We start from the raw sequence: 144,179 nt of genomic DNA, 5'->3' as shown, positions 1-144,179 counted from the left end.
TTAAACCAAATAGTGCATGATAAATACACACAGGTGTAAATGAAAACAAGCTAAATGGAGAAATGCTGGTCTCTTTTGTCATTTGCATGGTATTGCTAATTAGGAGCAATTAAAAACCAAGAATACTGTACAGCTGTTTAAGACTAAAATAAGAAATAAGGGTTCAAAATCTTAACGAGCGAGACAACTAAAGTGAAGCTGAAGTGTTACTTGAGCAATAAGGGCTTCTTATTAAGCAATTGGGTTGGAGCAAAAACCTGCAGCCACTGTGGCCCTCTAGGACTGAATCTGCCCACCCCTGCTCTAGACGGATGCTTCAGACACAGGTCTTGGTGCCTGCTGGGGCAAAGTGTCGATGGTGTTGAGCACCCTGTTATGTTCCTGAGCCTGAAACTGCTGGAATGGGAAACTAGGAATGTAGAACAGGAGGCCTTTGTGATTAAATGGAAGATTACTCAGCTGAGGTATTACCTCTTGGGTCATACTGGTTACGGATCATGCACCTTTACAGTGAATAGCCCTATACAAGGAGTTGAACCCACTGTTCACAAGGTGGTTTTTAGACCTACATCCTTGCAAGTTTTCAGTTGTTTGTTGCTGGGGTTCTCTCCAAGCCAATGCCGATGCTCTTTCTTGGGCTCATGACCTCTCAGTCAAGAACTCCCAACCCGATGGTTCTGAGCTCAATGGCATGTCACACACATGTGAATGGGAGGCAGCTAAAGGGCTCAAAAGAAGGTAATTGCCTGTCAGACCTGGGGGTGGCAGAGTGCACTAATCCTTTCTCTTATCTCCCCGCAAAATTACAAAAATTACATGAAAATAAAAATCACATAACAATAACACTTAAAAAATGGTAAATATACTTAAGACAGGGAATAGAAATACAACAACATTGGGTTTAGGAGTTCTAGAAAATGCACCTTACAACTCTAAAGAATTCTTCAAGTTTAGGTTAATATTTCCTCACCCTTGCTAAGAAAAGCCTGAGTGACATCCTACTTATGCTTCTTGAGTTGTTGAGAGGTTTGCAACACACCCACACCTTTTCCTTCAACTACTGCCACTTTATCAGCCTACCAACACTTAATAAAATAATCAGCTCTTGAGTAGCAGCGATGTGTGGTGTTATGGGTCCACAACTCTCCCACCAAAGGCCGTTTTTATTTAAATAAATAATCGCCGCACTCGTGGCTTAGCGAGGGGGCGTGGTGGCTATAGCAAGCTGCAGGGCGATCTGCGGTGTGGGCGTTTTTCACCTAAGTGCACAGGTGAGAGACTGCCCACATCCGTGATCGTTCCTGTGGCTAATGGGCTGCAGCTGCTATGTCCTCTCTGCATATAAAGAGAAGCGCGAGTCGGTTAGAAGGAGAGAAGGTAAAAGTAAAAAAAAAAGAAAGAGAACAGGAGGTAGAGAGAAGACAGGAAGCAGGTGGAGAAAGCCGGTGTGAGGAAGGAGAGCGAGCGAGCGAGCGGGCGGGCAAGAGCAGGCTCGCATTAGAGAAAGCAGGCAGTTGGGAGGAGAGCCTGAAGGAAGCGGTCGCTCCAGCTGAGTGACTAAGTAGCTGGAGTGACCAGTAGAAGTATCGACTTGGCCGTTGCTAGGAGCGGGAGTCGAGGAGGCTTTGGGCAGGTGTAGCCCCAGCGTGAGCGCCTTGGCCGCTGGGAAATATCCCAAGTCTCGGCCCGGTTGGGAGCCCGACGAAGCCAAGGAACGGAGGGCTACCGGACCTGTTTGAAGGGCAGCTGATCCTGCAGGTAGGCAACTCTCCTGTAGAGCAGACTAGATGGGCGTAGCAGGGGAGCCACCATGGAAACAGAAGACGCCGGGTTTTTGATTGTAACATATTGCATCCTGTACTATTTTATCTCGTGGTTTTTAGAAGAGTTTTTCTATTGTTTTTAACCTCCACTTTTCACATGTTTTATTGGATTATTTATTTATTTAAAGAAGATATTGAACTGCACAGCACTTTGTTTGCACTTTGGAATTGTTGTTTAAATAAAAGCACTTTGCACAATTATATATCATCCCCTCGCTTAATTGTTTATTGCCTCGCTGTCTAGTTCATCGGTAGTGTTGGGTTCAAGGGCTCCCTAATAGAAGAGGGAAGCATGGAGCAGAACCCGCATCGTCACGCGATGCACTGGTGAGTAGAAAGAATATGCTCTTGAGATTGGGTTTACAAATCTCCAGGGGTCTGATAAGTTGTGATCAGTTAAAAACTGTAATTATTTTTGTAATGTTAGATGTCATCACCCCTGTGGCAGGAGACCTATCTAAGTATGGATTTAAAACACAAAGTCCCCAGCCATTATAATTTTATGAATGTTCACATTGGGAATGGATGCAAATACGTTTTGGATGAAGTCCCTATCATCCACATTGGGTCCATAGATATTTATCAAACGCAGTTTGATAAATTTACCCATGACAGTCACATCTCCCTTCAGGATCAGATACATCTGTTACTACTAATGAGATTGTTCTATGTATGAATATTCTCACAGTTTTCTTTGTAACGCTGGAATGGAATATTTGGCCAGTCCAGTCTCTGTGCAGCCAAAACTGATCCTTGCTTAATAAGTGGGTCTCCTGTAAAAATACTATTTTAGCATGTAGACCAATTAGGTGAGAGAATACTTTTTCTTTAATTCATGATTCAACCCTTTAACATTCCAGCTCACAAAGTTAACTGTTTGGTCATGAAGATATTGCTTCTGAACTTTTGTTGTCATTTTCTAGTATTAACTTTGACCTTAATTTCCAGGTGGCACTTAAGGATTAAAAGGATAGATTAGAAACAGCTTGCTCTCTTTCTCCACCCCCATTTTGCCTACCCACTTGAGGCTAGACCACACTTCAAAGTCCTAGTCCTCTGTCATACCCAGAAACAAAGCATGTCCAAAACAAAACAAGCCCCCCAGCAGCAGCGTATAAGGATTTAAATAGAGATGTCTATTGACAATACAGTCCAAATACAATAAGCATAAAAATATAATCTATAACCTTGAACTATCTTGAGAGAGTAAACCCAGGGAATGATATTAAACAGCTCTGGATAAGCCTAGTAAGCCGTAATACAATAATTGTATTATACATACAAGGGTATGATGTTAAACTACATTTACATACATACATATATGCATATAATTGTAATTAAAACATAAGTGGCAGTGAAGTAAATAGGATGTATAATTATGGTACCAGGGCGGCACGGTGGCGTAGTGGGTAGCACTGCTGCCTTGCAGTTAGGAGACCCAGGTTCGCTTCCTGGGTCTTTCCTGCGTGGAGTTTGCATGTTCTCCCCGTGTCTGCGTGGGTTTCCTCCGGGTACCCCGGTTTCCTCCCACAGTCCAAAGACATGCTAGTTAGGTGCATTGGCGATTCTTAATTGTCCCTAGTGTGTGCTTGGTGTGTGGGTGTGTGTGTGCGTGCCCTGCGGTGGGATGGTGCCCTGCCCGGGGTATATTTCCTGCCTTGCGCCCTGTGTTGACTGGGATTGGCTCCAGCAGACCCCCGTGACCCTGTAGTTAGGATATAGCAGGTTGGATAATGGATGGATGGATTATGGCACCAGTATCATTGCAAGTGGATCAAACAACCAGTAAGATCTTCTTTGCCATGCCAGGACAGAATGCAACCCACGATCGTATTTCGGGATCAGTTTTTTATCTTTTTTTCTGCTTCCTCCGTAGAAGTAAAAATGTAGAGCCTGCCTTGAATGTCCACTGTCAGTTGGCAGGATACAAGAGGCTGTATCTGTATCTCGGCTTTCTGTAAGCGCTGTTTAATGTTGTAAAATGTGGCACGTGTTGAGGGTGAGAATTCAGGGAAAATACGAATGTGGTTATTTTTAAATATAATCTCATGTTTCTGTCTGAGAAGTAACATTATATGTAATTTAAATTGTAATTTTTCAATATGCACAATGAGAGTCCTAGGTTTAAAGGTATCCCTGTATGTGTTAATCAGCTTCTATCTCGGTGTCTGATTTGAAGTCTCTCTCCAATTATCTTAGAGAATAGTTCAGCTCACGAATTTCACTGGGTTTGGACTTTCACAATTCTCAGGGAGACCTTTGATTCTAATATTCCTTCTGCATCCATTTTCCAGTGCGGCTAGTCTGTATCAGAGTGCTTTTCATTTGGAATTTGCAGCCATTGCTTTTCCATCAGCAGTGGATGCCAGTTGTTCAGCTGTTTCAATACGAGTCGTGAACATTTGCTTAACTTCTTCCAACTGAGCACCAAATGCTCTGTTTATTCTCAATCTTTTAAAAGAATAAAATAATGAAAGCACTCTTTTATATGAGAGCTTTGAGAAACTCACTCCATGAAACATGAAATGCATTGATTCTTGGAATTTTGAGTTCTTCCACTAGTTCATTGCTAGGCTCGTGATGTCACTAGTCTGCTGTTTGCTGGTGGTTTATACAAAAGTGGCTGCATCATCACATGCTGTGATTTTTTTCAAAGCACTCACATGAGTTCTTTTCTGTATTAAAAGAAAGAAAAACATGACTGTTCCCCTTTAAGTGATTACAATTTTTTTTTGATTGCTTAAAACTAAAACTAAATCAGCAAAAAATACCAAACGTTTACCTTACCTTAAAATAAAGATGCATTTGCCCAAATTGTAAACACTGGCTGTTTTCACACGTTGCTGAATGGTTGAACCATTTGAGCAACACTTTACACAAAAATCTCCCTCTTTTAGCATAGGTTGCATCATATGCTTATTCAGAAAGTACTTTCACTCAATAATGTTATTAACTCAAGTCACAGCAACCAGCAGCACTCACCACACAATTCTCCAGATGCAAACAATGAGAAGACTGAACAGACACCAATCACAACTTCAGACTGATTACATTGAGCTACAAGTGCATTCATGTGCTTTGGAGCAATGGATCCCATCAAAGCTGAAAGAGGAATATCTGAATATAGAAGAGGTGGAAGAGAAAAGGTAAGGGCAAGAAGAACAACAGGCTTTGTTTCTGATGAAAATTGTTCTACTGTAGTTGACCGTGTTATCATGCATGGTATGACAATGAGAGAACCTGAACGAATTTTAGTTACTTCACAGTAGTATCTATAATCAGGACCTTCAAATCATAAAATCCAGTAAGTTACTGCTGGTATAATATGTAAAATAACATTGTAGAGCTGTACTTTGCTGTGTTGAACTACAGTAAGTGAGAAAACATTAGTGCATACAATATATACACTCTTAGGAGCAGCACTGCTAGCTTTTTAAATGGGTAACTTTAATCCAACACTTCTTATTCTATTTTAGCTGTATCAGAACTGAGAGACAATACCCCAACAGCAGCAGACCATGGATGTTGAGAAAAGAGCAGGAATTAATAATTATGAGCATAACTTTACAGGTATTAATCAAAGCAGAATCACTACTACAGAGCACATCGTTCAACACACCAGGATACAAATGAATCAAGGATATTGTATTCCTTCTCAAAGGAACTATTAAAGAATCAGAAAGAAATTTTGTATGCCCTGTGTGTCCATTATACAGTAATACTGCATGTGCAATTGCAGGTTTGAATTAAGAATATCTCAGTACATTGATCTGTTTAACTTTTGCTCTAATCTCCCATTCCCTACCACTGAAAAATCATCCCACAGTATGATGCTGTCACGTGCTGCTAAAAGTTTCTCCCATCTCCACACAGGTTCTCTGGAGCTCAGCAAGAGGGACCTTCAGGTAGCCAGTTCTAGGAAGAGTCATGAGTGTTTCAAACCTTTTCCATTTAAGAACATTAGAGGCTACTGTACTCTTGGGAACTTTCAATGGTGTAGTAATTTTAAGCCTTTCCAAGATATGTACCTTGACAAAATTCTGTCTTTAAGCTACAACCTTTAACACGTGTAAGCGATGGCCGGCTGAATATTCCGGTCCACACCTCCAGGCCGCTAGATGGAGTCCTCCCAGCAGCATGGAAGGTCCCCAAATTCCAGCAGGGCATTATGGACGGTGTAGTTTTTATAAACAACCCTGCTGGATACCATGGGGGCCACCAGGAGCCGCTTTAGGGAGGCTTACAGAGTGCTATGTGCCCTATAACCCGGAAGTGCGTCATAATCACATGACCGGAAGAAACGACGTGCTTCCGGGTTGAAGAAAAGGACTTTTAATCTGACCCGGAAGTGATAAGGAATCATGGACTGTAGGATTGGAACCACTGCCGGGTCAGGGAATATAAAAGGACGATGGGAAATCCCAGACACTGAGCTGAGCTGGGTGGAAGGGTGGCAACACGTCTGGGAGTGGAAGATTGTATTGATTATTTATTTGATTATTGATTTATTGGAATATAGTGGAGTGGAGTGTGCTTTTTGCACTTATTATTATAATAAATATTCATTTTGACTTTTATCTGGTGTCTGACGTCTGGTCTGAAGATTCAAGGGGACACGGAGACCCTTTAATCTGTCACACATGCTATAAGTTAAAATAATAGAAACAGATTTTTCAGTTAATCTAACAATATATTAGAAGCATGTATGGGAATTTATAAATATTATTTTAAAAAATCTTCATTTATGCAACTAAGTAGTCTTCATAACATATCAAAGTTCGTGTCACAAAAACAAGACTGCTTAATGAGAAGAGTGACAAAGAAAAACTTGATAAGCTTTTAAAAAAACAGCATAAGTACTAATAACAGTAAATTATTGAAATATTTTTGGAGCCTCATTATTTAAACAAATAAAAGAAATATCTGCATTTGCTGAATTCCAGAATCAAATACAAAGCCACAGATCTATTCATCCATTTTCTAACCACAGGCTTTTGAATGCCCAGAACATACCATCAGACAAAAGGCAGAAAATAGCCCATGTCCATGATTTTAATATGAGTGACTCTTTTTTTATAGCTGAAGAACATCATCACAGGTCATTTTACAAATCAAATAAGTGAGAGTATAAAAATACAAAGTTAGGAAGGTTTTCTTGCTTTTGAATGGCTTCCACCTGTGATTTCAATAAAAGCTACCAGCACTGTAAGATGAGGAAATTCATGCAATAGTTTGTGTGCTGGAGTCTAAACATTCCAAGTTGTCACAGAAATTTCATATTTAAAATAAAGTTTTTTTTCTAAAGATGCCACCATATAACCAACATGCAAGTTTCTAAAGATCTCTGACATGTGCTATATATTGAATGCTAAACACTGAGTGTTGTTAACCTGTACAGGTACAAGTGATAGTAGGACTTTCAAATGTATTTATTGCATATACATATATAACAGAACCTAATATTGCTGATTTTGTTCCATGATTCACTTGTACAGTAATCCCTCACTATATCGCACTTCGCCTTTCGCGGCTTCACTCCATCGCGGATTTTATATGTAAGCATATTTAAATATATATCGCGGATTTTTTGCTGGTTCGCGGATTTCTGCGGACAATGGGTCTTTTAATTTCTGGTACATGCTTCCTCAGTTGGTTTGCCCAGTTGATTTCATACAAGGGACGCTATTGGCAGATGGCTGAGAAGCTACCCAACTTACTTTTCTCTCTCTCTCTCTTGCGCTGACTTTCTCTGATCCTGACGTAGGGGGTGTGAGCAGGGGGGCTGTTCGCACACCTAGACGATACGGACGCTCGTCTAAAAATGCTGAAAGATTATTTTCACGTTGCTACCTTCTGTGCAGCTGCTTCCTGAAGCGACATGCTGCACGGTGCTTCGCATACTTAAAAGCTCGAAGGGCACGTATTGATTTTTGCTTGTTTGTTTTTCTCTGTCTCTCTCTCTCTCTCTCTCTCTCTGCTCCTGACGGAGGGGGTGTGAGCTGCCGCCTTCAACAGCTTTGTGCCGCGGTGCTTCACATACTTAAAAGCCAAACAGCCCTATTGATTTGTTTGCTTTTCTCTATCTCTCTGACATCTGCTCCTGACGCGCACTCCTTTGAAGAGGAAGATATGTTTGCATTCTTTTAATTGTGAGACGGAACTGTCATCTCTGTCTTGTAATGGAGCACAGTTTAAACTTTTGAAAAAGAGACAAATGTTTGTTTGCAGTGTTTGAATAACGTTCCTGTCTCTCTACAACCTCCTGTGTTTCTGCGCAAATCTGTGACCCAAGCATGACAATATAAAAATAACCATATAAACATATGGTTTCTACTTCGTGGATTTTCTTATTTCGCGGGTGGCTCTGGAACGCAAACCCCGCGATGGAGGAGGGATTACTGTATTGTTTTTTGACTTTGTTTTCTTCACCTTCCCTGTGTTAATGTCTGTTGTGTGTATATTCATGTATTTTAGTAAACAGTATATATACTGGCCCCTTAACACAGTCTGTTTTTAGAGGGGGTGTCTTCAAAAGCATCACTGACAACAGTGGAGAGGGAGATGGCACTTACAACTGCTTCTTTTTAGTTTTGAGACTAATACAGAAGGCACAATTTGCCTTATGAACAGCAACACTAATAGATTTGACCAGCATAGCTCAAATCAATTAAATCAACGGCATAAATTACTGACATTGGAAAACAAAAGGTGTTTTTTCCACATTTCAAACTGTATGTTATTAAAGAGACTTGGAAGTGGTTGAATCTGTTTAGCTAACCTAACTTGGAGCACACTTTCACTGACATAACATTACACAACATAAGTGTATTTCAGAAGACATTCGGGTACTGTCATACCCAGTTACCTAGTTTTTTGTAAAATTCAGGAAGTTTATTTAATTATAAAACATGCTAAATAATTTTGTTGCTAATTGAAGTCCAATTTCGCTTCACAATGTGAGCAGCTTATTAAAACTGCCAACTCCATTTAACAAATACAGCTTTCAATAACATGCTGGAAGCATTTTAGCAGGGTAATGAATATAGGAGAGCATTTCATTTGACCTTATTACTGTACTTATACTGATGTCCTTGTTTTAATAAGCAGGTGTTTATATTATGTACAGCATGAGGTCAGTTTAATTGTAGGTGAAGATTGACTGCAAAAAGTAACAACTTATGCAAGATTTGTTAATAATATTGTAAATACTTAACCAAGAAGAACTTGCTTTTTTAATGGTTATTTTTTACAACATTTTAGAATCTATGGCAGAATCATTTTTATTAAGGTGAAATCTTAAAATGCTGATGACTGTTGGTAAAATACAATGGAGTTCCACATCGGTGATGGGAGTGGCATTTCAGAATTCACAGCTTCTTGAAAATTCTCATAGATGCAGTGTTTCAGCTAACAAATAAAGTGAATTCCACTCCTGTCAGCAAATTACATGAAGGTGTCATTGGCTAAGCAAACTGGACACTGCAAAATAGCAAAAATATTGTCTGGTATGAAAAAATCCTTGTCTTTGCTGCTTAACACTAATATGCTAAAAACTTCAATAATTCATGGATCCATCATACCAGGTGTTGTCAGTGCCAACTGGTGTTTATTGTGTAATGGTGTGGGACGTTCATTGCAGACATTATTTCTACTGTTCTGAGCAGAGAAACATAGATAGATAGATAGTGTCATACATGTATGTTTATGTGCCATTTTCTAGCTTCATCAGAGGTATATAATACCACTCCGAGTTGAGAGGGGACACTGACACTAACATTCTCCTCTCTTGTTCCTTCTGCAGCATAGAAAAGGCACCCAATGTGGGCAACTAACTGGTGGTGTTCAGTCTTGCATGAACCTAACAAAGGACAGATGTTTTCTCTCAACTTGTTACTTATTATAAAGGTTATCAAGATCTGACAACCAGGAACAAATACACAGTTATATTTATAAATTGGAATATCTGGAAGGCATAAGAGGGTTAGGCTCTATTTCTTTTGCAAATGGAACAATTTTCCATGTTAAATGTTATTGGCCATATGACTTCATTAATATTAGCATTAAAAAAGCAATTATGAAGATGATTGCTGAAGTGGATCAACCTGAAGATTTGGACAAGATTCAGAGTGAGAATCCAGATATGAAATATCAAATATTAAATGAAGAAATGTGTCTGTGTAACAATGCAAGTGTTATGCTCAACTGTAGTTGACACTACAGTAATCCCTCGCTATATCGCGCTTCGCTCCATCGCGGATTTTATATGTAAGCATATTTAAATATATATCGCGGATTTTTGCTCGTTCGTGGATTTCTGCGGACAATGGGTCTTTTAATTTCTGGTACATGCTTCCTCAGTTGGTTTGCCCAGTTGATTTCATACAAGGGACGCTATTGGCAGATGGCTGAGAAGCTACCCAACTTACTTTTCTCTCTCTCTCTCTTGTGCTGACTTTCTCTGATCCTGACGTAGGGGGTGTGAGCAGGGGGGCTGTTCGCACACCTAGACGATACGGACGCTCGTGTAAAAATGCTGAAAGATTATCTTCACGTTGCTACCTTCTGTGCAGCTGCTTCCTGAAGCAACATGCTGCACAGTACTTCGCATACTTAAAAGCTCGAAGGGCACGTATTGATTTTTGCTTCTTTGTTTTTCTCTGTCTCTCTCTCTCTCTCTCTCTGCTCCTGACGGAGGGGGTGTGAGCTGCCGCCTTCAACAGCTTTGTGCCGCGGTGCTTCACATACTTAAAAGCCAAACAGCCCTATTGATTTGTTTGCTTTTCTCTATCTCTCTGACATCTGCTCCTGACGTGCACTCCTTTGAAGAGGAAGATATGTTTGCATTCTTTTAATTGTGAGACGGAACTGTCATCTCTGTCTTGTCATGGAGCACAGTTTAAACTTTTGAAAAAGAGACAAATGTTTGTTTGCAGTGTTTGAATAACGTTCCTGTCTCTCTACGACCTCCTGTGTTTCTGCGCAAATCTGTGACCCAAGCATGACAATATAAAAATAACCATATAAACATATGGTTTCTACTTCGCGGATTTTCTTATTTCGCGGGTGGCTCTGGAACGCAACCCCCGCGATGGAGGAGGGATTACTGTACCTGGAAGATTTTGTCATTTGCTCAATGTGCTGCGCCAAAGGTGAGGAAAGATAACCAGAAAGGCCACATTAATCTACCCAGTTCTTCTTTTCTGCTGCAGCAGTTTGTCAGTTTATCTGTTCTCTCAAAACTAATTCCTCAGTGCAATTTCACATTTTTTCCACAATTAAACATTAACTTCAAAATTAATTCAGTGAAAATTTTAAGTAGTCATTTTAGAGCCCACAATTATGAGAGACTTTCAAGGGATGATTCAAGTTAGTAGTCAGTCCAACTTGATCAGGAAACACTGAATTCATCAAAGGAACCAAAAAGTGGTAAGCAGAAAACATAATTCTTTATGTAAGCACGAGAGCAAAAAGAAGGAGAGGCACAGAAAAAGTAAATTGAAAATATATTTCAAGAAGCTAACTTTCTTGTAGAGATCAGTCTTTTTCTTTGGGAAAATAAAGTGTAGACTCTAAATTTTACAGTAGCACAAGTGGTGCCTTCCCTGATAGAATCTCTTGAAACACTAAAAATAAGCATTTGCTTTTTGACAGTGCTAAAGGCCATGGGTTTGGGGCCAACAGAAAATAATGGTAGAAAAAAATGGCATAATTTGATTTTAAACCAGTATAGTGTGAACCTTGGAAGAGTATAACAAAGTGCATGTTTCCTGTAAAAATGTCAGCATTTAATTCTGAATCCTGTAGAATACCACATTTATTGGAAGACAACTATCAGGACCAATAAAAATCACATCTTTTGATATATTTGTATTCCAGCTATGTACTACATCTATTGTAGAAGTAAGTTGCAAAACTGCCTGTCTTACGGACTATCACAGAAGCTGGAAACTTTAGTATCAATTGCATTAGTTACTCGTGAATATCAGATAAATTTAGGCTTTTGACTGAACTTTTCATAGCGGAATGGTTGTAGATTTCCTAGCTCACTTAGTAGTGGTGTTGATAGCAAACCCACCACTAAAGTTAGCACAGCTAGGAATGTGGTTTGCACTTGTCATTGGGACATCAAAGAAATTTTCACTGTCAACATATGACTCATTCTGTTTGTTTCTTTTTCCTAATAAAACCTAAATAGTTGTCTGTTGACACGCCATTCATGCTTATCTTGTCTTGTTCAAGTTTCTCTCCATTATGTCATCCCTACAGAAGATTCAGAAAGTACTCAGACACATTTACTTTCTTCACACGTCATTGTGTTACAGATTTAATTTTAATTTTTAATTTTTGCCCATCAATCTACACTCTGTAACCCTGTGATGACAAAGTGAAAGAATGTTTTCAGAAAGGTTTGCAAATTTATAAAATCAAAAACAGAAATCCATCATTCATATAGGTTTTCAGACTCTTAATTCATTATTTTGTATTAGCCCCTTTGGTAGCAATTGCAGTTTTCTTATGGAAGTCTCTATAAGCTATGCACACCTGCATTTGGGTGGCTTATCCTATTCGTCCTGGCAGATCCTCTCAGACTCTGTTAGATTGGATGGGAAGCATTTGTAAACTGTAAACATCTTCAGGACTTTCCACAGATGTTCTGTGGGATATAAGTCTGGGCTTTGGCCAGGTTACTTAAGGACAGTCACAAACATGTCCTGAAGCCACTCCAGTATTGCCTTGGTTAGATGCTTTAGGTTATTGTTCTTCTGAAAGATGAATAGTCATCCTAGTCTGAGGCAGAGTGCTTGTCCTGTCTTTGAGAGGAATCTCCATAGCATGATGCTGCCACCACCATGCTTCACAGCAGTGATGATAATAGGCAGGTGATGAGTAGTGTCTGGTCTTTGCCAGACATAGTGCTTGGAGTTCTGTCCAAATAGTTCAATTTTTGTCTCATCAGAAGAATCTTTTTCCTCATGCTCTCAGAGTCCTTTAAATGTCATTTGGCAAACTCAAAGGAGGTCTTAGCCACTCTACCATAAACACCTGATTGACTTAGTGCTGCTGGGATGGTTGTCCTTCTGACTCATTTTCCTACCTCAGCAGATGACTTCAGAAGCTCTGTTAGAGTGACCATTGGGATCTTGGTCACCTCCCTGACAAAGACCCGTCTTGCTACTGTGGTACCCGGATGGGGGTGGTACCTAGCCGGGACGCCCGAGAAGACCTGAGGAGGGCTTGTGCCTCCTCCAGACCTCGAGGGGGTGACCACTCTGGGGGCCACAGGTACAGAGCTGGGAAGCTCGACCCTGTAGGGGCCTGTGGTCACCGCCAGGGGGGCCCCAATACCTAGAGGACCCTGGACCTCAGCACTTCCTCCACACCAGGAATTGCTGGGGGGAAGAGGAACAGGGACACCCGGAGTGCTTCCGGGGATACAGCCGGCACTTCCGCCACACTGGGGCATGTTGGTATGAGATTGCCGGGGACACACCTGGAGCACATCCGGGTGCTTATTTAAAGGGGCTGCCTCCCTTCAGTGGTTGACTTGAGTCGGGTGGAAGAGAGGACAAGGTCTCGGGAGGAGGAGGAAGAAGGAGGCGGTCTGAAGAAAAAGACAAAGGCATTGTGTTGGCCAAGGACTGTGGGGTATTGGGGTCTGTGAGTGATTTTGTATAAGATGGAAACCCTAAATATACGTGTGTGGGATAAATCTAACGTGTCTGCCTGTCTGTGTCCGGGTCATATTCCACACTACTAAGTTTGGTCGAACAGCCAACTCCAGAAGGAATCCTGGTGGTTCCAAACTTCTTCCATTTCATAACTATTGAGGCCACTGTGCTCCTTGGAACACTCAAAACTTTACAAATGGCTTTATACTCTTGCCCCGATCTATGCCTCATAAGAAATTTATCATGGAGATCTATAGAGACCTTGTTGGACTTCATGGCTTGGTCTTTGTAATATGTAGTGTGAATTATGGAACCTTATATACACAGGTGTGTGCTTTTCTAAATGATGTTATGTTAATTTCTCACAGGTTGATTCCACTCGAGTTCTAGACACATTTCAAGTATAATTAAAGCAAACAGGATGTGCCTGACCACAATTTGAAATACTACAGCAAAGGGTCTGAATACCTACTGTATATGAATAAGGGATTTCCATTTTTGAATTTGCAAACCTTTCTGAAGACATGCTATCACTTTGCCATGGGTTATTGAGTGTAGATTGATAGGCAAAAATTGCAAATTTATCAATTTCAAATTAAATACCCAACACAATAAAGTGTGAAGAAAATGAAGGGGTCTGAATACTTCCTGAATACTCCGTAAGTAACTAGTTGAAGCATTATGTTACGAGTTGATTGGTAAAATGTAATGTCAATCTCATTTTCTAAAATTTGTGAGGCTACCACGCACAAGAAAATTTCCATCAGTACACGCACGTTTAATATACTTTTAAGAGTTACTTTATCACACTAAGAGTTCATTTAACACTGAATATTTTGCTGTGTACTGTATATTTTTAATAAATGGATATTTTAATCAAAGGAGATGTATGATAAAATGCCTGTATGTAACATAGGCTAACTTCATCCATCCATTTTCCAACCCGCTGAATCCGAACACAGGGTCACGGGGGTCTGCTGGAGCCAATCCCAGCCAACACAGGGCACAAGGCAGGGAACCAATCCTGGGCAGGGTGCCAACCCACCGCAGGACACACACAAACACACACCAAGCACACACTAGGGCCAATTTAGAATCACCAAGCCACCTAACCTGCATGTCTTTGGACTGTGGGAGGAAACCGGAGCGCCCGGAGGAAACCCACGCAGACACGGGGAGAACATGCAAACTCCACGCAGGGAGGACCAGGGAAGTGAACCCGGGTCTCCTAACTGCGAGGCAGCAACGCTGCCACTGCGCCACCGTGCCGCCCTAGGCTAACTTTCATTCTTAAAAATAAGTTAACAAGCTAAGCTACCAAACAAGGGGAGCATGGCCCTATCCTAACCAAATTGACACCCGGGATTTACCCTACTTACAGACAATGGATGCAACGTTTGTAAGTGGTGCCACCTGCTAACTGCTAATAGTCATAATGGGAGACTTCAGTTAAATGAAATGAAATTGAATTAACAAATTAGGTAGTTAAGTTGTGAATTTGAGGAGTGCTATACACTAATAGAATGTCAGTGTTATATATTGTCCGTAATGGTCAAATTCACGGGTACTTATAACTGCTCCTGGTAGTAGACCATCATGAGCCAAAGGTCAATTTTGTCATTTTGTGACTTAAGTTTTGATAACTCAGATAAAGAGAGGTGCTAGGTTGCCAGCTGATGACTTGGTGCTGAATTAGATCAAAGGCTCATTGTTTTGAATGGACAGACCCAGTAAATTCAAATAGACAATGAGAGGGATTCAAGAATGCATAAAAATTATACAGTATGTGTTGATGTTGAGCTTATTTTCACCCCTCGATATATACATATTATTATATTAGACTCATCTAACTACATTCACTAACATGTAGCCATATGAAAATCTGTCCGGATGAGAATTAATAGCTCTAAATGATGCTATATATAATAAATAGCTCTAATAGCTCTAAATTTTCCAAATGACAGTGGCATGTTTTCTGCAGGTCAGGGCAGTGCACTACTCCAAGCAGAGGTGTTTGAAAATTTCAGTATCATATTCATTATTTTTATTTGGCTGACACCTTTATCCAAGGAAATATTTTGTTTTTCCAAATGGAGCACAGGCAGGTGAAGTGACATTCTCAAGATAACACAGTGTCAAATGTAGGATATGATCCTACAACCTTAAGGTTTGAAATCCAAAGCCTTGAGCACTATGCCACACTTGCTGCACAAATTAGACAAAAAATGGATTGCATGATCAACGGTAGTGAAGAATAATGAGGTAAGCCCAGTGTCAGATCTGTCAGTTTATGGTTGCCCTGCAATGGACTGACACCCTGGGAATGGGCTTGGTCCTGCCTTGTGCCTTATGCTAGCTGAAATAGGCTTTTTTAGGATTAGCCAGCTACTACTGTCGTTTTGTACCGCAATTCTCAGAAAGGGCTAAGCTCTTAACAAATTTGACAAAGAAAACAGCCCCAATAAAAGTGGTTTGGGACAATACTACTGAAACTGCATTTAGTAACTTAAAAAGCACCTGTTCTAAAAACACCTAACTTTGTCTTTCCTTTTATCCTCCAGATCAATGCATCAGACACAGGACTGGGATGCCATGTTCAGCCAATGCATCGACGGTACTGAACACCCTGTGATGTATCAGAGCCAGACACTGCTGGACAGGGAGACTAGGTATGCAGTGGTGGAATGTGAAGCCTTGGTGATCAAATGGGCTGTGACTCAGTTGCAGCACTATCACTTGGGACGGGAGTTTACCTTGATTACGGATCATGCTGCCTTGCAGTGGATGTCCTTGCATCGGGAGTCTATCCCATGTGTCACCAGGGGCCTCATGCATAATGCCGTGCATAGAATTCACACTATAAACACTATGTCCTTTGTGTTGAATAGTGGGAAGAGGGAATGAGCACCATCACACGATCCCCTGGGTGAAATTCCCAGAGGGTGGTATTCCTATTGTAATAACGTGCATGTGCTGCTTGAGCACATTCCATATGTTCTTTTAGTACCGGTCTAATTTTAGCCAACCTATTGTGAAATTGTGCGATATAGATTTTTGACGTGGGAAGGACCTCCTCCTCCCAGCCTTCTTTTAGCATATCCAAAAGACCCCATTGTTGTCTTCCATATAATAATTCAGAGGGGGAAAACCCAGTAGAGGTCTGCGGCACTTCCCTATAGGCAAATAATACGAGAGAGAGTAACTGATCCCAGTTCCTCCAATCTTCACTAACTACTTTGCGCAGCATCTGCTTAAGAGTTTGACTAAAAGGCTCTACCAACACGTCTGTTTGGGGGTGGTAGACCAAGGTTTTTAGATGCTTAATTTTCAGTTACTTGGCCACTTCCCTGAATGTCTCAGAAGTGAAGGGAGTCCCTTGGTCTGTTAGAACCTCTTTGGGGATCCTGACACGCACAAATAACCCTACTAGTTCCCGTGCAATATTCTTTGATGTCACTGGGCGCAATGGAACAGCCTCTGGAAACCGGGTGGCATAATCTACTATGACTAATATATATTTATGGCCACATAATGAGGGTTCTAAAGGACCTACGAGATCAATACTGATTCATTCAAAGGGAGTGTCAATGAGGGATAAAGGGGTGACAGGAGCACTTTCCCTCCTAGAAATCTCACGCAGGTGACATTCTGGACATGAACTGCAAAAGCATTGAACCTCCTCATTTATCCCTGGCCAATAAAATCGGAGTTCAATTCTCTCTAGCGTATTTTCGGCTCCCAAGTGGGCGCCTAGAAGATGGGCATGTAGTAACTTGCATACTTGCCGACGATTAGTATCGGGATTAACAACAATGACCTAACTTCACCCTCATCCTCATGTTCTGCCACTTGATACAAGACATCATTTTCTATGACGAAGTAGGGCATTCATGTATCGGGATCTTGGGACATTACTCCATTAACTGAAAACACTGCATTTCTTACTTTTTTTAAATATCATCATTCCATTACTCCCGTTTAAAGGACGGCATTAATTTAAACTGTGAACTCAAGTCTTTAATGGGATCCCGGTTGACCTCAGTGGACAGAGTTAATGCTGCATCAGAACTCTGGTCGTTGTGAGGACCGCCAGCTCGTCAACTCCATCGCACTGTGTCGACACATGGGCCTTAGAGGCCGCCGTACACAGCGTGGAGGCAGCCAGATCAGCAGTTTTCCCTTTCATTACCAAGCCCATTTTTCTATCAGGAGTAGTAGAGTTATTACCGCTAATGCTATTAGGCCAGTCCCGCCCCAGTATTAAGGGATATGGCGGCTCAGGTAAGACGGCTACAGTCAATTGTTTCATGGAGCCGTCGACCCTTATAATACAACAGAATTGGGTGTCCCCATGTATGCATCTTATACTGGTCTTAGTTTTAAGCCAAAGTCACGGTAACACATAGCGGCGAGCAACAATGGAAATGTTACTCCCTGAATCAAACATAGCAGCCTCTCCATATCCATTTAATAACACTTCACCTGTGCACGGTAGAGACAAAGGGTTGACAGGGCACAGTATCTCTCTCCCTTGGCAATTGAACAGTCCATCGGCTCCACCATCAGGCATGCGGGAAATATGTGTCCAATCCCCCCACACTTGAAACAGTGGAGAGGATTGTATGCCTTTTCTTTCTTCCTGATCGGAGTGTCTGTGCTTTGTCTGGTGGGCTCAGTGGCTGCTACACGTGCCTGTCTAGATTGGCGAGAGAACCGTTCTGACCCTTCCATCTTGCAAACTGCCCAATGATGCTCCACCGCCTCTATTAGTGAGTCCACAGTGAGGTACACTTGTTTGCAGACCTGCTGGGCGAGACTATCGGGGAGGGCTTTCACAAAAGTTTCGCAGGCTAGTTGTTCCACTATCTGCTGGGCGGTGTTTACATCCAGCCGTAGCCAACACCCTATTTTGCCCCAAACCTCAAAAGCTTGGGTTCGGATTGTCCTCTCAGAATCAAATTGCCACTCCCTCCAGTTTCTCGCCTGCTGTGCCGCTGAAATGCCGTAGCGCTTGTAAACCTCGGACATCAGAGTGTCATAACTGGCAGCCTACTCCTCGGTTAGGTCATAGTAGGCTCTCTGTGCCTCCCCTTTCAGGTACAGAGCTAGAATGTATGCCCATTCAGACCTCGGCCATGTGTTGCGCTTTGCAGTGCACTCAAATATTAAGAAGTATGATTCTACATCATCCCCCTCTGTCAGGTAAGTCAATTGAGGGGGAAGAGACCGAGCAGTCTCTGATCTTACCGCTGCCGTATCCCGAGCCTCCACTTCTGCCAGCTGGGTCCTTGTTTCCCCCAGTTGGACCTTTACCATCTGGAGCTCGGCCATAATAGTGGTCAGTACCATGTTCAGGTTTTGTTCCTCGGTCATGACGAAACAATTAATCCTGCCACCTACACCAATGTAATAATCAAAATAACTTGACTCCAACACGTCAAAAGAGTTGGGGAATAACCCCGTATAATGTCCAACGGACAGATGCAAAATTAGTTGTGCACGGATCAAAATAAACATTTGAAAACAAGTACATGATTGCAGGTGCTTTTATAGCAAACAAAAAATGGTGACAGGAAATGGTATAATGGGATGTGACGTCAAATACAGGGAGTCGGAAATGACATCGAATTAGTGAAACCGGGAATGGCATCATTAACTCGGAGATGGAAGCGTATGTGGAGAGCGGCCATTTTGAAGTGCTGTAGTGGAGGTAGCTGTAAACGTCAATGTTTTATTTTTCTTCTTTGGGTTTGAAGAGAGAGAGACGTTAGGGTTATGGTTAGGGTTAAGCAACGCTTCTTCCCGCTATACTTTACTCACCTCAGGGCTTGTTGGCTGCCTTCTAAGTGCACGTGTGTGATAATGTAAGCCAGGAGTGTAAGCCTGGCTGAACCATAAGACTGCCTGGAGTCATACTTGACAGGGTTGGCAATTGATGCTCAGGTTCCAACTCATTCAGATGCAGATGCTCACTGCATTTTCTAATAAAGCTAGTCATTTTTAAAGGGTAACAGAAGTGGGTCTCCTTCTGACATTCATGGGCAGATATATAGAATTTTGAAGATACATTATAAAAATTGGTTTGGTTGCAGAATTGGCATTCCGGCCACCATAAAAAACCTCACACTATTCCATTCCTTCTGAACTAGTGTGGTGCTGAGGTGTCACTCATTGCATGGCTGCACTTGGGTCCTATTCTGGGATCCTGAGTTGGTTTGTCATGTGGTGGGTGTGGCATTGTGCTGTATTAGCGCGTGCTCCTAACCTCAAAAGCAGAACACAATGTACAAATAAACCGAACAAAAAGAAATACTATCAATTTGGCCTGCTTGTGCAATCATCAAAAGCCTATCTGCCCAGTAGGGTGGCTCACCGACTTGCTTGTCTCTCCTTAGCCTCTTCACCACACCACTGAGATTTTGTAAGTACCCTTGAGACAACCATATGCTACTCCCTGTCGGACATTCTTAATTTTTTTTTATTAACTAATCAGGTTCTTAAAGTATCAAACTATCAATGATGGGAAAAAGAGAACAATTCTGTTCCCAGATTTAAACTGTAATGATTCAGCAGGCCACCCATCTAACAATACAGAAGAAAAGTTGGTTATACTCATGAATGAAGGTCTGAATTTCAGTCTGTCATTGGAAGTGACGCAATTTCTCCATATTCTTATTTCAGAATTTTAACGAAAACCTGATCAAAATAGCAGTGACACTAACATCCACTGCTGGACACCAAGATGAGATGGAAAATGTCAAAACCTTATCAGGAGTCAATCAACACCATGGGTACAGTTAATAAAATGTAGCATATATACAACCTCATCAGCAGCTTGAAAAACAGTGTGCTATACAAAAATAACACCTAGATGTAAATGCTTAGACCAATGGAGCCTTTCTAATATTAGCAGGCAGATCATTTCTGAGATTTAATTTAATTTTCAATTTCATCTTTCATTAAACTTCTCAATCAAACCTTATAATGTTTCTTCAATTGTCTTTATTTACTTGTTTCAGTTTCTTGAGATGCTGAATGGATGAGAACAGCTTGTTTTTAAACAAAAAAAATGTTTTGTAGATAGGAATTCTGCAGAAAAAAAATCAAAATACAGACAGTCTTAATTTTATGTTGGTTTGGTCAATCTATGTGGACATCTTTTGCTATTATTTCCTGCACTATTTGATAATTGATTTTACCATTAAAAATGGGGTTGTTTGTGTCACTATGCAGAAAACAGAAAGGCTCACTCATGTTTTTTAAATAGAATTGACTCTTGCAATACTTTATTTGAAGGTATGAGATAATAATAAGAAGTGATGGTAGTTTGGTTTGCAGTGCACAGTGAAATACATAAGCATTATTTTTTTAAATGTTATGATGAGACTGCTGGAATGGTCAAGTAAACAAGCTGAATGTTCCAAGACGTAATGGATATGTTCCAAGACGTAATGGATATGTTTTCTCCTGCCTGGTTTCTGACTCGAAGAGGTTTTACCAAACTTGTCCTAGTAGAGGATAAGTTTCTTTCTTTAATTAATTTGTTGATTTCTACCACATAGTTTACTGCAATCATTCTGTTCATTTCAAAATATCACCACAAGGTTCTTTCCTAGAGATAGGAATGATGACCATGATACACATTTTCCTGAGTTTCTACATGGTCTTGCAGTTAAATTATAGACATAATTATCATTTTGAATGCCAGTGGCATTGAGTGTTTACTTAACCAGTGCATTCACTTTGATTATATGACACAGCTCTTCTTAAAATTAAAAAAAAAAAAAACTACCACAGAGAATGGTACTCTCCTACCTGACAGTTCTTCGGTTGGTTGAGACGAGGGTGTGTTGAAATTCTGTTTTGGGTTGGCTTCCGGTTCATTCTGCCGACTAAGCCACTGTAAAAGAATCAGTCTCAACCTAAGAAAAAGGTTTGGGGCAGCAACCCATAAATTGTCTCTGGCTGCAAAAGGGTATGGAATAAAGCACTGAAGTGTACTGGTTGAGTTCCAAAACTGAACTGACTTGATTGGTGAAAGGATGGTGGCTTTAAAAGCTAAAACTAAAATTGATGTCATCTAGGGTTGGAACCGGAAATGACATTGTTCTAAGCACCAGAACAAGAAGTGACATCACCCTTGGCACTGGATCCGGAAGTGCCGTCATCGTTGTTGAACCAGTACTTTTTCTGTTTTCCCATATTTAGCCTGCAAAGACAACAAAAGTAGGTTTAGTGCACCTTGCCACACCCTGGCCTGGCAGGTAATTACCTTCACTTGTTCCACTCAGTTTCCTCCTAATCGCACATGTGACAGGGTTTATGATCAAAAGAATGAGATTACAGGTACAATTAGCAGAAATAAGGTTTCTTTGAAGAGCTGATGGGCTGACACAACATGATATAGTAAGAAGCTCAGCAAACCAGCAGGTATATAAATGATTTGTCTAGGAATGTAAATAACTAGCTGAAGATGATATCAAGCCAGGTGAGTTGACAGAAAATGTAGAATCCGTTGAATCATTACAGAGGGACTTAGCATACAGGCTTGGGCAGATTTGTAGCAGATGAAATTTAATGCAAGTAAATGTAATGTATTACATGAATGATGTAAAAATGGCAGATTTGTATACACAATGTGAGGTCTTAAACTTACTCTTTATGAGAAGGATGTGGAAGTCGTAGTAAACTCGTCACTATGAACCTGTGGCCTCAGGTGGTGAAGCAGCAGCCTCTCCATGGTCTTCATCACGTGTGATGTCAGAGCAACAGGCTGGAAGTCATTCAGATCACTAGGACGTGATACCTTTGGGACTGGGGTGATGCAAGATGTTTTCCAAAGCCTCGGGACTCTCCCCTGTTCCAGGCTCAGGTTGAAGATGCGCTGTAGAGGACCCCCCAGCTCTGATGCACAGACCTTCAGCAGTCATGGCGATACTCCATCTGGACCCGCTGCTTTGCTGGCACGAAGTCTCCTCAGCTCTCTGCTCACTTGCGCTGTTGTAACTATGGGTGGGGATGTCTCTCCTATGCTGGTATTAGCAGAAGGATGTGTGGAGAGTGCAGTACTCCGAGGTGAGAGTGAGAGTGGGTTAGGGTGGTCAAACCTGTTAAAGAAGTTGTTCATTTGGCTTGCTCTCTTCACGTCTCTCTCGATGGTGGTACCTCGCTTCGAGCTGCAGCCAGTGATGATCTTCATCCCATCCCACACTTCCTTCATGCTGTTATTCTGCAACTTCTGCTCCAGCTTTCTCCTGTACTGCTCCTTCGCCGCCCTGAGCTGGACTCGGAGTTCCTTCTGCACGCGCTTGAGCTCATGCTGATCACCGTCTTTAAAAGCCCTTTTCTTCTGGTTCAAAAGGCCCTTGATGTCACTTGTAATCCATGGCTTGTTGTTAGCATAGCAGCGTACAGTTCTTACTGGAACTACAATGTCCATACAGAAGTTGATGTAGTCAGTAGTGCAGTCAACAACTTTGTCAATTTTCTCACTATGTGATCCCTGCAGGATATCCCAGTCTGTAGTTCCAAAACATTTTCTCAGAGAATTCTCAGCCTCCGGGGTCCACTTCCTGAATGATCGTGTGGTTGCAGGTAGGACCCTCACTTTTGGTTTGTAGTGAGGCTGAAGCAGAACCAGGTTATGATCTGCTTTCCCAAGCACAGGCAGCGGGGTGGCGCTGTATGCGTCTTTAACGTTTGCATACAGTAAATCAAGAGTGGTGAAAGATGCGCACAAGTAGATTATATCCTATGCAGTAGGGTCAATCTGAAGGAGATAGAAGGCTGCAAAGTGGTTGCAGGGGAAAGTGCAGTTAGGCAGCAGAGGATGGTGATCTGTAGGATGACGATGGAGATCAAGAAGAGGAGGAGAGTGGGGGCAGAGTCAAGGATCTAATGGTGGGAAGAATACAAGGTTGAGTTCAGAAAGGAGGTAACACAGACACTGGGTGGCAGTGAAGAGTTACCAGACAGATGTGCAACTACAGCAGAAGTAGTAAGTGAGAGAGCAAGAAGGGTGCTTAGTATGACATCTGGACAGAGGAAGGAAGACAAGGAAACCTGGTGGTGATGATGGGGAAGTACAGGAGAGTATATAGAGGAAGACGTTGGTGATGAAGAAGTGGGATAGTCAGAGAGATGCAGAAAGTAGACAAGCGTACAAGGACATGAGGTGTAAGGTGAAGAGAGAGGTGGCAAAGGCTGAAGAAAAGGTGTATGATGTGTTATATGAGGGGTTGGACACTAAGGAGGAAGAAAAGGACCTGTACCGATAAGATAGACAGAGGGACTGAGCTGGGAAAGATGAGCAGCAGGTTAGGGTGATAAAGGATAAATATGGAAATGTACTCACAAGCGATGAGAGTGTATTGAGCAGATGGAATGTGTAGAGGTTAATGAATGAAGATAATGTGAGAGAGAAGTTTGGATGATGTGGCGATAGTGAATCAGGAAGTGCAACGGATTAGCAAGGAGGAAGTAAGAAAAGCCATGAAGTGGATGAAGAATAGAAAGCCCGTTGGTCCAGATGACATACCTGTGGAAGCATGGAGGTGTTTAGGAGAGATGGCAGTGGAGTTTTAAACCAAATCATTTAATGGAATCTTGGAAAGTGAGAGGATGCCTGAGGAGAAGAGAAGAAGTGTACTGGTACCGATTTTTAAGAATAAGGGGGATGTGCAGAGCTGTAGTAACTACAGAGGGATAAAATTGATGGATCACAGCATGAAGTTATGAGAAAGAGTAGTGGAAGCTAAGATAAGAAGGGAGGTGATGATTAGTGAGCGGCAGTATGGTTTCATGCCAGGAAAGAGCATCACAGATGTGATGTTTGCTCTGAGGGTGTTGATGGAGAAGTATAGAGAAGACCAGTAGAAGTTACATTGCTTCTTTGTGGACCTGGAGAAAGCATATGACACGGTGCCTCGAGAGTAGTTGTGTTATTGTATGAGGAAGTCGAGAGTGGCAGAGAAGTATATAAGAGTTGTACAGGATATTTGCGAGGGAAGTATGACAGTGGTGAGGTCTGCAGTAAGAGTGATGAATGCATTCAACGTGGAGGTGGGATTACATCAGGGATCGGCTCTGAGCCCTTTCTTATTTGCAATGGTGAGGGACAGGTTAACAGACGAGATTAGACAGGAGACCCCGTGGACTATGATGTTTGCTGATGACATTGTGATCTGTAGTGAGGGTAGGGAGCAGGTTGAGGAGACCCTGGAGAGGTGGAAATATGCTCTAGAGAGGAGAAGAAGGTCAATAGGAACAATACAGAATACATGTTTGTAAATGAGATGGAGGTCAGTGGAAAGGTGAGGGTGCAGGGAGTAGAGTTGCAGAATGTGGATGAGTTTAAATATTTAAGATCAACAGTACAGAGTAAAGGGAATTGTGGGAGAGAGGTGAAAAAGAGAGTGCAGGCAGGGTGGAATGGGGGGAGAAGAGTGTTAGGAGTAATTTGTGACAGATGGGTATCAGCAAGAGTGAAAGGGAAGGTCTACAGGACAGTAGTGAGAGCAGTTATGTGATATGGGTTGGAGATGGTGGCACTGACCAAAAAACAGGAGGCAAAGCTAGAGGTGGCAGAGTTAAAGATGTTAAGATTTGCATTGGTTGTAACTAGGATGGATAGGATTAGAAATGAGTACATTATAGGGTTAGCTCAGGTTGGATGGTTTGGAGACAAAGTCCGAGAGGTGAGATTGTATTGGTTTGGACATGTACAGAGGAGAGATGCTGGGTATATTGGGAAAAGGATGCTAAGAGATGCTGCCAGGCAAGAGGAAAAGTGGAAGACCTAAGAGAAGGTTTAAGGATGAGGTAAGAGAGGACATTCAGTTGATGGGTGTAACAGAGCAAGATGCAGAGGACAGGTAGATATGGAAAAAGTTGATTCGCTGTGGCAACCCCTAAAAGGAGCAGCCAAAAGAAGAAGACTCATCACTATAAACTTCCAGGCTGTGTTCAGAAGCCATTAAGAAGGCTAACAGAATGTTAGGTTATACTATATAACACAATGTGTAGAGTACAAGTCCAAGGAGGTTATGCTCAAGCTTTCTAACACACTGGCATGCCCTCACCCGTTTTGTGCAGTTTTTCACCTGTGCAGTTTTTTGTCTCCGGGTTACAAAAAAGACATAGCAACACTAGAAAAAGTCCAGAGAAAAGAGACTAGGCTGATTCCAGGACTGCAGGGAGTAAGTCACGAGGAAATATTAGTTTAAGTAAAAGAAGATGTAAAAGGAAAAATGACTGAAGTGTTTAAAATTATAAAGGCAATTACTACAGTTACTTTTACTTTAAAATGACTAGTCAAGAACACGGGGACACAGTTGAAAACTTCTTAAGGGTAAATTTCACACAAACATTAGGACATTTTATTCACACAGAGAACCACAGACACATGGTATAAGTTGCCAAGCAGTGTGGTAAATAGTAGAACTTAACGGACCTTCAAAACTAGACTTTATGTTTTTTTGGAGGAGTTAAGTAGATAGCACTGGCAAGCTTTGCTGAGTTGAAAGGACTGTTCTCATCTAAAAATTTCTAATGTTTTTGGTGTATCTAAAGTCAGGAAAGTCTCAGAGTGGAGTCACTACTCCTCCAGATCAAGAGAAGCCAGTGGAGGTGATTTGGGCATGTTGTGAAGATGCATGCTAGGCAGAGACCCAGGACATGCTGGAGGGCTTATATATCTCTGTTGGCTTAGGAACATCTGGAAATACCCCAGGAAGAGCAGGAATCTTTAGCTTTGGGCAGGGAAGTCTGGGCTGATGCTTCTGCTGCGACCATCACCATGAGTAGTGGTTTCAGATGATGAGATAAGATGAGATGAAAGTTTATTGTGATTTGCCACCAAAACAAATGCTAAGGGGAATAAACTAAACATTTAATTATCTAATTAAATTAAGTAATACACAAAAAATCTAAAATACTAAATGCAAGAAGAACGCAAAATACTAAACACAAAAAAAAAACAACATTACTTAAACAAAAACAGGAATCAAAGAATACAAAGCAAAAATTAAAAACAGAAATACTTCACAAAGGTAATGTACTTGCTATTGCAGTGGCTGGAGGCGATGCACCTCTGTTAGGACACAATTCACACACACTGCAGTGTGGGAGGAGGCCAGGTGATGAGTTGATAGGCAACAGTTATGCATATAGATTAAGCACATTCAATAATAAAGTTCAGTAGTTTTTGCCTGCATTGAGAAAACATCCGGTGTATTTTCTTCCCTCACAGAGCGCTACAGTGGTGACCCCAATCCTCTTGGATGATTCCAGACTTATGTTAGACATATCTGCCAACACGGTGGCATTGAAGTTAAAGGAGTTTTGAGAACAGCACCCAAGTTCACCCAAGCGGAGGCACAGTTCACATTGTAGGACATTGCAGCAGATGACACGAAGTACTACTATGTCATTGCACATCTCAGCAGCTACATGGCATCCAGTGTGGTGAGTCTGCTGGAAAATCCCATGGAACAAGTATGTAACCTTAAAGGCATACCTTTTAGAGACATGTAGTCTCATGGAGTGAGAGCAGGCGCAGTGACTACAATCATTGCCTGACCTCGGGACACGAAACCCTCCACATTGATGAACCACATGTTAGCTTTGCTAGGTAGCCATAAGGCCTGTTTAATATTTAGAGAATTGTTTCTACAACAGATGCTGGAACAAATGCACACTGCCATGGCCAAAGTGTCTTTGTTGACTACCAAGAGATAGCTAAGATGGCTGACAGCCTGTACTCTGCTTTGCAGAGCTATCTTTCTCCTGCAACTCTCATTAGTCCCATTAGAGAGCCTGTGGCTCGCACTGCTCTTCCTCCACCTGCTGTGATCCTGACAATTGACCTGTGTTTTTACCATGCCCAATTTGGCAAAAATACGAAGAAATGCTACCCACCTTGTAAGTTTACCCACCTGGGTCAGTCAATACTCTCATTAGGCCCCACAGACCACTTGCTCTACATAACAGATGCCCAGTCCAGCCACCATTTTCTATGTGATACTGGTGTACAAGTGAGCGTGCTACCTGCATTACCTAATGATGTGGCTTCAGGGATAGAAGGGCCCATTCTAGAGGCTACTAATGACACTTGGTCCCCACCTGCGGAACACAGCATGACACCTTATCTTTCAGTGGAAGACATTTCACTTGGATGTTTGTCTTGGCCAAGATGGCCAGGCCACTGCTGGATGTATACTTCCTGTGTGCAAACTGGTTGCTGGTTGATGTTAAGAACTGTCACCTCATAGGTGCAAAAGACTTTATTCCCTGTACACTTAGCAGTATCACTACCACCAACCTGTACAACACGATGGCTTTGACTTCTCAATGAATTCCCCCAGCTATCCAAACCCACTTTTTCCAAAGCGGAAACCAAACATGGAATGAAACACTACATTGCTACTTCTGGGCCACCAGTCCACACCCACGCCCTTCGGCTAACCACTGACATGCTGGTTAGTACAAAGGCAGAATTTGCTGACATGAAATGGCTAGGAATTGTGCACCAATCAAACAGCCCATTGGTGTCGCCCCTCCATATTGTGCCCAAAGCAGGTGGAGGTTTCCAACCATGTGGAGATTACCACCGCCTGAATGATTAAACTGTCCCGGACTGCTACCCAATTCCACACATTCAGGATTTTTCAGCACGGCTCTCCGGAAAAATAATCTTTTCAAAGGTGGACCTGGTCCGTGGCTACCAGCAAATATCTGTGCACCAGGTGAACATCCCCAAAAAGGCAGCCATCACCCCCTTCGGATTGTTTGAATTGCACATACACCATTCAGCCTTAAAAACGCTGCACAAACATTCCAGAAGTTGATGAACTCTGCCCTCAGTAATTTTGACTTCCTTTTTGTCTACCTAAACAACATCTTGGTTGCCAGCTCCTTCAAAGCTGAACACCTTGCCCATCTCCAAGCCTTGCTCGAACATCTTAGCCTGCATGAGATATAAATCCCATTAATTGTCTATTTGGAGTGCCTGTTGTAGATTTCCTAGGGCATTGCATTTCAAAAGAGTGTGTGATTCCTTTGCCTTCTAAAGTCTCTGCTGTCACTGATTTACCACAACCTTACACCATATGCGCCCTCTGGGTATTCTTGGGCATGGTGAATTTCTACCACCGCTTCATTCCTCGGGCAGTACTCATTATGCAATCTTTATATGAGGCACTACAGGGCCAGTCCACAAAGTACCGTGTCACATGGTCCAGAAACCTGCACGAAGCATTTATGAACACCAAACATGCTTTAGCTGACTCAGCCATGCTTACGCACCTGCTGTCCGATGCTCCACTCTCTCTTACAACTGACGCTTTGGACCATGCAGTGGCAATGGTTTTTGAACAGTGATGTGTGGCAGTCATTGGTGTTTTTCAACAGACATTTATGACCCAATGAATGCAAGTATAGCACCTTCGACCGTGAACTACTCAGTTTGTACTTGGCCATTCGCCATTTCTGTTTCTTTCTTTAAGGCCAGCCATTCACTGCATTTGTCGATCATAAACCACTTGTCCTCACAATGTCCAAAGTCACTGAGCCATGGTCTGCCTGGCAGCAATGGCACCTGACACACATACAGTATCAGAGTTTACAACTGACGTCCCGCATGTTGAGGGTAAGAACAAAATGGTGGCTGACTGTCAATACACATTGAAATTGACTATTCCCATCTGGCAGCTGACTACTTCTTTTATTTCTTCTTCTTTCAGCTGCTCCCATTAGGGGTTGCCAAAGCGGATCATCCGTTTCCATATCTTCCTTTCTTCTGCATCTTGTTCTGTCACATCCACCACATGCATGTCCTCTCTTACCACATCTATAAACCTCCTGTTATGCCTTCCTCTTTTTCTCTTGCTTGGCAGCTCCACCCTGAGCATCCTTCTCCCAATGAGCACACATCATATCTCCTCTGCACATGTCCAAACCAGCACAACCTTGCCTCTATCACTTTGTCTCCAAACTGTACAACTAAGCTGACCCTCTAATGTACTCATTCTTAATCCTGTCCATCCTTGTCACACCCAATGCAAATCTTAACATCTTTAACTCTGCAACCTCCAGCTCTGTTGGCTGTCTTTTTGTCAGTGCCACTGTCTTCAGCCAAAATAACAGCTGGTTTTACTAACATCTTATAGACCTTCCTTTTCACTCTTTTGGTACCCATTTCTCACAAATCACTCCTAACACTCTTCTCCACCCACTCCACCCTGCCTTCATTCTCCTCTTCACCTCTCTTCCACACTCCTTGTTACCCTGTACTGTTAATCCCAAATATTTAAACTCATCCACCTTTGCCAACTCTAATCCCTGTATCCTCACCATTCCTCTGACCCTCATTGACTAACTGACTTTCATTTCATTCCACTGTAGAGCATATCTCCACCTCTCCAGGGTTTCCTCAACCTACTCCCTACTCTCGCTAACAGATCACAATGTCATCCACAAATATCATAGTCCACAGGGATGCCTGTCTAATCTCATCTGTCAATCTGTCCATCACCATTACAAATAAGAAAGGGCTCAGAGCCAATCCCTGATGTAATTCCACCTCTACCTTGAATGCTTCCATCACTCCTACTGCAGAACTCATCACTGTCACACTTCCCTCGTACATATCCTGTACCACTTTTACATACTTTTCTGCCACTCTTAACTTCCTCATACAATTCCACAACCTCCTGTCTAGTCACCCTGTCATATGCTTTCTCTAAGTCCACAAAGACACAATGCAGCTCCTTCTAGCCTTCTCCATACTTTTCCAACACCCTCAGAGAAAACATTGCATCTGTAGTGCTCTTTTCCATCATGAAACCATGCTGTTGCTCAATAATCATCACCTCCCTTTTTAACCACGTTTCCAAAACTCTTTCCCATAACTTCATGTTGTGGCCGATCAATTTAATATCTCTGTAGGTACTACAGTTATGTACATCACCTTTGTTCTTAAAAATCAGTCCTAGTACATTTCTTCTCCACTCATCAGGCACCCTCTTACTTCCAAGACTGCTTTAAACAATCCTTTTAAAAACTCCACTGCTCTCTCTCCTAAACACCTCCATGCTTCCAAATGTATGCCATCTGGACCAACAGCCTTCCCATTCTTCATCCTCTTCGTAGCTGTCTTTACTTGCTATTTGCTAATCCAGTTCACTTCCTGGTTCACTATCTCCACATCATCCAGCCTTCTCTCTTTCTCATTACCTTCATTCATTAACATCTCAAAGTACTCTTTCCATCTGCTCAACACACTCTTCTAACTTGTCAGTATGTTTCCATCATTATCCTTTATCACCATAACCTTCTGCTAATCTTTCCTTGCTCAGTCAATTTGTCTAGCCAATCGGTATACGTCATTTTCTCCCTCCTTAGCTTCCAAACTCTCATACAACTCATCATACACCTTATCTTTAGCCTTCACCACCCCTCTCTTCACTTTATTCCTTATCTCATTGTACTCCTGTCTACTTTCTTCTTCTCTCTGACTATCCACTTCTTCTTTGCCAACCACTTCCTCTCTATACTCTCCTGTACTTCCTCATTCCAGTAACAGGTTTCCTTGTTCTCCTTCCTCTGTCCAGATGTCACATAAGCACACTTCTAGCTGTCTCCCTTACCACGTCTGCTGTAGTTGCCCAGCTATCTGGTAACTCTTTACTGCCACCCAATGCCTGTCTTACCTCCTTCCTGAACTCGACCTTACATTCTTCTTTTTTCAACTTCCATCTTTTGATCCATGGCTCTGCCCCTCACACTCCTCCTCTTCTTCATCTTCAACATCATCCTACAGACCACTATTCTATGCTGCCTAACTACCACTATAACTAACTGCCAGAGTTTCCTATCTACAGTCTCCTTCAGACTGACCCTCCTGCACAGGATATAATGCACCTGTGTGCATCTTCCTCCACTCTTGTATGTCACACTGTGTTCTTCCCTCTTTTTAAAATATGTTGTCACACACGTGTGACTAGGCGGGAGCTGAGTGGACCAAGTGGAGGTAATTACCTGGGGTGGCGGGTGCATTAAATCCACCTCTGTTATCTCTGCAGACCAAATATGGGAAAACCTGCCTGATTCAATATTACTTCTGGTTTTTGGTGCCCAGACTGACGATACTTCCAGTTCTGGCCAAATTACATCACTTCCGCTTTTCAGCTTATAAAGCCACCATCATTTTTTAACCTTATCAGTTCAATCTGGAACTTAATCCATGCACATCAGTACCTGTCTTACAACTCTTTTTGCAGGCAGGGACAATATGTGGGTAGCTGCCCCAAACCTAGTACTGTACAGTGAAATTCTTAGTTTTAGTGCTTGATGTAGCCTGTGAGGATGGACATTCCTCACTGGTATATGTAGAAATTTGTGAAAACAGAAGGAGAAATGGAAGAGGCCCTCAGACTTCTGAGGATTTAAAGAAGCTGATGAGCATTTTTGACAATGATCAAAATATGTTGTCCCCACTTCAGTTCATCAGTGATGGTCACTCCAAGAAATTTAAGGCTGTTCAACCTTTCAACAGCATTCCCTTTCATGTAGATGGTAGTGTGGTCTGCATTCTGCTTCCATAACCAGCTCCTTGGTTTTGTTAAAATTAGGAGCTGGCTGTTTTGGCACCAGTGTTTCAGCAGGTAAACCTCTTCTGTAAAACACCTTATTATTGTTGGTGATTTAATCAATGATGATGGTGTCATCAACAAATTTAATAATGGAGCTGCTGTGCCAGGCCACACAATCAGTGCTGAGCACACTACTCTGTGGAGTGCCTGTGTTGAGAGAGAGAGAGAAGACAGTCCAACTGGAGCTGGGAGTGAGCACAGACAAAGGCTATAAAATAACAATGTGAAATACCTGACAAAAATAGCCAATCCTAATGCTATATGATTCTTGAGAAAGCAAAAGAATAAAAAAATCTTTCATTCAAAAAAATCTTTGCACAAGTACATATTGATACAACTTTTCCTAGTCCGCAGATTATTAGCAAACTTAATTTAAAAGATTATTCCTTACTGTACCAACAACCCCTAAGTAATTTATTGATACATAAGCTGACTGCATGTGAGTGTATAATAAGTGAAAGCTAATTGTATGCTGAAAAATATAACAATTTTAATATTTTGGCTGATGATAAAGACTAACTTTGAATATATACTTTATTTTAATCTTTAGGGTTAAAATTACATACTCAGTGTTTCTCTACATTGAGGCATACAAACATTAATGATGGCAGATTGTGGTTTACTTACTACATTTTGTGTGGGCTTGTCTGACTTCTCTCTTTTCTGAAGAAGAACTTCAGCTGCTCACTGTTTAAGTTAAATAAAAACTGCACAGCTACAATCCACACTTAAATCATTACCAAATACTGTAAAAAAATTTAGAAATACATTTTGCATTATAATATATAACTAAGAGGCTGAGTAGTACTGTGATTGCTGGTCCTACCTCACAAATCCCACAAGTTTGATACTTGGCCTTGTCACTGTCTGTGTGGTGTTTACAAGTTGCGTTCACATCCGTGTGTGTTTCTTCACACATGTCAAAGACATACTATACTTGTCAGGTATGCAAGAGTACAGACCGGTGGCACATTTCAAGCATGGTTTACACATTGTGCCCAACACAGTCAGGATAGACTGCAGACTCTCACACTTTCACACAGACTAGATAAGTGGGTCCTGTAAATGCATGGCGGTATGATCAATACAGATTCCAAATATCCTGTGTCCATCCTGCCCTGGTAGGACTGTAACTTTTCGATCATGACTGGTTATTTAGTATCATATCAGTGACGGTCACCATATAAATTACATTTCCACTTATAAAGTCCTAATTTTTAGTTGTAAGAATAATAGTGCTGATCACCTTTATCTCTGAATTTTGAAGCAATGATATACAGCATAGTTATTACAGTCAATAGTCACATATGTACATCCTCCCTAAGTTGTTCTTAAAATATGGTGTTTGATTACTTTGCATCTCTAAATTGGTAAGTAAGTGTAGGTGTCTTCATAAGTGTGCTCTACAAAGGCTGGATCCCACCTTGCGCTCTATAATGTCAGCATAAGCTCTGGTTCCCCTTTACCCTGAAATTGAAAAAAATGGGTTCATAAATGGACGTATTTATTTATTTTTGGACTTTAACTCTTTTCACTTTATATGCATCCATCGGGAGCTATCATTACAAAATGTAACATTCATTTTCATGTGTATTCTGACAATACCCAGCTATACTTTTCTTTTAGACAAGCAGCATTTCTCCAGTATTGTCATTAACTAATTGTGTCAGTGAGTTAAAAGAGGTGACAGAATATATAAAAAAACAGAAATGTGATTAATTGGGGAGAATAGTCCTATCATTTTTTATTTAGTTGGTCTAAACATTAATTTTACTGAATCAGCACACAACTTAAGCATTATTTTTAATACACACTTTATAAAACTGTCTAAAACCTGTTGTTTCAAACTTCCAATACTGGAAATTCTGAGTGTTTCTAAATGTAGAGAATACTATGATATTGATTCATGCATTTTTTTATGGAGAATCGACTATGGCAGTGTGCTACTCACAGGCTGTTCAAGCTGGTCTGTATGCAGCTTTCAGTTAATTAAGAATGTACAGTACCTGCAAGAATCATAACAAGAACTACAAAGTACAACCACGTACAGTAGTTCCTATTCTTAAGTAGTTACATTGGATTCCAGCCAAGCTTCGGGCTGATTTCAAAATCCTCCTTCCTGCATATAAAGCATTAAATGACCAAGGTCCTGCTTAACTATCTGAACTTATCATTACTTACAAACTGGAGCACACATTAAGACCTCAAGTTGGGGCCTACTAAAGATTAATAAAACAACAGTGGGAGGTCCAGTGTTTAGATACAAGGTCCCAAAGTTGTGGAAAAATCAAACTGCTGATACAGTATAAGAAATACCCCTTTGTATCGCTTTAGGCTAGCTTACCCTGACTAGAACTGCTGATTAACTGTGCATAATCCTTCTTTGTAAGTTATTTGTACAAAAATGTAAGTAATAAAATGATTAACACTTGTCAGTTCTATTTTTCTTCTTGGTACCCTGCTGTTGCTGCTACTAATTTACCACCTAGTTAAGAAACTGGGAGCCCAGGAGTCGAAAGATGGAAGGGCTGTGTCATTTTATTAGAATGCCTGGCACAAACTTTACTGTAGAATGCCCAAGAGGGGGTGGGTGTCCAGTTGGTCTAGGTTTCATAGACTCGGACTATGTCTGACTTTGTCTTTTGAGCTTTTCTCTGTTGTAACTGACTATGCACCCACCAGAGGTTTATTTTCTTCATGGATGCTGCTGACTGGCATTTTTGTTTCCTTCTCCACTGTTGTCAACTGGCCTTTTTATGATAATCAGATTGAAGTTGCTTTATTTGCTGTGTTTGAGCTAATCTGCATTGTTATATATGTGCATTTTGTAATTGATAAAGTTTGTAATTTTATTTTGCCTATGAACTTGAGTGTTCTGAGCCTGTACTCAGTGAAGAAAACTATACAAAAAACTGATTTAACTATTTAGTGATATTTCTTTGTACAGATGAACTTACAAATTACAAATTTATGTAGATAGACAAAGTCACCTGTACAAGACAGGTATTTTGTACTAATGGCAAGTCTGCTCAAGATTAGGTGACATGGCTGTTGATTCAGTACTTGCCCCACACTTCCTGCTTGACCCTGAGTAAACTGTTTAACACACTTGCATTTAATTGTGAACACCATATACATAAGCAATTTGACTGTATCCTTAGGCAACAGCATCTGCCAAATAAACAATAATATTTATAAAGCAATAATATCTGTTTTAGTAAGCTCAGCGCTTTTTCTACTACAACTGACATTGACAACAGTCTACAGTATTCTGTGACCTTTAAATCTTGTTTTAATGACTCGTTTCAAGAAACAGAGATCAGTAATAAACAATGATAAGAAGAGTGCTTAATTCCATCCACACAAGGTGCTGGTAATTCAGTTCTTGGTGACAATCACCTAATTGTGTGAGTGTTTCAGTGATCACTATTAAAGGCACTATGTTTACAATATTATATGTTTGATTGATCTATATATTGTGTAATTTAAAATAAATACCATCACAAAAATGAAAACCAAATTATCAACATGCATAAAACAGGACCATGAGCCTGAGCATGCTTCCACATATGAGTATCATAATATAGTCTATTAAATTTGGCCGTCATTTACACTTACTATGAGGTCATAAGCAGTCAGAATGTAATCTAGCAACATCACATCACAAAGTTGTAATCCACCACTCCAGAGTATGCCTTCAAACATTAATGCACAGTGGACTGTTTTAAAGACACCATTTTCCCTAACTTGGGCAGTACAGAGGTGCAGTGGTAGCACTGCTGCCTCACAATAAGGAGTCCAGGGTGTGCATCCCAGGTCCTTTCTGCATGGAGTTTTCATTTTCTCCCCATGTCTTTGTGGGCAGGGCCGTCTTAACAGCATCATATGCACCTGGGCAAAGTAGTGCACTGGGGCTCCTGTTTTGATAGCAAAACAGAAACATACATAGGTATCAGAGACATTGTGGGCCCCAGTGCTCCTTGGGCCCCCAGCCAGTGCCCATTGTGCTCATGCGTTAAGATGGCCTTGTGTGTGGGTTTCCTCCCTGTGTTCCAGTTTCCTCCCACAGTCCAAAGACATGCAGGTTTAGGTGAATTGGCAATCTTAAATTGGTCCTGTGTGTGCTTGGGTGTGGTGTGTTGGTGTGTGTGTGCTTCCCCTGCAATGGACTGGCACAGGGTGCACAAACTTCCACACTCATATTGGGCCCAATTAACCTGACCTATACCTTTTTGGCTTAAGGGTGAGAAACTGATACACGCATAGAAAAACCAACACAGACAGTGCCCAATCTGGGTTCAAAATCTGAATTCTGGAGCTATGAAGCTGCTGCAGTTAACATCACGCTACTCTACAGCCTATTATCAGTAATTTAGTTAAAGTGAAACACAATAATCACACTATCTGTCCAATTACTAAAGCTGCTTAATCCAGTTTTATGATTGTGGGATGTAATGTGTAAAGTTAGCAACACAAAGATTTGAAGAGCTAGCTGGGACGCATCAGTGGACATTATTGGGTAGTCTCACATGTATAACCACCCCTTCTCCCTCTTGAGTCTTTTAGGGAAGTCCTTTAAAGATGGGAGCATGAATGAACTTACCCTTGAAGAGAATGGCATTTGTGAGGTGATTAGAAGTTGGAGACAACTTAGTCTTCTGATACAAGACTCCATCACTTCCAACACTTCATTGGATATATTCGCATATAAGAGATGGCTGATGGCAGCATCCTTGAGAAATTTTAAAGGCATATTTGTCAGTAGAGATAGTTGGGGCAAAGGTAATCTTCTTATATACAATGTGTAACCAAACATTTATTATTTATTATTATCTGAAAATATACTTTACATTACCATTATTGATATCTTATGCCATTTTATATATTGTCACACACATGTGGATATGAAGCAGCTAAAAGGCCTGAATGAGAGTAACTCCATGACAAACCAGGGGGTGGCAGAGTGCACTAACTCTTTCTTTCACTCCTCTGCAGACCAGTTACGGGAAATTCTGCCTGACCCTGATGACTTCACTTCCAGTTCCGGCCTCAGTCATGCCACTTTCGGTCAAGGGGTTAGCGACATCACTTCAATTTCCAGCCCCAGAGATGACATCACTTCCACCATTCTGCCTTAAAACTGTCATCTTTTTGCCAACAAGGCAGATCTCTACTGGACTCCAACCTTTTCACATTTGTTATGATTATTGACTCCATTTTCGCAGCCAGGGAATAATGGCTACCCCAAACCTTTTTGTGACTCTTTCTCGTACCTTTTGTGACAATATATGTTTCATGTAGTGTGTGTGTATTTATGTTGGTATTATATTACTGTCACTATTGCAAGGAGACATGCAAGTAAAAATCTCATTGTGCTGTGTAAACAACAGTAAAGATGAAACTACTGAAGGAGACTGGAATGGTGCAGTGGGTAGTAACATATATTGTTTAATAGTTAACAGATTTGTTGATACATTCTGCCATGGAAACCTGTGGTTTGTTATTGCAGATTTTGTTTCATTATCAGTATTTGTCTGTACTCCTCTGGGATGTGTCACTCACATGTGTGTGGCTGCAAAGTGCGTACTTGCATGTACATGCCTTCAATAAGTCCATTGTCTTGGCCTGACAATGACTTATTAGCCAGTGTTTGTACAACAGTATGATCTCCTAATTGTTTGTTTGATCTTATTAGTAAAGTGTTATTCTTGTAGTCCTGAAATATTACTACTATGCAGTGTGTCAGAGTGCTAAAGGCTTTGGACCTCAAACCCTGGGCTTGTAGGATCAAATCCCATTACTGATACTGTGTGACCATGAGCAAATCACCTTACCTGAGTGTGCTCCATTTCAAAAAACAAAAGAAATGGGACCAACTGTATCTCAGATGTTGTAAGTCACCTTGGATAAAAGTGAAAGCCAAATAAGTAAATGAAATGACAAAGTTGTTGGCCAGTTTTTAATTTACACAGTGTATTAACAAGTAACTTAATAAAATTATCTTCAGATTAGGACTCTACAGCAAGTATATCTGTATTATGTATGTGCATGAAGATTCATCCATCCATCCATCCATCTTCCAACTCGCTGAATCCGAACACAGAGTCACGGGGGTCTGCTGGAGCCAATCCCAGCCAACACAGGGCACAAGGCAGGAAACAATCCTGGGCAGGGTGCCAACCCACCACAGGACACACACACACCAAGGCCAATTTAGAATCGCCAATCCACCTAACCTGCATGTCTTTGGACTGTGGGAGGAAACCGGAGTGCCCGGAGGAAACCCACGCAGACACGGGGAGAACATGCAAACTCCACACAGGGAGGACCCAGGAAGCGAACACAGGTCTCCTAACTGCGAGGCAGCAGCACTACCAGTGCGCCACCCTGAAGATTCATTATAAATTCATTTTTTATATATTATTTATTTTGTTATATACAAGGAGATTCACTCAAAAGAGGCCCCAAATATTCTGTAATAACTCTTGCTAGGATGAAGCAATCTGAACGAAACAATGTGCAATGTGCTCCTCAGTATATGGAGCTTCGAACAAGCCCCTGCGTTGGAGCAATGAGGTAGACGTTGGACAGCCATCACGACATTTAACCTCCGTTTGCAACTTCTGGGTATATACCACCCATACCCCTTCACTCAGTCAATCAACTTCTCATCAGGATGGTGGTGTACAGTATTGAGCAGTACGTCTTCATGGTGCGAACCTATTGGGTCACCAATTCGTTTAAGCGATGTCAGAATCAACTGGATGATTGTGATTTAACAGAAGGTTACTTCCAGCAAGATAGACCAACGTGTCACACATCGGCAAGGAGCATGGCAGAAACTGAGTCCTTCTTCAACAACAAGGTAATTTCAAAGGGGCTTTGGCCATCACAGTCGCCAGATAATAATAATAATAATAACTGGGGTATGCACAAAGGAAAAGTCTATGGAAAACAAGCCTTGCATTGTGGAAGATTTGGAGGAAAACATCCAACGTGAAATTGCTGCTATTCCCCCCGAGACGCTTGCCAGTACTTTAAGGAACATGGAGCGTTGTGTGTCTGCCAGAAAACGGAACCCACTTCCAGGATCACATGTAATGCAATCGATTGCACATACATCAAGGTATGCAGCATATTTTTTTGGTTCAGATTGCTTCATCCTAACGGGAGTTACTAAAGAATATTTGGGGCCTCTTTCGAGTGAATCTCCCTGTATAATTATTTATTTTTAACTTGCTGTTTTTTTTTCTCTTGTAACACTTCTTTTCTATTGTGTAAAGAACTTTGAGGTCCAGCAGACCCCTGTGACCCTGTGTTAGGATATAGAGGGTTGGAAAATGACTGACTGACTGACTTTGAGCTACATTCTTTGCATGAAAATGTAGTATAGAAATAAATGTTGTTGTTGTAAGCTCTTATTATTTTATGAGCATGTGATATTTTCACTGTAGAATGCAGACAAATTAACCAAATATTAAATATTTTGTATATTGTATAAGTTTAATTTGTACAGTAAATTAAGTAAAATAGGCCTAATGTTTCATGTTTTCTGCATGCAGTTTTACTAAAATTTTAGTAAGATCATTGTAATCCCAATAAAAGGCTATTATAAACCCACATCTACAGGGAACGAAAGGTGCAGACAATATTGCAGTATGTGCTGTTGGTGAAACAGTTGCCCAAGAAGTTCAGGTGCTGAAAGGAAAAGAAAGAAGGTATTGCAAGCCCTCCTTGTTGAAGCTATTAGTGCTCTTGGAATTTGATACCAACCTAAAAATAAAGTAAGGTAACTTCAAAATAGTAAGGCATCTTTTTCAATAAATATTTAGTCTGCCTGTATCAAATTATGCATGCTGAGTGCCGATACGTTTTTCTATATTTTGAATAGTGAGTGCATGATGTTAACATCTTTCTTTTGTAACCTTTTGCAGTATTAATGATTAATTAATTGAATTGTTAATTATATTCTAATTATTCATTAATTTAATTATTAATGATACATTGGATTATGTAGGAATATGTAGCCATTATTAAAGAACTAAAATACTACAAGATGTTTCACAAATTCATCCACAGCATAATATAACAAAACATTTTCCAAACCATTTAATACAAGTTAGGGTAATGACAACATTAAGCCAAGACAAGAAACAATCCTGGACAGAAACAATTCCGCTCAAACACACACCCAAACATTCACAAAGGGGGCAATTTAGAATTGCCCATGAAAATGACAAGACAGTGTGTGTGCGGATGTGAGTGGAAGACTAGAGAACAAAGAAGAAAACTCACATAGACAAGTGCAGAGTGCACAAACTCCACATGGATAACAACCATATCATTATATTCATTAACTTCTGTGAAAATTGTAATGATCTCTGTTCAGCTGCTCATAACCTATTCTTGCCACAGTACAAAAATCACAGAAATTTCTAACAATGTTTCTCTGCAGTCTGAACAGTTCCTAGCAAATGGTGTTCTTGCTAGCAAAGTTGCTTCAGAATGCTGTTGCATGTGCAGTCAATGTACTACATGTCATCATTTGGTGAAGTGTTTTTTTGCATTTATAATCAGTGGTGATTTACCTTTTAATTTCAATATAGTGATTTTTTTAGGGTTAGGTTTAACATTGGGGTTAGGATTAATTGGTGTAAACCAGAGTTTAAACATTCTTGAATTATTACTTATTTTATAGTAAATGAACCAAAGCACACTCTTTCACATGTCACAAAGGGGAATAAAAAAACCTTCCTAAACTATTTATAATGCTCAAGACAAGTCCTTCACAAAGTCTTTCCTGTAATGTTTATAATTTAAAGTTTGGATGCTTGTACAGTGTGAGTGTGTTGTAAAACCTGCCACCAAAAATACAGGTGCAGGCATCAAAAAACACAAAACTCAACTTAAACTTATGTGATGGTCCAGGATGGCTCCATGTTCCCTTATCTCTCCCTGGAGCCTCTTGAACCCTAAACTGTCAATAGTCATTAATCAAGATGAGCCGGGCAAAGGAAGACACATACTGTGCATGCAGCAAGAGGTTTGTACAAAAAGTGCCAGTTCTTTTATTATAACCAAACAACAATAATAATTTATTTATAAAGGAAAAACTCCCCAAATAAAACCTTGTAGGAAAAAAATGGAAGAAATCTTGACAAAGGCAATTCAGAGTAAGACCCCCTTCCGGGTAGGTTGGGAGCGCAATGAGTTTCAAAAAATGGGGTAAATTTAATGCACAAATCAGAACACAAGCAGCCCTCTTTACAGAGCTAGATAACCAATCTATAATTGACACCTCAGGAATACAATACAATAGTACAGTAGTAATAATACAAACTACAAAGTGAAATGCAAGAATAGATCATATCACATATGAAGATTCAGATTTGTTCAGAGTCCTGGAGACCTCAGCCAAAAAGCTGCCTCCCCACAACTAGCTTCCATAGCTGAGTTAGTGTTGGGCCAGCCAATTTGACGAAAGGACCCTTCTACCCGATGATTCCAGTCCTCCTTTATCAGAGATGACTTTTCCATAGGCAGTCAAAGAACTTGGCAGTACAGCAGTGGCAGCAAGTGCCACATATGAATACCTAGAAGAGAAACACAGTAGGTGAGTGTTAGTAACACATTATAAATATCAAAGGAGTGGAAGAAAAGGAAAGAAACTTTATTCAATTGTGGTGACTATATTTTGGGCAGTGATTTTCTGTTTAGTGAAGGTACTGTGTAAATAAATGATCTTTATTTGAACCCGTGACTGTGTTGGGTTTAATTGTGTCTCTCTCTCTCTTTCTCAGAATTATAAAATAATTAATAAACAATACATCCATTCATTATCCAACATGGTATATCCTAACTACAGGATCACGGGGGTCTGCCAATCCAAGCCAACACAGGGCACAAGGCAGGAAACAAACCCTGGGCAGGGCTTCAGCCCACCGCAGGGCACGCACACACACACACACACACACCAAGCACACACTAGGGACAATTTAGAATCGCCAATGCACCTAACCTGCATGCCTTTGGACTGTGGGAGGAAACCCACGCAGACACGGGGAGAACATGCAAACTCCACACAGGGAGGACCCGGGAAGCGAACCTGTGTCTCCTAACCACGAGGCAGCAGCGCTACCCACCGTGCCACCCATAAACAATACAATATGAAAATATTATATACATTAAAAACATAAAACAAAATCAAAACTAGAATTCTTAACATTAAATGGAAAGTATTTGATAAACAACAAAAGAATAAACAAACAGAGAACATCCTTGAGCCAATGAAAACACAACAGAGTGGCCATTTTATACATTAGGTTTGCCATCATGTCACAGGTCAGATGGCATGTACATCACATTTCTTGCAAAGATATGGGTGTCATAGCAACCAAACACACAGAAAGATGGTGCCCATGCCCACATTTCCCATGGGTATTCTGGTTTTCTCCCCACATCACAAAAACATAGCTATTAGTTGTTTTTTTTACTAATTCCTAACAGGTCCTGTGAGCTTGTGAGTGTGTACTTGAGTGGGCATTGCAATAGACTGGTACGCCCTTCAGGGCTTGTTTCTGCTTTTTGTCTTAAGCAGATAGGACTGCACCCCCTTAAGCAGATAGGACTTGAAGTTGTGCATACCACATCAGCTGACACTAGGGGTTTACCCTCTAATGGGATACGAGTGGACAAAGTTACTCCTTTTCACTAAATTTTGAAAAAATAGACATCAGTAATATAGGCATGTGGAATGTTGTTTTATGCTATTTCAAGGTTGATGATCATAAACATGACAATATTTTTGATATTTGATTATTTAATGGTGGTCCTAACCACCTAAGGTCTACTTCCAGATGATTAAAAATGACAAATTTCAAACATGAGCAGGTGAGGTTTCATTGTAGACTACTGTATTTTAAGGTCAGCAATTACAAATATGATGTTATTTTTGACTTTTGATCATTCAGTAGGGATCAAGCCATCTATGGGCATCTAGGGTGGATTACAATGGAGAATGTTTAGACTTTAAACATTGAAACTAAAGTACACATTTAAAATATTTCAAATATTTGACATAGCTGTTCCTTTTTATTGCGTGCTTCTGCCTCATGAAGTAATTTGCTACATTTTTATGGATATATTTTAAGATTTTTTGCTGTTTCATTATTAATCAATATGCGATTTGTGCTCAAACATGACAAACTGGATTTTTTGCATCGACAGCGATTTGTTCATTTATAAATTATATGTTTTTCTAATTTCCCCCCTTGCTTTGTGTTTCTTCTGTTTTTGTTCCACCTCTAATATCTCATTATATTTTTACCATTAATTATTTTAGGATAGTAGAATGCAGCTTTCTTCAAATCATCACCTACATTCTAATGTGCTTATTCTGACATTTAATTTGAGAATGTATTGTCTAACATATCTGAGTTTAAGACTATAAATGTTCTCATGTACTTAATTGATTAAATGATTATTAATGGTGACTGAATTAGTAACTGTGAAGGCTGATGAACATTTAAGACTAACATAATCTAGAAGGTGCATCAACACCTTGGTGGTATAGGGATGAAATATGGAAGACCAAGTAACTAAAAAACGTTAGACCTGCAAGGTGTGAATTTTATTATAATATCAGTCAATTGCATATATAAAATAAGGATAGATGCTGTTACCCTACAACAGTTAATTGGATGATGAATTTGAGAATGACATGAAATTATTTTGTAAAGTGCATTTTATACTGACCACTATTCCAATGTTCAGAATAATCTCACCATCAAGTTCTATATCAGGGATGTCGAACTCCAGGCCTGGAGGGTCACATTGACTGCAGGTTTTCATTCTAACCCTTTTCCTAATCAGTGACCAGTTTTCACTGCTAATTAACTCCTTTTCCCTTCATTTTAATAGCCCTGTTTTTAAGGATTCAGTCCTCATGAATTGATTTTATTTCTTCATTAAATGGCAGCCAAACAGAAATGAGACATGAAACTAGCCAACAGATGACCAGCTAAGTCAGAGATTCAAACTTCAACCAGTTTATTAATGAGAAGCTGATTCTTGCTGTTAATTAAACCCGTTATTTAATTCCTTGTCTTGTTGCTGCTCTCATTCTGCCACAGCAGACATTTCCAAAACTGTTGATTTTTCTGTCTTTTCTAAGACTGCCATCAAAATGTTTTGGCGAGCTGAGAGATCAACTGTGCTGAGACCTTCACCTTTCTTTATTTTCAGATATTGTGTAATGGGCACTGGTGGGCTGGATATGTGGCTGCTTGTTTTGTGTCTCATTATTCTTTTGTTGCTAATTAAGGGAAAAGAAACAACTAAGGGGCCTGAGTCAAGTTAATTAAAATTAAGGCAAAACAAATTAATTAGCAGCAAAAATTGGTCACTAATTAAGAAGAGGGTTAGAATGAAAACCTGCAGCCACTGTAGCCCTCCAGGCCCGGAGTTCGACACCTGTGTACTATAGAGGATTCCTGTAAAATGCTTTCAGAATACACAAGACAAAGAAATCAACCATGAATTACAAGATTGAATTTTGTCAAATGTACTGTATAAACAATCCCTAGTAATATTAAAGCAAATGATTATTTCATATTGTATCCTGTTCTTTAAACTCATATACTCTAATATCAAGAAACAGCTTTAATTGTACTTTATTCAGCAGGCACTTACCTAATTCAAAACTCAAATAAACCAAGCCCATGTTTCTCATGAATTTTAATGTCGCTTGGAATATTAGCCTCCATCAAAAATCATCATACAATCACTAGTAATATTAAAGCTAACCATTATTTAATCACTATGAGAAGCAATCATGAAAAATTGTAGGTTTAATCTTCCAATTATTTTTAAAATACAATATATCTGGAGAAGGTGGCACGGTGGCGCAGTGGTAGCGCTGCTGCCTCGCAGTTAGGAGACCCGGGTTCGCTTCCCGGGTCCTCCCTGCGTGGAGTTTGCATGTTCTCCCCGTGTCTGCGTGGGTTTCCTCTGGGCGCTCCGGTTTCCTCCCACAGTCCAAAGACATGCAGGTTAGGTGGATTGGCGATTCTAAATTGGCCCTAGTGTGTGGGTGTGTTTGTGTGTGTCCTGCGGTGGGTTGGCATCCTGCCCAGGATTGTTTCCTGCCTTGTGCCCTGTGTTGGCTGGGATTGGCTCCAGCAGACCCCTGTGACCCTGTGTTCGGATTCAGCTAGTTAGAAAATGGATGGATGGATGGATATATCTAGAGTGAAGAGTAAAATTGTAGTCTGAATTTTGTCTTCGTGAGAACTATTATGATGAGCATTACATATCAGTCAATATTTCATTATTTACATTTCTAAAAATAAATTGATTCACTACAGATAATAATTTCTGCATAATAAAGAAAATGTATATATCTTTAAACACAGAACATAATACATTTGTCTTTTTACAAAATGTATTGAATATACCTCTTTCCAAAAGTGATACTTGTGAAGGGCTCGATGTGAGCATCTATTTGCAGCATTCCTAGAACTTTATCCCAGTGACTTTAGAATGTGCATGCCATGGATAGTTAAACAGAGGATGGGATCACTATGGGCGTTCTGAGGCTGATTTAGTTTTTTTGTTTTTTACTCCATCATTCATTCAACCTCTTTAAATGACATGCATGTTTCTGTGTACTTTTTTTTTATATTGTCATGTCAATGAGCGATATTACTTTTTAGTATTCAGTAGCCAGTGATTTTTTGGCATAGACTTTCTTGATGTGTTATTGTATGTCTGCAGTTGTAATTCACTTTCATAAAATAGACAAATAAACAAATATAATGGCTTCTGAAATACTAATATGTAGTCTATTGTAAATTTACTAATACTTGAAAAGGTTTCCATAATAAGCACTTATTACCAGGAATACTGTATGATTTTGTACTGCTGACAAATTGTTACCGCATGCTACTGAAAATGTAAGGAATTACTGCACTGACAATGCTTTTTTGCCGTTAAAGTTTAAAAGTGGCTATACCCTAATATGATAAAAATTCTTGATTGTTGAATGTCATGTAAAATATTGAGGACCACCACCCAACTAGGCATGTAAAGGGCATCTTAACCATTCGCCCTTGCTTGTTTTCAAAATGTCTGTAGGTAATAGTGATTATGTTATTATGTAGTTATCTCTTGCCAAGATCTGAAAAAAATTGGGAAATAATTTAGCTAAAACAATAAGTAACTAGGTGACTCGTGATTATGTTCTTCTCTTTTCAGGAGCCTAAAGGGAAATGGAACTCCAGGGTATTTGCTCATTCTAGGGACATGTAAAACAGAAACTGGAGGTTCAATACTTTCACACAGGTGCACAAGAGCCTGGTTAAAAGAGAAGCAGAAACCACTTCTGGCAGTCCTAAACAAAGAAACTCTTACAATGTGGCCAAAAATATTACAAATAGTCTTCTATGAAGATTCCTACTCTACAAAAGAGGAAACATGCAATCTTAAAGGACTCTGGAATTTATAGTGATATTAAAAATGAACTACCCATAAAAACTGACACTAACCAGTTCTCCAAATGGACTTGAATTTCACCTTGTAATTGTTTCAATAAATAAAATAAATAATAATCTTAGAATATAATCTGAAAAGAAAAAAGCTGAAGGCATAAAATGTTTGGGGATGGCCACCCCGTATATTGAAAAGTTGCAAATGAGAAACTAACACATATTTACAGAAAGAAGTTCAAAACACAACTGAGCTAACAGGGTGAGACTGGGTTATATATGTGGCTGAAACAGGAAATGGTGTCTTCTGTAGGTGGGATCTGGAGCGGATATGACATCATCAGAGAGAGACAGAAGTGAATTCATCAGTGAGTGGGCTGGTGGTGACGTCATTGGGAGGCATTTTCTTCGGCTGGTCTGCAGAGGGATAAAAGAAGAAAAGATTAGATGACAGTGCCAACCCCTGGTCCAACTGAGAAATAACACCATTTGAGCCTATCGACCATCTCCCATGTGCACATGTATGACAATAATAATGTATACCATTGTCTAGAAATGTAAACTTTATTGAAGACATTTTTGTTCTGGTTGCCACTCAGTGGTCATACCTCTTTCACACAGTTACTTATTTGGCTGATGACTTACAATATTTATGATATAACTGATTACATTTCTTTTTGGTTTTCCAATGGGAGCATAGGCAGATCAAGTGACTTGCTTATGGTCAAACAGTGTCTGTAGCAGTATTTGAACCCACAACCTCAGGGTTTGAAGTCCAAAGCCTTAACCACTACACCACACTGTCTACACACACACGCACACACCCTGTGCATACATGCATGCTATCCTAGAAATTTCCTAGTAAGAATAATCAGAAAGTCAATCCAACATACTTCCAGGTCATATGACCTTAGTACTATATAATTCTCGAATTCTCATAATTTTCAACAAAGCCAGGAAACTATGTAGTAAAGCATGTAACAATTCACAGCATCCTATGTACACACTGATATTTATATGAGTGAACCAATCATGAGAGACTCATGTGGGTAGCTCGATCCTTGGAAGCTTAGTTATGTTCTAAGGTTAGATGTTTGGTTAGTGTCTGTAAACTAAACAGATTTCAAAATAAAGCAAGCCAAGAATGAAACTGGAGCATGTATGGTAAAAGGTGAGCCTTTTGCAGCTTTGCAAAACAGTACAAATGTAGTGACATATGAGATCAGATCCTTGTTGCTTCATATTTGGCTTTGGTATTTCTGAGCTTTATACTACATAAACAAGCAAACACAGTACTTGACCATTGCCATTCACTAACACATTTTCTGTTTCATGCACACATGAAAAAAAGAAAACCCTCTTGAGCCCATTACTGAATCTCCTCGCCCTTACCTGGGATAAGGGTTTCATATGAGAAGAGCATTAGAGTCACTCTGTTAAATGTGGCTGAATTACTCCCAGAAAATTCGTGAGATGGTTAATTTAAGTGAAAGAAGATACTTGCCTTAGTTTTAAGCCCTTAATCTATCACTTATTTGTCCCTATTGGGTGGAACACAAAAACACAAAAATGAATATGCAGTTTATTTCACTTTTCTTTCTTCATAAGTATTTTGAAAAGCATCAATTAAAAAGATCATGAGTTATTTTCTAGAATAATTTTTATATACAGTATACACTGTGAGGGTACTCTGAACACCAGGATAAGAATGATGCCGCAGCCAGGTCAGGTCAGGTCAGATTGGGGAGCATGCACTGGTACAGCACGTTGCCGCACCCGCCACATGACGAGGTCCAGTCCTACCCTCTGGAAATGATCCTCTATGTGCCGCAACCCAGGTGTTACGTGGGTGTCCCCTTGGCCTGGTCAAGCCACTTGGCTCCTCAACAATGAGGATCTTACAAGCTGGATCACCCTCAGGGAATTGCACCACATGGTCGTAGTGCCATAACTGATGCTCGCTCACAATGCAGGTAATCTGCCTTGTTCAGGACTCCATGAGCAACCGCTCATTTGACATGAAGTCAAATCAACGGTACCCAAGGATTCTCCGAAGAGACACAGTGCCAAAGGAGTCCAGTCTTCATCTCAGGTCACTGGATAGCGTCCATTTCTCTCAACCATATAGCAAGGCAGGAAGCACCAGGACTCTAAAGTTTTCGACCTTCATCCTTTTGCATAGATATCAGGAGCACCAAACGACCCTTTCCAGCGACCTCATGACCCCCGATGCTCTCCCAATCCATCTACTGACTTCATAGGAAGAGTCACCAGAGGCGTGAATGTCACTGCCAAGATAAGTAAACCTCTCAACAAGGTTGACTCTCCGCAGACAGACACACAGCTGATGGCTGTGTCTAAGAGGTCATTAAAGGCCTGGTTTTTATCCAGGACACTCTCAAGCCCAGACACTCAGAGTCCTCACTCAATCTCTCAAGAGCCCTGATCAGTGCCTCCATTGACTCTGAGAAGATCACAGCATTGTCAGCAAAGTCAAGATCCGTGAATCTTTTTTCGCCAACCAATGCCCCACAACCACTGGATCCCACAACCTTGTCCAACAACCAGTCCATGCAAGCATTGAAAAGTGTAGGAGCAAGAACACACCTTGACAAATCCCAGAATCAACTAGAAAAAACACAGAGGGTCTGCTTCCACTCTGCACAGCATTCACAATACCAGTGTACGGGCCGTCCATGATATTCAATAACTGAGGGGATCCCACAGGGCAGCTCAATCAACTGAGTCAAACACTTTACGAAAATTGTCAAAGGCTGCAATGAAACTCTGCCGATATTCATGTTTGCACTCCATGAGAAACCTCAGTGCCAGGATGCGATAGATGGTAGACTTCTTAGCTGTAAAATCAGACTGCTCCAGTTGCTGGTAGGTGAGCAAGTGATCATGGATCCTATTGAGGATGACCTTTCCTGGCACTGAGAGCAGTGTTATCCCCCTGTAGTTGCCACAATCCAGGCGATCACCCTTCTCTTTCCAGATAGGGACGACAAGTCCCATTTTCCAGTTAGTTGGGATGCCATCAGTCTCCCAAATGGAAGCAAAGATTGCTTCCAATGCCAGGAGGACAGCCTTACCACCAGCCTGAACTAGTTCACACTGGATCCCACAGATCCCTGCAGCCTTCCCTACCCTCAGCTGGTTCACCACCTGTGCAATCTCAGTGAGATTGGGTGGTTCACAGCTAATTGGAGGATCAGCCTCAAGAACCATGGACCCAGAGATATCCAACGTCCTAGCCAGAGGACCAGCTTTAAACAACTGCTCAAAGTAGCCAGCCCAGCGGGTCACAACTGCAGTGTCATCGGTAAGGACCATTCCAACAGCTGCTCTTATTGCGACAGATTCGGATGTGCGTAATGCTTCAATTCCTCTGTAAGCAGAACGTGGGTCACTAGACCACAGATGGTGTCTCACTTGCTCACAGATTCCTCTAACAAACACCTCCTTATCTGAAATCAGAGCCTTCACAGCTGACCTTCTCAGTTCCCAGTACAGACCAGAGTTGCCATCAAGCACTTCAACTCTGCTCGATGATATTCAGGGTGCCCTGCGAGATGAAACACCTCCTTCTGGGAACACTGGTAACACCAACATAACCCTCAGCAACCCACAGGGTCTTGTCACAGCAGATCTCCCACATCAAATTAGGATTGGCAGTCACACCCAAATCCATAAATTCCTCACAAAAACTGCGCGCATACTCGCCAGAAACAGACTTATCTTGGAGTCTAGCCAGGTCAAGCCTCATTTTCCTAGAAGGTGGTAACCTGCTGGACCTAAGGTGGATCTTCAGAATAGCAACAACAAGCCTGTGGTCAGAATTCACAAACTGGGCATTCCTATAGACCCTGTAGTTTTGTAAGAGCTTCGAGCATATGCCCACAAGGATGTGATCAATCTCCTTCACCGCACCACGAGTATCGGAGTACCAAGTCCAACAATGCAGCTCAGGGCGCTGGAGCCAAGATCAGTGATTCACAGCCTCTGACCTTTTGCAATGTCAAGGAACATGGTGCAGCTTTCACCATGGTCAACAGATCCATGGGGACTGAGAGAATCCTCATAGCCAGATCTGTCAGTGCCAGTGGTCGTATTGAAGTCCCCCATGACTAGAGGAGTGTCACTTCATGGTCACCTATCAACCACCAAGCGAAGCTGCGAATAAAATGTCTCCCACACCGAGACATCACCCATTGTGGACGGAGCATACACTGAGACAACAGACAAAGCATGCAGAAAGTGCCGTAATCTGAGTCTCATAATACGCCACAGCCACAACATGTTAAAATAAAAAGCAAAGATTTTATTTAGTCCTCTTTAACTCTTTGTAGCCTCCTTGTCTGTCTAAATGTATGCCAAGAGTCCAGTTTTTCCAAAATAAACAGTAGTTTTCTTAAAATTTCCTTTCGTGATTTTTTGTCCTTATAGGATTGGTCCCATACCATGCAGGATTGCACATTATTTAGAGAGCCAAATTAATTTCTGGTCTGCAGCCATATGAGAATTATGGAAGTCCTGTGTGCTATTTACAGGAACCTCATAGTGTAGATCTTACTTCAGGTGCCCACTTTTATCTTCCTGGCATGCTTTCAGTTCTAACCTGTGAAGAAAAAAATGTGCCTTGAAGTATCTCAATCCCTACTACTTAAGCTTAGGGCTTTCCATGTGCACAGAAGTGGAGCTCTGGCCCATAGGGTGGAATTTTTTTGTGGTGAGTGGATGAATTCTAGACAGGGCATCCATATTTCTATGAAAGACAAATCTACAGTGTGATGAGAAGATACTTATTGCAGTCATTGGAAGTCATCATAAAGGGATGACTTTTAACACATGTGTAGTTAAAATGTTCAGTCCTACCTATAATTCATACAAGTCACATGTTTAGATCCTGAACACACATCCAAGCTGAAACTGCACAAAAGAGATCAAACGGAAACCATTTGAAACCGCATAAATACTTTGACTGTCAAGAGTGTAGATGTGAAATATCCAGAGTAAATGAAAAATATACAGTATACACTGTAATAATGAATCATTTATTTTTTTCATCTTTAAAATAAATATCAGATGTGGAACAATGAAAATGTTTAAAATAAATAACCTGTACTTTTTCACATAGCTTAAACTGAAATGAGGACCCAACTACATATATACAGTGCATCCGGAAAGTATTCACAGCGCATCATTTTTTCCACATTTTGTTATGTTACAGCCTTATTCCAAAATGGATTAAATTCATTTTTTTTCTCAGAATTCTACACACAACACCTCATAATGACAACGTGAAAAACGTTTACTTGAGGTTTTTGCAAATTTATTAAAAATAAAAAAACTGAGAAATCACATGTACATAAGTATTCACAGCCTTTGCTCAATACTTTGTCGATGCACCTTTGGCAGCAATTACAGCCTCAAGCCTTTTTGAATATGATGCCACAAGCTTGGCACACCTATCCTTGGCCAGTTTCGGCCAATCCTCTTTGCAGCACCTCTCAAGATCCATCAGGTTGGATGGGAAACATCGGTGCACAGCCATTTTAAGATCTCTCCAGAGATGTTCAATAGGATTCAAGTCTGGGCTCTGGCTGGGCCACTCAAGGACATTCACAGAGTTGTCTTGAAGCCACTCCTTTGATATCTTGGCTGTGTGCTTAGGGTCGTTGTTCTGCTGAAAGATGAACCGTTGCCCCAGTCTGAGGTCAAGAGCGCTCTGGAGCAGGTTTTCATCCAGGATGTCTCCGTACATTGCTGCAGTCATCTTTCCCTTTATCCTGACTAGTCTCCCAGTCCCTGCCGCTGAAAAACATCCCCACAGCATGATGCTGCCACCACCATGCTTCACTGTAGGGATGATATTGGCCTGGTGATGAGCGGTGCCTGGTTTCCTCCAAACGTGATGCCTGGCATTCACACCAAAGAGTTCAATCTTTGTCTCATCAGACCAGAGAATTTTCTTTCTCATGGTCTGAGAGTCCTTCAGGTGCCTTTTGGCAAACTCCAGGCGGGCTGCCATGTGCCTTTTACTAAGGAGTGGCTTCCGTCTGGCCACTCTACCATACAGGCCTGATTGGTGGATTGCTGCAGAGATGGTTGTCCTTCTGGAAAGTTCTCCTCTCTCCACAGAGGACCTCTGGAGCTCTGACAGAGTGACCATCGGTTTCTTGGTCACCTCCCTGACTAAGGCCCTTCTCCCCCGATCGCTCAGTTTAGATGGCCGGCCAGCTCTAGGAAGAGTCCTGGTGGTTTCGAACTTCTTGCACTTACAGATGATGGAGGCCACTGTGCTCATTGGGACCTTTAAAGCAGCAGACATTTTTCTGTAACCTTCCCCAGATTTGTGCCTCGAGACAATCCTGTCTCGGAGGTCTACAAACAATTCTTTTGACTTTATGCTTGGTTTGTGCTCTGACATGAACTGTCAACTGTGGGACCTTATATAGACAGGTGTGTGCCTTTCCAAATCATGTCCAATCAACTGAATTTACCACAGGTGGACTCCAATTAAGCTGTAGAAACATCTCAAGGATGATTAGGGGAACCAGGATGCACCTGAGCTCAATTTTGAGCTTCATGGCAAAGGCTGTGAATACTTATGTACATGTGCTTTCTCAATTTTTTTATTTTTAATAAATTTGCAAAAATCTCAAGTAAACTTTTTTCATGTTGTCATTATGGGGTGTTGTGTGTAGAATTCTGAGGAAAAAAATTAATTTAATTAATTTTGGAATAAGGCTGTAACATAACAAAATGTGGAAAAAGTGATGCGCTGTGAATACTTTACGGATGCACTGTCCACAAAGCTTTTGCAAAGCAGTTACTTATTAACAACAGACATGATATTCTACAATGTATACATTAATTTGCATCATGAAATTTGATCAATCATTTAAGAAAATAAATATTCCACACTTTGGCCCTGCATGGCTATACATAGAATAGAAAGTCCCAACACAGATACATGTGTCAAATTGACTGTCAAACTTGACAGATTCCTATATCTAATGAATGGAACTAACTGTGATATTTAATAGGCCCAGTAAGAGATTAAATCAGGTTAGACCACCATAATTTTCACTTTTTTAGACAAGACAGGTTTCTTTGATAAATTCAGGCTGAGTTTATCAAGTGATGAACAATGCCTCTCTTCAAATCAGTGTTACCTCTTCACAAATGACTATAAGCTCTCATGGTTGCATACCATACATCTACTCAAAAAGCAAAAACCTAGATTTAGCATGTGGAATGTCACAATAGGCAAACAATAGGATAAAAAGGCACAACTCCCAGTCTTTCCCATCTGTTCTGAACACATTGCACATAATTTATAGAAGTATTCTATTGTGCCTTTCAACTAGACATTCTGTTTGGGTATGGTAGTGTACACAGGTTTTTAATTTTCAATCATTTTTCAAAGTCCCTAATCATTTGGGATGTAAACAAAGTGCTCTGATCAGTCCTAATTTAGTTGGGGATACCTACTTGACTATACATACCCAGTAACTGTTTGGTAGTAGCATGGGCAGTCACTGTCCTAAATGGGAGGTCACCAGGTATCACTTAGCATTGCCCATGACTGCCAATATGTTTTGATTACCTCTGGGCTGACCTTTCTAATGGCTTATAGATGATACTAGTCAAGAACAGCTGTGCTTCAATGGCTGAGTGAGCTGACACTCTATGCACAAAGCACTGACACATGACATTGTATGGTGGAGACAATGCAATGGTGACATGATGGTGAAACAGAAGTTTATTTTCTTTTCTTTTCTTTCCCTTTTCCCTCAAAAAAAGAGTACAGCGTGTCATTCAAACAGCTTTTCTCCTAAGTCTATTAAATAATAAATCAAATCAATTGCAAATTATTATAAACACAACTATTAATACCAAATAAATAAAATAAGATTTAAAATAAAAATTAAAACCCAAATATACATATGGCCACATTTTACACCACGCCAAATTTCATCAATTGCCATTGGACCACGCTGAAACAATAAATGCTAAGTTAATTTTTTTTTAAATTAAAAATACAAAACTAAATGTAAGAACTTGAAAAAAAAACTACTTATTACACACTTGAGCATTTCCAAATAATGTACGTGTCAAATTAATTAAAATTAAATTAGAAAAGGCTTGAGGAGAGCAGAAAACACAACTTATTCCTACAGCCTCCACAGTGCTTAACTGAGAAGCCCAGTGCAAGCAATCTGTGTGATGTACCATTAATTAGCACCCATACTATAACATATGATCGTTATGCTACTAACTATATACAAGAACAATTGATTCTGTGGAAGTTCAGAACAAAAATTACAAAAACAAATTACAAAAAAAAGAGTTTACATTTTACAATACAACCTGCACATGAAAGTGCAATGAGCAGTTGTTTACAGTGCTGTGTGGCATGCTTTAATGCCTTGATGTATACAGTAGATGCATGCTAATTGTTGTATATATCTATGGCTAAATGTGTTCAGTGGTAGTAGAGCTTACACAACAATGGAAATGTTGCTGCAGTATCTATAGTACAAACCTCAAGGCAAAATGCAAGAATACATAATATCACTTACTAAATACAGAACTATCACATATGAGGATACAGATTTATTCAGAGTCCTTGAGACCATCCACAGTTGAGTCAGTGCTGGGCAGGATAATCTCATGAAAAGATACTTCTACCCAATGATTCCAGCACTCCTTTATCTGAGATGATTTTTTCATAGGCAGGCAAACAACATGGCAGTAGAGCAGTAGCACCAAGTACCATATGAGGATACCAAGAAGAGAAACAGAATAGGTAAGCATTAGTAAAAGTTTAGAAATGTCATATTACTTATATTTTGTTACTAATGACTAACCACAGAGATGCAGTATGCACAGCTAATCAGTAGCTCTACTCAAAGTATGCTAAACTGAACTAGTGAGTCTTCAGTGTAAGTTTAAAAGCCAAGACTGAAAGGGCACCTCTTGTAGTAGTAGGCAGACCATTGTACAGGTTTGGGACTGTGAGGATGCAGGTTCTACTCCATGCTCCCATATAGTTTCTGGGAGCCCTTGAACCCGACACCGTCGGTAATGTCACTGATGAGCTAGGCAGTGAGGCACAACAAAGCAAGTGGATGGTGCAAAAGTGTAAAGTGCTTTTATTAAAAACAGCAAATAAAACAAGGTGTTCAAATAAATAAGTGCAGTGTATCAAAATATCCTTAAATAAATAATCCATAAAAACAAGTGAAAAGGGTGGAGGTTAAAATCCATTAGAAAAAAAATCCTTTAAAAAAAAACAAATAAGTTAAAACAATGGCTGGAAAAAGTCTCTTTAAAAACACAAAGCACGGTGCCTTATTTTACTGGCGACTTCCCTGCTTCTCCCATCCAGGCTATGCACCAGGGGAGTCACCCTACATGCAGCTGACCTTCTTTGCTCTACTCGACTGGTCTGGTGGCCTCCCAATCCCTGACTTCATTTATCCCCTATCAGACCGAGACTTGGCTTTCCCCCGACGGCCAGGACACTCACGCTGGGGATTCTATTCCAAATCTCCTACTCCCGCTGCCTTTGCTGTGGCGAAACAACCTTCTCCTGCTCACTCCTGCTCCCAACAAGCGCTCAACAGGAGCGACCACTACCGTCTGCCCTTGGGTGCTGGCCAAACACCCTACTCGGGCTCATCTCTCCCAGCTGCTTGTTATCAGTGTGATGCGCTCGCTCATTCTCCTTCTCTCCTGCACCTGCTTTCTCCCTCCTGCTTCCTGATGACTTCTTCACCCTTACCCTCCCATTCGTTTTTTTTCTTCCTTTTTTTTTTTTACATCTACCCTTGCTAGCTGTCTCGCACTTGTATTTATCACGGGGATGTGGATCAGTTGTGACAATCAGCAGCTCCCAGGAACAATTACAGATGCGGATGACTCCTCAACTGTGCACTTAAGTGAGAACCGCCCACATCACGAACTCCCCGGGAACCACTCAGCCACACACACCACGCCCCCTTGCTAAGTCGCGAGTGCAGAGATTATTTATTTTAAAAGTGGCCTTTTTGACATGAGCTGTGGACCTGCTACACCACAGGGGCCCTGTAACTTAAAGCTTGACCTCCCACTGTTGTTGTATTAATCTTTAGAATGATAAGCAGACCAGCATCTTGAGATCTTAGTGTGCGTTCAGGTTTGTAAGTAATGATAATTTCAGATATCATTAAGCAGGACCTTGGCCATTTAAGGCTTTATATGTAAAAATGAGGATATTGAAAACTTCCCTAAACTTAACTGGGAGCCAGTGTAAGAACTTAAGAACAGAAGTTATGTGTTCATATTTTCTTGTTCTTGTAATAATTCTTGTAAAAGCATTTTGAATTAACTGAAAGCTGTATAAAGAACAATTTGAAAAGACAGTGAACACCGTATTGCAGTATAAATTGCTAGAAATAAATGCTTGAATTAATTTCTCAGTATCCTGCATATTTAGAAAACGCCTTCATTTTCCAACATTTTTAAGATGGAAAAAATATGCTTTGGGCAGTATTGTAATGCACACTTTAAATGACATGATAGTGTTCCAACTGAGTTAAATAATGACAAAATATAGTTGTAATCAGCATCTTTCTCTGCAATAATTAACATTTCTGTTTGATCTGCGATCAAATTCAAGTAGTTCTTATTGATCCACTCTTTTAACTCACTGACACATCAAATTAAGGACATTAAGGGAATGTCATTTGATCTGAAAGAAAGGTATAACTTGGTGTCATCTGTGTACAAGTGAAAATTAATGTTATGCTTTCTAATGACAGATTCAAGTGGAAGCATGTAAAGTGAAAATAGTAATTCAGTCTTTAAGAATTTCAACATCAGTAGAACTGCCATGGACCCAAAAGTACAGCATGGTGGCTCCCCAGGGGGCCACAGCCCCCAGTCTGAAAGCCCTTATTCCATCCATCCATTTTCCAACACGCTGAATACAAACACAGGGTCATGAGGGTCTGCTGTAGCCAATCACAGGGCACAAGGCAGGAACCAATCCCGGGCAGGGTGCCAACTCACCGCAGGACACACACAAACACACCAAGCACACACTAGGGCCAATTTAGAATCGCCAATCCACCTAACCTGCATGTCTTTGGACGGATACTGGAGTGCCCAGAGGAAACCCACGCAGACACAGGGAGAACATGCAAACTCCACGCAGGGATGACCCGGGAAGCAAACCCGGGTCTCCTAACTGCAAGGCAGCAGCGCTACCACTGCACCACCGTGCCGCCCTAGAGGAAGAAATTCTTTTTTTTAATTACTTTAATTGATTTTAGGAATCTATGGAAAAACAAGTTCAATGTGATGGCAGAGTACTTGAAGTAGGAGATACAAAACTGATGAAAATCTTATTTGTGTTAGCCTTATCTGACTAATATAAGCATATAAAAAAGGCACTACAATTTAAGATAAACAGCAACTCTGTCAGAAATGTGACTTATTCCCTTGAGCTGTGAGAAAGAATTACCATGCCATTCTATTATAAAATATATCCTTTCATTTCATTTTTTACCAGTTTTCTTTTCAAGAACAACTGGGTTTGTTTCTATCCTGCCGTCCTTGCTCATGTTATATTTGGTTTTTACTTATTTTTGCTGCCATCTTTTTCTTGGCTACCTAGATCTACCACAGACAGTGCACTTGAACAAAGAAGCTTCCCTGCTAGAAATGCATGAGATTCATGAGTTACCTTAAACAGAGACTTCTCCTTTCTGTTTACTTATAAATCACAGGCACCATTTGAAGAATGGCTCATGAAATGTACCCAAAAAAAACTGTGAGTAAGCTCTGTTTTTCAGTGAGATATCTGTATCATCTATTCCCTAGGAGGGAAATATGCCCTTGAAGCTAAGGCACTGGACTATTAGCTAATTTGCTAATTCATCCCCCTCCACTAAAGTCAGTGACAAATTACACAATTTCTATTTGGAATGGATATCAAATTTGACAATTGCAGTACCTGATCTTGTTGCCTGAGGATGTCAGATTACATGACAAGTTTTTACAGGGCATGACCAAGTACATGACTCTATGCTGATTTTCCAGCATCGTTTAAAATATTCAAAACTATCCAGAGCTTACCACACTCTTACAGCCAATAATATGTTATATGACAGTGCCAGTGCTGTACTAAGGCTTTCCAGATATAGCAAGTTAAGCCATAATTGCTGCCCTTTTTTCCTTTTTCCATTCTGTTGTGGTATGTAAAACATAAGATATCAAACAGATAAGCCTATCTTCTGTTTGCACAGTTTGAAACACTCACATTCCATATCCCTCCATGCCTCCAATGTTCATATTGTTTTTCTGGGTGAACTGTCTTCGGTTGCCTACTCTCACAAGGTCCATCTCTACAAGTAACAGACTGGATACACTGAGTCATCGGAGATGCCAGAATATAAAACTGACAGTCACAGAAGCATGTCGCCACAGTTTTCAATTCATTAAGATTATGTAAATGAAGTCTGTGTCTTAAACTTGCTGGAAAAATTGTGCAGTGGGACAGGACATTAACTTACTGTGTGATCCTGAGAAAAACATTTAATCTGACAGTTTCCACAATACAGAAATCATGCATAAAAAAGCTCCTGACTTCCTTTACATTTAAATATACATCCATTGATTCCCACAAAATAGGAGCTCAGAAATTCCAAGAATGCACTGTGAATAAAGGCGCTATATAGTGACACAGATTGACACGGAGGCACGTGTAAAATAAAACAAATACTTTTATTTTTTCCCCTGTGGATGCACGTCTTCCCCGTGACCCACATACAATACACAGTCCCAAACACACAACAGTCACCAAGCACTTTCTCCTTTCGGCACCACCACTCCTCCCAGGCAAGCTTGTCCTCCTCCACCCTACTCTGGCCGCTGAGTGGTGGTTGCTGGCTCCTTTTATAGTTCACCTGGAAGTGCTCCAGGTGCTTGATCACCGAGTTCCAGCTGCACTTCCGGGTGTGATGTATATGCTGCCCACATGGGCTCAGGAGTCCCAAACATAGCACCCCCTGGATGTGCCTGCGGGACCCAACAGGGCTACACCCAACTCCAATTCCCAGGGAATGTGGGAAACCAAGGCACTGCTCCACCCCATACCTCCAATACCTCCCCCATCTAGCATCCAGGGGGAGGTATTGCAGTGTCCAGGGCTGCTACCCCTGAATATAGTGTGCAGGGGCGTCCCAGCTGGGCATGGACGCCAGCTGCCTGCCACAGCACATGAGCAGAGTGCTTTGAGCAAAATGCCTAACTTTACAACATGAAACAACACAACAGTCATTTTAATTGATTTGACATTGTGAGTCAATCCTTACTTAAGCCACTCACTGTCGTTTGAATGTGCCCCATTTAAATCATCAGAATCTAACACTGAGATGTGTGCAACACTGTGAGTGTGCTCAGCCCAGTCTGGCAAAGGTACTTAATCTAATATATCAATAACATCTTAAAGTTTCAGGAAGAGACCTCATGCCTTCATATTGCAAGTTCAGAAGTCATAAGTGGAAGTCCTTGACCAGATAATATGAGGAGGGCAGAAAGACATAGAGTGAGATATTGCATACCTGTTGAATTTTAAGCTTATTGTTCTATTTCCACAGTACAATGAGATTCTTACTTGCATGTCTTTCAACAGACTATTGACAGTAGTACAATATCAACAACAGACAATACAACATCATTCATTAAATACAACAACAGATGATTCACAGTACATGAAGTTACATATAAATTATGCGAGTCTGTATCAGTGGCTATTGACTAACCTTATGACCTAAGGATATAACAGTTCTTGAATCTACTGGTATGAGAATGTCTGGTTATATAATATTTGTTGGAATGAATCATAGAAAAACTATAGTTGGCAAAGATTTTTAATAATACAGTTTGCTTTTATAATGTGACATATGTTACTTATGTCCTGAATAATGTACAGTTTAAAAGACTTAAGAAAGCAAATATTGCAGAGGTAGATAAAACACTGCAATATTCAAATCACATAGAAGCCTACTTGAAAATAGGCAATTAGGAACCATGTCACACACTAAGAAAAATTAGAACTAAAGAAAAAAAAACACAAAATCCACAATCACCACTGTGTGCTGAGTCAATCACAAGAGGTTTACAGAAAACTGAGCAAGAGTTTTAAGCTCTGTCAACTTTAAACACAGTTGCCTTTTAACGTCCCCACCCTTTCCTGCCTGATAGCTGAGTAAGGGCCTTCTCACCACAAGCTGCCTGCCAACTCAAATGAAAAGCCATGAATTTAGTGCAAACAGTGGGTCAACACTTACATTTATTGATGTTACTGTACACTGAAGTGGCAGTGTAGAACACAAGGACATGGCTTTATCCTTATCATCAATAAAATCTGAAAAAGACTTGATTTGAAATTAACTTTTTAAAATTTGAAACCCTTCAACTTTTTGACCTTGTCTGTCTTTTCTGGATAGTGTGTATCCAACACATACTGTACTGTACCTAGGATTATTCTATACATGCTCTGTAGCAATGGCACTTTCAGTGACCTTACCAGCAAGCAGTATGACCAGTAAAAAAGCAAATAAATTGAAAATATCACAAAAAATATGCTTAAGCATCACTAGATCATAATGCCAACAAGCTAATCACTCTTCTAGCATGTCCATGTTAATGAGCTATTGCTAGAAATGTCAATATGACTGCGCATGGCTGTCGTATTAACCTGCAAACATGTGGTTGCTTCTTTGAAGGCACTTCATACTTTACTTGAATATTAGGTACCGTGTAGTAAAAAATACCGTAGTTTACAGTACTAAAAAAATCTTAAATCTTTCACATTGGAAGTAAACCTGGTTTTGCTGAATTTAGTTGAATCTTGCATTTGGATAACACAATTCAAATGACATTTTCATTTTAAACTATTTTTCAGTCCACAGTGTTCTTGAGGCCGCATTAATACCAAAAAATGTTAATATTAATTTAAAAAAATTGCCTGTCAATATTGTTATGATAGTTTGGAAGCTCACTTGCAGTACTTGATTCTGTGTTACTATATAACATTTGTACTGTTTTATAAAGAATATTAATGTCTCTAGATTTTGAAAAAGATTATAAAATCGTTGTGAGAAACTCCACCAAGTTTCCCTTCTTCACTTTATAGTATATCATTTGCAAAGGAAAATGATATCTTTAGATGAGGTCTCACCTGAAAAATTGTGCCTAAGTTTGTAAATAAAATTTCAGTATGTAAGTAGAGCTCAGCAGAGGTGGATTTTAGTGTTGCATGTAATATGCAGTGAAGTAGCCACACAACAGAAGGCCCTTGGTCCAAATTCTAAAACTTGCTAAAAAATTGTATTCTGGCATTGTATTTTTTAGTAACTGACAACACCGAAATTTATGTGACTTTTCAAATGGAGTTCAAGATTTCAGTCTTTTACTGTAGATTCTGCCTGAGATAGTCCAGGTCATCCCATGTACAAAAATATCATGCTGTTAGAGGGCCTGGCTGTTTTTCTGCAGGATGATGTGTTGTTCAGAAAAGTCCATTAATCCTTTTAATGTAAGCTATAATATGAGAGATCAATATCTGATACAGGATCACAGAACACTTAATAAATGATATGTTAGACACATATACAGAAACAAAAGCTGCACCTTTTAGTTGTAGTAGTGATGAAATAACACACGAGAATGCCCATTAACATTTATGGAAATACAACTTGTGAAAGTTCATAAACTTTCACTTTGCGCTTATGATCCTTTATAACTCACAAACATTTAGCAACCGTAAGCTCTACACAACAAAATATAAGCTTTAACAAAATAGTCTGCACTTTGCTGAATAAGAAATAAAACACCCATAAAATTCATTTAACTAGCTGTATATTTAAAAAAAAACTGTTGTACAGTTAAAGATTTTCATGCATATTTACTTTTAAGTTGTTTTAGCTGCCAATATCAATTAGTTTTTTCCATGTACACGAATATTCTATGGGTAATTGTTGTTTTGCCCTATAGCCACACAGTGATGCAGCATTAAAATAATTAATGCTTTTAAAATAAGATATGTAATATAAAATGTAATGTTTTCTCATATATTTCTGATTTTGTTTAGGTTTTTCCTCATATTTTATTCCAAAAATATAAAATTCTAACTCTAAATGCTTTTCTGGATTTTAATGAATGGATCCATTAATAAAGCAATAATTTTAGAAAATGTTTTTGAGATTCTATATTTAGTTAAATTTAAAGGCTACTAACCCTAATTTAGCCCCTTTATCCAAATACTTGTCTTTAACTGAAATATTTAATCTAGCGTTAACCAGGATAAAATTGTAATTGTTTACTGCATTCATTTTACTGGTATTAAAACCACAGATTTTTATGATTCTGACTGCATTTGATATTTGAATGATTGGCATAAGCCATTATGGTAACATGTTTTATGTGAACAGCACATTGTATTTCCAAACATTGCTACATTATAATATCCTTCAAGTCTGTTAAAATCAGTTTTGCTTTTGATAAAAAATATTCCCCCAACAAGTTCTATGTACAGGGCCCCGTGACCTGTAAATCCATAACTGGATATTAGATCTTGTACTTAATTAGCTGTTAGCTAGTGTGGCTGAGTTAGTTTGTTTTATTGTGAACATTCTCAAAACTATTTTTTTTATACTGAAATTCTTCTGTTTTATATATATTGTGAATTTTGTTTAATGTGAATGTAAACATTGTATCTGTTGTATATAGTTCCTATTTGTCTGATGTAGCGGGGGGGGGGGGGCTTTAATTAATGTAACACCCATAGGACACACATGTGACGTACAGCAGACTCCTGGAAAAAGCTGGAGGACGCTTTTGCAGGAGACAGAGAGAGCCTGACATTACATGTGCAGACTGTGCCCTTTACTGCTTGTCTTGTAGAAAAAAAGCTGGATGACGCATTTGTAGAATAAACGGCAGAATTCGGGTATAGCTGTGTCTGTCTTCTTCCAAATCACCAGCAGCCATTCTAAAGCCGCTACATAAAACTGGTGCCATGACCCGGATCCACTGATCAGCTACCGCCGATTGCCGAGGTCAAGCTGTGTGCTCGTGACATCGTGGGATATCAAGTTGGTGGAAGTGTGGATCTTTTTGTAGCTGCTGAGATGGTTTTTGGTGTTTTGCATAAGCGCAACTGTGGTTAATATAAGTTCATGTTAAGAGTTAGTGACATAAGTTGAAATATTTCATGTAAACTGCTTAATAGTTCTTGCTCACTGTTATTGTTCCTGTGTGAGATATGGCAGGCAGAGGTCAACAGACCTTTAATATTTCTACACAACTTTCAGGCAGGGGGAGGGGTTTGTTTAATATAGATGGAGCAGTTGGTAGGACCCCAGTGCTAACCTATGATTTAAATGAACCATTTGAATCAGAAAGCGTAAATGACATACCTGTCCTTGAACCTCAATTCTCTACTCCCATTACAAATGACAACACTGTACAACAGTTACGTGTGTTAATTGGTGAGTTGGGGAGCCAGATAGGTGAATCCATAGCCAGCTGTTTGCTGGCTAGTCAGCACCCATTCACTCCAAGTCAGCCTCCACCAGCTGTGTCAGCTAGGTTTGAACCACCTGACACAACCCTAAACTTGTCCAAAGTGAGTTTAGTAGTGAGGCCGGATATCAAAGAGCCCCCGATGTATTGTGGCGATGGTGCAGACAGATACTCCATTCAGAAGTGGATTGAGCTGATGGAGGTGTACCTACATAAAAAAGGCCTTCCAAGTCATGAACAGGGAGATGAGGTCCTGAACCACCTCCTTGGTAAGGCAAAAAGTATAGTCAAAGTGGGACTGAAAAGCAACCCCTCACCTGGTGTTACTGTTAACCCTGAGACAATCTATGCTATATTGAGACACTACTTTAGTGAGAGTCCTGCTTCATGTCTACCACTGGCCGATTTCTATGCCACCCAACCAATAGCAACAGAAACGCCAATAGATTACTGGGTCAGGTTGAACACAGCTGCTGAAGTGGCCAATAGGCACTTGGGAAGTCAGGGTAGTAAATTAGAGAATATGGATGCAGAAATAGCCATGATATTTATCCGAAACTGTCCTGACCGTAGTCTCGCATGTGTTTTCAAGTGTAAGCCTACAAGCAAGTGGTCAATTACAGAGGTGCAAGAGGCTACAGATGAGCATCAGCGAGAATGCCGAGCTAAAAGATCAGGTGCAGACATGATGAAGTCACATGCTATACAAGTGGCCTCTGCCGTAACAAGTAGCAGTGTGCCAGAACCCGAAGTTGTATGTGCTCATGTGAACACAGCCAGGTGCAGCCCGCCTAATCCAACCAAGTTAAGTGAGGCAGTCATTTCAGAGCCAAATGCTCTGGAACGTGTGCTAAGTATGCTGGAGAGAGTGTTAGAGCGCACCAGCCAGCCTGTTCATGCTACAGCTAGACCACAGGCTTCAACCCCAGCACGTTTCCCTCCATGCCAAGTCTGCGGGGACGCCTCTCACTCAACACAAACACATTGTATGCGGGAGTGGAGATGTCTAACCTGTCTAGAAATAGGGCATCAGCAGAGAGACTGCCCCAAAGCCGTTATTGCACAGAATGTTAGCTCATCTGATCAGGGAAACTAAGTTGCTCACACTCAGGAGGGGACAGTGTGAGTAAAAATGTTGAAGCCCTCAACCTTGATGAAGATGTGCAGTTTGTGTATACAAAGTGCCTGAAATCTGCCCCACCTGGAAGTACTGTACTGTTTCAGAACATGATTAGACTTGATAAAGCTGACAGTCTGTTTTATACCAGTGCACAGGTGGGTGATAAAGTCTCACTACAAGCGTTGCTCGACACCGGCTCTATGGCTTGCACCATTAATGAAGAGGCTGAGCAGGTGCTAAAGAATGCTGGATTGGCACTGGAGATTGACAATATCCAGACTGATGTTGTGCTCATTGGCTGTGGTGAAGTTCAGGTTAGGCCCAAGTGCATTTACAATTTAAGGATGGAGGTGTATGGATGTGCATTCAGTGTGCCTGCCTTGGTGGTCCCTGGGCGAAAAGACCAGCTTATCCTGGGCACAAATGTTATAAAGCACCTTCTAAAGTGGTTCTGGCATGTTGTAAGCAAACCTGAGTCCACTAAAGCACCTGAAATAATGCAGTTTCTTAATATGCTGTCTGGCATTAACAGGTGGAGAGGTGAAACAATCCCAGATGCTATTGGAACTGCCAGGTTGGCGCAGGCAGTGACTCTCCTCCCTAAACAAGAACAAATGGTTTGGGCCAAATTACCTGCAGCCTCACCTCTTTCTGACGGCAGTGCCATTTTGATCGAACCATCTAAGGCACAAACTCACAAGAAAAGCATCATTGTCTGCAGGTCGGTGTGCTCCATGAGTGGTGATAAGTGGGTCTCAATAAGGATTTTGAACACCTCTGACAAACCTATCATCTTAAAGCGTAACACCAAGGTTGCAAATCTGTCACCCTGCATTGCTGTTGAAGATTTGGATGTGACCATTGGACAGACACCAGCTGAGGAGGTTGAGCTGCAGAGGGATGAAGTGGTCAGCAAGCCAGGCGACCCTCCTTGTCCCAGTTTTCATGATAGCCTACATAAGCTGAGGTTTGGAAGATCTGGATATTGACTCCTGTAAGGTGTCCCACCACTGGAAATCTCAGTTGCTGCAGCTGGTGCAAAAGTATGAGGATGTGTTCTCAAAGAGTAAGCTTGACTGTGGGATGGCTAAAGACTTTTTTCACCACATCCATCTGTCTGATGATCGACCCTTCAGACTTCCATATCGACGTGTTCCACCAGGGCAATATCATAAGCTCCGTCAAGTGCTCACAGAGATGGAAGAGCTTGAGATCATCCGCAAGTCTAACAGTGAGTGGGCCTCCCCACTAGTGCTTGTTTGGAAGAAGAATGGTGATCTCAGGATATGTGTGGATTATCGCTGGCTGAACACGCGCACAGTCAAGGACGCACATCCCTTGCCACACCAGTCTGACTGTCTAGCAGCTCTGGGAGGGAGCGCCATCTTTAGTGCCATGGACCTTACCTCTAGCTTTTATAACATTGCAATGGCAGAGGAACACAAAAAGCTTACAGCTTTCACCACACCTATGGGGCTGTATGAGTTTAACAGGCTCCCGCAGGGCCTCTGTAATAGCCCTGCAAGCTTTATGCGCCTCATGATGGGAATTTTTGGTGACCAGAACTTCCTGATGATGCTCTGTTACTTGGATGATGTGCTAGTGTATGCACCCAATGAAGCTGAAGCCCTCAAGAGGCTGGAGATGGTCTTCAGCAGGCTCCATGCTCATGGACTGAAACTGGCCCCCAAAAAATGCCAGCTACTCAGAAGAACTGTGAGGTTCTTGGGGCATGTTGTGGATGAAAGTGATGTCTCAACTGACCCTGACAAGGTCAAAGCTATCGCTGCTATGACAGAGGCTGACCTTATGATGGAGGACGGCTTAACGCCATCACAGAAGAAGATCAGGTCATTCTTGGGCATGGTCCTGTACTATCAGCAGTTCATCCAAGATTGTTCCAGTATAGCTAAGCCCTTGTTCGCCCTGACTGCTGCACCTAAGGGGAAGAAAGGGAATGCACGAGGTGCTGCTTCGTTCAGGAAATTACATCCAAGTGACTGGAGGCAGGAGCAGCGTGACTCGTTTGAACAGTTAAAATCTACTCTCTTAGACTCTGTTGTCCTCGCACATCCTGATTTCAGTCGACCATTCATCTTGTCCACAGATGCCTCGCAGGATGGATTAGGTGCTGTGCTATCTCAGGTCCAAGAGGGTGAGAGTAAGGCACACCCCATTGCCTTTGCCAGCAAGGCTCTCACCCGTGCTCAGAGCAACTATCCAGCGTACCGTCTAGAGTTTCTGGCACTGAAATGGTCTGTTTGTGATAAATTTAGCCATTGGCTAAAGGGACACAACTTCACCGTCTGGACAGACAACAATCCGCTAACCTACATCCTCACAAAGCCCAAACTCGACGTGTGCGAGCAGAGATGGGTAGCAAAACTGTCCCCATACAACTTCAGCATCAAGTACATCTCTGGTAGTAAGAATATCGTTGCAGATGCCCTAAGCAGGCAGCCCTTTGTCCAAAATCGTGTTTGCCAGAAACTCATCAAAGAGCCATACAAAGCACTATTAGAGGAGTCGGAGCAGGTTAGAGAGGGCATGGTTCAGGAGGCATTTAGAGTCAGTGCTAACAACCAGAATATCAAGTGCTCATTCCCACCTGAGAGCCTTAGACACTGCTCTATGACAAGCGGTGAAGTGTCTGCGGTCCTTTCAGGTCATATGGAATGGGACCAAGGAGCCAACCAGAGGGTGGTCATTTGGTTGGCTCAAGACCTGGAACGGCTAATCCCACCTGGCCAAGATGCCTTGCCTGTCTTCTCACTCCAAGAGCTCCAGGATGAGCAAAGGAGAGATGCTATATTGTCCCAGGTCATCCCATTTGTCACCCGAGGGAGGAGGCCATCAAGGAGAGAAAGGGCTGTACTATCGCTGAAGGTTCTTAAGACTCTGAAACAATGGGAGAAACTGAAAATGCTTGATGGTATCCTGTACAGGGTATGTAAAGACTCAGTGACTGGGAAGAAGCGCCACCAGTATATGACACCTTCCTCCCTAGTCACACATGTTCTTCGTGGTGTCCACGATGATGCCGGTCATCAGGGTCAGAGTAGAACACTGTACCTGGCAAGGCAGAGATTTTTCTGGAGTAGCATGGAGCACGACGTCCAAGACTATGTCAAATGCTGCAAACGCTGTGTAGTCAGCAAGACACTGGAGCCAGAGGGAAGAGCCCCTCTCAAAAGTATCAAGACTACGTACCCCCTTGAGCTGGTTTGTCTGGACTTTTGGTCTGCAGAGGACTCCAGAGGAAGGAGTGTGAATGTATTGGTGGTGACAGACCACTTCACCAAGATGGCCCATGCTTTCTGCTGCTCAGACCAGTCAGCAAAACAAGTTGCGCGCCAGCTCTGGGATAGATATTTTTGTGTCTATGGATTCCCCCAGAGGATCCATTCAGACCAAAGGGCGAGTTTCGAGAGCCAACTGATCCAGGAGCTGTTACAGATTGCAGGTGTGAAAAAGTCAAGAACAACACCTTATCACCCAATGGAGAATGGCCACACTGAGAGGTTCAACAGAACCTTAGGGAACATGATCAGAGCCTTGCCACCCAGGGATAAGATTAAATGGCCACAAATGCTGCAGACATTGACTTTCGCATATAACTGTACAGCTCATGAGTCAACTGGGTATGCTCCCTTCTACCTGATGTATGGGCGGGTCCCTAGACTGCCGGTGGATGTTATGTTCCACAATGTGGAGAGGAACAGTGATATCATTGACTATGATAGCTATGTCAGGAGAATGAGGGATGACCTCCAGGAAGCTCTCATCTTGGCCCAAGTCAACACTGATTCCAGCCAGCGGCGCCAGGCAGACTTGTACAACATGAAGACAAAAGGTGCAGACACTGAGGAAGGAGATCGAGTTCTCTTGGCAAACAGAGGTGAACATGGTCGCAGGAACTTGGCTGACAGATGGGACTCTACACCGTACACTGTGGTCTCTAAAGATTCAAAGTGCCATACATACAGTACCACATCAAAAACACCATCAATGGACAGGAGAAGATTGTTCATAGGAACTTGATCTTGCAAGCTAGCTTCTTGCCAGTGGTAATCAAACAGAAAGTGGAGCCTTCCTTTGATAGTGGCTCTGAACCAAGTTGGGACCAGTGTGATGTGGATAGAACTGCCTCTGTGACTGGATCAGAGTTTGACCCTATAGACCAGGGGTAGGCAACGTCGGTCCTGGAGTGCCACAGTATGTGCAGGTTTTTGTTCCAACCCAGTTCCTTAACGAGAACTCAATTATTGCTGATGAAGCACATATTGCTTAAGTGACATTTTAATGCTTCATTTTAGTGGTCTCGCTTGTTAAGGTTCTCCAACCTTAATTGCTTATTTCAATCTTAAACTGCTGCATTCAGTGTTTTAATTGCTTAGAAATAAGATGTAAAAGACAAAGCAGCCAGCAGTTCTCCAGCTAGCTTTTTTCCAATTACATCTGTGTGTGTTCATCATGCACGGTTTGATTTAATAAAACACTTAATAGAAAAATGTGACAGACTGAAAATGATCTGTTTTAGGCTTCAAATCATTTGGATGATATCCTTGGAAAGGAAAAAATCTACGATATAAAAGCCTTACATTGCACAGACTAACAAGCCATAAAATTAAATAAGGTCTGAGATTGGCAATGATTGGTTTCTAATTAAGCAATTGGGTTGAATGAAAACCTGTAGCCACTGCGGCTCACCAGGACCGACATTGCCTACCCCTGTTTTACATCTTATTGCTAATAAGGAGCAATTAAAACACTGAATGCAGCAGTTTAAGATTGAAATAAGCAATTAAGGTTGGAGAACCTTAACAAGCGAGACCACTAAAATGAAGCATTAAAATGTCACTTAAGCAATATGTGCTTCATCAGCAATAATTGAGTTCTCATTAAGGAACTGGGTTGGAACAAAAACCTGCACATACTGTGGCACTCCAGGACCGACGTTGCCTACCCCTGCTATAGACCGTACTGCCAGTTGGGTAGCAGAGACTTTAGTTCCTCCAGAAAGAGAATGTGCATCATCTGAACCTCCTGAAGTATCCGCTGACAATGCTGTGCCAGAGGCTGACAACTCCCAAGCAGACAGTAGTGATAGTCATGCTGGACCATGTGCTGAGAGTCACAGTGTTGGGGTTGAGACAAACAGGGCCAACAACGGTGAAACGGATAGTATGCATGGTGCAGAAGTGCCAGAACTGAACCACAGTCATCCTGAGGACCAAGTAACTAGAGGATCAATGTCTGAGATCACTTTGAGACACGATAGAGTACCAAGTAACACAGTAGGGCACATCAGAACAAGAGTAGGAAGGATAGTAAAACCAGTTAACAGATTGATTCAGAACATGACGCAGAGAAACAAACAAGCTAGTGGTGGTGTTAGTTGGTTAGCCAAAACTTTATTTTTGTGAACAACCGTCAGTTATCCTATTGGAATAGTTCTAAGTTAATTAGCAATGTGTATAATATGTATAATTCTGTTAAGTAAGTTCAATGTTGGAGTAACAGTCATTTATTCATTAGGATGAGATTGTGTATAAGGCACCTTCTTATGCAAGTGAACATTGAAAGTCTGGCCAGCTTCCTTTTGACACTTTCCCTTTTGGTTGGGAGACAGTTTTGTCACACATAAGAGTACTGTCATGTACTGTGAGAAAATAATGACATGCTATGTTATGTTACTGTTATTTAGAACTCTGCCATTACCTGACCCTCAGTGTTTTGAGAAGTTCAGGGGGGAGTATGTGGCTGAGTTAGTTTGTTTTATTGTGAACATTCTCAAAACTATTTTTTTTTTATACTGAAATTCTTCTGTTTTATATATATTGTGAATTTTATTTAATGTGAATGTAATCATTGTATCTGTTGTATATAGTTCCTATTTGTCTGTTGTAGCGGGGGGGCTTTAATTAATGTAACACCCATAGGACGCACATGTGACGTACAGCAGACTCCTGGAAAAAGCTGGAGGACGCTTTTGCAGGAGACAGAGAGAGCCTGACGTTACATGTGCTGACTGTGCCCTTTACTGCTTGTCTTGTAGAAAAAAAGCTGGATGACGCTTTTGTAGAATAAACGGCAGAATTCGGGTATAGCTGTGTCTGTCTTCTTCCAAATCACCAGCAGCCATTCTAAAGCCACTACACTAGCATAGGTATTTTATCTAAGTTCACGTTTAGCAAATATTTTGTAAAAATGCATATTTATAATGTGTAAAAGGACATTTATTTTCATTTAGACGGCAAATGTTTAGATTTGGCAACAGAACACAGTGCAAACGATAGTGAACAGTTTTAATTCTCATTTACCAAGAGCTAACTTTTACTTTTTTGTTTTCCTTAGGCAGTACAATGAGAGAGGACGGACTTTAAACAGAAAAAAGATGAACATCAATTGTTATAAAGATTCTTTTAACTGAGTTTCAGCTTTTACTGTTCCATCTATTTCTGCATTACAGTCCTAATTAATAAAAAAAACATGCAGGTATAATTAAATCCTCGATGGTGTTAGGAACACTTTTACTAGGACCTGCTCACCGGAAGAAAGGACTGATGGGGGAAATGAAAAGGAGATGAAACATAGATTTAGAAGTAATTAGAAACAAGAAAAAAGCAATTGGACAGACAAGGACTTACTTACTGGAAAATCAATAAATCTTAAATAAATTAATAAATCATTAAACCCAAAACAATATTCCAAAAATCACTAGTAAAAAATAACAAGAAAAGAAAAATGTCAAATCAAACTAGCAATTCAAAGACAAATTCAAAAATCCTCAAAAATTATATTGTGATATTTTTTTAGAATTTATGCAGACCTTGGATACTAATACTACCAGAACACCATCTTAAATAGCGACATTGTGATGATGTTACATGATGTAACACCCGTGGTGGTTACCAACACGTTTTTGTCATCAAAAGTTTTTTTATTTTGAGTGCAACAGTTAAAAATTAGTTGAAGAAAGGTAAAATCTTAAGACAGAACGAGCAAAACAGAAGTCATGTTCTAATACAGTTTAATCAAAATGTTGAACAACCTGGAAGTACACAATACCAACATTTATACTGTCATGACAATGTCATCATGTGGTTTGCACTTCTGGCTGTATTAGAGTACTAACTGTAAATATACAGTTCTCAAAATGGCTGCACCAATAAAAAATCAAAATGGTGGTGCATAATAAGTAATGCATACAATACAATACAGTTTATTTTTGTAGCCCAAAATCACACAGAAAATGCCGCAATGGGCTTTAACAGGCCCTGCCTCTTGACAGCCTCCCAGCCTTGACTCTCTAAGAAGACAAGGAAAAACTCCCAAAAAAAACCTAGTAGGGAAAAAATGGAAGAAACCTTGGGAAAGGCAGTTCAAAGAGAGACCCCTTTACAGGTAGGTTGGGCGTGCAGTGGGTGTCAAAAGAAGGGGGTCAATACAATACAATAAAATACACAGAACAGAACAAATCCTCAATAAAAAAATAAAATTTTTTTTAGAAGTACTGAGCAGATGCATGATAATGCATGATGTGAAATATTTTTAAACATCACAAAACAACATTAAATTTTAAAAATTACAATGAAATTGATTATCTATGAGCAACAGGCTATTCAGTGCTTCTACTCTACTGTATGTACTTGTTAAGTTTATTTTTATTTATTCATTCATTTACATATTGATTGATTGATTTAGTGATTGATTGGATGTATTATCTGGTTTGTGAGCCTGTATTCTTGTTTTTTATGTTTTTGTTCTATCATGGTGTGGATAGGAGGAGAAGTGGAGATGGAGTTATTCTGAAATAACAGTATGTCAAGAGTGTTTTCGAGGTGAAAAGTGTGTCAGACAAAGTACTGATTATGAAGCTGGAAATTGGAAGTGTGATGATGAATATTGGTAGTGCATATGCCCCGCAAGTTGGGTGTGCAATGGATGAGAAAGAAGATTTTTGGAGTGAGTTGGATGAAGTGATGAACAGTGTACCGAAGGGACAGAAAGTGGTGATTGGAGTGGATTTCAATGGACATGTTGGTGAAGGGAACAGAGGAGACAAGGAGGTGATGGGTAGGTATGGTGTCAAGGAGAGGAATGAAGAAGGTCAGAGGATAGTGGATTTTGCCAAAAGGATGGACATGGCTGTGGTGAATACATATTTTAAGAAGAGGGAGGAACATAGGGTGACGTACAAGAGTGGAGGAAGATGCACACAGGTAGATTACATCCTATGCAGAAGAGTCAATCTGAAGGAGATTGAAGACTGCAAAGTAGTGGCAGGGGAAAGTGTAGTTAAGCAGAATAGGATGGTGGTCTGTAGGATGACATTGGAGATCAAGAAGAGGAAGAGAGTAAGGGCAGAGCCAAGGATCAAATGGTGGCAGATGAAAAAGGAAGACTGTAAGGTTGAGTTTAGGGAGAAGGTGAGACAGGCACTGGGTGGTAGTGAAGAATTACCAGACAGCTGGGAAACTACAGCAGATGTAGTAAGGATGACAGTAAGAAGGGTGCTTGGCGTGACATCTGGACAGAGGAAGGAGGTAAAGGAAACCTGGTGGTGAACGGGGAAGTACAGGAGAGTATACAGAGGAAGAGGATGGCAAAGAAGAAGTGGAATAGTCAGAGAGATGCAGAAAGTAGACAAGACTACGAGGAGATAAGGTGCAAGGTGAAGAGAAAGGTGGCGAAGGCTAAAGAAAAAGCGTATGATGAGTTGTATGAGAGGTTGGACACTAACGAGGTAGAAAAGGACCTGTACTGATTGGCTAAACAGAGGTACTGAGTTGGGAAAGATGTGTAGCAGGTTAGGGTAATAAAGGATAAAGATGGAAACGTACTCACAAGCGAGGAGAGTGTGTTGAGCAGATGGAAAGAGCACTTTGAGAGGCTGATGAATGAAGAGAACGAGAGAGAGAAGAGGTTGGATGATGTGAAGATAGTGAATCAGGAAGTGCAATGGATTAGCAAGGAGGAAGTAAGGACAGCTATGAAGAGGATGAAGAATGGAAAAGCCGTTGGTCCAGATGACATGCCTGTGGAACCATGGAGGTGTTTAAGAGAGATGGCAGTGGAGTTTTTAACCAGATTGTTTAATAGAATTTTGGAAAGTGAGAGGATGCCTGAGGAGTGGAGAAGAAGTGTACTGGTGCCAATATTTAAAAATAAGGGGGATGTGCAGGACTATAGTAATTACAGGGGGATAAAATTGATGAGCCACAGCATTAAAGTATGGGAAAGAGTAATGGAAGCTAGGTTAAGAAGTGAGGTGATGATTAGTAAGCAGCAGTACGGTTTCATGCCAAGAAAGAGCACCACAGATGCAATGTTTGCTCTGAGGGTGTTAATGGAGAAGTATAGAGAAGGCCAGAAGGAGTTGTATTGCGTCTTTGTGGACCTGGAGAAAGCATATGACAGGGTGCCTCAAGAGGAGTTGTGGTATTGTATGAGAAAGTCGGGAGTGGCAAGAAGTATGTAAGAGTTGTACAGGATATGTACGAGGGAAGTGTGACTGTGGTGAGGTCTGCAGTAGGAGTATGCATTCAAGGTGGAGGTGGAATTACATCAGGGATCGGCTCTGAGTCCTTTCTTATTTGCAATGATGATGGACAGGTTGAAAGACAAGATTAGACAGGAGTCCCCGTGGACTATGATGTTTGCTGACGACATTGTGATCTGTAGCGATAGTAGGGAGCAGGTTGAGGAGACCCTGGAGAGGTGGAGATATGCTCTATAGAGGAGAGGAATGAAGGTCAGTAGGAACAAGACAAAATACATGTGTGTAAATGAGAGGGAGGTCAGTGGAATGGTGAGGATGCAAGGAGTAGAGTTGACAAAGGTGGATGAGTGGATGAGATTAAATGCTTGGGATCAACAGTACAGAGTAATGGGGATTGTGGAAGAAAGGTGAAAAAGAGAGTGCAGGCAGGGTGGAATGGGTGTAAAAGAGTGTCAGGAGTGATTTGTGACAGACGGATATCAGCAAGAGTGAAAGGGAAGGTTTACAGGACGGTAGTGAGGCCAGCTATGTTATATGGGTTGGACCATAAAGCAGGAGACAGAACTGGAGGTGGCAGAGTTCAAGATGCTAAGATTTGCATTGGGTGTGACGAGGATGGACATGATTAGAAATTAGTACATTAGAGGGTCATCTCATGTTGGATGGTTGGGAGACAAAGTCAGAGAGGCGCTATTGCGTTGGTTTGGACATGTGCAGAGGAGAGATGTTGAGTATATTGGGAGAAGGATGCTAAGGATAGAGCTGCCAGGTAAGAGAAAAATAGGAAGGCCTAAGAGAAGGTTTATGGATGTGGTGAGAGAGGACATGCAGGTGATGGGTGTAACAGAACAAGATGCAGAGGACAGAAAGATATGGAAGAAGATGATTAGCTGTGGCAAACCCTAACAGGAGCAGCCGAAAGAAGAAGAAGAAGAAGCTGCTTTATGCATCTGAATTTCCCCATGAGATTAATAAAGTTTACCTAATCTAATCTAAAACCCCAAAAATACTGTACATAGAAACAATGTGGATATTAATGAAATAAGGCTCAAAAATAAATTAAAAACATGACATAATCATAATAGTAAGGGTTTATTTCAATCCACTGACTCCACTATTCTAAATTAAGCATCTTACAAAAGGAAAACAAAAGACCGCAACAGAGTTGGAAAAGACAAAAATAAACAAACTGAATCCCAAAGAATCATGGCTGCAGAGAATCAGTGAAAAGAAACAATGCAAAGCCATATGTGGAAAAAGAGATTAAACTTTAAGCATATTTTTTTGTTAAAAAGGCAGAGTTTAGCACTTTTAGAAGCACCTAAGGTCAGATGATCTTAACCATGTCCCGGGCCTAACTTCAAAGGGGAAATGGCCACCATGACATCATATATCAAAGCAAGTGACCATTCTTTGCATGACATTAAGATGTTGTGGCCAACTTGGATCCCATAAGCAATGAAAGGATGCTACCCAACCAAAACAATATTGTAAAAATTAAGAAACAAATGTTACAATCAGCTGGCTGGCTCACCTGGTAACACACTTACAGCATAATGTACAGTATGTTTTGTATGTTCGGCTACATGAAACAAGACATTTGAGTTGACGTTATTTCTTAGGTTGATGCTAAAATTGAAAGCAATATTGTTGGAGGGTGTCATGAAGGAATTGTCACTCTCTATTGACACGTTTAAAACTTTTTCCAAAGTTTCCTTTAACAAAGAAACTACCTCTGGAAAATTATGGCAGTGTAATCTGTTAAAACTAGGATGTGCTATAAGTGATTTTGGAAGTTTCGATCACTACTGTTTAAATGGTAATTCAGGGATCAACCATTGAATCAAGGGGCCAGGGTTGACACTTTGGAGAAATAACATGATATTCCACAGAACTCCTACTGAATTTGCTTTATGTTTTTTTCTGTATTAAGCCAGTCAAAAGAGTTTCTCTTGTAGGTGCCCACTAAAAATATATAAGTTTTGAAAGGAGGCAGTGTCAATATTAGAGCACAGAAGCACAAATGTTTGAATGTGTTACCCACTGATGTGATCTGCTATAATGTATTTCCAAAGTCCTGCCTGACAAAAGTGGGACAGCAAGACACAATGTAAAGTTCTGCTCTGTACAATGCAGCTGACCATGCATGCCCAGAAAATCACATACAATAGGGAGAGTCTGAGAAAGAGCAAACTGAAAAGCAAAGTACAAAAATACAGGCAATAGGCCGGGCAGCAAAAAGCAAAATTTAGAAACAACATTCAAATCCAAAATGGAACTTTATCAGAACTAGCTGATGTTAAGAGTGGTGTTCCACATAGGTCAGTGCTAGAGCCACTGCTATTTTTAATATTTATAAAAATCTGGATAGGAATATAAGCAACAAGCTGATTAAGTGTGCAGATGATATCAAGATAGGTGGATTGGCAGATAATCTGGAATCTGTTGAATCTTTACAGTGGGACTTGAACAGCATACATGCTTGGGCAGATTTGTGGCAGATAAAATTAAATGATAGTAAATGTAAAGTATTACATATATAAAGCAAAAATGTTAGATTTAAAAGCACAATTAGAAGTCTTAAAGTTTAGTACAATTTATGAGAAGGATATAGGAGTTGTAGTGGACTTGACACAATCAACTTCAAGACAGTGTTCAGAAGCCATTAAAAAGGCTAACAGAATGATAGGTTATATAGCACGATGTGTAGAGTACAACAACAACAACAATATTTATTTATATAGCACATTTTCATACAAATGATGTAGCTCAAAGTGCTTTACAGGATGAAGAAAGAGAAAAAAGACAAAATAAATAAAAAAATAAAATTAGGCAATACTAATTAACATAGAATAAAAGTAAGGTCCAATGGCCAGGGAGGACAGATAAAAAAAATCCAGACGGCTGAAGAAAAAAAATAACATCTGCAGGGGTTCCGAGGCCACGAGACCACCCAGCCCCCTCTAGACATTCTACTAAACATAAATGACCTCAATCTGTTCTCATGGTATTCAGGGGTCACATGGAAGAACTTGATGATGATGGTCATGTGGACTTAAGTTGATATGACTGAAAGCTTTGTTGGGCTTAACAGTCTGTTCTCATCTAGATTGTTCTAATGTTTTAATGGACAATTCCAAAGTCAATAAATCACAGGGTAAAATATCAAAGCTAAAATGAAATTAGGAAATAAAATGGTTTGCAAAAGGTATAATCCAAGAAAACAAATTCAAAAATCTGATAAACTAATTAAACTTAAAAAATAAGGGAAGTATAAGGAAATGTTTGTTGCAAGGGCAAGACCGCAAATGCTCAAGCAAAGCTATTAAACTTGACTCCTAATTTTATGCCTCAGCCCCCTAATTATGTGACTGCCACATAGTGTAGTGTATTTTGGCACACAATAGACCAAATTGGAGGGGCCTGGGGCAAAAGCCCATTCCTGACATTGCCATAATTAGGAACTGTGTAATGGTGGTTCATCTGTCTCTCCTAATTATTCCTAATCTGTGACAAGAGCTTGTCCAAAGGCACGCTGCAGCAAACAATGTTCTCTCTGAGCGAGGGTAAATGAGAACACTGTCTTTCCTAAAATCTCAGTTAGACTTTACACAGACAGCTGCCCTCAACATAGACTGTCATCTTTCTTACTCCTGCTATTTCTGGCTTCAACTGTGAATGATTCTGAGTGGTGTATTTTTTACCTAACCCTGCTCAATGTTTGTTGGATGCCTCTGCCAAGACCTTAGCTAGTTTTTGCTGACAGACTTTTAGTGTTTGTGCAGAAACCTTATTTTGTGAACTAATTACAGCTTTTACAGTGTATCAGAAATGGCCACTCTTCCATTGTAGTGCATCACATGAAATGTAATCCTTCACAGTATTCTTTTGTGTTGCTCCACATTCCTGTGGGTGCATCTAATCTCAGCATTTTCCAATCTTTGCAAATATCACATCCTAAATCTAATGTCATATTCTCTTGCCCAGCAATGTAAATAATGCAGAAATCACCCCACATTGCTTTTTCTGACTTACTGTAAGTGCAGCACGGCCTTGTCTCAGTCAATCCTATTGGCTCAGTAAGGAGTATACTGGAGAAGCAAGTGATGTTTTCATTTTCTGAGTTTTCTCTGGTCTTTTAAATGGGTCCACACAGTCATGGCAAGTGAATTTCCTATCCTCTCAGTCATTTGTCCTAAAGTAGTGGGTGTCTTTATACAATGAAAAGCAACGTTGGATGACCGGAGATCTGTAAAAGCCAAGACGCATTTTGGTGTTCGTGGGACTACTGTTTTTACTGGCCCCACTAATATATTGTGCAACTGAACCTTTGTATGATGCGCTTTTATATCAATTCTGCCAGGGTTTAGATACCAGACTTCTTTTACCATGCTTTCCCACCTTCACTGAACACCACATGTATAACAAAGGTCTCTAGAAAAAACTCCATAGGGCGATCACGCCATCAGTTGTGCCTAGATATGCCACATCATGTATTCTGTTCTGGACATGGCAATCCTTAATCTAAACATCAGCCTTGAATTTATTTGCATATGTGTGAGTGTGTCTTGCTTTAAAACCCATCCTATAGATATTCACTGAGAATGTCACATAACCCTCATTGATTAATAATGTTGATTATTATCTTATGACAGCAAAACAATGAAGCTCTTCCCAATTCTTTGAACAATATGATAGGTACATGTGGTTTCTGTGATGATCTTGTGCATCAAAATATAGAATTGGATTTGGTTGTTTGGCCTGGGGGGACAGGGAGATGGGTAGGTGGACCTGAGTATTCATATAGCCATGGGAAAAGTCATCAAATTCCACATAACCTGTAACCAGGCTGGGAATAAAATCAAACATCTTTATTTTTATTCACCTTTTGTTTTTTTGCTTATATCTTACATTATTTTTAATTACCACATTAATCACTAAAAACAAAGACAGAATTTTATAAATTAGAAGTATTAAAGCTGAAGGCTCTTGTTCATGGATTCCTCCAGCAGAGGTCAATGTGCTGCAGAATTATTTCAGCTCATTTTTGGAAGTGATTCTCTTTTCAGGCAAATTTATACCACAACAAAGTTATAAATTATAACTTTTAGTATCTGCTATTTACATGTATCAAGAAGATATAAATTTGTGTTCTGTAACTCAGTGTCCTTCAGACTTGGTCCTTACACCATGTTGTGACTGTTGGCTTTAGTAGCCAATGTGAGGCAAATTACTGAATAATTCTATTGATTAAACAGAGTAAACTTTCATAGTAAATAAACTTATATATGAACAAAGTAAAACAAGTCATCTGTTAGCAAACTGCACCATAGATAACCTCAGCCTGAGCAGCAAGCCACTAACTACAATAACATATTGTAATAAGGACACAGAAACTCATAAAGGTTGGGGGTTTCCGGCCCCATATACTGTACAGATTTGCAAATAAAAAATATGGTCAGTGATCTGACTTCCTATCATTACAACAGACATTTTGCATGTGATGGAGGGACCATTTATGAGGTGGGACCGGAAACTGATGAAAGGAATGCTGGGAAGGAACCGAGGTGCTGCATGGGAACCATGATGTAATCAAGATGGGACCAGAGGAAGGGATGGAATGCAGGAGTGGTGGCGCGTGGTTTAGGGAATCCAGGCAAAGTTACGGTGGCATTGTTTCTGTTTTTCTGTGGGAATTAAAGAAAGAAATGTTAGTACCACATCTTGGTCCCCTGACACGATATGTTACGTTGCTCGTCGGGTCTTTACACGGCTCCTTAGGCACGCGTGCGTGACATGACCCCCCCCTCAGCCCAGACCCATTAGGTCAGGCGGACTGAACCGAGAAGTCATGAACCTGAGAGAGAGCATCAATGTTGGATTGCAGGTTACCGCGGCGATAAGTGACGGCAAACTTGTATGGCTGAAGGTCTAAAAACCACTTGGTAACTCGGGGATTCGACTCCTTGTGCACAGCCATCCACTGGGTATCGAGTTGTGTAGTCTACCATGACTAAAATGTATTTATGGCCACGCGTCGAAGGCTCCAGGGACCCTACAAGATCAATTCCGATCCTTTCGAAGGGGACATCAAGAAGGAGAATCGGAATGAGAGGATCACAGTCCCTCCTAGGTATCTGACGTAACTGACAGTCCAGACATGACTGATAGAAACGACGGACCTCCTCATTAATTCCGGGCCAATAGAATAGAGTTTTATTTTCTCCAGTGTTTTCTCAGCCCCGAGGTGGGCACCAAGGAGGTAGGCGTGAGCCAATTCACAAACCTCCTGCCGGCTGGCACTAGCAATAACTTCCGTACCTCGCCTTCGTGGTCCGCAACTCGATACAACAGATCATTTTCCAGTATGAAGTAGGGTCCCGGTGGTATGGGAATGTCCGGCGTATTGCCATCAACAGAAACAATACCATTCCAGGCAAACTTTAGGGAATCATTGTTCCACTGCTCTCTTTTAAATGACACCAGCGTGGACTTTAACTGATAGTCCATCCGGCTTAAGGGATCTGGTGGACCCGGGGGTTGTCATAGGCCTGCTCCTCCGGATCAAGCTCCGTCACCAGAAAGTCTTCCCCCTGGCTCTCTACGTCATCATTGGTTGCCGGGCTGCACGGTGTGGGAGCCGCGGGGATGGTGCCTTGTCCATCTATAACTAAACCCAACTCTGCAATAGGAGTGGTGCTTTTTCTATCGCGATTGCTTTCAGACCAGTCTTCTCCTAGAGTAACTGGAAAGGGTGGTTCGGGCAGCACGGCCACCAACAGCCATCTCGGTTCACCCTTCCAGGTTATGTAACACTTGGTGGACCTATACGACTTGGTCTCTCCATCCACACAGGTTACATTCACGTGCTGGGGTGCCCATTGTCGCGGTAGTACAAAACGGCGAGCAACAATAGTAATGTTACACCCAGAATCAAACAATGCCACAACCGAATGCCCATTAACTAAGACCACTCCCATGTTCAGGATAGCCAGGGGATTAGACAGAGCACAGTACTTCTCTCTTTTGCCCCAACTGCAGTCCATCAATTCCACATTCTGAGGACAGGCGGGCAGGGTGTGCCCAACTTCGCTGCACTTGAAACAGAGCGGCAGAGCCAGGGTTCTCTCTCTTGGCTTACCTGGAGCTTCCGCCATGTGACGGAAGGGCTTGGGAGTAGTGACACGTCCCTATCAGGCACCGCGACCAGACCTCTCCGACCCCCCGACTCGGTTCACCGCGAGTTGGCACTCCAATACCTCCAGAAGGCTTTTTATATCCATAAAAGGATGCCGTCGGACCTGCTGGGCGAGATACTCTGGCATGGAGCTAATCAACCCCTCACAAGCCACTTGTTCCACTACCTGGTGAGCCTGGTTGATGTCTGGCCTCAGCCAGCGCCCCATTTTGCCCCAGAACTCAAAGGCCTGGGCCCGGGAAGGGCAATCGGGGTCGAATTTCCAGAGCCTCCACTCGCTCGCCTGCTGGTCCAACGTGACGCCATAGCGGCTTAAGATCTCGGCCCTCAGGAGGTCTTAATCCGCGGCTTCCTCGACAGGGAGGTCATGATAGGCCCTCTGCACAATACCCTTCAAGTACAGCGCCAGTATGGATGCCCACTCCGCCCACAGCCAGTGATTCCGAAAGGCTGTCCTCTCGAAAGTCGATAAAAATGACTCAATGTCATCCGCTTCCGAAAGCGGCATGATCGGAGGAGGTGGAGGCCACACGGGCTCCGGTCTAGCCGCTTCAGCCACCGCGAGCTGTGTCTTGGTCTCCTCCAGTTCCTGCTTCGTGGCTGCCTGCACCAACTGCAACACCTGGAGCTGGCCCGCCAGACTTGTCAATACGGTGTTAAGGTCTTGTCCTTCTGACAAAATAATCCTGCCAACTACGCCACTGTAATAAGGACACAGAAACTCATAAAGGTTTGGGGTTTCCGGCCCTGTATACTGTACAGATTTGCAAATAAAAAATATGGTCAGTGATATGACTTCCTATCATTACAACAGACATTTTGCATGTGATGGAGGGATCATTTATGAGGTGGGGCTGGAAACTGATGAAAGGAATGCTGGGAAGGAACTGAGGTGCTGTATGGGAGCCATGACATCCCATAGATGGAACCAGAGGAAGGGATGGAATGCGGAAGTGGTGGTGCGTGGTTTAGGGAATCCAGGCAAAGTTACAGCGGCATTGTTTCTGTCTTTCTGTGGGAATTAAAGAAAGAAAGGTTAGTACCCTGTTTTGGTCCCCTGGCACGATATGTTATGTTGCTCGTCGGGTCTTTACGCGGCTCCCTATGCATGTGTGCGTGACAATATATACTGTATAGTATATACTATATACTGTAGTACAAGAGTTGCAGTATATAGAAACTGTCCAGAACCTGGGCAGCCTTGCGTGAGCATACAGAGCTGTCTTTAAGTAAGCTGCTAAAAGCAACAATCAAGCATTTCTAATGCCAGTAATTATGTTTCAATCATAAAGTAAGTAATCCAAGTAAGTGCATTTACATTTGTCAATCTATGACATTTTAGAAATAAATTAGAATGCCATTTTATCTGTAAAAATTCAGTGTGCACTTCTCAGTGCCAAAACAAGTATTCACTCCCATGGAAGTTTTCATATTTTATTGTTATCCAATATTGAATTAAATTGGATTTAATTTGTCTTTTTTGGCACTGATCAAAGACAAGATACTTCATTGTCAAAGTGAAAACAGATCTATGCAAATTGGTCTAAATTAATTATTGTAAAACAAAAGTAATTGATTACATAAAAATTCCTCCCTCTTTAATATGACACACCTAAATCACCACTGGCACAGTCAGTTGGTTGTAGAAATCACATAATTAGTTCAATGAAGGTCACCTGTCTTTGTCAAGGAGTTTAAATTTCTTTGTAATATAAATGTTCCTTTATCTGGAAAGTCCAACTTCTGATTAGTTAGTATCATGATCTAATGTTAACAACGAAAACAAAAGAACACTCCAAGCAACTCAGTAAAAAGGTGGTTGAAAGGCAGAAGTCAGGGAATCAATACAAGGAAATATCTAAGTCATTAAATATGTCTTATTGACCAGTTAAATCAATCATTAAAAATGCAGAGAGTTTGGCACACTGGTAAACCTATCTTGAGCAGTCTGCTCAAGTGTTTGTGCAAGAAGAAGTCCAGTGAAGGAGTACACCAAGGATGACACTGAAAGAGCTTTTAAGCTACATTAGCTGAGTTTGAAGAAACTCTGCAGACACAGCTGTTGCCCAAGTGCTTTATAAGCAACAGCATTATACATAGATAGATAGATAGATAGATAGATAGATAGATAGATAGATAGATAGATAGATAGATAGATAGATAGATAGATAGATAGATAGATAGATAGATAGATAGATAGATAGATAGATAGATAGATAGATAGATAGATAGATAGATAGATAGATAGATAGATACTTTATTAATCCCAATGGGAAATAGGAAAGTGTCTAAGAGAAAGCCATTGTTAAAAAAAATCCACAGTTTGCAAGAAGTCACCTGGAGACCCTGAAGTCAGTTGGAATAAAGTTCTGTGGTTTGAGGAGACCAAAACTGAGTTTTTTTGGCCATTAGACTAAACACTATCACTTTGGCATTAAACAGTCACCTACTATGAAGCATGGTGGTGACAGTTTCATGCTGTAAAGGTACAGAGTAAAATGAAGGTACTAAAATCCTGGAGGAAAACCTGTTGCAGTATCCAAGAAACCTGTGCCTTAAGAGAAGATTTGTTTTCCAGCAAGACCTTGATCACAGGCATAAGGCCAAATCTCAATCCAATCTGTCGCAGGACTTGATGAAGGCTGTTCACTCGTGATCCCCATGCAACCTGACAGAACCTGAACAGTTTGCTAAGAAGAATGGAGAAAAATGCACTGTCCAAAGCTGATACATACAGACTCAAGACTGTAATGGTTGAAAAATAAATTAACTACTAAATACTTTAGTTTACAGCTGCTATGGCCATTATGACATATGTGGCATCTGAGTCACGTGACCTGTGACATCATGGCAGGCATTCTGTGTAAAATGGTCATGGGTGGCAAATGTTGTCCAAACTTTGGGCTAAATACTAAACAGTTTGGTAAACACTTGCAAAATATTTAGCTGCTACAGTTAGGAATTTTGCTCCTGTTTTTGACTATGGCTTCAAAATCTGACAGATTTCAGGTAATAGGCCTTAGCCTGAAAGTCCTGTCAAGGTGTACAGAAGTGCATTTTATTCTCGGAAAGCTGAAAGGAAAAGCAAGATTCAAAGTATTTTTCTAAGTTAGAAGGTGCAGCTGTTGATTCTCATGAGAAAATATCCTTGATTTTGTGATAATAATTTAGTACCATTTTCTGTGTGTTTTGAGAAAAATGTAAGTTCCACTCATGAGATTAAAACAAATGATGAAAAGCCAGGTGCTCATATTGGGCAAGAAGGGAGAAAGGGAGAGGTTGCCTTTTATTAGACCTTTTTAAAAATGAGTTTTCCTAGTTCAGTTGCTTTTCCAGGTACTTTCATGGACCTTTTAGTTCACTTACTGCTTTTCTGACATGTTTGTTGAGAGCTCAGGTCTGTTGCAAAAAATGAACACTTGGCAGGTGTCTCTCAGATGAAAAAGACACTTTTAGGCAACTCTGCCTCTTAAGTGCTGGACACTTTGTAAAGAAAATCTTTTCTTCCATTTTTGATTAAGGAAGTCGTAATTTGTAAGGAACAAAGGAACTGGACCACCTGGAGCATCATGCTGGTATAAAGACTTAACCCAGGTTATTTAATTCTTTGTACTGCTTATATTTGTTACCATTGGTTTTTATGCAAACAAAATATTTATTAAGCTCTGACCTCCAAGGTGCACTACCCAGCCCCCAAACCCCAGCCACAACCACACCAAGACTGCTCCGGGTGCAAATAGACATTTTTTATTTACAAATACCTTTTACGAAGTCCACACCACACCCTTCAATTCATAATATTTCCTTCTAGTCCTCCAGGTGAGCTTCGCCCTTTACCTCCTGACTCTGGCTCAATTCGATGAGGTCAAGTGGCTTCTTTTATGTTGGACAAGAGAGTACTTCTGGTGCCATGGCACTGAATGGAAGAAGCACTGTCTATGGCAATACCCAAGGATCCCAAAAGGACTACAAATCCCATAGATCATTGTGGGTGTCCATACTGGGCCCACATTATAGGAGCACTGACATCTATTGTACTGGAGATGGAACTGCTCTTGACAAACAACCTCCCCCAGTCCATTGATTAATCTTTTAACGCAACTGGGATAATAATCAAGCACCATCCTGGCCAGGTTATACTTCCTCTCACGTTGTCTTTCCATTATGGCTTTCCAGCCGGGCAAGGTTTCACCTTCCACCTCAGTCTGGATGCCAGTTCATCCACAATGGCACTTACAAAAGTGAACGCTTAAATTAATGACTCTGTCCAATTGCTGCTAGCAAAAGTAAAAATTGATCATTCCTTGTCTAACCTTGGATGAGAACTATCTATCTTTAAACACCGATAAATCAGAGATGTTAATTATTGGAGGGAATGACACTGATCGCAACAATAATTTTTTCCATTATTTAACTCAGTTGGAATCACCATTCATTTTACTAAATCAGCCTACAATCTAGGAGTTACCTTTGACTCTAGCATGTCATTTAAAGTGCATATTACAAAGTTGTCCAAATCATGTTTCTTCCATCTTAAAAATGTTGGGAAATTAAGGTGCTTTCTAAATAAGCAGGATTCTGAGAAATTAATTCATGCATTTATTTCTAGTAGGACTGACTACTGCGATGCTGTGTTCATTGGATGTTCAAATTGTTCTTTATACAGCCCCCAGTTAATCCAAAATGCTACTGCAAGAATTATTACAAGAACAAGAAAATACGAACACATAACTCCAGTTCTTAAATCCTTACATTGGCTCCCGGTTACAACAACAACATTTATTTATATAGCACATTTTCATACAAACAATGTAGCTCAAAGTGTTTAAGTTTAAGTTAAGGGCAGAATACAAAATCCTCCTTATAACATATAAAGCCTTAAATGATCAAGGCCTGGCTTACTTGTCTGAACTTATCATGACTTACAAACCAGAGCGCACATTAAGATCCCAAGATGCCGGTCTGCTTATGATTCCAAGGATTAATAAAATAACAGTGGGAGGTCGAGCTTTTAGTTACAGGGTTAGAAACTGTGGAATGGTTTGTCTGCTACTAAAAGAGATGCCTCTTCGGTCTCAGCTTTCAAATTAGGGTTAGAAGACTCACTACTTCAGTTTAGCATATCCTGACTAGAGCTGCTGATTAACTATTCTCACACACGTGCGCATGGGAAACAGCTGAAGAACCTAAACACTAGTAAATCAACACCAGGCCAGGGGGCGGCGGAGTGTACTGACTATCTCTCTCAATCCCTTGCAGACCTTTCCTGGGAAATCCCACCTCTTGCCGGCCCCAAGGATGACGTCACTTCCGGGCACGAGGACGCCACTCCCAGTTCCTGCACCGTTGACGTCATTTCCTTTCCAGGCCTTTAAAACTGCCATCTTGCCTCAGTACAGGCAGTTGTGTTCTGGACTCTGATCTAGACACATCGTGTACAAAAAGAAGCAATTTTGCAGCCGACCATATTATATGGGTGGCTGCCCCAACTCTTTATGATGTCTCTGACTCATTCGTGTTACAGTGGCGTAGTCGGCAGGATACGACTTTCCCAGAAGAAACCGGGAAGGAACCTTGGATATACTCAGGTAGGAGAGTACCGGGGCCATGTTTCTGGGTGGGTGCCGTGCTCAGCGGTCCGGAGCGGCACGGTGCAAGCTTCGCTCCCACCAAGGGACAACGAGCCCCTAGTCCTACACAGGGAGAATGTGGAGGAGACCCACAGACGTGGGCTGGTTCCTGGGGGGAAAACGAAAAGGGTTTACTATGTTCTCTCTGAGGAGAGAACTGAGCCGATCAAGGTCCCAGAGACATATGGGCTATCCCCAGACCAGCAGGTAAAACACCTACAAGTTTGGGAATATGATCCGGAGAGATCAACCCGGGAGCAAACTTATGCTCCCTGGGAGCTAGTGGCTCAATGGCTGAAGAGATTTGAATTAAACACAAGGCAAAATGTGCAGCAGGTGGCCTGCCTTATTTTACTTAAAGGTCTTCCCAATAATTTTGCCTAGCCGGTCTGGGGAGACTTTCATTCCATGGATGAGCTAATAGCTCAAGTAAGATCTAAGCCAGCCTCACAATCTGTGAGAGCAGAACGGTCCTCTAGTGGACTCCGTAGGGATTATGTCCCACTGTATATGTCCCTTCCATATAAACCGAAACCTGTCCCGATGTCCCCGGGGCACGGGGTGGGCCACTCGCGTGGGAGTGCGGAGGAATGCGGGTAGAAGGAGGGAGGACGGTTATGTGCACTTACCACTCCCATATGACCAGTAGCCAGAGGGTTCGTAAACTATGAGGGGTTAGTAAAAAAGTCCACCCACACCCACCTTCTCCTGTGATCCTAGGACTGGTCTGACAGTAAATGCAGTGTACTGATAACTACTCCCCGTAACCCTGTAGGCCTAGTCATAGAAGGGACAAACCCAACTCAGGCTGTTTCCACGCCGTGTAACCTGCCGGAGGAGAGAGATACGGAAGACTCTGAGGAGGACGGGGAGGCTCCTGGGCTGTCGCACTTAAACACATCATCAACCCGGGCCTCGACGAGTCGGGAGGACTCCCCGCCCCTTGAGGTCAGACCAGACCCTCTCTCCGAAATACAATTTCAATTCAAAAAAACACCAGCGTCTTTCAGGAGAGAGCAATGGAATAATGACTCCCTGAAGTTTGCTAAAAATGCAGTCATGCTTGTCAATGGCCAACGCACTCATCAGCCCATGCCTCGCGGCCCTCACTTTGTACTAGACAACGATCTGTTATATCGAGTAGCTGATCATGAGGGCGGGGTGCGGAAGTTGCTGCTAATCCCACGAACCTACCGACGGCAGGTTTGTGAGTTGGCGCACGCCCACCTCCTGGGAGGCCATTTAGGCACCGAAAAGACTTTAGAGCGGATTAAGCTCAGATTTTATTGGCCGGGAATAAATGAGGAGGTTCGCCGTTTTTGCATCTCTTGTCCAGAATGTTAATTACGGCAAATTCCTAGGAGGGACCGCGCTCCTCTTGTTCCCCTCCCCCTGATTGACGTTCCCTTTGAGTGTATTGGGGTCGACATAGTAGGACCTCTGGAGCCCTCGGCCCAAGGACATAAATATATATTAGTCCTTGTAGATTATGTTACCCGATATCCAGAGGCAGTTCCGCTGCGCTCTGCCACTACTAAAGCTATCGCACGGGAACTAGTGGGTGTATTTGCATGTGTCGGGGTCCCTAAAGAAGTCCTTACGGATCAAGGGACGCCCTTTACCTCGGCGGCGTTCAAGGAAACGGCCAAGTTACTCAAAATAAAGCACTTAAGGATCGCGGTGTATCATCCTCAAACCGATGGTCTTGTCGAGAGGTTCAATCAGACTCTCAAGCAAATGCTGTGCAAGGTGGTCAGCGGGTACAGGAGGAATTGGGATCAGCTCCTCCCCTTCGTGCTCTTTGCTTAATGGGAATCTCACAAGCCTCTACGGAGTTCTCCCCTTTTGAACTGTTCTATGGATGACAACCCAGAGGATTATTGGATGTTTTAAAAGAAGGATGGGAAGGAGAAAAGAGAAACTCACTTTGTCGCTAATATACAAAGGAGGTGAGCACATCAGCAGAATGAAACCTCAGAGAAAAGAGAACCTCGCTTAGCCACTAATGCACAACTGATGCAATTAATTAATTGAAGTGACAGAATCCATGGTTTCTAGGAGCCCGGGCCTTTTACAGCATGAGTTTAAACAGCTAGTTTAAGCATAAAAAGATAAAACACTATGTAGTAAGAAGATACACATTCTAGAAACAAAAGGGACCACACAAGGACATAAGGGCATCTCTCACTAACATCATCACTACACAGCTATTTGAACTTGTTTTCATTGATTTCTCACACCAACACATTGGCACAGGAGAATATGAATACACATTAGTATCAGACCATTTTCTCTTACTATTTAATATAGAAATATTGATAGATAAAATTAATGAGAAATGTATTGTTAAAAAACGTTTCTTTGATACATCTGCAGCTTTTAAAGTTTCCTAACATTTTAAGCATCCTATCCGTTTATAGTGCTTACTACAATGGTGATAATAATGTAAATAGTAAGGTGGAAAATTTTAAGATACACTGAGAGCTGCCGCTACCATAGTCGTTCTCGAAAAGACAGTTAAAAAATCCTCTAGCACTATCATACCACGGAAAACCCAAAGAGTATCTGATTTAAAGAAAACATGCCAGAGAGCTGAGTGTAAATGGAGAAAAACTAAATTGAATGTCCACTATGAAATACTGAAGGCCAAAATAGCAGAATACAACAACATAGTCCGTCTTGAGAGGCAGTGCTACTTCGCTAAAATTATAAATAATAATACTAGTAATCCGAGAACTTTATTCTCTACTATTGATTGTTTGCTAAACCCAGGTCACTCTAATGAATGCCTCCAAAAAACTTCTAGTGAAACTTGTGAGGCTATTGCTATATATTATAATATATTTTAATCACAAAATTAATGATATTAGAAATAATATAGTACATCCCCCCAATACCAATTCTATTAAATCCAGGTATTCCTTTTTAAGCTAATTAAATTATTTCATCAAGATATATTTACCCAATCTATATAGAATAATTTCTCAACTGAGAACCTCCACCTGCGTCCTTGACCCAGTACCAACAAGTTTTTTCAAAGAGGTATCCAGGCTTCTGATTGATAGTGTGCTTGACATAGTAAATTCATCATTAGATACGGAGGTCTTCCCAGACTATCTTAAGACTGCTGTTGTTAAACCCCCGCTCAAGAAAAATAATATTGACTCCTCTGTTTTTGACAATTTTAGACCTATTTCTAACCTGCCTTTCTTAAGTAAAATCCTAGAAAAGGCAGTATTTAAGCAGGTAAATGATCACTTGAATGAACATTCTATTCTTGACAAGTTTCAGTCAGGTTTTAGAACAAATCACAGTTCAGAAACTGCACTCATTAAAGTAGGAAATGACTTGCAGGTTAATGCAGACAGGCTGTTTATCTATTCTCGTCCTATTAGATTTGAATGCAGTATTTGATACCATTGATCACATTATTGTTATAAATTGCCTTAGTTAGTGGGTGCACCTCTCTGGCAGTGTCTTAAATTGGTTTGAGTCTTACTTAACAGGTAGAAAATACTTTGTTATTGTGGTAATTATACTTCAAAGGCACATGATATTCTCTATGGTGTTCCACAAGGGTCTATCCTGGGTCCACTGCTCTTTTTGATATACATGCTTCCATTAAGTCAGATTATCTCAAAGCATAACGTGAGCTACCACAGCTATGCTGATGACACAAAACTGTATTTATCAATAGCACCTGATGACCCCAACTCACTTGGTTCACTGACACAATGTCTTACTTGTGTTTCTGAATGGATGAATAGTAATTTTCTCAAAGCTAAATAAGGAGAAAACAGAAATCTTAGTGATTGGCAAAAATGGACATAGTGAGGGTATTAGAAATAAATTTGATCCATTAGGCTTAAAAGTCAAGACAGAGGTAAAAAATTTATAGGTAATTATTGACTCTGACCTGAATTTTAAATCACATATTAATCAGATTACCAGGGGCCTCATGTATAAACGGTGCGTGCGCACAGAAATGTTGCGTACTCCCGTTTCCATGCTCAAATCGCGATGTATAAAACCTAAACTTGGCGTAAAGCCACGCACATTTCCACGGTAACTCATACCTTGGCGTACGCAATTTCTCCGCTCAGTTTTGCAGACTGGTGGCACCAGCGTCAAAGCAGTGCTACTGTTCCTGCGTGGTCACCCTTGCTTTCTTAGCTCCACATTCCTGACGCGGCTTTATAAATACACTGAAACTAACTGCATATTGTTTATTAGTGTAATGCATCTGATTGTAATTAACCTTCAGCAATATAATGTTCCAGGGAATAGCCATAGTATTCCAAATACCATAACTGCTTTAGCGTTGTAACTCTCACTGCATCTTCTTCTTCTTTCAGCTGTTCCCGTTAAGGGTTGCCACAGCAGATCATCTTTTTCCATATTACTCTCACTGTACCACTCAGAGTATTTATATCACTGTATCTGAGTGAGGAACCACAGTAGCAGCTGATCGGAAAGAGAAATATCGGTATACAGCATGAAGCAGACGCTGCCTGAGCCACGGCAAAACGCTTTAGAGACTTCCCAGTACGGACTTCGCGGTTTAGAAAAGGTTTCATCCCAAGAACTATAAACGCACACAATCAGTCCATCAAGTGCTCCTTGTAGAACTGTTTACTTATAAGTACAATTACCTCACTGTAAACTTGCACTACAGTTATAATATTGCACAACCTGCGCCACTTTATAAAGCGCATATTTACATATGATGACGGTATTCATTTTTAAGATGATATGCAGCAAAATATGTTGATTATAATATACAGATAAAACTTTAACTTCATTTAAATAATTTGTATTGTTAATAATTAAACATGCGAGGACACGGTGCTGCAGCGCTAGCTAGTTCAGGGATTGTTCCTGCATTGCGTTGTATTCTTGCTGGTGCTGACGCGACACTGGAATGCTAGACGGATAGAATAATTAAACATGTACTACGAAGATATTTCAATGTTCCTTAAAAGTTTTGAAGAATCGGCATTTTAAGCTTACAGATGGCTTTACGTCTATATAGCTGATTGTGTGGCGATTGGGTTTTTGGAGAAAGAAAAGTAAGGACAGGAATTGGAGGTTACTATGTTTGAAAGAGACAGTACTTCTGTAGTAAATTATTTCATCGAAGGTCGCGCATGGCGCCGCAAGCCTCTTGCGTGAGACATGAGCAAGCACTGCGCCACCGTGTCCCCATGTTTAATAACATGCTTTCATTCCTATCATCATGAAAAAGATATCACGTATACATCTCAGTATTTTAATTATTCAGAGAGCTGTAATATCACGAATGTAATGGATTATGTGTCCTGTCGGAGAAAGAGAAAGCCCGTTTAAGAAGCAGGTAGTGATTCACACATGTAGAGCACATAGAAGATCAAATACAGAACAAAGCATATAATGTGCCACTTTAGTTACAATGGGATTTGAGAAACTAGTAAATTAAACGATTTTAAGATGAAGTTTATGATGTTCTACTTTAATGGCAAAATAAACTACGGGATTAAAGTGGAAATTTCGAGATTAAAGTTGACATTTCGTGCTTTTTTCCCACTGTGTGCCTATTTTTTTGTCTGTACCCTAATAAGCTTTCATATGACACTCAGACAGTGGGCTACGACTCGCCTTTTCACGGCGACTTTGATATGTGATTTCTTTTTTATTTCGGGCACTGTGCGACTTTGTGAACTTGAGCCTTTGAGTTTCTCCGACACTCTGTCACTCGATCAACTTCCTTTTGTTGATTATACCACTGTTTAAACCAACAAATAGTACGTTTTTCCTTTGTCTCCACTTGGTATTCGCTGAAATTCTTATATTTCCCTCCGTGCTTTTCCCATTGTCTTTTCACAGAAGGCTATTTATATTGATTTGCATATTCAAAGAGGCGTAATTCTGGGAGGAGTTGGGGTGGGACAGAAGGCGCGTGCACGTATGTTACTGTTCACGCTGATCGGGATTTATGTAGTGGAAGAACGTGAAAGTTTGCGTACGTACAGATTCCTGCATCTGGATTTTTCTGTGCGTATGCACATTCCCGCTTTTGTGCTTACGCCATGTTATAGTGTGAGTTCTACACACGCCGTTATACATGAGGCCCCAGAACAGCATTTTTTCACTTAAGAAATATAGAAAAAGTTAGATCTCTTATAACTTTGCAAGATGCTAAAAAATTAGTTCATGCTTTTGTTTTTAGTCGACTAGATTACTGTAACGCACTCCTCTCAGAACTACCAAAAAAAACACATGAATCAATTGCAACTAGTACAGAATGCAGCTGCCAGAATCTTAACTAGGAAAAGAAAATCTCAGCACATCTCTCCAGTTCTGATGTCATTACATTTGTTACCCGTGCCATTTAGAACTAACTTTAAAATACTGCTTATGATTTACAAAGTCTTAAGTAATCTCTCTCCATCTTATATTTCGTAATGCCTTTCACCTTACACTCCAAATTTTAACCTTAGATCTTCAAATGAGTGTCTGCTGATAATTCCAAGAGCTAAACTTAAAACGTAGTGGTGAGGCACCTGAAATCTGGAATAGCTTATCGTTGAAAATCACCAGGCTAGCACGGTTAAGCACTTTAAAAAACTACTAAAATCCATCCATCCATCCATTGTCCAACCCACTGAATCCGAACACAGGGTCACGGGGGTCTGCTGGAGCCAATCCCAGCCAACACAGGGCACAAGGCAGGAATCAATCCTGGGCAGGGTGCCAACCCACCGCAGGACGCACACAAACACACCCACACACCAAGCACACACTAGGGCCAATGTAGAATCGCCAATCCACCTAACCTGCATGTCTTTGGACTGTGGGAGGAAACCGGAGCGCCCGGAGGAAACCCACGCAGACACGGGGAGAACATGCAAACTCCACGCAGGGAGGACCCGGGAAGCGAACCCAGGTCCCCAGATCTCCCAACTGCGAGGCAGCAGCGCTACCCGCTGCGCCACCGTGCCGCCACTACTAAAATCCTATTATTTTAACATGGCTTTCTTATAGCTTCATTTTAGTGTAACCCTGATATCCTGTATATCCATTTAATTATCACTTTTATCATGGCTCCATATCCGTACTCACCCCTACTTTCTCTGCTGTTCTTTTACTGGTTTTCTGTGGTGGCGATCTGTGCCACCACCATCTGATGAAGGCACCGTGCAGTCCCTACATGGATGGATATTGAAGGCCAGATGTCTACATGACCATCATCATCTAATTCTTCCACGTTAAGCCTGAAAACCATGAGGACTGATTTAGATCACTTACGTTAGGTAGAATGCCCTCCTGGCCATTGGACCTTAACTTTATTCTTTGTTACTTAGTAAGGCCTAATCTTATTTTTATATTTTTGTTTTTTTTATAAACTTTTCTTTCTTCTTTCTTGCAAAGCATTTTGAGCTACATTATTTGTATGAAAACATGCTATATAAATAATGTTGTTGTTGTTGTTGTTAGTGATAGATGATCACAAAAACAGCCTCTAACTGAATATTCAATGACTATGCAATGAAATTTGGCTCTCTTCCCCAAGAGAATACATTACAACTAAGGAGATAAATTTGACAACAAGCTTTTCACCCAGTTGAAAAAGTACTGTGGTGTGTTAGGGTCAAGAACAACACCCTATCATCTGTAAGGAAATGGGCAGGCTGAAAACTTTATACTATTATTGGTATAAATATTGAATACACCATCTGAGAGGCAGAAAAGTAATTGGAAAGACTCTTTGAACAAGCTAATCCATGTCTATAACTACACTCTTGTGAAGAGGCTATTTATTTCATTTTATCTGCTCTATGGCAGATATTTAACCTTACTTGACCATTTGTTTCGCTTGAAATCTGATACAGGTACTGCTGAATACATTCTAATACACCAGAGAATAAGAAAATGGTTTGAGTCAAGGGAATGTGGAAGGAGAAAATGCAGCCCTGAAGGATAATGGCAAAGATGATTAAGGCTATTTCTACTCACCTGTTTCCCATTAAGATGAACCTAGAAACAAAGACAGAGATGCAAATACCATCCCACATACAGTAACTATTTGGCTACTGAATTAGACTTCTCATTTCAACACTCTATAGTCTTTGAATAGTGTAGATCTCATAAACATCACACAGAAAAAGGAAAACAAGAACGTTCCTCACCTCAGTTCAGTACTTCTCAAGATGAGCAGCAGGAAGTCAATAAGAGTTAAATACACTCACATCATAGTACCTACATAAAAACAGAAGGAGAATCATAGGATTCACTCACGATACGCATACAGGGAAACAGGACTCATGTAGAGATGACATCTAATTTTATGGATTATGTTGTATATTTTGACCAATTCCTGTAGATTTATGCTGAATTTTGAAATTCAATTACATATACTTTTATTAGAAATACTTTCCTCCTTATTGATCATTTGTTCTGATATGTATTTTCGTAGCCTGAGTAGAACAACATACACAATTGATTAGTTATGCTTGTCAACCAACAGCAGGGTAAGACCTCTGCACACTGTCTCATTCCTGATAAAGCATCTTCAGAGTGAGACACATATTGGGATTTCTTTATTCTTATCTATCTCTTATCTTACCTCTTATTCGTATCTTTTCTGGAGAAAGGTGTAACAAAAGAGAGTGTGTTATGTTTCTCAAAGAATCACACTCCTGAGCATCATTGTGAAGGCTTATGCTTGAGTAGGAATAAAGATTCCATCTAATAACCAATCCTCAGATCTAAAAGGAATAGCAAACCAATGCATTTTGATTGCACAGATATTAGATGAATCAGGTGAGTTTGCCGATCTTGTGTACATGTTTCATGTGTACTTGATAAAAACGTAATGACTATGATCCCTGTGGTGTCTTGTGAAAGGTGAATTAAAAATATGGATTTCCGTAGCCTCTGCTACGTGCAATTCTGTCCTCATACTGTATTTACTATATTTTTATACTTGGTGCTAAGTGACGCCCATTGAAAGCTGGAGGAACTTAGATACTATCCAGTTTATCTCTAAAATATTTTTATAGTTTGAAAATCAAAGTAAATTTTTGAAAGGAGTCTCTACTTCCTGGTCAGTATTTCAGAAACCTGAGGTATATATCAATGGTTTTCAATCCCAGTGGAGGGAGACTTTTTTTTTTTAGATTTTTTTCCAACCAGTTTCACAATCAGTAAGTAATTTTCTCTCTAATTGATTTATTGTTTAATTAGATGGTCTTTTTTTCTTCTCTTATTTTGTGTTTTGAAAAGACTAGTAGTGAAAGACTTACATTTATAAGAAATTCAGTTTGCTTTTAAGTTCTTCTCTCCCTTTTGTCATTTTCCTGTTACTTCACTTTACTTTCTGTGGAGTTTGTTCACATACTTTTATCTTAATGATCATTTAACAATGAATGAAGTAAATGCCAAGGCATATGACATAGTATGATAAAAAGTTTAACACCAGATATTGCTAAATTTTATTTGGGTATAACAATAATTTAAAGTGTTATGTATAGATTATTGCTTTCATCTAGGTTATGAAGATTTTTTATCACTATCTACATTATCATTTCATTATATTTTTTCAAGTGTGCTGTTTATTTCCTAATAATTATATGAGTGGATCTCCCACTTTGCCTCTGGAGGAACTTCAGTGTTTGACAGGTGCCTATTGGTGTCCAATGGAAACAAGCTGATAGGGAAAAGATACAGTGGATTCAGAATGTATTCAGTCCCCTGAACTTTATTGTGTTGTAGATTTCGTTTTAAATTTGTCATTTTTGTCCACCATCCCACACTCAATAACCCATAATGACAATTATTATTAAAAATCAAAAACACTAAAATCTCTCATTCATATATGTATTCAAGCCCTTTAATTCTGTAGTTTGAAGAAACCACTTTGACAGCAATTAGAGCTTCAAGTCTTCCTGAGTAAATCTACAAGCTTTTGTCAGCGACGGAAGGAACACACTGTTCACTGAGGTTATGTTGGGGCACCAACCGGGATACCCCTTTTATATTTACAAAGTCCTTGATATGAAACAGGCACTTGATGGTGCATCAAATAAGGCAAAATGAAAAGCCAGTTAACTAAAGAAATAAACAAGAGGTTTTTCAGTTTTTTCTCGGGTGTGTCAATTTCAGGAAAGAGCTCTAATCATCAGTCTCCAGAATGAGACGTACCATGCCTCTCCATGCCTCACTTTTATAATGGAGGGACTGCAGGGGACATTGTTAGTTTCCCACTGTGGGTAGTTTCTTAGTGCTGTGGCAGAAAAGGGTGTTGTTACCATCAGAGTCCACACTCTCATGTGTCCTGGAGTAGCAGTGCTTACCTCAGATGAAGCCTAGAAGGCAAACCTCAAATACATGAGTTACACTTTGCACACCTGGATTTGGTCAGTTTATCCAATTCTTCCTTGCAGATTCTTTCAAACTCCATTAGGTTGGATGGGAAGTGCCTGTAAACTGTCATCTTCAGGTCTCTCCACAAATGTTACACGAGGTTAACAGTAAGTCTGCTTACTGTAAAAGTCAGCTTTGGCTGTGCCACTCAAGTACAGTCAGAGACTTGACCTGAAGCAAGTCTAGCATTGTCTTGACTGTATGCTTCATGTCATTATCATGCTGAAAGGTGAACCGGAGTCCCAGTCTGAGGTTATGTGCACTCTGGAGCAGGTTTTCTACAAAGACCTCTCTGTATTTGGCTGCATTCATCCTTCCCTCAATTCTGAGCAGCCTCGATCCCTACCACTGAGAAAGCATGCCCATAGCATGATAATGCCACCATGTTTCCCTATAGGGATGGTGTTAGGCAAGTGATGAGCAGTCCCTGGTCTTCACCAGACAGCATTTGGAGTTCAGTCTACACAGTTCAATTTTTCTCTAATCAGACCAGAGAATCATTATCTCATGCTCTCAATCTCCAAGCAGTCTGTTTTTATGCTTTTTACTCAAGAATGGCTTTATATTGGGAGAAAAGGCATGTTTCTAATGCTATGTTAAATGGAAAAATAACTTACATTTAATATATAACGCAAACCTTAAAGAAAGAACGGGCAGAGAACAATTCTATGCTAAAAAAATAAAAGGAGATTTAGAAACACATCATTTTACCTCTTAGAAAATTGAAATTTGTAGTGGAGCTCTCCTTCTGGAACGACTGGAACTTTATGGTGGCTTTTTTTCAGAATCTATATGCTGTAATGTGGATAAAAAGGCAATATGTGTTCATGTTCTATTAATAGGCTAAAAACACACAGTTCTATATGAAGATCACTCCTGAGTGTGCATTGGGCTTGAGCAATCTCACTTTATACCCGAGTTACATCAGTGCATGTTAATCTGCTGACTATACAATGAACAACTAAATACAGATATAAATCATTTTCTCTTCTTTTGAAATCTTCAGCTCAGCTCAATTAGCTCAGCTCAGTTCTTACTAAATTTTTGCATCATCCATAGTAATCTTTTTTGCTTTGTCAGCAAATTTGGAGTCCTTGCCAACATTCTGAGCTTTAAATATCACAATTTAACTCCAATGAAAACAGCTTTCTGTCATTTATGAAACATTGTCTGGGAGATGGACAATATCCTCCAGTTCTAATCTGAAAAACTCTGACATGCCTTTTATAATGTTCACATTCATTATTACATTGCTCTGCTAGTTGTTTTCCCATTTGAAGTATTAATAGATAGATAGATAGATAGATAGATAGATAGATAGATAGATAGATAGATAGATAGATAGATAGATAGATAGATAGATAGATAGATAGATAGATAGATAGATAGATAGATAGATAGATAGATAGATAGATAGATAGATAGATAGATAGATACTTTATTAATCCCCAAGGGGAAATTCTTGGGCCATTATCTGGATTAAGTAGTGTAAACATACAAAATACATTGGTGAAAGAGGAGAGAAAAATGGCAGTTCATATGAATACTTTCAGTCATAAACAAAATTCAGTTACAGTGTCTCATTATGGTAATTTGCTTCTTTTCTGTTCATGCTCATAATATTATAAAAGACTATAGTCTCACTTATGTGGATTCAGAGAACTCTTAATAGAGGTGTATTCTCACATACAAAAGTTTATACATTTTCAAGTGCTATTCAGCATGTTCTTACTTGTCATCTAATGTCAGTGTGCCTATCTATGTGTAGTTGCATCCGAATATGCTACCTCATTATTTTTATTAACTTTGAGCATAAGCGTAAATAAGAATTTCAGTACACTGATTACACATAAAAAAAACGTTTTAACATTAAGGCAGACATAAACATGTCCTTTCCTGAAGAGGTGCTGTCTGGCAACAGATTGCCAAAAGCAAAAATACCCCTAGAGTGACAAAGAACAAAAGACACTCTATCAAAACCTCCATAAGAGACAGCTTTCCTCACTGGCAACCAATAAATCCCATTGTACTTCATCACAGCTTTCAAGATTTTATTCTGAGTATTAAATATTCTTTTTGCAAAAATTTGCTTTTCAAGGCCCGCACTTAAACCCCAACAATATCAAACTAACAGAGCTCAAACCTTCTCCCATGAAGAAATGTTGCTATGGATTTTTATACATAATAAATGAAAACTAAGATTTAAAGCAAAACTACTTACAATGACAGGTTATAAAAAAGCATGGATTCACTATCATTTTCAAAAATTCTGATGTGTTTTGACTATACTACGGTCAACATTTTTATTCAAGAACCTTGAATTCTCATAACCAATCTTTTTTCCTTTTTTTTAACCAGAATTCACACTCATATAACCCACATGTGAATACAGTATTATTCAACAGTTCTCCCTAAACATTTTCAAACTTTTCTTTAAACATTACAAACATTTCACACACTCTAGGCACTTTTAGGGATATAGAAGATGTGCTAGTGGCTTATGATAGCCTAAAGCCTTATTAAGACATTTACATAAGCAACCTAATATAACATTCACAAACTTGCCTGTTAAAATATCAGGAGTTGGTCTGTGTGAAGTTTGTACCTTCTCCCTGTTTGTGTGTGGTTTTCTGTACTAGCTTTAGTTTTTATCCCTCATCCCCCAAAGAACTGCAGGTAGGTTAGCTAATGTCTCTAATTTGGCATTGTGTATGTGTGAGTGTGTGAGTGGGTTTAGCCACATTTGAAAACCAGTCACCAACAGCCCTAAACTGGACTGAAGGAGTTTAAAAAATGTTTTTTTTTTTTTAATTTCAGCAGTGGGGAGGAGTTTTATTCCCATAGAGTAGGGGGTGTTAGGGATGTTAGTTAACTAAAGCTCTTCTCTGTATCTTTTTAGTTCTGTTTTTGTTGTCCTGCTGTATATTTGTATAAATAAAGCACAAATTAACAACTTACTGGCCTACTCATCGATCCTGGCTACACTGTATCATGAGCTCTCTCTAATTAAACCACACAGTAATTAAAATAAATGAAACTTAATTTCTGAAAATGATATAGATCTTTCTAATGGATTTGAAGCAAAAAAAATGCAATTATTATGTAGAGGAAGAGGATTTCAGTATGTGTTTGAATTATCTTTTATTCCTCCAAAAATGTCATTTAACTTACCTAGTAAAACAAACTTGTTCTCAGGATTACATTAGATGGATGGTTTAATGGATAGCCAGGATGGATTAACGCCCTGGCCAGGATGAACTTTGTTCCCTTGCCTGACCAGAACGACAGTGAATATTCACGTGCAGCGGGTGTCCTGTTTTAAAGCGTACTGAGAGTTGTAGTCCTGTGGGGCAGCCCTGAAGGATTCTATGCGTTCTGCCAGGGGGTGTTGCAGGGAATGGCTATCCCTACTTTGTGAGGTTTCTTCCTGACCTGGAAGTGCTTCCTAGGTGTAAGTATGAAGGAGGCCACTCAGCCTCACCCAGGCAAATTGGAGGAGAATGGAAGTAATTCATTATTAGCATGGGGGCAGCAGTAAGCGGAAGCATGGAAAACACAAGTGCACTGTCTCACATATGCACATAGGGTTTTACAAAAAAAGAAGAGAAGTTAAAGTTCAACTGGAGTAAAAATGCCGATAGTCTCCTAGAGATTAGTCTGAATGCAGAAAACACCAAAGCTGCTGAAAAAAAGGATAAAGATGAGCTTGACACTTAATGTATGTTGCATTTGTTCTCTGCCTGTCAAGGGCGCATTTATATGTTGTGTGTCCTGCTGCATATACAGTTTAGGTTTTCAGGCCTACAACACAGACAGCTTCACCTGCCAAAAATGCTTAGTTAATTTAGAGTTGGTTGGGAAAATAGATGATTTGGAGGACCACGTTAGGAACTTGATAGTGATTGGGCAAACCAAAAATTGGATCAATTCGGTTTGTTTAGCCAATAGGATACTTCTGATTCATTTTCAGTTTCAGCCACATGGCAAATGGGTAACAGTGAGAAGGTGGGGTCTAAGAAGCCAAAATTTTGTCTCTCTGCACCAATGTAACCAATTTGGACCCAGAACAGATTCTCAGCACTCTGCAGAGCAACTGTTAGAATTCCAAACTATGTTAATCCAGAAATTCATGTTAAATACCACCCAGGGGCAAAGTTATCTAACATTGAGGTTAAGTTGAAGTATTTATATTATTGCTGCATGTTGGCACTAACAATATTTATTTACATAAAAATCTGAGATATTAAAGGGGAACTTCATCTCTCTATGCACCAAAGCAAAAAGAAAATGTCAGAATGTAATTGTGTCTGGCCCCTTAAAAAGATTATATAGAGGGGATATTATGTAGGCAGATTGCGTTCCCTTCACTGCTGACTAGAAAACTGGTGTGCAAGTAAAAGCATAACCTTTGTGAACAACTACAGAGAGATGATCTTCATCGCAACTGGAGGAAATATTTTGTTCTATCCCAACATCTGGCAGCAAATCTTCCTGGCTGACTGATCAATCTGGCTGCAGTCTTGTGATCCTAAATCACAGGGAGTTGTTTATCCTACCTGTTATGTTCCTGTAGCTGTTAGTGTAATCATGGAAAACAATTTAGATACTGTAAGCAAACATCAAATTATAATAAGACCTTGACAGAGGCATTGGACACAGTGTCGTCCCTTAATACAAAAGTGATCAAAGAACATAAAAACTCACTCTGCTTTAATGAGAGCACTTAAGGTCATAATTTAGAAAACTGGAGCATAGATTGAGAACAACAAAGCTGCAGGTCGTTTGAACTGCATGGACATAGAGTGTTAAAAATATAAATAAGTTCTCTTGAAAGCCCACTCAGACTTTTATTCTAAAATAATAGATAACTACAATTTAAAATACTCTCCCATTGTTTAGAACAAGTGGCTAATTTAACAAGTGGGAATTCAGATCTACAGTGCAAAATACCAACAGACATTAGCAGTTCAGACTTTATGAATAGCTATAATAAGTAAATCAAAAATACACAATCCCTGATCTCAGCATTACAGTGCAAACCTAATATTATCTTGGTAAATCCTGTCTCACTTTGCATTCAACACTTTATGTCGTTGGACTTAAGTGCAGCATTTGACACTGTTTTGTCTCGGTAGAGTAATATATATTGCTCTACTTTCCCCTATTGTATTATTAATATGTAGCCGTAGAATGCCTAATCTCACAGACTTACCACTGTTTATAAGGTATTATTGTATATAACTTATCCCCACCTTCCCTTCTATATCTATAACCTTAGGCAATTAGATATAGTAAAAGACAAGCAGAAGTTAAGTTACAGTTTAAACAATGTATTAGTATTATTGATAATATTCATAAATAATAACAAAATGCAAAGTACATTTGAATATTGGCAACCATACAACCTGATTAAATGGTGATATGTAGTTCAGGTGGCACACAGTCTTCTGGTTACTTAAATGTCTCTAGTTAAGGCATCATTGATGCTCAGCTTTCAGCCACGTCTGTTCAAAATGGCTGCTGAGCTGTGCTGTTCATTGTGTTCTCTTCAGGTTAGCAAGAGAGATGCTTCGTCATCATATGTTGGTTGGTAAGAGAGAGATACTGAGGTTAAACACATACATTTATAGATGTTCTGTCCAATCCCGAGAGCCAATAGGACATCATGGTACTTAAAGGCTTCTGAACCAAGCCAATTCCAAACAGCCATACTTCAGACCAATGGGGGAAATAGAACATCTTAACATCTGCCCCCAAACCATATGTTAAAGTACACCTTAGACGATTTGCGGGGGTAGAAATGACTTTAGCAAGGAAACACTTGCCAAACTCGTTTAAAACACACATCCCCCAAATCCTGTCGTAAAATTCAAACAGACCCATTCCTAAGGGGGGGGGTGGGGGGGGGGGGTTGGATAAACACTAAATTACATTGCTTTGTCTAAATTACAAATAAAGATATACAGTACAAAATATTCATCAAGTTATATGTAAATTCTCACATCACAACAGACACCATCGACCATTCTATTTTACTACACAGGCTAGAAAATGATGTTGGGCTTACAGGCACCGTGCTCGCTTGGTTTAGGTCTTATTTATCAAATCGATTCCAATATGTACAGAAAAGTGCTGACAGTACTCCATCATTATACACAGAAGTTCAATATGGTGTCCCGCAGGGCTCAGTACTGGGACCTTTACTGTTTTCACTTTACATGCTTCCACTGGGATCTCTCATTAGGAAACATAATGTTAATTTTCACTCGTATGCAGATGACACCCAGTTATACCTTTCATTTAGATCAAATGAAGTTTCTTTGGTGTTGTCTTTAATTAGTTGTGTTAGTGAATTAAAGGAGTGGATGGATGAGAACTACTTGTCTTTAAACACTGATAAAACAGAGATGTTAATTGTTGGAGGGAATGACGCTGATCACAACAATATTTTGTCATCATTTAACTCAGTTGGAATCCCAATTAATTTTACTGAATCAGCCCGCAATCTAGGAGTTATCTTTGACTCTAGCATGTCATTTAAAGTGCATATTACAAAGTCGTCCAAAACATGTTTCTTCCATTTTAAAAATGTTAGGAAATTAAGGCGCTTTCTAAATAAACAGGATTCTGAGAAATTAATTCATGCATTTATCTCTAGTAGGACTGACTACTGCAATGCAGTGTTCACTGGATGTTCAAACTGTTCTTTATACAGCCTCCAATTAATACAAAATGCGGCTGCAAGAATTATTACAAGAACAAGAAAATATGAACACATAACTCCAGTTCTTAAATCCTTACACTGGCTCCCGGTTAAGTTTAGGGAAGATTTCAAAATCCTTCTTTTAACATACTGTATAAAGCATTAAATGGCCGAGGTCCAGCTTACTTGTCTGAACTTATCATGACTTACAAACCAGAGCGCACATTAAGATCTCAAGATGCTGGTCTGCTTATGGTTCCAAGGATTAATAAAATAACAATGGGAGGTCGAGCTTTTAGTTACAGGGCCCCTAAACTGTGGAATGGTCTGCCTGCTACTATAAGAGATGCCCCTTCGGTCTCAGCTTTTAAATCCCGGCTGAAGACTCACTACTTCAGTTTAGCATATCCTGACTAGAGCTGCTGATTAACTGTACAGACTGCATCTCTGTTGTTAGTCATTAGCACTAAAACATAAGTAACATGATAGTTAGAATTGGATACTAACCCTCACCTATTCTGTTTCTCTTCTTGGTACTCAAATGTGGCACTTGGTGCCACGGCCCACCTGCCAAGTTGTTTTGCCTGCCTAAGGTAAAGTCATCCCTGATGAAGGATTGCAGGAATCGTGAGAAAGAGGGGTCCTTTCTTCAGATTGGCTGGCCCAACACTGTTTCAGCTGTGGAATGGCCAAATGGGGGAGACAGCTTGATGGATGAGGTCTCCAGGAGTCTAAAATTATCTAAATCTTATTATGTGATATCATCTACTGTTAAATTCTGCTCCGTACTTCTAAAAAATTTTTTATTTTTTTATTGAGAATTTGTTCTGTTCTGTGTATTGCATTGTATTGTATTGACCCCCTTCTTTTGACACCCACTGCACGCCCAACCTACCTGGAAAGGGGTCTCTCTTTGAACTGCCTTTCCCATGGTTTCTTCCATTTTTTCCCTACAAGGTTTTTTTGGGAGTTTTTCCTTGCCTTCTTAGAGAGTCAAGGCTAGGGGGCTGTCAAGAGGCAGGGCCTGTTAAAGCCCATTGCGGCACTTCCTGTGTGATTTTGGGCTATACAAAAATAAACTGTATTGTATTGTATTGTACTTTAGAAATTTTAAACCTGCAACAGAACAGAAAATCTTAACTTTCATTTCTAAAATTCAACTTACTACTTGTTCCCTAGATTCTGGGCCAACAAAACAAGTAAAAAGTGCAGCGAAAGTTCTTGCAGCACCTATGCTTAAGATTATCAATAGCTCAATACTGCATGGCACGAACCTGTTGAACTAAAAGTGTCACTTATCAAACCATTACTTAAAAAGTCAGGCCTAGACCCACATATACTTAATAATTACAGACCCATTTCCAATTTACCCTTTGTCTCTAAAATAATTGAAGAAGTAGTTGCCAATCAGCTTCAGTCTCACTTGACACATCACAATTTATTCGAGAAATTCCAGTCTGATTTCTGCACCAGTCAGAGTACAAAAATGGCATTAACATGTGTTGTAAACAACATTCTGATATATTTGGATGAAGGAATTTTCATTGTAATTATGTTTGATTTAAGCGCAGTGTTTGATACCACTGACCATTCAATTTTACTACACAGGTTGGAAACTGACATTGGGCTTAAAGGCAATGTCCCTGCCTAATTTAGTTCTTATTTATCAAATTGATTGCAGTAAATACAGAAATGTGTTGACAGCTGACACAGAAGTGAGATATGGTGTCCTGCAGGGCTCACTACTAGGACCTTTACTGTTTTCACTTTACATTTTTCCACTCAGATCTATAATTAGGAAATCTAATGTTAATTTTCCCTCATATACAAATGACACCCAGTTATACCTTTCTTTTAGACCAAATGATGTTTCTCCAATATTTTCCATAATTAGATGTGTTAGTAAGTTAAAGGAGTGGATGGATGAGAACTACTTGTGTTTGAAAACAGATAAAACAAAAATGTTAATTATTGGATGTAATGAAGCTGATCACAATAATATTTTGTCATTATTTAATTCAGTTGGGATCACCATTAGTTTTACTGAATCAACCAACAATTTAGGCCTTATCTTTGATACTAGCATGTAATTTAAAGCTCACATTACAAAGATGGCCACAGCATGTTTTTTCCATCTTAAAAACTTAAGACTTTTTCCAAATATGCAGGATACAGTAATCCCTCGCTATATCGCGCTTCGCCTTTTGCGGCTTCACTCCATCGCGGATTTTATATGTAAGCATATTTAAATATATATCGCGGATTTTTCGCTGCTTCACGGGTTTCTGCGGACAATGGGTCTTTTCATTTCTGGTACATGCTTCCTCAGTTAGTTTGCCCAGTTGATTTCATACAAGGGACGCTATTGGCAGATGGTTGAGAAGCTACCCAGCTTACTTTTCTCTTTCTCTTGAGCTGACTTTCTCTGATCCTGACGTAGGGGGATTGAGCAGGGGGGCTGTTCGCACACCTAGACGATACGGACGCTCGTCTAAAAATGCTGAAAGATTATCTTCACGTTTGCTATCTTTTGTGCAGCTGCATCCTGAAACAACATGCTGAACGGTGCTTCGCATACTTAAAAGCACAAAGGGCACGTATTGATTTTTTTATCTGTCTCTCTCTATCTTTCTCTCTCTCTCTCTCTGCTCCTGACGGAGGGGGTGTGAGCTGCCGCCTTCAACAGCTTTGTGCCGTGGTGCTTCGCATACTTAAAAGCCAAACAGCACTATTGATTTGTTTGCTCCTTTGAAGAGGAAGATGTGTTTGCATTCTTTTAATAGTGAGACTGAACTGTCATCTCTGTCTTGTCATGGAGCACAGTTTAAACTTTTGAAAAAGAGACAAATGTTTGTTTGCAGTGTTTGAATAACGTTCCTGTCTCTCTACAACCTCCTGTGTTTCTGCGCAAATCTGTGACCCAAGCATGACAATATAAAAATAACCATATAAACATATGGTTTCTACTTCGCGGATTTTCTTATTTCGCGGGTGGCTCTGGAACGCAACCCCCGCGATGGAAGAGGGATTACTGTACTGAGAAATTAATGTGTGTACTTCTCTCTAATATGATTGTCTACTATAATGCAGTGTTCATCAAATTGTTCTTTGTACGGCTTTCAGTTACAGTGATCCCTCGCTATATCACGCTTCGCCTCCATTGCGGATTTTATATGTAAGCATATTTAAATATATATCGCGGATTTTTTGCTGGTTCGCGGATTTCTGCGGACAATGGGTCTTTTAATTTCTGGTACATGCTTCCTCAGTTGGTTTGCCCAGTTGATTTCATACAAGGGACGCTATTGGCAGATGGCTGAGAAGCTAGATTGCTTACTCTTCTCTCTCTCTTGCACTGACTTTCTCTGATCCTGACGTATGGGGATTGAGCAGGGGGGCTGTTCACACACCTAGACGATACGGACGCTCGTCTAAAAATGCCGAAAGATTATCTTCACGTTGCTATCTTTTGTGCAGCTGCTTCCTGAAACGACATGCTGCACGGTGCTTCGCATACTTAAAAGCTCGAAGGGCACGTATTGATTTTTGACTGAAAAACAAACTCTGTCTCTCTCTATCTCTCTCTCTCTCTCTCTCCCTGCTCCTGACGGAGAGGGTGTGAGCTGCCACCTTCAACAGCTTTGTGCCGCGGTGCTTCACATACTTAAAAGCCAAACAGCCCTATTGATTTGTTTGCTAGAGATTGTTTTCTCTATCTATGTGACATTCTGTGCTCCTGACACGCACTCCTTTGAAGAGGAAGATATGTTTGCATTCTTTTAATTGTGAGACAGAACTGTCATCTCTGTCTTGTCATGGAGCACAGTTTAAACTTTTGAAAAAGAGACAAATGTTTGTTTGCAGTGTTTGAATAACGTTCCTGTCTCTCTACAACCTCCTGTGTTTCTGCGCAAATCTGTGACCCAAGCATGACAATATAAAAATAACCATATAAACATATGGTTTCTACTTCGCGGATTTTCTTATTTCGCGGGTGGCTCTGGAACGCAACCCCCGCGATGGAGGAGGGATTACTGTAATTCAAAATGCTGCTGCAATAATTATTACAAGAACAAGAAAATACAAACACAGAACTCCAGTTCTTACATCCTTACATTGGCTCCCAGTTATGTTTAGGGCAGAATACTCTTTTTAACATATAAAGCATTAAATGGATCATAGCTCTGTTTACTTATCTGAACTTATTATTACTTACAAACCTGATCACATATTAAAATCCCAAGATGCCAGCCTTCTTTTGATTCCATGGATTAATAAAATAACAGTGGGAGGTCGAGTTTTTAGTTACAGGGCCCCAAAGCAGTGGAATGGTCCGCCTGCTACTATAGGAGATGCCCCTTCAGTGTCAACATTTAAAATTAGGCTGAAGACTCACTACTTTAGTTTAGCATAGCCTGAGGAGACCTCCTGATTAACTGTGCATACTGCATCTCTGTGTTTAGTCATTAGTACTAAAATATAATTAATATGATATGTATAAACTGTTACTAATGCTCGCCTATTTTATTTCTCTTCTTGGTATTCACATGTGAAACTTGGCGCCACTGCTCTACTGCCAAGTTGTTGACTGCCTTTGGAAAAGTCATCTCAGATAGAGGAGCACCAGAATCATCAAGCAGAAGGGTCCTTTCTTCAGATTGACCCTGCACTGACTCAGCTGTGGAATTTTTTAAAATTTGGAATTAATGTATGAAATATGTTAAAAAGAACTTTTTTAAATTTGAAATATTATGTTAATAATTAAAAAAATTCTCTATTAATTTTTTTTATTTGAATTCTTCAGTATTGTATTTTTGTAAATTAACTTTTTTACAGTTTGACTTAACTCCCTTGTGACAGTTACTCAGACAATGTCTTCCTAGCTGTTCTGAGTTTTGGCAAATATTTTACATTCTTTTGAATTACCTATCTTTTATTTGTCTGTGGGGACCCATCTTTTTTCCAAATCAAACTAAATATTAATTTAATTTTCATATTACTCTGTTTGCATGCTTACTGTTTTGGCTTTGTATCCTAGTTCTTTGTTCAGCCCTGCTTCCATATGGTTTATGCATTGTTTTTATACTCCTAGCAGCTTATTCATTTGTTTTGTGTTGATTTTGCTTCAGGGGTTTCACTCATTCACTCATGTATTATAGATAGTCTGATAACTATCATAACTATGCTTTTGTTTATTTTTTAGTTATTTATTTAACATTCCATTTATCTCTTTCACATTGTAAGAAAAGATCTTTTATTATCTGAGGGCTGTGAGTGTAAATATACTATGTAACATGTTATAATAAGAGACTTGTTGTGTTCATTGACTTTAAAATTATATTGAAAAATATTTCTTAAACATTTCACTTTAAAATTGTATCATGTTTCAGATTTTTACTCTTCGACACATTACTTGTGTATGACTTTTTACACATAACTTAAAATAATCAAGTTACAGATTGCATACTTCGTTCCCTTAAACCTTCACTTCAATTAAGACGTTTCATCTTTCTGTTGCTGGTGCACACTTACATAATATGTCAGCCAAAGGAAAGGGGAGTTAGGTCTAAAAGGATGCATTATTATATGTATGTGATACAGGTTTAGTTCCAAAACACAATTAATACTTTACTGGATCTTTATATATAGCAGCTTGTACTTAACATCTGACCATTTTTAAGGCTGTTCTCAGCTACATGTGTGGTTTGTCTCACAGTTAAAATGTGACAAGCAATCCACTGTGCAGTTCATCAGCCAGCAGACTATTGCAGCTACATATACATAAAGCAAATTTGGATATCACTCCTCTTTTAGCAGTGATTAGGCCAGAAGTCCAGGAAGAAAATAGTCTTTGGAATCCATTTTACCAGCCAACAGCTCATCCATCACTTCTTATGTTCCAATCTCTCCTCCAGTCCATTACTCTCTTCATGATTCAATGTTTCAGGTACTTGCAGTTTCAAGATTGCAGCAGAGTTGGGAATCACACAGTAACATCTGCAAAACACAGATGCAGACCTCTTATGTTCAAATAAAATTGAGCCTCAAAAGGGATTTTTAGATTTTGGAATTTCACTCGCTATGATGGAAAATAATAGCTATAGGTATCTTGACAGAGTTATACTTTAAAGATTATGAAAGAAATAGATAAAAAAAAAATCATATATCACCCAAACAATAAACCCAAGAAAGAAAACAATGCCTCAACAATAGGCATTAAACCACTGAGTAATTTAATGTGGGAAAGACTGATATAGATAGATAGATAGATAGATAGATAGATAGATAGATAGATAGATAGATAGATAGATAGATAGATAGATAGATAGATAGATAGATAGATAGATAGATAGATAGATAGATAGATAGATAGATAGATAGATAGATAGATAGATAGATAGATAGATAGATACTTTATTAATCCCCAAGGGAAATTCACCATTGTCACTGTTGTCAGTGGTCACCTAGATATGTTAAGTTGAAGACATACTGTACAACTGAATTCACAAGTCTATTGAGTTAAGTTGAGGAGGTGGGATTAGCAAAGGACCATTACTTGTTTCTCTTCCTTTCTGAACACTGCAGAGACACCTTACTCTGGTAAATTGTGCATATGTGAATATCCTTCAGGCCAGAAAATAGACATGACCAATGAATAGGTTACCTGAGTATCTTGTTGTTCAAATGGATTTAGTGTAATAAGAGTGACAGTTAGGAATTTGGGTGACAGCTTCATGTACTGCTATCTGACCTGCTCAGCAAACCTCTTTCTTTGGTCAAGTACAAAGTTTATGACTTTCAAGAGACATGTAAATGGTTTTTCCAGGTCAGGCATTAATGACAATTATTTGCAAAGCAGGAAATGTGAGCTCCTTCACAAACAAGAAAAAACAGGTGATAAAATGTGTAAGTGGATAAGAAAGAAAGTAGGTTTGTGTAAAAAACAGAAAACACAGGTTTCTGGGTTGTCTTCACTCACAACCATTCTCACTCCATCCCCATTATATCAGACTATGCTTTCAATTCAATTCAGTATAATTAAATATTAACATATATTTATATTTTTAAACCCACTTCTTTGTCATAGGAGAAGGAGCCAAGCATTGGAAAAATTAAAAAAATTAGATGAGAACAGGTCAGTCAGTCCAACAAAGCTAGTCAGTCCTACACTTAATCCTTCCAAAATAACCAAGTCTAGTTTTGATTCTGTGTAAAGAAACTCTTCCTAATGTTTATGTGACTTAACAGACTTGATCCTCTGTACTAAGTCCATTCATAATTTTAACACTTCAGTCATGTCAGTTCTTAAGCTCCTTTTTGTTAAACTGAAAAGTTTCAGCTCTTCTAAATTTTCCTCATATTTTTTTACCCTATGGGCCTGGAATCAGCCTAGTTGATTTTCTCTGGACTTTTTCTAGTGCTTCCATGTGTTTTTGAAGACTGGAGACCAAATCTCCACATTGTACTCCAGGTGATGCTTCACTAATGCATTACAAAGCTTGAACATAACCTTCTTGGACTATACATTACACATTATGCTATATAACCCAGTATTCTGTTAGCCTTCTTAATGGCTTTTGAACACATGAGAAGACTTCAGGAAAAATTAAAGTTTAAAGCATTTTCAGTTTCACTGTTTGTATATTTTAATTCCCCTTTACTGGTCCTGATACATTTCACCTCCTCCTGCACTGTTCTTTTACTACTGAAATACTGAAAGAATTTGTTTGAGTCATCTTTAGCCTTAGCTGCAATATTTCTCAGTAACTTTTTTTTAGCTTCCCTAAGATCCTTCTTGATGGTTGATCTCATGTTCTCATACACCCCATGATTCACACTGGAGTTATCAGTCTGGCTCCCTCACTAGTTGTCTATCTACGTACTTCGCAGCCCCTCTCTTTACTGGTTTCAAGTCAGCTGCCTATCTGTATATAAAATAAATGTTTCCTTCCTTATGAATGCATATGCCCTCACTACCTACTAGAGTTAAACCTTAACGTTAGCAGTGCTATATAGTGCTCTGTCTAAATATTCTTTATACACCTTAACTTCTCCCGACTAAGAAATTACTGTTGCTTTAAACTATTCATTGCTATGACACCAGTTATTTACCTATAGACAGGCCAGTTTCTTCAACTGTTTTCTGAAGTTTCTGCCCCACGCTACACCTCGCCTAGTAGATGCTAGTTTTGAATGCAAATAACTGTTCCAAATGCTTTCCAAAACATCCGCAAAAAAAAAACCCTTGGATCCTCCTAGTGACAGGAATGCAGGAAGGCAGTGAATGGATTGATCCACTGTGGTGTTTAGACAGGGCAGTTTGTGCAACCTTTACGAATATTTGTGCATTTTATTTACATAGAGTCCATTCTTCTCACAAGGAACAAAGGCCAGCTCTTCTCTCCTTCCAGAAGATCATGTTTGTGGTCATTTTTAGAAGAAGAAATATATGTAAAACAGGTATACTCAGATGGGCAAAGCATGTTTGAAAATGTTATGTTATGTTACGTCACGTTATATTACATTATGTTATGTTATGTTATGCTATGAATGGACCAGTTAAATCAGGGGTCTCCAACCTTTTTTCCTCTGAGAGCTACTTTTACAAAATGAAAATGGCAGAGAGCTACTCATGTTTTCTAACGTTTATTCTCATAGCTTATTTCAACCCAAACAAACTGAATAAGCTTGTTTTGCCTGAACATTTACAAAATGTTGGTGTCCACAACTCACATTTTGCATTAAAACATCACATGTAGTCACTTAGGTTCACTCTTATGGAGTCATTTAAATCTTCATCTGTCAGTTTTGTTCTGAACTTTGATTTCATGACATTCATGTCAGAAAAGGCAGACTCACAGAGGTATGTAGACCCAAACAAAGCAGACATTTTGAGCTGCTTGGTGATGACTCTTAAATATCTGTCTCTACTAAGCTCCAGAAATGCTGAGAATGCTGTTGAGACTTTAACTGCACATTATTTTGAAGGTTTACTAATATATAATATATAAAATCCAACATCTGTCTGTCTGTATGTCTGTCCGCTTTTCACGAGAGAACTACGTAACAGATTTAGATCAGGTTTTTTTTCTATAATTTGCTTGAACATTTCAGATGATTTTGCGACTTCTCTCATTTCGTTATGTATCGTAGTCATAATCATATCCGATTTATTTGCGCGAATCCAAGAAACACGTGGTGGGCTGAGGGGAGGGGCCTTCCTCACTCAATTGCCAGCTTCGGGACGTGTTCCTTAACTCCACTTAGCTAGCGAACGAGAGAACAATTGAATTCAACTTTGTTTGATATTTAAAATAAAGTGTTACTTAGGTCTTGATGAGTTTGAGTCCAGATATTCTCTTAAGTGTATGCCACATTGAAAAGATAGATTGCAATTTAGATTGTGGATTGGGATATGATTTTTTGGAAAGATTGCCCACCCCTAATTTGACTAATCAAGTTTTCAAATTTATGTAGGATTCATTAACCCTTTGGGGAGCTGCTTGGAAAGGGGTTGCGAGCCACCGGTAGCTTGTGAGCAACGTGTTGGAGACCCCTGAGTTAAATACACCAGCTAACAGTAGTGATTCATTCTGTTCCACTAGCCAACAATATGAAAAAAAAATGCAACCAAGAGGATCTCAATAGTTTTACAAGGAGAGTAAAGTGCCTGAAAAGGAGAGTAAAGAAAAAGAGCCAAAACTAAGAAGAGAACAAGTAACAGAAATTGTACAGAAGATTCTATTATAAAAGTATTGAAAGGTTACAAGCAATAAAAACATATAAAATGTAGCTCTAAAAGTAGCTCATAAATCTTAAGGCATACATAATACAGTATATTTATTCCAGATTAACAGCTGAAAAAAAGCAGCTAACCTTTTTCTGAAAAACATCATAAATTATTGCATAGTAAAGCATATTTAAGTAGTTTAGCAAATTATAGTAAAGCATACAACAAGAACAATCTATTATTTGTATAGCCTAAAATCACACAAGGAGTGTCACAATGAACTTTAACGGACTGTTTTTTGACAGAACTCCAGTCTTGACTCCCAAAATAGACAAGAAAAAAATCCTAAATAAAACCTTGTAGGGCAAAAAATTGAAGAAATCTTGGGAGAGGCAGTTTAGGAAGAGACCTCTTTCCAGGTAGGTTGGTCTTATAATGGATGTCAAAAAATGGGGTAAATACAAAATGCAAAACAGAATATACAATAAGTAATCCATTTCACAGAGCTAGGAGGCCAATCTATCATTGCCGCCATAGGAATACAATAGTACAATAGTAATAGTACAAGCTACAAAGCATACTATACGTTATACTATAACTATAAAAATACTACAGTTAAGTATAGTAAATACTGTAATGTTATAGTTAAGTATAGTGAACTGTAATGTCTAAGTATAGAAAAGCATAGTATACTTTAAAATGAATGTTTTGAAGAACAACATTTACAATTAACTGTGTTGGAATGTTTGGTGGGTGGTGAAGTTGTTGGCAGTAGTTGATTCAGTAATTGAATTCAAATCATGGTCTCTGCCTATGTGGAATTTTCCTGTGTACTACATTTTTCTTCCCACATCATAAACATTTGTATATTATATTAATTGGTAACTATAAATACTCCCACTAGGAGGAAATCTGGTCAGCTTATGAAAGTAACCTTTTGTGGACTACAATCCTGAGATGGTGCCTGCCCTGAACACATTACTCTTGGGATAGGTCCTGACTGCCTTAAATGGTAAAACTAAATTAAGCAAGTTAAACAAATGGATAGATAGAACTGAACTGTTAATAACACAGCTGCAATAAACAGGAATGATGTGCTATACTGAAAAATGTAAAAAAAGTCTGTGCAAGTACTCCTTAGCAAATTGTGACTTAATTGAATCTATATCCATTACATGTTTTTTCTTTTATCATATAATTGTTTTATATAGCAGTGGTACTCAGATATGGGGCACTTGTTACAATCAGAATCAGAATCACTTTATTGCTAGCATATGAAATGTATTAGAATTGACTTTGGTTAGGTGCAAAACATGGAGAACAAGACATAACCAACTCAAGACAACACAATTTCAACCCACCATTAACCTGACACTGTGTGAACCACTATACAAATACAACCATTTCTTCAAAAACACATTTACATACTCGAATAGTTAACTCAAATAGATGGAAAAATTATACAAAATAACATATATATCAAACAGTACAAGTTGAGCATGTATGAAGTATTTACGAATAGACAAACAGCACAGTTACCAGTAGTATGTTGCAAAACATTTAGGAGTAACCATATGTAAGTTTATTAAGGATCTCAGTAATTTGAGGAAAGAAGTTGCAGAGATGGTGTGTAGTTTGGGTCGCAACATATTTTACCTACTCTGTGATGGCAATTTAATGAACAGATGGCTGCTGGGTTGGGTGGGGCCAGCTGCAATCTATTTTGTTCTGGCAATGAACAGAACTTTTAATGTTAGAAGACAACAGCCAGTGATTTTGTTCAGCTGAATAAATCACCAGTTGAAACCAAGTCTTAGAAAAAGAGGAGGCAGAAGGAAACCAAACAGTGATGGAGGTGGTCACAATTCTCTCAATGATGGCTGAGTAAAAATGTAACAATATATGCCTTGATATGCCAACCTTCTAAAGCTGGCAAAGGAATAACAATTTCTGCCTGGCTTTCTTGACGATGGAGGTGTCCCATTTTAATGTATTAGTGAAAGCAGTCACAAGGATTTAAATGACTGAACCACAGATACAGTCTGGTCATTAATTTGCAAAGGAGAACAGTTAGTGACTTGTTGGCAGAAATCAGTCTTCATTTCCACTGTCTTAATAGCATTGAGCTCCAAGTTGTTGCAAAAACACCATTCTACAAGACAGCCCACCACTTTTTCATTGAAAGACAGATCAGCATCGGAAATGACACCCACTATGGTTGTGTCATCTGCAATTAGAATTTTGCAGATTTTAGATGGATCTATAGTCATTTGGATCTGACATATAAGGGCACAGTCTCACATACTGCTTCCTACCTGTCAATAAACACATAATCCATGCTGAAGCAACTTGGGAACAACTTTATTGAAGGCTGAGCAGAAATCCATAAACAAGACTATCACATAGGTGTTAGGCAAGTCCAGATGATGAAGAATATATTGGAAGCATAAATTAATTGCATCCCCCATTGAACGATTTGCCCTATAAGCGAAATAAAGTAGATCAGGAACAGAATCAGTCATGGACTTTAGCTAGGAAAGCATGAGACATCTGAATACTTTCATAACCACCAAGTTAAAAGCAACTGGCCTATAGTCATTAAGTTCAGGGATGTTATCATGCTTGGGAACTGGAATAATAGTGGCAACCTTAAAGCAGTCCAGAACTTTGCCCAGCTGCAGTGAGGTGTTGAATATGTCAGTGAAGAGAAGTGCTAGCTGGTCTGCACAATGTCTAAGAGTACCAGGTGAGACTCCATCAGGGTCAGCTGCTTTCCTAATATTCTCTTTTCTAAAATGTTTTTGTACCTCCCCTTGCTTCACAGAAATCATACTTGGAGTGGAGAGAAATTACTTGGGGGGAAGGGAAGTTGAAGAAGGTGCAAAGTTTGGCAGACAGTGTTGATCTGCAGAAAGGAAAAACATATCCAAATATAAATTAATTGCAACTACATTTATAAAGCACTCACCACAAATCATTGACTGTGTAATCTGGTGTTTTAAAATGGATTAATAACCTTATTTTGCTCATCTTCTCATCTTCAATATGTATGGCTTCAATACACTCTGTGGTGTCTATATTTTTTTAATTTTCCATTACCAAAATGTACCCAACATCTTCTGTGTATATCTTGTTTGATTTTGAACATAACTGCAGTTGATTAGGTCCCTAAATATGCTTTTTTGTTGGTCAGCTACTGACCTCTTTTCATTTTAACTACAACTTCTTGTTCTGTGGCTTTCAATCTAATTAATAACAACTCATCCTTTATTATTGTCACCATTCAATATTACTTCCAGAATAAGAAGAGGGCTGCAAAGATCATTACTGATCCAACTTACCTAGGGCATCACCTGTTCCAAAGACTTCCCTCTGGAACATAGTCTTAGTGCAGTGAAAGCTAAAATAACACATTACCTAAACAGTTCTTTTCCACATGCAGTTATTCTTACTAATCAGGTCTGAGCTTTTACTCAGTATCTTTGTATACTTACACACTAGACTGTCTGCTCATTTTAATTCTAATGTCTGTTTATTTTAGCATTGCCCTTGTATTCTGCATTATATTTTATAATTTTATATTTTAACATTTTATGTTTTATCATTTTATATTTATCTTCTTTATTATAAAAAGCCAAATGGGGATGCATAAACCAATGTGTTTCTTCATGCCAGTCCCAAGGCCAGATAAATGGGGAGGATTATGTCAGGAAGGGCATCTGGTGTAAAATCTTGCCAGATCAATATGCGGACAACAATACAGATTTCCATACTAGATCGGTCGAGGCCCAGATTAACAATGGCCGCCACCAGTACCGTTAATCAACAGGGTGCTGGCAGAGATTGGGCTACTACTGGGCGAAGAAGGGGAAGAAGAGGGGGGAGACGTGTCTCGAGCGGAGGAAAGTAAAGAGAGAGGAACTGAGGGTAGGAACTTTGAATGTTGGCAGTATGACTGGTAAGGGGAGAGAGTTAGCAGATATGATGGAGAGAAGGAAGGTTGATATATTGTGCGTGCAAGATACTAAATGGAAGGGGAGTAAGGCCAGGTGGATTGGAGGTGGATTCAAATTGTTCTATCATGGTGTGGATGAGAGGAGAAATGGGGTAGGAGTTATTCTGAAGGAACAGTAAGTCAAGAGTGTTTTGGAGGTGAAAAGAGTGTCGGACATGATTACAAACCTGTAAATTGAATGTGTGATGATGAATGTTGTTGGTGCATATGCCAAGTTGGTTGTGCGATGGATGAGAAAGCAGATTTCTGGAGTGAGTTGGATGAATTGACGGACAGAGCATCCAAGGGACAGAGAGTGGTGATTGGAGTGGATTTCAATGGACATGAAGGATGTCACACATGCGCCCTTAGGGGACAACTAAAGGGCTTGAATAAAAGTAATTCCATGACTGACCAGGGAGCGGCGAAGTGTACTGATTCTCTCTCTCAATTCCTTTCCAGACCATTCTCGGGAAGTCCCGCCCTGTTCTGGCCCTGATGACATCACTTCCTCTACTTGCATTTAAAGGCCGCCATTTTAAGGCAGCAAGTCAGTGCTGTTTTGGACTCAGTCATGTGAACATGTCTGTTCTTTTTGATCGGTTTTGCAGCCGGGAAATATTATATGGGTGGCTGCCCCAAACCTTTCCAATGTCTCTTTGTCGCTCAAGTGACAGTGGTGTATTTGGTAGGATGGAAGAAACCCCGAAGGAAACGGGACCTGAAGTATGACCAGGTGGGAGAGTGCCTGGGCAGAGTTAATAAATTAATAACCTTCCCGACCATTTCACCCAGCCAGTCTGGGGGGAATTTTCTAATATGAACGAACTCATCAGACTCGTAGAAACATCCAGGACAGCCTTACAATCTGGGAGACCAGAACGGTCCTTTAGTGGATGCTATAGAGATTACATCCCTACTAATCTGCCCTCTTGACATAAACTAGAGTTTGCACCGGAGTCCCCCGATCCACAGGCGCACAACTCACTTGGGAACAAGATGGAATGCAAGTGGAGAGTGGGAGGTAGATTGTGTGCACTTTCAAACCCCCTGTCAGTGGCTCATATGGGAGTGGTAGTTGTTTAAGGAATTAAAGTAGAAGCCCTCTTCGATTCCAGCAACAACATTTCAATTGTTGATCGCTGGTATGTACTGCCACAAGAGTGAATAAAATCAAAGACCAGTATAACTTGTATACACAGAGATGTCCGACACTGTAAAACTGCCCGATGTTTCATCAGCCAGGGAGGGTCACTAAAAAAAATCCTTGTAGCGGTCCTCCCAGATCCACCTTTCGCTGTGATTCTAGGGCGGGACTGGTCTAATAGTAAAAGCGGTGTAGTACTGAACACTCCCAAACCTAATTTACGCCTAGTAACCGACGAGAATAACACGTCGCAGGTTGTCTCCATGCCGTGTACTCAGCCGGCAGAGAGGGGTAGGGGGGGCCACGAGGTGGATGGGAAGGTCCCCGGTCCGTCACGGGCCATTACGTCCTCAGATCGTGTCTCAACGGATCGGGATAATTCCCCGCCCCTTGAGGTCAGACCGGATCCTCTCTCAGAAATAGGTTTTCATTTTAGAGAAACACTGGCCTTGTTTAAAAGGGAGCAATGGAATGATGACTCCCTGAAATTAGCGAAAAATGCAGTAGTACTCGTCAACGGCCAACACACCCATCATCCATGCCACAGGGCCCCCACTTTGTTATAGAAAATGATTTATTATATTGGGTCGGTGAGCATGAAGGGGAGGTATGGAAGTTGTTGCTTATCCCATGGACCCTCTGGTGGCAGGTCTGTGAGTTAGCACACGCCCACCTCCTAGGAGGCCATCTAGGTCCCTCAGCCTGAAGACATAAGTATATATTAGTCCTCGTAGATTATGCAACCTGATATCCAGAAGCTGTTACGTTGTGCTCAGCTACGTCCAAAGCTATTGCACTGGAACTGGTAGGGGTCCTTGGGTGAGTGGCATCCTGAAGGAAGTCCTTAAGGATCAAAGGACGCTGTTAACCTCTGAGATGTTCAAGGAAACGGCCAAGTTACTTAAAATAAAGCACTTAAAGACTGCGATGTATCATCCTCAAACTGACGGTCTAGTTGAGAGATTTAATCAGACTCTAAAACAGATGTTTCGCAAGGTGGTCAGTGGGGAAGGGAGGAATTGGGGTCAACTTGTCCCCCTCATTCTCTTTGCCTACAGGGAAGTCCCTCAAGCCTCAACAGGGTTTTCTCCCTTTGAATTATTATATGGACGACATTGGACATTTTAAAAGAAGATTGGGAAGGAGAGGCTCTTCCATCGACTAATATATTAGAATATATCGTGCAGTTACCCGATAGATTTGGGAAAATTCAACCTGTATTAAAAAGTCACACGTAGGAGGCGCAAGCAGCATAAGCCCGTTATTATGACTGTGGCACAACTCTCTGGGAGTTCCAGCCGGGGGATTGTGTCATGGTGTTGGTTCCCACCTCCCATTCTAAACTACTAGCCCATTGGCAAAGACCATATGAAGTTAAGGAGAGGAAAGGGCTCGTCGACAATTTGGTGAAACAGCATTGTTGACCGAGCGAGCGGATAAATCACGTGAATTTGCTTAAACTGTGGAAGGAAAGGGATCCCGATCCCTCCTCCAGCCAATCCCGCTCAATTTTTGCTCAGACAAGTATACTTAACTTTGGGTCAGACTTAAACACTCAACAGAGATGAGAGCTCAAAGCAGTTATCTCGTCTGTCCCGGAGTTGGTAGACAAAAAACCCAGAAGGACCTCTCTGATTGCCCACGACATTGTGACCAAACCCGGGGTTATAGTCCAAGAGCACCCCTATCGTCTTCTCGAGGCAAAGAAGGCTGAAGTAGAGCTTGAAATCAAGCACATGCTGGACTTAGGAGTAATAGAGGAAAGTTATAGTACCTGGTCCAGCCCAATAGTCTTGGTTAGTAAGCCCGATGGAAGTTGGAAGTTTTGCAATGACTTCCGTCAACTTAATCAGGTCTCCCGATTTGATGCTTATCCAATGCTTGGACAGGCAGAATATTTCACCACACTTGACATGACAAAGGGGTACTGGTAAGTTCCTTTAATGGACTCCACAAAGGTCAAAACTGCGTTTAACACCCCTAGTGGACACTGGCAGTATTGTGTCCTTCCATTCAGGTTACATGGGGCTCCTGCGACTTTCCAGTGTCTGGTGGACAAAGTGCCCCGCCCCCATAACACATACAGTGCTGCCTATCTGGACGACGTCGTTATCTATTCCAGCACGTGGAAGGAGCACCTACAGCACATCCGAGCGATATTATGGACACTGGGGGAGGCTGGTCTTCAGATCAATCCAAAAAAATGCTTTTTTGGGTTGAAAGAAGTCAAATATTTAGGCTACCTGGTGGGTCGTGGTACTGTGAAGCCACAGTGGTGTAAAGTAGATGCCATTTTGAAATGGCCCTGTTCGCAAACCAAGTGGCATGTCCAAGCATTTCTCGGTTTAGCCAGTTACTACCGCCAGTTAGTACCTTGGTTTTCAGAGAGAGCTGCGCCCTTCAGTGATTTAACAAAGAAGAGGGCCCCTAACACTGTGGTATGGACCAACATGACAGAAGCTGCATTCAGTGACTTAAAACAGGCCCTGACGTCGGCACCAGTTTTGAAAGCACCTAACTTTTTGCTTCCTTTTATTCTCCAGACGGACACTTCAGACACAGGCCTAGGAGCAGTGCTGAGCCAAACCATCAATGGTGCTGAACACCCCATCATGTTCCTGAGCTGGAAACTGCTGGATTGGGAGACCAGGTATGTGGCAGTGAAAAGAGAGGCTCTTGCGATCAAATGGGCAATTACACGGTTGAGGTACTACCTCTTGGGTCGTGAGTTTACACTTGTCACGGACCATGCACCCTTGCCGTGGATGGCCCTACACAAGGATTTGAACCCCCGAGTCACTAGGTGGTTTCTTGACCTGCAGCCTTATAAGTTCATTCATTGGAAGGGCTCTCTCCACACCAACACCAATGCTCTCTCTCGCGTTCACGACCTCTCGGTGCAGGACGCCCGACCCAAGGGGTCTGGGCTGGGGGGGGGCCTTGTCACACACGCGCGCTTAGGGGACAACTAAAGGGCTTGAATAAAAGTAATTCCATGCCTGACCAGGGGGCAGCGAAGTGCACTGATTCTCTCTTTCAATTCCTTGCAGACCATTCTTGGGAAATCCCGCCCGGTTCCGGGGCAACCAACGTCGTCACTGCCAGTTCCGGCCCTGATGACATCACTTCCTCTACTTGCATTTAAAGGCCGCCATTTTAAGGCAGCAAGTCAGTTCTGTTTTGGACTCAGTCGTGTGAACATGTCTGTTCTTTTTGATTGATTTTGCAGCCGGGAAATATTATACGGGTGGTTGCCTAAACCTTTCCAATGTCTCTTTGTTGTTCTTGTGACAAGGGAACAAAGGAGATGAGGAGGTGATGGGTTGGTATGGTGTCAAGGAGAGGAATGAAGAAGGCCAGATGAGAGTGGATTTTGTGAAAAGGATGTACATGGCTGTAGTGAATACGTATTTTAAGAAGAAGAAGGAACACATGGTGATGTACAAGAGTGGAGGAAAATGTACACAGGTAGATTATATCCCATGCAGGAGGGTCAATCTGAAGGAGAATGAAAATTACAAAATGGTGGCAGGGGAAAGTGTAGTTAGGCAGCATAGAATGCTGGTCTATAGGACGATGTTGGAGATCAAGAAGAGGAGGAAAGTGAGAGCAGAGCCAAGGATCAAATAGTGAAAGTTAATAAAGGAAGACTGCAAGGTTGAGGTCAGGGAAGAGGTACAACAGGCACTGGGTGGCAGGGAAGAGTTACCAGATACGATGAGTAGTATGAGAGGTTGAACACTAAGGAGGGAGTAAAGTACCTGTACCAATTGGCTGGACAGAGGGACCAAGCTGGGAAAGATGTGCATCAGGTTAGGGTGATAAAGGATAAAGATGGAAACGTACTCAAAAGCGAGGAGGGTGTGCAAATGGAAAGAGTACTTTGAGAGGCCGATGAATGAAGAGAATGAGAGAGAGAGAAGGTTGGATGATGTGGCGATATTGAATCAGGAAGTGCAATGGATTAGCAAGGAGGAAGAAAGGACAGCTATGAAGAGGATGAAGAATGGAAAGGCTGTTGGTCCAGATGACATACCTGTGGAAGCATCGAGGTGTTTAGGAGAGATGGCAGTGGAGTGTTTAACCAGATTGTTTAATTGAATTTTGTAAAGTGAGAGGATGTCTGAGAAGTGGAGAAGAAGTTTAATGGTGCCGATTTTTAAGAATAAGGGGGATGTGCAGGACTGCAGTAACTACAGGGGGATAAAATTGATGAGCCACACAATGAAGTTATGGGAAAGAGTACTGGAAGCTAGGTTAAGAAGGAAGGTGATGATTAGTGAGCAGCATTATGGTTTCATGCCAAGAAAGAGCACTACAGATGCAATGTTTAATCTAACGGTGTTGATGGAGAAGTATAGAGAAGGCCAGAAGGAGTTGCATTGCATCGTTGTGGACCTGGAGAAAGCATATGACAGGGTGCCTCGAGAAGATTTGTTGTATTGTATGAGGAAGTCAAGAGTGGCAGAGAAGTATGTAAGAGTTGTACAGGATATGTACGAGCGAAGTGTGACAGTGGTGAGGTCTGTGGTAGAAGTGATAGATGCATTCAACGCGGAGGTGGGAAAAGGATGCTAAGGATAGAGCTGCCAGGCAACAGGAAAAGAGGAAGGCTTAAGAGAAGGTTTATGAATGTGGTGAGAGAGGTGTAACATGGGTGTAACAGAGCAAGAGCAAGATGCAGAGGACAGGAAGATATGGAATAAGATGATCCACTGTGGCAAGCCCTAATGGGAGCAGCCAAAAGAAGAAGAAGAATATTTATCTTTTTTATTATGTGTTGTCCTTGTATGATGCACCAATACTATCAAGACAAATTCTTAGTACACATTCAAGTATCTGACCAATAAAGTGAATTCTGATTCTGATTCTGACATTCTCTATCACAGCCAAGTCCTCTGTCCTCACCAACAACACCACTCTGAGCGCCCAAGGGGGAGTTCAGCTTCTACATTGGGCAAGGCTGAGTGTACTGCAACATGGCAATTACCCACTTTCGGCACACATGATTTTCTGGACCATTACTTCTTCCTCCTCCTCAATGTTCAAGTTAAACAAGATAAAAGACAACTCAAACACACACAAACCAGACAAGACACAGGGACAATAAAAATGTTATGGAGAGAAAACAAAATGCAGATGTTCATTTCTTTATGATCATAAATAGAACCTCTGCTCAAAGAGTGTGACAGAAAGCAAATGTGTCAGCATCAACCAGACATCTGAGTAATTAGCAATGAATGAGCTGGCACTTGGCACTCAAAAAGCTACAGTGCCTATAGTATAATCACTTTGTTGTTTATATGTTATTTATATACATATTCACCCATAGCATTACTGTAAATCACTAAGAAATTCAGTGAACTGGTTTAATCATATTTTGATATTTTTTACATTTTCATTTCAGGTTATATTTTCAGTATTTAAGTAATTTATCAGTGTTTGGTTTAATTTATCTGTGCTTCATCTTTTTAATGATTGTTGTGTTGATGAGAATTAAGACAGTAAAGGATTAGACAGATTTGCTTTTTTCCATAACAATACCAGTTGAAACATTCATTGAAATTGTTAACAACCTCCAAAACATAAATGTAAGAAAGCCATTTAGAACTGAATGATATTTAAGAGGTTATATTAATGAATTTCATCACTTATGGGTATGTTTTCAATGTAACCTGTGTCATACTACTCTAGTTACCACTGGAAGGAGGGTGAACAGAGGAGGTTGAATGGAGTGCAACAGTTCAAATAAGATTTATATAAATTTGTAAGATTTACATATATTTATATATAAGATTTATATCTTTGCCCGATTTCCCCCACCTCGCACCCTCCACAATGCTGGAAAAAATACTGCTCAGTTTCGAGGAATTAAACACCATTTCCGCATTATATAAAATCCTATTAGAGTCCCTACCTTTCAAAGATCCAAGAGGACATTGGGAAGAAGATCTCTTAATCAATATATCAGAAAAGGAGTGAAAGGTAGCAAAGCAGAGAATTCACTCGAGCTCCATATGCGCAAAGCATAGAATTATTCAACTAAAAATTACATATCGAGCACATCTGTCTCGCTTAAAACTGTCCAAAATGTTTCCAGGGCAAGATCCAACCTGCGAACGCTGCAACCAAGCTCATGCCTCACTGGGTCACATGTTCTGGGCCTGCACCAAACTAACATCATTTTGGACCAAAATTTTTAAGTGCCTTTCAGACAGCCTTGGTATCACAATTCCTCCTAACCCATTAACAGCTGTGTTCGGTGTTCTTCCAGACGAACTTGAAGTGGAGAAGGACAAGCAAACGGTGATTGCATTCACTACACTTTTGGCATGCAGCCTTATTCTGTTAAATTGGAAGAATCCTAACTCTCCTCTGATAAGTCAGTGGGAAACCGATGTTTTATATTACAGTAATCCCTCCTCCATCGCGGGGGTTGCGTTCCAGAGCCACCCGCGAAATAAGAAAATCCGCGAAGTAGAAACCATATGTTTATATGGTTATTTTTATATTGTCATGCTTGGGTCACAGATTTGTGCAGAAACACAGGAGGTTGTAGAGAGACAGGAACGTTATTCAAACACTGCAAACAAACATTTGTCTCTTTTTCAAAAGTTTAAACTGTGCTCCATGACAAGACAGAGATGACAGCTCCGTCTCACAATTAAAAGAATGCAAACATATCTTCCTCTTCAAAGGAGTGCGCGTCAGGAGCACAGACTGTCAGAAACAGAGAGTAGAGAAAAGCCAAGCAAACTGACACCTTTTATTGGCTAACTAAAAAGATTACAATATGCAAGCTTTCGAGGCAACTCAGGCCCCTTCTTCAGGCAAGAGAGGAAAGCAAACAAATCAATAGGGCTGTTTGGCTTTTAAGTATGCGAAGCACCGCCGGTACAAAGCCGTTGAAGGCGGCAGCTCACACCCCCTCCGTCAGGAGCAGGGAGAGAGAGAGAGAGAGAGAGAGACAGAGAAAAACAAAGTCAAAAATCAATACGTGCCCTTTGAGCTTTTAAGTATGCGAAGCACCGTGCAGCATGTCGCGTCACGAAGCAGCTGCACACAGAAGGTAGCAATGTGAAGATAATCTTTCAGCATTTTTAGACGAGCGTCCGTATCGTCTAGGTGTGCGAACAGCCCCCCTGCTCACACCCCCTACGTCAGGATCAGAGAAAGTCAGCGCAAGAGAGAGATTGAGAAAAGTAAGTTGGGTAGCTTCTCAGCCATCTGCCAATAGCGTCCCTTGTATGAAATCAACTGGGCAAACCAACTGAGGAAGCATGTACCAGAAATTAAAAGACCCATTGTCCTCAGAAATCCGCGAACCAGCAAAAAATCCGCGATATATATTTAAATATGCTTACATATAAAATCCGTGATAGAGTGAAGCCGCGAAAGGCGAAGCGCGATATAGCGAGGGATCACTGTACATAACAATTGTTAAACTATAAACCTATCAATCTACTGTATAACAGAAAAGTGTTCTCTTACATCACATCAGTTCTATTGTTGTACTAGCAAAATACCCGCGCTTCGCAGCGGAGAAGTAGTGTGTTAAAGAGGTTATGTAAACATATATATACATATACATATCTACATATACACATATCTACATATACATATATATACATACATATACACATCCACATATACATATATATACATGTACAAATTTACATATCTACATATATATATACATATGTACATATATTTATACACATAAATATATACATATGTACATATATATACACATATATACATATGCACATATATATATATAAATATAGACATACATATATACATACATACATACATTCACATATATATAAAAATATATATATACATATCTACATATATATATATATATATATATATATATATATCTAGATATATATATATATATATATATATATATATATATATATATATATATATATTCACTGCATTCGTTGTCTGAATCACAATCTGATTGTATGGGTGGTTACCTACCAGGTAACGCTTGTGGTTGGCCAGCAAGTCAGCTAACATCCGCCATGGTGCCCTCAGTTGTGAGAAGCAGATCATAGAATGGTTGAAAATAGTTTATTGTCAAATAATGCAAAGAGTACATGACACGTGTTTCGCCCTAATTCTGGGCTCATCAGGCGTACACACTCACTGCACTCCCTTACGGGAATCGCACCTCGGACGTCAGCGCTAGAGGCGAAGCCCCTAACATTGCACCACGGCGTGTGGTTCGTTTATTTGACAGCATGTAGATCGGGGGTAATTACATTCACGGCATTCGTAGTCTGAATCACAATCTGATTGTATGGGTGGTTACCTACCAGGTAACGCTTGTGGTTGGCCAGCAAGTCAGCTAACATCCGCCACGGTGCCCTCAGTTGTGAGAAGCAGATCATAGAATGGTTGAAAATAGTTTATTGTGAAATAATGCAAAGAGTACATGACACGTGTTTCGCCCTAATTCTGGGCCTATCAGGCGTACACACTCACTGCACTCCCTTACGGGAATCGCACCTCGGACGTCAGCGCTAGAGGCGAAGCCCCTAACATTGCGCCACGGCGTGTGGTTCGTTTATTTGACAGCATGTAGACCGGGGTAATTACATTCACGGCATTCGTAGTCTGAATCACAATCTGATTGTATGGGTGGTTACCTACCAGGTAACGCTTGTGGTTGGCCAGCAAGTCAGCTAACATCAGCCACGGTGCCCTCAGTTGTGAGAAGCAGATCATAGAATGGTTGAAAATAGTTTACTGTCAAATAATGCAAAGAGTACGCGACACGTGTTTCGCCCTAATTCTGGGCTCATCAGGCGTACACACTCACTGCATATAGCCAAATTCCCGCGCTTCGCAGCGGTGAAGTATTGCTTTTAAATTTTAATTAAGAAGAAAAGAAAACCTTTTTAAATTGAAGGAAAATATACCAATAACAATTTGTTAAGGATCTGTTTTTTTGTGAAGCTGCCTTTACATAGCCTGTCCGCTGTTTTATAAACGAACGCCATATAAGGCCGTCCTTTCTCCTTGCTTAGCGGTTCTGTATTGTTTTATTGTTCGTTTATTACGATTGTTATAGTTATTGTGTAGGTATTTGAGACTCACTTTTCTGTTCAGGTACCCATTTCCTTTATGTAATCCGCGGATTCTCTGCTATTTTTTGTTAGTTTATTACGATTATAGTTATTTATTGATTCCCTTCTTTAGCTGACTGCCTGCTCATATAAGGCGCTCTGCTGTTTTTTTTGTGAAGCAGTCTTTACACAGCTTCCCCGCTGTTTTATAAACGAACGCCATATAAGGCCATCCTTTTTCCTTGCTTCGCCAAGGAAGCAGCCTTTTTATTTAATCCACGGGTTCTCCGCTGTTTTATTGTTCATTTATTACGATTGTTATAGTTCTCTTTGTATAGCGTCACTCGCTCGCTTCTTATTGTTTCGCTGCCTTCTCAATTGTGTAATGAATGTTTTCTTCAGCGCTCTTTGGGGCTCTTCCTTGTTTTCTACGTACTGCGTTCACGGTCAGTTCACGTGATTACGTCGGAGGCGTGATGACGCGATACGCAACTCCGCCGCCCACGGCCAGCAAGCTGCAGTCCATTACAGTATATGGACAAAAAAGAGGTTCCACTTTTGACCGTTACGCTTTGAATTTCGAAATGAAACCTGCCTAACTTTTGTAAGTAAGCTGTAAGGAATAAGCCTGCCAAATTTCAGCCTTCCACCTACATGGGAAGTTGGAGAATTAGTGATGAGTCAGTCAGTCAGTCAGTGAGTCAGTGAGGGCTTTGCCTTTTATTAGTATAGATGTAACCCAAGCCTCACAGGCAAATCGACATGTCACATTTTGATTTTCAATGATCATAAAGACTTTTTTTTTGTTATATTGATAATTAGCTCCAAAATATGAAGGCTATACCATTGAAATGGTTTTATTACCTCACTCCTGTGAGATTATCACTACAAGATTGAACATCCATCCATCCATTATCCAACCCGCTATATCCTAACTACAGGGTCACGGGGGTCTGCTGCAGCCAAACCCAGCCAACACAGGGCGCAAGGCAGGAAACAAACCCCGGGCAGGGCGCCAGCCCACCTTAGTGCAAAATTGAACATTTTTATATTATTCATATACAAGGATTAAAGTAGTGATAATAAGACACAAGATCTTGGGACACCATTACAAATGGAATCCTACGGCTTTACCAGCTACTTTTTCAGAGAAAAATAATTCAGAATCTGCTAACACACAAACTGATTAATTCAAAATTACATCACTGTTTCATCAAGAAAATTAAGAAATGATTTGAGTTAAAAGGAGAACTGTAGTAAATAATAAGTATCCAGATAAATGCTTGGGGTTTCTAGAAGTAGAAGAATGTCATGAAACCTCTGGGCCACTGCATCGTTCACTGGTCATTTTGCTCAAGTGAACGTGTGAACAGAAGTTGGTTTTGAGTCATGCCACTACTTTGACTATGACAAACATCATGGTGACAGGTGCCTAAATCTTGTTACTTAACTGTAATTATTTTAGTTCAAATATTTTTGTGCAATTTTTATTGTGAAATATTTAAATTGTTTCACAATGCACCATCATTTTGTGGATGGTATGCTTAGAAAACAAAAGTATATAATTTTTTCCAACGTTCAAAACTAAAGATGTAGTTATTTCTTAGAAATGCTTTGTTTAAAGCAAAGTCATTTTTTATTCAAATTATGTGCTAATTTTGCTGTTTTCTATGATAAAATATGCTGTTATTATGTGCGGAACATCCAGAAATCATGCAATGCGATGTCACTTAAGTGTCAAAGCTTGAAGCTTTGAGTATGTTACAGTTTATTATATTGGAATTAGACAGTTGTGTCAGCTGGCTATTATAATTGTGAATTTCCCCTTGGGATTAATAAAGTTTATGTAATCTAATCTATTTTAATTTGCTCTTAGTTTAAAGTTATGGTTTACTTTCTGCTCATTTGCTCATCTTTATTCATGCTAATTATCTTGTGAGAATATGGCAGAATATTGGACTGCTTTTGTGAGAAGTGCTGTCATTTTCACTGTTATTTTCATGGGAATCCACCATGCTGTTTATGGTAACAATGTCTGCTGCTACTTGAACAGATGGTGACATCATCACATTGCATTATAAAAGATATATAAATTGGCATCTAAACTTGGTATAATTTGTCATCAACATAAAAAGATGATGAAAACCATTATGAGAAAAAACTGGACACACAAGGAACTCAATCAGAGTACATTTTTGTTATTAAAAATTATGCTAAAAAGATTTAATTAATTTAAGGAAAATAATAAAAATGTAACAGTACAAAAAGGTGAATAGGAAAGAGTCAGCAAATCAAAGCTAAATGTAAGGTGGAAAAAAGAGTAAGGAGAAACTAATAGAAAATTTTAAAAAATGAACAAAATGCATAAATGAGCAAAAAATATGTAACAATTGCAAAAAGATTGAAAACATAAAAATTCAAAATAGAATCCAAAAACAATTAAGTCATCATTCTAAATTCAAAAAATAAGTAATTCAAAGGATAAAAAAAAGAAGAGCAATCAACTGATCAGTTAGCAATGATTTCTAGTTGCTCTAATGTGACCACCAGACATTATGTTATGACTGCTATGGCAGCCAAAATAACAAAGAGGTGACACCCACCCAAAATAGCCCACAAAACAAATTTCACCCCAGAGCTGTTGTGTACATGGTAGGGTTTACCCCGGCTTACATTTAAATCCTTTTTCTTGTCTTTTATACTCATGTTTTATCATTTAAATATTATCATTTATTTTTTTATGCTTATTATTTGTATAATTATGCATTTAAGTCAGTTGTGATTACAATTTATTTTCTATGTGTAAGAGTTCTGTCTTCTTCCTTTGTGGGTGGTTCCCCAAGATGCTGGGCCATTTGTCAATCTCATTTAAGGAACTGCTTCCAGCCTTATAAAGGCTCATGTGAACTGCAGTCCCTCTGGGTTGTGGTTGGTGAGTTCTCCTCTTATTGTTTACAAGCTGTGCTACCCATAAGAGAAAGGGCCTCAATCATAGTGCTGTTTGTTAATTGGATGTATCAGAAGTAGTTTATAACTAAGTACTTTCTATATACAATATTTGTAGGTTTTTTTTATAATGGGATAATATTATTGGTTGATAGTATTGTGTAGTGGATAAGGCTTTGGAGTTCAGACTTCAAACACTAAAGTTGTGGGTTTACATCCTGCTACTGACAATGTGTGACCATTAATAATTTACTTCAACTGCCTGGGGTTCAAAGTGTAAAAAATAGGAAATGTTGTAGATCACTTTGGCTGAATACATGACTAAAGTTGTAATATTATTAGGTCACTGAAGGTGCTTACTTTTGAACATGCTATAGACAATTGTATATGAGTAAAACATTGCTACATTAGAGTAATGTTTGCTTTTCCTAGTGACTTGGCTTTTGTTAATGGTCATTGTAAAAACAATTGTACAGGAAACTATTTGATTATTAATGATTTAATGATAATGATTAATATATGTGTACAATTTTTGTATTTGTTTACATCATTCACTCAAGTATTTATTATGGTATTTTTCATCAGTTGCTTGAAGTCCACAGATGAGAATGCATATGTAAAGAATTTTAGGAGGGGGGGGGGAGCGGAGAGGGACATCATCATTTAAAATAAGCAGACAGGTATGTAAATGTCAGCCACTTAGGAGGGAAGGAATGAGTTGTAGGGTTGATATCAATCCATAAATTTACTGACAGTCCAGAAAAATATGTAAAATTTAAACCTACTTGTAATTCCGTAAATACATTTGACTATCTGTAAAAAATATTCTGTTAAGGACAGCAACACTACATATTAATCTCATTTTAATGCATTAACGCATTCATTTGTTCTGTATGTACTTGTCAATTAAATATCAGAAAAACCCACGTACAGCCAAGATGTAAGTGCATGTGCTTACTGCCTACATTATAACAAATTGGTTTATGACAGCACAGTAAAAATACTTTTACAGTTTCTTATGGTGATGTTGGTGATGTATGGAGTCATGCTTGTAGCGTGGAGCTTGGTGGTACAGTGATCCCTCGCTATATCGCGCTTCGCCTTTCGCAGCTTCACTCTATCGCGAATTTTATATGTAAGCATATTTAAATATATATCGCGGATTTTTTGCTGGTTCGCGGATTTCTGCGGACAATGGGTCTTTTAATTTCTGGTACATGCTTCCTCAGTTGGTTTGCCCAGTTGATTTCATACAAGGGACGCTATTGGCAGATGGCTGAGAAGAAACCCAACTTACTTTTCTCTTTCTCACTCTTGCGCTGACTTTCTCTGATCCTGACGTAGGGGGATTGAGCAGGGGGGCTGTTCGCACACCTAGACGATACGGACGCTCGTCTAAAAATGCTGAAAGATTATCTTCACGTTGGCTACCTTCTGTGCAGCTGCTTAGTGAAGTGACATGCTGCACGGTGCTTCGCATACTTAAAAGCTCGAAGGGCACGAATTGATTTTTTTTATCTCTCTCTCTCTTTCTCTCTCTGCTCCTGATGGAGGGGGTGTGAGCTGCCACCTTCAACAGCTTTGTGCCGCTGTGCTTCGCATACTTAAAAGTCAAACAGCCCTATTGATTTATTTGCTCCTTTGAAGAGGAAGATATGTTTGCATTCTTTTAATTGTGATTCTGAACTGTCCTCTCTGTCTTGTCATGGAGCACAGTTTAAACTTTTGAAAAAGAGACAAATGTTTGTTTGCAGTGTTTGAATAACGTTCCTGTCTCTCTACAACCTCCTGTGTTTCTGCGCAAATCTGTGACCCAAGCATGACAATATAAAAATAACCATATAAACATATGGTTTCTACTTCGCGGATTTTCTTATTTCGCGGGTGGCTCTGGAACGCAACCCCCGCGATGGAGGAGGGATTACTGTATTGGTAAAGCTAGGGGATACATTAGTGAAGTAGAGGGAAAGTAAAACTTTTTGCTTTAAAAGTATCAGTAAAAATGCCTGAGGTCAAGAAGTGTTGACAGACAAAAGCACAATTTAAGGTTTGCAACCATGGAGGGGTCCACTTTCAAACTCTGTAAATGAAATGTATATTTCAATTGGGTAGACTGTGGTAGATCTTCTAAGTTTAAACAGATGCCATTGGTCCCTGCTTATGTTGGGTCTAAGGACATAACTTTTTCTGCTCCTTCTCCTTATCTTCATTTTCACTTCTAGCGAAGCAACACCAAAGCTGACAGCCACAGCTTCTGGCAACCGCACTCAAACCTTAAAATGCTCTCGCTAAGCATGCATTTCATGAGCTTTGCCAACCTTTTTCTTTGAATTTGATTCCTCAGTTTCCACACCAAACCTAAGGTAGACTGTTTTTTTCCTGTCCACAGTATTAGTCAATGATGCTGTTCATCATTGCTGCACCAAACATGATGACGTCTATTTAATCCTGTCCAGGGCACCTTCCCTTCATCACTTGTCCATCCACGCTGTTGGTCAGTGGCATTGCTCACGTGGCCCATCAATCGTTTCTGCTGTGACCTTCATTTGCATAAATGGCCCTTCCAACGCAGCACAGTCAATGAATGTTAGCATAGCTACAGGTTTAACTCCGAAATATCATTATATCAGGTTGAAAATGTGGGTCATTCCCTTGATCAAATGAGGGAGCTGTGCAAATTATGGCAGAAATTGGTCCAACAGTAAGAATTTGCATACCAGACATACATATATAAATACATAGACACACACAAACAGATTTTGAGCTTTGTATATTAGATTACAGCTCTTTGAATTTTCTGGTTGTTTGACATTTTTGCTCTGTGTAAAGATTTTGTCTTTTAATTTATGTATTGGAACTTTGGTACTGTGGTTTGCCTTTTTTTAAGCAACTCCTTTTTTTTCTCTTTTGAATGTTTTCCTATTTTTTGCTTTTTGATTTAAAAAATCTTACTTTTATAAAGATTCCTTGTGGGACTTGTCTCTGCTCCCACTGGACTTACTTCTCCCCCTGGTGAGATGTTTTGAACATTGTGAGACTATTTGCTGTGTTTTTAACCTTAAGGCTTATTTCCTTTTTGAGGTCTCATCAGGCTTTAAGCCTTCAATTTTCGTGGGCCTGGCTTGCCTCTGGTGAGAACTTTTCTGTGAGCTATTTAGAGGCCTCACCTGTTCACTATTTCAAAAAGCCAGATCTTCATGATATAGGAAAGCCTGGCCACAGGAAAACAGGTCTGACTAAGCTTCATTTGGTTTGGTTAGGTTTTCGTGTAATTCAAAACAATAGTAAAAGAGACCCAAAAACCTTGAAATATGTTTCTCCAGAAGGAGAATTGCATAAGTTCTGACTTGAGCAAACACAAGTACACAAAATCTTATAAAAAAGAATTTTTATTAAAAAAAGGCAAGCATTTAAACTGATCTGCAATGATAAAAGGGAAGGTGTCCAATCAAATATTGTGTGCTTGAGAATTCACTAGAAAGAGCACACTTTTATTCAAACTGATTCTGAGACCAGAAATCTTTTGAAATTCTGTTCTTTTAGGACTGTAGGTACAGTATTTTGTGGATCAGATTTATACATACCGTATACTTTGCATATAGAGAGAAATTTTCTGTTCAAGTCCTTCTCTGATAATCCCTTTTATCTCATAAGCATTTCGACAGTAAACTGCCAGTGCCTCAATGGAGATTGCAAAAAGCAGTGGTGACAGGGGGCATCCTTGTCTGGTACCACATTCTAGTTTGAAGTAGTCTGAAATAATGTTAATACAAACTGAAGCTTCTGGACTGGTATACAGCAGTTTGATCCATGCACATATGTTCAGTCCAAACCCAAATTTCTCCAATGTAGTAAAGAGGCAGTTCCATTCAACCATATCAAATACTTAAGGTCAAAGTTGTCTTATGTAATAATATACTATTTTAAATTAAGACTACAAAATGTCAACAAAAGTTCAGAAGCAATGTCTCCATGACCAAACTTTGTGAACTGGAATGTTAGGAAGGTCTCAATCATGAATTAAAGAGAAAGAAAGCATTCTCTCACATAACAGGTCTAAAATAGTATTTTTACAGAACACCCACATATTAAGCAAGGATCAGTTCCGACTGCATATAGACTGGACTTGCCAAATATTCCATTCCAGCTTTACAAAGAAGACTAGGGGTATGGGAATTCTTATACATTGAACAATCTCATTTGTAGTATCAGATGTAGATTCTGATCATGAAAGGTGATATGTGATCGTCATAGGTAATTTATTTAACTGTAAAGTAATTTTGATAAATATCTATGCACCCAATGTGGATGATAGGGACTTCATCCAAAACATATTTGCATCCATCCCCAATGTGAACACTCATAAAATTATAATGGGTGATGACTTTAATTGTGTTCTAAATCCAGACCTAGATAGGTCTCCTGCCACAGGGGCGTTGACATCTAATACTGCAAAAACAATTACACAATTTGTAATTGATCATATCTTATCAGACACCTGGAGATTTCTAAACCCACACTCAAGAGCATATTCCTCTACTCACCAGTGCATCACATTTATTCAAGAATTGATTATTTCTTTACAGATAACAATTTCTTGCCTACAATTAATTCTTGTAAGTACAATGCTATTGTTAAGTCTGACTACACCCCTTTGATCATGAAGCTTAAATCACTATGCCCCACATACTCATCTCGAAGCTGGTGTCTTAAATTTAAATTTATATCCAACCAAATCAATTTTTTTAGAGACAAATATCTTCTCAGAGGTCTCTGAAGGAATACACTGGGAAACTCTGAAGGCTTTCTTAAGAGGATAGAGTAAAAAGTCAAGCAAAATGACACCCTTTATTGGCTAACTAAAAACATTACAATATTCAAGCTTTCGAGGCAACTCAGGCCCCTTCTGAAAAAGGGGCCTGAGTTGCCTCAAAAGCTTGCATATTGTAATATTTTTAGTTAGCCAATAAAAGGTGTCATTTTACTTGACTTTTCACTACATTCATAATGGCTAACATGTTACAACACCCTAGTACTTAAGAGGATAGATTATTTCATGTCTTTCCCACAAAAATAAATCAGAAACCAAGAAGGTATCAGAGTTAATCAGTGAAATTACCAGAATAGATCAAGAATATGCCAGGTGCCCAAATGAGGCACTTCATAGGAAAATACAGGCTTTGCATACAGGACTCAACCGTTTGATAACTAAAGAAACAGAACTAATTTTTAAATCAAGACATCATTACTATGAACATGGCGAGAAGGCTAATAAGATCTTAGCTCAACAAATCCATAAGCAGGAAGTTCGCAATTCAATCCCAGCAATTACTAATACAGACTGAGACAAAATCATTGACCATAAAAATATAATGCACACATTTAGAGAGTACTATAAGTCCTTATATTCTAATCAGTTTAAAGAAAGCAAGACACAACCTAATGCATTTTTGGATGCATTACAGATACCAAAACTAGATACCATCAGTGCAGAGGAATTAAATAAACCTCTGGCACTCTCAGAATTACTAGACACTATAAACTCACTTCAGAGTGGGAAAGCAGCAGGCCCTGATGGGTACCCTGCCGAATTTTATAAAAAAAAGTCTCAATTAAGTTAGCTCCCCTTTTATTAGCAACATTTGCAGAAGCTATAGACAATAAAATTCTACATCAAACTTTTCACCAGACATCTTTCCTAAGCAAAATAAGGACTTATTACAATATGCGTGATACAGACCAATTTCACTTCTGAATAATGATAAAATACTCTCCAAAGTCCTAGATAGAATGATTGAGAAAGTGCTTCCTTCGGTAATATCACAAGACCAAACTGGAATTATTAATGGCAGACACTTGGCTTCCAATCTTCAATGCCTGTTTAATGTAATATATTCACCCTCAAAGTCTAACACTGCAGAGATATTATTATCATTGGATGCAGAAAAAACATTTTTCTTAATTTTCAGGCCATCATTTTGTTTTTTGATTTTATTACAACTATTACCATTATGTGTATTTTTGAATTGCCACAGCCATGTTGTTGATAGCAACCTACTCCAATTGCTATCATATATAGCAATCAATATGTGATATCACTGACCCAACAATATTTAATATGACAGTGTGCTTTCAGCAGCATTCACACTTTTGTGTTGTTAAAACATTTGATTTTAGAAGTGATTTAATAAGAAATTTAAGGAAAATGATATTTGCATGTTTTTTATTTGAATTTTGGCTTTAGTTTTAGGCACTGGTGTTTGCTTTTGGTTGGATTCCTGACCACTGGCCTGTTTTTTGACATTGATTAATATTTCATCGCCTGGCCCTGCTTTAACTTTTTGCCTGCACAGCTTGCCTTTTCCCACTTGATCATTCAATAACTAATTTCCATTGGTTTGAGCCTGTCTGTATCTGAGGAAAATGAATTCCACATTATGCTCTGCCTTGCTTGATATGCCTAGTAAATCTCAGAGACAGCACAGAAACAATGGCCCTGAATTTACTTAGTTCTATTCTTGATTGAATCTTAGTAAAATCCTTAGATTTTATCATTAGAGTAACATTATTAAAGTCACCTGCCTGAAGTGTTTAACATCTGTTTAATTGGCTTTTTTTACTTGAATATTGTTTATTTTTACTTTTTTAATATTGTATTGCTATTTGGTGTAATTGTACTGTATTGTAATTATGTTAATGGACAGATAGTGTTAGGATCCATTTATTTTAATCATTTTGGAACTTCTTTTTCTTCCTGTGCATTTTAAAAAGCCTGTGTCTTTATGTGTACGTACTATGTAACTATGTAACTAGCATTTTACAAAGCTTGTAATCGCATTATCCTGTAACTATAAGCCTACACTCAGTGAAGTGATACAAAATAAACTAAAATGAATTCAATCGGTAACATCATTTTATGGCCATTTTGTTTTCTTGTTTTTCCATGAAGTATAAGATGCCAGCTCACATTGAAAAGCATCCAAATTTAAAAACAATAATGGATGGCTCAAAAATTAAATAAACAAATGAATCACTTGAGAAAGAAAACTTCAAGACTTACTTTGATCTGGTTTCTGATTTTGAAAGAAAATTTTAGGGCTTAGATACTACTTTGGTCTGGTTTCTGATTTTGGATTAATGTTTTGGTCATGGTGTTTTAGCCAGTTGTTCTTCTATGCTTCGATCCAAGTCTGACAAGTCTTCAGCCTATTCATTTTTAGTGTGTTTGTATTTTTCTTGCTCAATGTTAACTAAATAATGAACGTAACATCCCCACACCAAACAAAGAAAAAGTGAAATATGCCTTCTGCATCTCAAGAATTGCAGTCTCTACATGTTTGGTTGTAAATGCTTGGTTTGCAAGACAGCAGAGTTGAATTCTCTTGATAGATAAAATGGTCTGCAGTTAATGGCAAGAGTTTCTTCCTTAAGAAGCAATATTTTAATGTACCTTTGTGTGTTATTTTGATCTCTGTTTTTGTGGGTTAGTTTGTTTTTTGACTTTACTAACCTAAATTAAAGAATGTTGTGAGGTCTGCTGAGAAAATAATTGGCTGTGCTCTTCCATCTGTGGCAGACCTGTATACTTCTCATGTCACTGACCATGTTATAAGGATCACCATGGACTCATCACACCTAGCTCATCACTTATTCCAAAAACTCCCCTCTGGTATATGCTTCAGGTCAATTAAAACTAAACCTAACTGACACCTGAATAGTTTCTTAACCAGAGCCACAGCCCTGTTAAACCAGCAACTTAGCCCAACTTTCTTTGTATATTCATGCGTTCAGTCGTATAGTGTATGAAGGTGTGTGTGTTTACAGTCTATGTACATGTATGTGTGTGAATGTGTCTACACACTACACACTCACACTTTCACTTGCACATCATCATTAGCACATGTCCTTTACAATTGTACTATTCTGCAACTTTGTATCAAGTTTTTCTTTTTAACTGATGATATTTATGTTATTTGTATGTGATGTTGTGTTCTGTTATAAGCAGCTCTAAATTTACCAAGTCAAATTCCTATACAATAAGTACTGTGAACAAAAGTGATTCTGATTCTTTGACCTTGGCACATTTAAGACCCTGTTTTTCTCTCTCACATCTCCCAATACATTATTAGTGTCCTGCCTTTTTTATCACTGACAGTACAATAAATAAGTTGTCAAAAGGCTGGCAAAATTGAGTACTTTGTCTCATGAGTAACATAGCCAATTCACATTAAAGCAGAAAAGACAATGTCTAAGCTCAAGCGAATAATCAGTTGATTTTTCAGTCAGTGCAGTGAGAAACCTGGCTGCCTAACCACTGTGTCTGGCCTTGAAGAGCTCAGTCACATTTCAATAACCCAAATCACATAACAATCATCATAGTCTTTTCTTGAATAGAGCTAGTTCATCCATCTTTTGGTAAGAAAAGGATATTGACAAAAGAAGGCATGGTAGCAGTAACAAGAGCTATGTTATCTGATTTCCTGTTGTAAGGATACCAGCTGTTTCCTTTTCCAGAGTTGATGGAATCACATATCTTGCTCACAACTATAAAACTGCTTGATAAAGATTGCAAGTTTGGTAATTATTAAAAAAATAACATTCTACTATGGATGCAAAAGATCCAGTTTGTCATGTTTGATCAATAATTGAATATTCAAGAAACAGTAAAAAGTCTGAATTAGCATAAGCAGCCCCGATTCTCAGTGTTAATAAATGCAATGATTTACTTAATGACGTAGAAGTACTTAATAAACAAAAACAGCTGCATCAAATATTTGAAATTTTTACAGTAAATTTGTGTTTCAATTTAAGTGGTTAAATTCTAAATATTCTTGATTGTAATAGAATTTTGCCATTTTCAGCCTCTGAGAGAGGTCCATAGAAGGCTAGATCCCATTGATTTACTAGAGGGCAAGATCCTATTCATGTAGTGTTTATCATAAGGGTGTAATTTCCTGCACAAAATATGGGTTGTATTTGTATTGGTGAGTCGGGAGACACGGAACAAAACACACTGAAGTGATTTCAAAGCATTCACAAGTAATTCTTAGGAACACAATAAAAAAAAAGAAAACCGAGTATACACTGAGCCATGAATGACAGTGCTATAATTTCACATGAATTCAAATATCAGCCTGCCTGAAAATAGTCATACATGGTACATACTGTCTGAAAGGTGTTTTAGCTTTGCATTCCCTTATGATCACCACAAATAAGCGAAACACTCATGGTATTTATGCAGTTATGTTACTATTGGCTGAACACTGAAATCTTAGTCAGACAGCATTGTATATAAACACACAATCTGCAGTCATATGCCACACCACCTTGTAATTTAAACAAAATCCTGCAGAACAGCTGCTTTTCATGTATAGAAGACTCAAATTGCAATTTCATCATGTGGAAAAAGGTATTTCCATGTTGTGAATCAATTAGCCACCTTGCCACAGATGAGTGGTGCATCACTAATTAGTCAGGAGCACAGAAGGAAGAAGCTCTTGATTTCAATGGTAAATCAATGTTTCCCTGTAACATGAACACTATTGCTACCATAGAATCAGGAATCTTTGTCAACTTCTGCTATCTACCAGCATACTCTTCAGCATCACTCAAACCAAGGCAAGCCATATTGCTGTGTGGAACTTCTAATTATACTTTTCCCTCTGACAGTCTCTGCTCCCTTTTTGAAATCCTTGTGAGGCTTGTCAAAGGATGTGCCCCCTTTCTTGCTGGTTGAGTTGCTGACATCCATAAGTGTATCCAAGGCCAGAATGTAAGTTGCATGGAGACAGCTGCCCTTCTGTCCTACTTATGATGTGCAGCCAGTTTCTATATTTTCTCACAAACCAAGTAATCAGGACTGAGCAATTTATAACACCATAGCATACTTTTAAAATTTATTTTAGCCCCGCTCACACAGTTTTAATTTTTAAGTGGAACCAAAGAGGTTGATTACAAGACCAGAGTCCCCAGGACCCAACATGTTCTGCACTTTGACAAGTCTCTTCATACAAATCAGCAGACAAACATTAATCTCATAATTTATTCAACTGTATTTACAATCAAAGTCACACACTTTTGAAATATATGTCCATTTTTAATTTCTAGTTTAAAAAAATTACTTAAGACATTTAAAGTGAAAAATTCAGATAGTATAAACCTATTTGTTATGCATGAGATTAAGCTAAAGGACATTTTGTTGATTTTTTTTCTAGCTATAGAGCTGTTATAAACTGAAATTATTTATTAAGTATCAAAGACATTAGGCACATAACAAAAGGAAACTCAGCTGAAATCAAAGTTTGAGACAATTTAACTTAACAGATCGTGTGTTATGGTAAAAAAAATATATCAAAATTAAAAACTGTAAAAGTAATTAAAATCAAAACCAAAAACCTCTAACTAGAAAACTGTCACAAAAATAAATTGTTTCTTGAAGTCTTTCCTTTATTTTATCAAGAGAATTCCGACATGATTTAATGCAAGTGATCATCTTATATTACAATGCTACCATAATGTTCTGGGTCATGTTGCCTAGCAAACATTCACCATTGTAGTGACCACACCCATTAAATGGCAGAATTCAGCCCAATAAGTATACAGTGGTAGTGCCAATGAATGAGAAACTACACAAAATGGCAATAAAATGACATAACTGAAATAATATTAATGTAATAAACATATAATACAAAGAAAAAACTGAGTGTAATTTGCATAATCCTGACAGTGTTGACCTGTAAAATACTAGAAAACCAGGCAAATGAGAAGTTAGTTTAGTTACTATATGAATGCTGATATTCAAAGTTGTAAAGAATCTTTTACCTCCACGAATCAATTTACCTTAAAGGGCAAGATATTTTATGAAGTAATACAGATATATAATGAAAGGACAAGGACATGCCCTCACCAAAGTTTACTGAGCAGGCAAACTACTCACGGACAATGAGGAAACTTGGTGATGCACATAAGAACTAAAGAGCTTAAAGGGAAAGCAGGCCAGATACCCACCGGCTATAAAGATTTTTTATTGATTTGCTATTTTATTGCTTTGCATTACTTACTTCTATCCCCCTTTATTTTATTACAACAACAATTTATTTATATACAGCCCAAAATTACACAAGGGCTTTAACAGTCCCTATTTAATTGACAGCTGCCCCAAGCCTCCCAATCCCCTCCACCCCACCAAAGCCTTGACTCTCAAGAGAAAAAACTCCCAAAAAACCTTACAAGAAAAAGGGAAGAAATCATGGGCAGTTCAAAGTGACACCCCCTTCGAAGTATGCTGGGCATGCAATGGGTATTAAAAAACAGAGTAAAATACAAAACTGAAAACAGACTACAGGTAGTCCTCTTCTCATGGATGTTATAAGAGTACAACAAGAAACAAGAGTCTATCACTTAGTTGCCTTTATTAGAATGAGCTGAGATGGATCTGCAGATCTTTCAATAGACCATTTTTGCTTGTTTTGGCAAACACAATAGTCTTCAGCACATACTTCCAGGAGGACAGGTTGGCATGCTCTAAAAAGAATTCAGGGTGCAGATTCTAGGATAAATTGAGAGAAGAAAGATAGAGTTTGTTAGTAACATATGCAATGACCATTGATACCTTAATGTTATTATTTTTGAGTGCAATAGTCGGCTAGGACAGCCTAACCAAAGGAGAGAAGAAAGATGACAGTCCAAGTCAGAGGGCTTTCTGGGATATCAGCACTTTTCCACTACTGCAAAGGATGTAGCAAAAGAAAGGTAACCACACCAATCTACTAGTTGGCTAAGTTTCTCTATGGCCTAATTTCCAAATTTACTTGTACATTGGTGTTTTAGAAGGGGCTAACAAACATGCATTTGTGCAATTTTCTCAGGGAAAATGAAAAAGAATAATTAACTACATACTAAACTAAATAAATGTGTTTTTAACCTACACTTAACTATTGACAGTGTCTGAGCTCCAAACATTTGCAGGAAGGCTATTCCAGAGTTGGGGAACTCTATGACAGAGCTGAGTTGTGACTTATTCTTGGTACTACTAGGAGATCAGAATATTCAGAGCAAAGGTGTCATGGTAGATGGTATTTAAGTAATAGGTTGCATAAATATTCCAGGGGAAACCCTTTTAAGGCTACATAGATTAGAAGCAGGATTTTATAACCAATATGAAATTTGACAGGTAACCAGTGAAGGCTAGACAACACTGGGCTAATGTTATCAAATTTTCTGGTTCCTTTGAGTACTCTAGCTGCAGCATTTTGAACCAACTGAAGTTCATTAATAGAAGCCACTGAGTGTCCAATTAATAGTGCATTGTAGTAATCTATCTAGAAGATTATAAATGCATGCACAAGTTTTTGTGCATCTTGCATAGTCAGAATCCATCTCAATTTTGCAATGTTTTGTAGATACATAAATGCTGTATTACAGACATTACTTATGTGACCATCAATTGATAGATCAGCGTCAATGATGACACCTAAATCTCTTACAGTAGCACATGGTGTGTTTGAAAAGCCAT

The sequence above is a fragment of the Erpetoichthys calabaricus genome, chromosome 4, assembly GCF_900747795.2.
Source record: "Erpetoichthys calabaricus chromosome 4, fErpCal1.3, whole genome shotgun sequence".
NCBI classification, from domain to species: Eukaryota; Metazoa; Chordata; class Cladistia; order Polypteriformes; family Polypteridae; genus Erpetoichthys; species Erpetoichthys calabaricus.
The sequence above is the reverse complement of the archived record's forward strand: the minus strand, read 5'-3'. Positions refer to the sequence as shown.